The 123808-nt window shown below is 38.1% G+C and overlaps 2 protein-coding genes and 1 pseudogene across 5 annotated transcripts; 1 reads left to right on the top strand and 2 right to left on the bottom strand.

The window, feature by feature from the left end:
* The first annotated feature begins 8730 nt into the window (after positions 1-8730).
* KIF3A (kinesin family member 3A) lies at positions 8731-66615 on the top strand. Of its 4 annotated transcripts, none has more exons than XM_043982356.1 (19): positions 8731-9141; positions 13454-13727; positions 17033-17177; positions 22319-22403; positions 23529-23634; positions 25170-25309; positions 25488-25685; positions 32783-32957; positions 34852-34950; positions 36447-36518; positions 39284-39292; positions 43750-43906; positions 46472-46652; positions 47017-47127; positions 48344-48469; positions 58798-58851; positions 58952-59020; positions 60485-60609; positions 62374-66615. In XM_043982356.1, the coding sequence occupies exons 1-19, from the start codon at positions 9136-9138 to the stop codon at positions 62420-62422; spliced, it is 2181 nt and encodes a 726-aa protein (XP_043838291.1). In that variant the 5' UTR covers positions 8731-9135; the 3' UTR covers positions 62423-66615. The 4 variants fall into 4 exon arrangements, with proteins under 4 accessions (XP_043838291.1, XP_043838293.1, XP_043838292.1 ...); XM_043982354.1 differs by lacking the exon at positions 8731-9141 and adding an exon at positions 9193-9531; XM_043982357.1 differs by lacking the exon at positions 36447-36518 and having other exon boundaries at positions 8733-9141.
* Positions 66616-71865: 5250 nt separating this feature from the next.
* LOC122738738 (interleukin-4-like) lies at positions 71866-78511 on the bottom strand. The gene is made up of 5 exons (XM_043980672.1): positions 78371-78511; positions 78039-78086; positions 74717-74773; positions 72680-72799; positions 71866-71979 (listed from the first exon to the last, which is right to left on the bottom strand). The coding sequence occupies exons 1-5, from the start codon at positions 78509-78511 to the stop codon at positions 71866-71868; spliced, it is 480 nt and encodes a 159-aa protein (XP_043836607.1).
* Positions 78512-99990: 21479 nt separating this feature from the next.
* Positions 99991-100421, bottom strand: LOC122738736 (annotated as a pseudogene).
* Between the last annotated feature and the right edge of the window lie 23387 nt (positions 100422-123808).

Here is a 123808-nt window from a genome sequence, read left to right as displayed (position 1 = left end):
CCTACCCTCTGACCCAGTGATTCCTCTACTAGGTATCCCAAGGAAATCACTGATAAATAATAAATGTTACCTATATGCCAAGATATGTATAGCAGAACTATTTGTGGTAGCAAATAACTAGAAACAAAGTCAATTCCCCTTGATTAGAAAATGGCTAGACAAATTGTGGTACAGGAATGTAATGGAATACTAATGTACTATAAGAAATGATGACTATGATGAATACAGAGAAGCACAGAAAGACTGCAGGAACTAATGATTCTCAAATCTACACGTCATGCCCTAATCTTTCTGCTGACCTTGAGTCTCATGTCTGCAACTACTTTTTGGACATCTGGAACTGGATGTCCAGTAGATATCTTAAACTCAACATATCAAAAACTGAATTAATTATCTTTTCCCCTAAACTCTCTTTACTCCTAAATTCCTTATGATTGCCGAGGGCAACACTGTTCTCAGGTTTACAACCTAGATATTATCCTCAATTCCTATTTCTTATTCCTCAAATCCAATCTGTTGCAAAGGCCAGTCAATTTCACCTTTGCAACATCCCTCCAATATGGCTCTTCTCTCCTCTTGATACTGCTATCACCCTAGTGGAGCCCCTATCACTTTACACTTAGCCTATTGCAATTACCTGCTGGTGGGTCTGACTCAAGTCTCTCCCCCTCCAATTCACCTTCATTCAGCCACCAAAGTGATTTCCTAAAGTACAATTCCTACCATATTGTCCCCCTATTCAATAAACTCCAGTGGCTCCTTATCACCTCCAGTGAATCAAATACAAAATCTTCTGTTTGGCATTCAAAGCCCTTTATAACTTAGACCCTTCTACCTTTTCAGTCTTTATCCCTTATTTCTTTTCTTTTCTTTTTTTTTTTTTTTGGTGAGGCAATTGGGGTTAAGTGACTTGCCCAGGGTCACACAGCTAGTAAGTGTTAAGTGTCTGAGGCCGGATTTGAACTCAGGTCCTCCTGACTCCAGGGCCGGTGCTCTATCCACTGCGCCACCTAGCTGCCCCCCTTATTTCTTTAAACCTTATTGCTCTAGGGGCAGCTAGATGGCGAAGTGGATAGAGCACCGGCCCTGGAGTCAGGAGTACCTGAGTTCAAATCCGGCCTCAGACATTTAACACTTACTAGCTGTGTGACCCTGGGCATGTCACTTAACCCCAATTGCCTCACTAAAAAAAAAAAAAAAAAAACCTTATTGCTCTCCACATACACTTTGATACCGTGACACCAGTCTCCTTGCTATTCCACAAACAAGACACTCTATCTCTCAGCTTCAGGCATTTTTTTTGGCTGTTCCTCATGCCTGCAATGCTGTCCTCCCCATCTCTGCCTACTGGCTTCCCTATATTCCCCTAAGTCCTAACCAAAACCCAGGAAGAATTTCCTGATCCTTCTTAATTCTAGTGCCTTCCCTCTTGTATTTCCTAGTTTTCCTATATATAACTTATATGTACATATTTGTTTACTTGTCTCCCCTATTAGATTGTGAACTCCTTGAGGGCAGAGACTGTCTTTTGCCTCTCTTTGTTTCTTCAGGACTTAGCATAGTGCCTAACAGAGTAGGAATTTAATAAATGTTTACTAGCTAAGGAGTGTTGAACACACCAGAGATCTAGTGTAGAAAAACACTCAATTCAACAAGTAAATCAATGTGGACAAGGAAAAGGAAGAAGGGTGGTCTAAAAGAGAGAGTAAAGAATGGGAAGGGAGAGAATTTGGAACTCAGTTTTTAAAATGTTAAAATTGTTTTTACATGTAATTAGAGGAAAATAAGATACTGAATTTTAAAAAAGGATGGGAAGGAACATTCAAGTAAAACAAACTTCAACTTCAGAATCATAGAGGAGAGATTTAAAGTAGAAAAAGTAAGAGAATCATTGCTCTGACCAAAAGGAGGAAGGTCAGAGAAATATGATCAAGCTACTCCAGTTGTAGATCATCAGTACTGATTCCATTCCCTATCTTTCCTGAACTTTATCTTTATAAAGAGAGGAAAAAATATAATAGGATATAAGGGAAGGAAAAACACAAATAACAGTCATAACCACAAATGGGATGAACTCATTTATGTGTGATCAAACAGAGGAGGGCAGCAGAATGAATTACAAACAGAATCCAACAATATGTTGTTTACAATAAAAACACTTGAAACAAAGATTCACAAAGAATTCAAATGATAGGCCAAGGTAGAATTTATCATAGTTTAGGCGAATCCAAAAAAAAGCAGGTCTGGCAATAATAATATCAACCAAAGCAACAATAAAAAAAATAGTCATGGTTAAAAAGTTAAGCAGATAGGGATAAGAAAGCTGGGATTAAGATGGTGATGTGATAAGTCATAGAGGAGCCCATATTTCCCAAAGGAATCCCAACAAATATCTGAAAATGGTCCCAGAAAAACCAATTATAAAGAAATCTCAAATTTAGAAGTTCTTCCATCCAGTCCAAAACTGCACGAAAAAGATGGCTGGATGAGGGTAGAGGCTTATAACCAGGGAAGCTAGCATTAGTTCAAGTAAACTCAGAAGTAGATGAGGCAGAGATGGGGTTGAGCCAGAAAATCCTCTCCACTTCTAATAACATGCCAGGGATCTAGCAGAGGAAGGGTGGTCAGTGCTAATTCCCATGAATTTCCATAAACAGCCCTGAAATGTGCCCGTGCTCTGAATAAGAACAGTGCTAGCTCCAATAATGGAACCTGAAGCCATATCTTAGCTCTTGCCTCTCAGAACTGAAGTAATGATAGAGCACCTACTCACAGATAACTTGTTCATGGAAGCAGAGTTCAGCAGTGACACTGAAAGTCAAAGCAGGAGATGGGGTCAATTCAGTGCCATGGTCCTCTGGAACCAGAGGCTGTGCAAGAACCCCAAGACCTGCAACTTCTCTGGAAAGCATCTCAGTGGGACCTGTCATGGCAACAGAAGGGGGAAGTACTAGCTTCTTTCTTAAAGAACAGAATGGAATAAATATAAATTGATTATTCCATGACAGAAAGGAAAATTAGAAAAAAGTCAAAGTTATAAAAAAGATAGAAAATGTAACTTGTCTATTATCATAAATAACTGACTCACACAGTATCAACAACATAATGTGTTGATCAACTGTGATAGATTTGACTCTTGTCAGCAATAGATAGTTCCAAAGGACTCACGATGGAAAATGCTCTCTAAATCCAGAAAAAAAGAACTGTGGAATCTGGATGCAAATTGAACCATACTATTTCTACTTTTTTGTTTGTTTGTTTTTTGAGGTTTTTCCCTTTCGCTCTAATTCTTCATGACTAATGCAGAAATACGTTTAATGTGTTTGTACATATATAACCTATATCAGATTGTCTTGGGGAGGGAGGAGAAAGGGGAGAAAGAGAGAAAAATTTGAAGCTAGAAATCTTATAAAAACAAATGTTGAAAATTATCTCTACATGTAACTATAAAAAATTAAATACTTTTATGAGGGAAAAAATAAAATTACTTTTTGAAAAATAAATAAATAACTGACTCAGAAAACAGGTTGAGGAGAGATAACTTAAATATCCTAGGAATCCTTGAAAACCATGAACCTAAACCTGGAACCTATATTTCAAGAAATCATAAAAGAAAACCACCTAGGTCCATTAGAAATGGAGTGAAAAAATAAAGAATCCATAATCACTTCCTGAAACCTCAAACTGAAACCACTCAGGAATGTCATAGTCCAAATCAAGAGCTTTCCAGTCAAAGAAAAAATAATACAAACAAGGGCATAGTGGATAGAGCACTGACTCTGGATTCAGGAGGACCTGAGTTCAAATCCAGAACAAATCAGACACTTGACACTTATTAGCTATGAGACTCTCAGCAAGTCACTTAACCCTCATTGCTCTGCAAAAAAACAAACAACAACAACAACAAAAAAAAAACACCCAGCCAGAAGGAAAGAGTTCAAGTGTCAGTGAACCACAGTCAGAACTACCCAAGACTTGTTTAGTCATTTTTCAGTAGTGTCTGACTCTTTATGACCCCTTTCGGGGTTTTCTTGGTAAAGATACTGAAGTGTCTTACCATTTTCTTTTCCAGCTCATTTTACAGAGGAGGAAACTGAGGCAAATAGGGTTAAGTGACTTGCCCAGGGTCACACAGCTAGTTAAATGTCTGGTTTTGAATTCAGGTCTTCCTAACTCCAGGCCTGGCACTTTATTCACTGTGCCACCTAGCTGCCACATAAGACTTAGCAGTAACTAAAGTAAAGAGATTCTAAGAATACAACATTCCAAAAGGCAAAAGATAAAGGCTTACAACTCAGAGTAACAACACTACAAAACAGTATGATCCTATAGGGGAAAATATGGATTTTTAATAGAATAGAGCAGAAACTCAGAAATGCAAATACAAGAGTCAAGGGAAACCAGAAAAGTAAATACATTTAACAATTGGAAGGAGATAAATGATTAAATACTTGCACTATAATAGAATAATAATAAGAAGAAGCAATAAAGGTCCATTCAGAATTCTAAAGTCTTTAAAAGTCACAGAATGAGGTAAATAATACATACACAGGGCCTGGATCTGCGTTTGTTTGGTTTTGTTGGTTTTAAGAAAATAAATAGGGGGCAGCTAGGTGGCGCAGTGGGAATTATATTAAACTCAAAAGTAAAATAGGTGGGGATGGGGAAATGGGAGAGAGAAGTTTAAGAACAGAGTTGCAGAGGGAATCATCACCAGCAAACAAAACTTTAACTTCAGAGAGTTGATCATAAATGGTGATAAAAAAAGAAATGAGGAAAATATAAGAAATAGAGATTGGGGACCAGATTTCAAGGAGAGAGGAGGAACAGGAGGAATAGGAACAGACTACTTCACTTATAGATTGTGAGTGGTGAACAGATTTTTTTTCTCTATCCCTTCTTTGTATAAAAAAAAAATTGGCAAGGGCAGGAGGAAAAGAGGAAAAAGCAGAAGAGGATACGAGGTAAAACAGCCCTTATGTTCAAGTAAATCCTGAACAGTCAAAAATAAGAATTACCCTGAAAATCTTGTTATCTTCATGGAGACCAATAAGAATTTTAAATGTTTACAGTCAAGATGAGTTCAAACATGCCTGTGATACTTATTCCTCAGGTGACCTTGGGTAAATCATTTATTTTCTCTGGGTCTCTATTTCCTTATCTCTCAAATAATGGGACTGGAGTATCAGGACTTTGAGGTTCCCTCCAGTTCTAGATCTGTGATTGATCTAGACAAAATTTCTCAGAAGTAAAGGTCTGAGTAATGCCCTGTAATCCACAAGAGAAGTATTCTGGTAAGATGGAGAGATGGCTTTATTTTTAGGAAGAGAGCCATTGCATATTAGATAGATTGATGCTGTCATGTTGGTGACTTTGTGACCCCATCTGTGATTTTCATGGCAAAGATACTGGAGTGGTTTGACATTTCCTTCTCTAACTCATTTTACAGATGAGGAAACTGAGGCAAACAGGTTTAAGTGACTTGCCCAGGGCCACATAGCTAGTGTCTGAGGTTAGATTTTAACTCAGAGGAAGATGAGTCTTCCTAACTCCAGGACAGCCTCTCTATTTTAGCTGCACATGTTTATTAAGCACTTACTTGTTTGTCAAAGCACTGTGCTAAGTTTAGGGGATGAAAACACAAGCAAGCAAGACAGTCTCTGCCCTCAAAGAGTTTACATTCTTTTTCTTTTCTTTTCTTGCGGGGCAATGAGGGTTAAGTGACTTGCCCAGGGTCACACAGCTGGTAAGTGCCAAGTGTCTGAGGTCCTATTTGAACTCAGATTCTCCTGAATTCAGGGCTGGTGCTGTATTCACTGCGCCACCTAGCTGCCCCCGAAGAGTTTACATTCTAATGGGGGAAGACAACACATAAAAGGGAGCTAAATAGGGAGGAGGCTTAAGGAGGTATAGCTTGATGAGAAGATGGCTAAGGAAGTGTCAAAGACACCTTGGTTCTGGGCAAGATATGGCAAAAGTTCAAATATCAGAGCCTGCTGTCCCAGAGATAGAGTCCAAGGTTCCAGGAAGGGGATTTGAGCATGTCAATAGGAGTTCTGGCAGAATTGTGTGGGAATGACTGGGAAGTTGGTTAATTCACCTACCTTGTCACTGATCAGATTATAGTAGGAAGAACAAGTTGAATTGCAGGTCTTAGGCTTCTTGAGCAGCCTCTGGTTCCAGTGTTCTATGAAGCACACTGCAGAATTCTGCTTCCTTGTATAGAGGACCTGGGTTCAAATCCTGACTGGTACTATTTGTGTGTTCTTGGCAAAGTCATGTGTAAGGGTGAAACCAATCTATTTGGCTCTAGTACTTTGACTGGGTGAAAACACTTTTGCATTGAATTAATCAGAACTGGATGTGAATGGGGTCTGTACACCTCCTTAACACAAAGTCTTTGGGTTAGAGACTGGGTCAACCATTTGTATATAAGGGAAGAACTATCTCAGAATTGGAAAAGAAGAAATTCTGAGTGTCTGGATTCACAATGTTAGGGCAAACACAAAGCAAAAGGAAGACAATAGCAGAAAATGAAGATATCAGCTATATGGATATCTCTAGGAGAGAAGGATGGAGGCAGAGGAGTCCCCCCAAAAGAGGCTTACTCTTTCTTTAGCTTCCCCTCCCAAAGCCTATTTATCTATAGATATCATAATATAACCTGCAGTTTTGTTACCCAAATGTTTCCAGGAAATTGAGATTTACCTCCATTAGAGATTAACTAGAGATAGATGTGAATGAAAGGTAATGCAGAGAGGCCAGCCTCTCTGCCTATGTGTAAGGAATTTTTCCTAATTAGGGGCTCATTGCTATAACTGAACTTAAGATTTTTCATAAAAAATAAATCCCTAAAGCTGAAGAAAAGGTAACAAGGTGAACCTTAGGGACCATTATACTGCCCCCTAAGCTTAAAACAAGCTAATTGTTATAGTAAAATATAACCCACAGTAAAATACCTTTTCAGATCTCCAATTACTTGAAATAGGGCTGCCACCTAAGATGGCTGCCTTGAATGGGTAGCAGGCAGATCAGCTCCCCTATATCTACTCCTGTAAAATCTAAAAGGATGAATAATGATCACTTGATTCAATGAGGGACTACCTTAAACGACATGTTCTCCAGAATGGCACAAAAAGTCAACCTGAGACTCAAAGGGAAGAGGAAAGGAGGCTGCCAATAAAATCAATATCAGTGCAGGCTGACAGACCGGCAGCCACCTAGCACAACCAGACATGGGCCATACGTAGTCTGCAGCATTCTGTCTGGAGTCAGCAAGAGCAACTGGGATGCAAGCATTATGAGATGGAGCTGCATATTATTATTAATAAGAAGAAGAATTACAAGTTACTTAACAGTTATTTTTATTTTTTCCCAGTTTGTAACTTATTTCAAACAATATTGGATACAAACAAATCCTAGTCCAACCAAAAAATTCAAGTGTTATTCTTCATACAGAGATTTGACCTGTTAAGTAGGTCACAGCCTAGCTTGAGAAGACTTTATCACACAGAGATTTTGTTACATAGTCCAGGGTCACCTCTCCCGCAGCTTTAGGGGATGAAGTGTTCCAAGTTAGAGAGTTTTACAGATAATTGACACTCTTTACAAAAAACTGAAAGTATTGCTGATGGAAATGTCATATGTATTTCTTTTCCTTCACTGAGTAAAGATATGAAGAAACAATCCGAACTTAAAACTGCTGTTAGATTCAAAATATATTCCAAAGAGTCAGTTTGGGAAGCATTTATTGGCTACTATGTGCAAAACACTGGGCTAGGCCCTGGAAATAAAACGACAAAAATGTGATAGCCCCTGCTAGCATTTATATAACATTAGAGCTTTACAGATATTCTCGTTTTATCCTTATAACAACCCTAGGAGGTAGGTGCAATTCTCTTTCTGTGTTCTGATGTCTATATGTAAATGTTCTCTCTCTTTTTTTTTTTGGTGTTTAAATTCAGAATAAAAAAGCAATACAATAAAAATATCAGATGCCACTGTAGTGTGAACAGACTGACTTGAGGAAGCTCCATCAGGAGCCTCTAAGGTCGGGAGCCTTCCAACCTTGGCACAAGCCAGAAAACCAAGCACAAATCCTGAAATTCTGGGGGCTTCCTAGCGAAAAGCTCCATTTTGACACCCCCCCCAACACACCTACCCATCCACACACCCGATTTTCTCCTCCGATATGCAGATACTAGAAGAAAGCTGTGCCAAGGAAGATGGGGCTGCTGTGCTGGTGTGGCCTAAGCTCGAGAAGGGAAGGGGACTGATCAGGGTCCGGTTTGGGGGGGAAGGAGAAGAGGCGCCCCTTGGGGGCAGCCCCCAGAGCGCCCTCCCCGTGGGTCCGGGTGTGCTCTTCCCCTCGTTCTCGTCAGCTCCGTCCGGCCCTTGTCTCCTCTGGCCGCGCCCCCTGGAGCTGTCCCTCCCCTGGCGGTCCCATCCCTCCCCAGGCTCGTTGGGTTTCTTGGGACTAAAGGTCCCACCGGGCCTCAAGTCTCTGGGACCACACCCCCATCCCGCACCTCCCGTCGGCCAAGCGGGCCCCGTCCTCCCGGCCCGTTGCTAGGCACGGACTAGAAGGCTACCGACAGCCCCAAAGAGGGTGAGGGGGAGGCTGAGGCACCCACGCGCAGACTGACACGCGGGGGGGGGGGGCGGCTCTCGCGGTCCAGCTCCCCTTCGTGCACGGGGCCCCGCCCACTCCGGCCTTAGTCCAGCGCCCACCAGGTGGCGGCAAAGACGCACCGCGCTTTGGGTGCAGGACGACGCGGGGCGTCCTAGGAGACCAGCCTGGGAGGAAGAGTCTGGGGAGGAGGGCGCCTTCATTTTATATTTTGATTTTTAATAAGAGCGAAGGAAAGAGAGAGAAGGAAGGGAGAGAGGGGGAAGAGAGAGAGGCGGGTGCGCAGGTGCATCCCAAGGAACGTGGGAAGAAGGCGGTCTGGAGGGGAGGAGGAAGCCTAGAGTGCGCACGCGCGTCCTGGCCGCCGCCTCGCCTCGGGAGCCTCTGGCCTGCCAGCGGAGAGAGGAGCGCCTTGGACAGGACTCTGCCCGGGAGCTCGAGGTCTCGCTCAGCTGCGCGGAGGGGCTGGGGAACCGGCCACCCCGCGCGGGGCAGTCGGGGCCAACATGCCGGTAAGAAGCCGAATCCTCGCCCCGCCCCGTCCGGCGGCCGGGGCCGTTGCCATGGAGGCACCGAGCGGGGAGGGCCTCCCCCGGGAGGGGCGACCGAGGTCCGGGCCGAGCCCCTGCCTCGGGCCGGGCCCCAGCCTCGGCCCAGGCCCGGGCCTCGGCGGAGGCTTCCTCCGGGCTCCCTTCAGGGAGGGCCGAGACAGAACCGGCCCCAGCGGCAGCTTCCTCCGGAGCCTCCTCCGGGAAGGATGGGAGAGGCCGGGGCGGGGCGGCAGCGCCTGCTGCCGCAGCAGCCGCTTCCTCGCGGGGCTCCTCCGGGAAGGCCGAAAGAGCACCAGTCCCAGGCCAAGCTGCAGCTTCCTTCGTAGATGTGAGAGGCCCGGCCCAGCCCAGGTGCCTCCTCAGGGCAGGGCAAACCGAGGTTCGGTTGGGCTCAGAACCTGGGGCAGGGACAGTGCTGGCCTCGGCCTCTTTGTCATACGCCCCAAGGTTTGCCATCGAACCCTGGTTTCGGGCCTCCTCTCTTTAGGGATGCTGGAGATGACCCCGGCCGCCTCCCATGCGGGCGCTGGGCTGGGCTGGGCGGACGGGCGTGTGAGCTTTCCTGGGGGTGGGGGCGGGGAGGAGCCGGGTCCGGCCCTCCTTTAGGTCGAGGGAAGGGACTGCAGAATCTTGAGGTCAAAGCCACCTTGTGCTTCCATCTGACTTTCAGGACCAGCGTACCTCCTTGGAGGATTTCATTGTATTGTGTAGAGTTGTGTAGAGTAAGATGAGCCCTATGCTGCCAAGGCCCCAAATTACCGACAAGTCCCTGTTCCCTTTAGAGGATTGTTATTGCTCCTATATCTTTCTGAGGAGCCGTGGTTCCTGTTGTCCTTTAATTTCCAATCGGTTATTTGCTAAAAGAGGATGTCATCAAATGCTACTATTGAAATTTCCCTGTGATTTTCATCTTATAGATCAATAGATGGAAAGAGACATTATGGGTTGTTTAGGCCAGGGCTTCTTAAACTTTTTCCATTGCTACCCCTTTTCCCCCAAGAAGTTTTTATGTGACCCCAGGTATATAGGTATATAAAATAGTTATACGTAACCTTTTACCGTTTCCATATTTTTCGCAACCCCCACAATTCAGTTACGTGACCCCATTCCCGACCCACAGTTTAAGAAGCTAGTCTTCAGGCCAAACCTCTCGTTTTACTGATGAGAAAGCTAGAGGTGTAGCGATTTGTCTTAAGGTCACACAGCTAGTCAGTGGCATAGCTAAGGTTAAAACTCAGGTTCTATAGCTTGCAGTATTCTTTTCATTTGCATCTTGGTCTTTCACAAAAGTGTTAGATTTAGGGTAGATGCTAGATCGACTTTAATCATATACAGCTTGATTTAGCCAGAGGAATGGGATTATGCTCACTGCAGGTTCTTGATTCCTGAAAATTCAGTAACAGAATTTTTCTGTAGGCTTAAGTGAGAAACTGTATATCAAGCAGTTTGTAAACTTTTATGCTTTATTTAAACATGAACAATGATTGAGGCAAGTAATTTGATTTCTCTGGGCCTCGGTTTTCTCATAAAATGAGAGGATTGGACTAGATGACCTCTATATAGCTTAATAAAAGTAGAGCCTTCCACAGACCTCTCTCTCCTCCTGGAGACCCATGTAGCCCCTCTGTCTCTTCAGCCCCAACAGCCAGAGGGAATTCAGTGCCTGAGACCCTTCAACCCAGAGGCTGGATCAGGGACCTCTAGCATGGGGCTACAGGCCTGGTAATGGCTGCTGCAACAGCCTGCAGGAAACCTGGACCACTGTGGAGTCCCATCCTCCTTTGTGCTTGGGAGTGCAATTTTCTTAATGTGAAATTAAATGGAGAACTGTTTGTATATGATCCAGTAATCTTATGGAAGCATGGCTTAGTGAATGGAGAGCTGGCTTGAGAATCAGGAAGACATATTTTGTATTTACCTTTATATGTACACACATTGGCATAGTGGATGGGACAAGGTTGATAATCCAAAAAAGGAGACTGATGACAAGAAGAACTAATGTATCTTTTTTTGTTTGTTTTGTTTAGTTTTTGTTTTTTTTGGTGGGGCAATTGGGGTTAAGTGACTTGCCCAGGGTCACACATCTAGTAAGTGTCAAATGTCTGAGGCTGGATTTGAACTCAGGTCCTCCTGAATCCAGGGCCAGTGCTCTATCCACTGCGGCACCTAGCTGCCCCAGAACCAATGTATCTTTCTGAGACTGGAGCAAAAAAAGTAGAGAATAGGCAGTGATGTAGAGAGGTTTGGAAATGAGAAGGAGCTTAAGATATGTGATCTTCATCTTTTCAAGATAGTAGGAAGAGTTCTCATTTGGAGTGTTAGGTGTAGATTTGGGGACCTGTGGAAAGCGTAGAAGGTTTGAGATTTCTGCTGATAGGAATGTGAGGAATTTTATACAGAGATGAATAAAGACAATCTTGTAGTTGAACCCATGAAAGCGAGAGAGAGAGAGAGAGAGAGAGAGAGAGAGAGAGAGAGAGAGAGACAGACAGACAGAGACACATGGAGAGAGAGATTGAGAGAGATTAGGCTAGGCACAGAGAACTGGGATACTTATATATCCATGTATAGGGTGGAATAAGGGCTGAGTAAGGGAGACTTACCTTGTAAGAAGGGAAGTAGGAGAAAGTAGTGTCATGAAATTCCAGAGGAGAGAGTTTAAAAGAGGAGGAGGTTATCCAAAGTATCAAATGATGTAGGGTAGTCTAGAAAGATAAGGACTGAGACCGTGAGATTGGCATTTAATAAATCATTTGCAATTTTGAATCTAATTTCAGTTGGTAATGATGTAACAAGCCAGATTTTAAGAGATTTTGAAATGTCTGGTAAGGAAATAAACAGAAGTGCAGGTAGTTTTTTCGGTTACCTGAATTGTAAAATGAGAGAGGTTGGATTAGATCAGGCCTTCTTTAACTTGTTCCACTCACAACCCCTTTTCGCCTGAGAAATTTTTACACACCCCTGGATATATAGGTATATAAAATAGGTACACAAATCAAACATTTACTGCCAAGTTTTTTGTGAACCCCCCCCCATTTAATTACTCAGCCCCATATGGGGTTGCAACCCATAGTTTAAGAAGCTTTGGATTAGATGACCTCTAAAAGTCTCTTCCAGATCTCTTCATGAACCTATAAGGCTCTTCTTTGAAGCCAAGTGACTTTGTGACCCTGGGTAAGTCACTTCACCTCTCAGTGCCCCAAGGCAATATTCTGAGACTCTTAATTTGCCTTTCCTTATCTGCATTGTTAAACCTTTCCTCACCAAACTTCCCTATCCAATGAAATCCCAGTTCTTTAAAAAAAAAAAAAAAAGGAAGAAAAAAACACAACCAAAATGTAATTGTGTGACTTTTTTCAAGAAACTGACAGATGATTGCTCTGATGTCCGGATTCATTGAGTAGTTCTCAATCACCCTACTCAGTGTATTCTCACTGGCTTTCCCTCTTGCCTGAAGTTCTTTTCCTCCTCTTTGCTTCCTGGCTTCTTTCAAATCCCAGCCTTTCCTAATCTCACTTAATGCTAGTGCTTTCCTTCTGTTGATTATTTCCATTGTATCCTGTATCTGTATCTTGTTTGCACATAAATTAGTTTGTTGTCTTCCTCTTTTGACCACGTTCTTCTTGAGAGCATTTGTATCCTCAGCATTTAGCACAGTGCCTAGCACATAGCAGGTGCTTGAGAAATGCTTGTTGACTGACAGAGAAATCCTTGAGCTTGGGGCTAAGAAATAGATGTTTAAAAGGACATTATATTAGTGTATAAAAATTCAGGTTGTATATAATTTACTGGTCAAATGCCAAAGCAACAATTCATAAAATATTTGAACAAAAGTTTACTTTCTTTTGAATTAAGTAGTAGGAGGCACTTAATAAATGTTTGTTCTTGGCACTATGTATACAAAGAAAAAATTGAAACAGTCCCTGTCTTCAAAGAGCTTACCTTCTAAGGAGGGGGAGAGCAAAACAATAGGTACATAGAAATCATTTGAAGAAGGGAAGAATGCTAACAACTGGAGGAATTTGGTTTCCATTTGGAGGTGGCATCTGAACTGAACCTTGAAGGAAGCTAAGTGTTTTAAGAGACTGATAAGGAGAAAGTCTTTTTTTTTTCCATAGAGAATTTTTTAGCTCAAGTAACAAAATTTGGAAAATATGTGCATGATGATTGTGGGGAAACATTTATCTTAGTGATGAGAAAGTCTCACACTGAAAATCATTCTATGTGTCTAAAACTTAATGTTGATTTTTTTGGTTTTTTTTTCGGTTATTAGATCAATAAATCAGAGAAGCCTGAAAGCTGTGACAATGTCAAAGTTGTTGTTCGATGTCGACCCTTCAATGAAAGAGAAAAAGCAATGTGCTACAAATTGTCTGTTAACGTGGATGAGATGAGAGGAACTATTACAGTGCATAAAACAGATTCTTCAAATGAACCTCCAAAGACATTTACATTTGATACAGTTTTTGGACCAGATAGTAAACAACTTGATGTTTATAACTTAACAGCAAGACCCATTATCGATTCTGTTCTAGAAGGCTACAATGGTAAATAACCTTATTTCACTTTTTAATTTAGAGGATTATGAATTTTTAAAACATACACTTGTAATCCTATTTGAGCATTATAAAAGGATTTTTTTACCTATTGAGTTTAGTTGTTAAGCTATCATATTAGTATTCAACAAATATCAAGTTCTTGCTTATGTATATACTAGTCCTATAAATAAATGTAGAGTAATTTAATAAATAATGGGAAATCATCTTGATATGTAATATACATTTGTACCCCTCACAGTTTGTAATTTGTATTTATGATATTAGTCACATGTAGATTATCCATACTGTGAATCATGCATAGCCCCTATAGAATTCTCAGCTGGCTTTCCTCTGTTAGACAGTAAACTTCTTGGGTGACTCCATTTCTTTAGCTGGTATGTGTTCAAGAATGGTAACCTTGACATGTACTAATAATTGCCTTATCTGTAAAGAAAATGCTAAAATTCTGTGATTAGTCTGAGCAAAACAAATAGATACATCTCTTCTGAAAAAATTATGATGCATTATAGACCTAAATATTAGTGATTTTTGTATCACTGGCCATGCTGATCTGAAGGATTATAATAATTTTCTACCAAGATTCACTTATTGTCTTACTTTGCACATGTATTGCATAGTATTTGTTGGTGATGCTATAGCAAAACAAGTTGTATTTCTTTTTTCTTTTTTTTTTTTTTTTTTGCGGGGCAATGGGGGTTAAGTGACTTGCCCAGTGTCACACAGCTAATAAGTGCCAAGTGTCTGAGGCCGGATTTGAACTCAGGTACTCCTGAATCCAGGGCTGGTGCTCTATCCACTGTGCCACCTAGCCGCCCCCAAGTTGTATTTCTTATTTCATTTGAATCTACTTCTTTTAGAGACAGAAAGATGTCTCAGTAAAAATTATAAAAAAAAACCCATTGCTAAGATATGAACAACACTTGAAAAGCATTTTAGTTTTTTTTCCCCCCATAATGGGTTTGCCACCAGAACACAGGTGTCATGAAAATTTTAGATAAAGCTAAGGAAAATGGGCAAGGTAAAGACATTAACCTAATCATTATTGGGCAAATACACTTTGGCAAATCCATGACAACTCACCACCTTATCTATAAATGTGATGGGATTGGTAAGAGAGCTATTGGAAAAGAGGGTGCTGAAATGAGAAAGGACACCTTCAAAATATACCTGGTCTTGGATAAACTGAAGGCTGAAGATGAGAGTGGTATTGACATTTATATCTCCCTGTGGAAATTCGAGACCAGTAAGTTTTATATGATCATCATTGATGCTCCTGAACCCAAAGACTTTATCCAAAACAAAATAACAAGCACATCTCTATTTGATTATTGTTGCTGGCATGGGTAAATCTGAAGCTAGTATCTCAAAGAATGATAAGACCTTTGAGCATGTCCTGGTCTATACACTAGGTATGAAACATCTCATTTCTGATGTTAAAATGGATTCCACCAAGTCTCCCCATGGTCAGAAGAAAGATGAGGAAATTGTCAAACAATAAATATTTATGGTAAAAAAATCGGCTACAACCCAGACACTGGTTTTTGTGCTAGTTTCAGGTTAAAATGGTGGTGAAATGCTGAAATAAAATTCTAATATGCATTGGTTCAAGGAATCAAATGTCTCATGTAAGGATGGCAATGCTAAAGGAACTATTCTGCTTGAAGCTTTGGATTGATTGTGTCTTGCTATCAGTTTGTCCAACTGACAGGTCTCTGTTGTCTACTCTCTAAGATGTCTACAAGATTGGGGGATGTGGTACTGTACTTTGTTGGCCATGTGAAGATTGGTGTTATAAAACCAAGCATGGTGGTGACTTTTGCCTCAGTTGGTGTTGTAACTAAAGTAAAGCTTTTTGAAGTGTACCATGAAGCTTTGAATGAGGCCTTGCCTGGGAATGACATTGGTTTCATCATCAGGAATGTGTCTATCAGAGATGTCCTTGGTAATAATATGGCTAATGATAGCAAGAATGACCCACCAGTAGAAGTTGCTGGCTTCATTGCACTTTGAAGTTCACTTACCTAAACCATGCAGCCAGATTATTGCTGGTTATGCACCTGTTCTAGATGTTCACACTGCTCATGTTGTTTGCAAATTGAGCCAAAAGGAGAATATTGATTGTTCTTTTGGTAGGCCTTAAAGTCTTGATATCTGGTGATGCTGCATCATTGATGTGCTGGCAAGCCCATAGATGTCAAGAGCTGCTTTGATTATCCTTTTCACAGTTGTTTATGACATGATGTAGACTGTTGTAGGTGATTTCATCAAGACAGTTGACAAGAAGGCTACTGGATCTGGCAGGGTCACAAATTCTGCCTGAAGGTTCAGGAAGCTAAATATTTGTTCATTGTCTCCCCCATTAAACTCTGACCTTAAGGTCAGGAACTGTCTTTTGCCTCTTATTGTATTCCCAGTATTTAGCACAGTGCCGGGTACAAAGTAGGCACTTAATAATCGTTTATTGATTGATTGAACACCTGCCACCCTACTCTTCTTACTTAGTGATCAAAGAACTGAGAACTATTTTTGTATCAATTGACAACATTTCAGAACTGTTTGTCTCAGCTGGCCAAAAAAGACTGGTTAATTATTACAGTGCATTGTAAAAGTTTTGGGAGGAAAAGAATGTTTTTATGGACCTTTTCTTTCCTTGAAGTTTTAAGTTACTAGTTTTTAGAATAGTAATTTTTAAATAGAAACAACTTGACAAAAAATCTATCACAGAATTTTGCCATCTTTAAAGCAATGTTTAATGCAAAAAGGTATTTAACTTTGCTTTGTATTTTTAAAGGTATTCCCTATGTCTAAAATGCCTTCCATGCCTTCCATTCCCTTCTTCAACTGTTTAATTCCCACCCAACTGACGTGCTGCGAAGCTCCATGAAGCCTTCCTTGATTTCCCTGCCCTCTCAGACCTAACATTGCACTTGGTATTGTACCTTCTTAATGTGTAATGTTATGTCTTATCTTATAGTTATCTTTGTGCTTAATCCTTCGGTCAGTCAATAAGCCCCTCGAGTGTAGAGCTTGTTTCATTCTTTGTATTTGTATCCCCCACCTAGCACAGTGCTTGGAACATAATAGGGACTTAGTTTATAAATGCTTACTAATTATGTGAGGCATTGTATTAGATTCTAAGTTTCCTGACTGCAGGGAACTTATCATACTTAGCTAATGCTCGTATTTTTTTCTGTGTTTAATGCAATGTTCTATATACATTAGGTTCTTAATAAAATGTTAGTCGAATTTAAATTTTTAATATCTTCACAGTAAACATTTTCTTTCTATTTCAGGTACTATATTTGCATATGGACAGACTGGAACTGGAAAAACATTTACCATGGAAGGTGTACGAGCTGTACCTGAACTTAGAGGAATTATCCCAAATTCATTTGCTCATATATTTGGTCATATTGCAAAAGCAGAGGGGGATACAAGGTAAAAATAAAAAAGACCATTTTTTCCATTTCTCTACTTATTTTTAAGTAAAATAAATTATTTTAATTGATTTCAAGGTTGCCATTCATATATGTCATTGTACTTGGCAGTAACCTGAGTATTTTTTCAAGTATTTGGACTTCAATTCAGCCACCATATGTTAAGCCTGTACTAAAGTGCCAGGCATTTGGGCTGGGGTTATAAAGACAAAAAGAAATCTGCTTGTCTTCAAGGAGCTTATATTCTAACAACGTGTACAGAAAGATAAATACAACATACAGGATTTCATTGCAGTTAGTTTGAAAAGATAGGTTAGAGCTAGGAATAGGAATTAAACCTTCTGTTTTTTTGATACAGTGAATTCCTAATTGATGAGGAAACTCCTATCAATGCAGCTGACTTAAGTCTTACAGAGTTGCCTGTGAGACTTACTGTGAGGTGCATAGCCATGCTTTGAAACTCAGGCACCTGAAGAGGAAGGACTGCCTCAGTTTTCTCAATTATAAAATGTGAATAAAAATAGTACTTATCTTACCAGACTTGTTGTGAGGATTAAACAAGAAATTTGTAAAGTACTTAGCACATAGTAGGTCCTTAAAAATTCTTGTTTCCCTGGGACACTAATGTACTGGTTTTTTTTTTCCTTTTTTTTTTTAGTGAGGCAATTGGGGTTAAGTGACTTGCCCAGGGACACACAGCTAGTAAGTGTGTGTTAAGTGTCTGAGGCCGGATTTGAACTCAGGTACTCCTGACTCCAGGGCCGGTGCTCTATCCACTGCGCCACCTAGCTGCCCCTCTAATGTACTGTTGTTGGAGTTGTGAACCGATGCAACCATTCTGGTATTATTGATATTGCTTACTGATAGTTTTAGATACTACTTTTCATTTTAAGGAAAGTTCCATTTATTTCTAGGTTTTCTAGTGATTCATTAGGAATGAGTATGAAATTTGTCAAAAAATTTTTCTGCATCTATTGATAATCATATTATTTTTGTTGGTTTTGTCATTGATATCGTCAATTGCACAGTTTTCCTTATATTGAACCAGCCCTGCATTCCTAGAATAAATCCCACCTGGTCATTGTGTGTGATCTTTGTGATAGACTGCTGTAATCTCCTTGATAGAATTTTATTTAAAATTTAGTAGAGAAATTGGTCTGTAGTTTTCTTTCTCTGTTTTCTTCCTGGTTTAGGTATCAGAACAATATTTATGTTATAAAAGAAATTTGGTAGGATTCTTTTGTCTAATTTCCCAAATAGTTTATATAGCATTAAAATGAATTGTTCTTTAAATATTTTGTAGAATTCACTTGTGAAACAATCTGGTCTTGGGAATTTTTTTTTTTAGGAGCTCATTTATGGCTTATGAATTTCTTTTTCTAAGATAGAATTATCTAAGTATTCTGTTTACTCCGGGGCAGCCAGGTGGCACAGTGGATAAAACACCAGCCCTGAATTCAGGAAGACTTGAGTTCAAATTTGGCCTCAAACGCTTGACACTTACTAGCTGTGCGAACCTGGGCAAATCATTTAACTCTCATTGCCCTGTGCCAAAAAAAAAATTCTATTTACTCTTCTGTTAATCTTTGCAATTTATATTTTTGTAAACATTTATCCATTTCATCTAGATTGTCAGGTGTATTGGTGTACAATTGGGCAAAATAGCTCCTAAATATTGCTTTGTTGCTGAATTCACCTTTTTCACTATTGATAGTGGTAATTTGGTTCTCTTTTCGTTTTTAAAAAATCTAATTAGCAATGGTTATCTATTTTATTGGTTTTTCCATAAAACCAGCTGCTAGTTTTATTTATTAGTTCAATGGTTTTCTTAGTTTCAGTTTTATTCATCTTATTCATCTTTGATTTTCAGGATTTCCAATTTGATGTTTAATTGGGGATTTAAAATTTGTTCTTTTTTTAGTTGCATACCCAATTTATTGATCTACTCTTTCTCTATTTAATTTTATTTATTTTATTTTTAAATTTTTAAAATTTATTATTTTTTTGTGAGGCATTTGGGGTTAAGTGACTTGCCCAGGGTCACACAGCCAGTAAGTGTCAAGTGTCTGAGGCCGGATTTGAACTCAGGTCCTTCTGAATCCAAGGCCAGTGCTTTATCCACTGCGTCACTTACCTGTCCCTCTCTATTTTATTGATATGAGTTTAGAGACATGTTTCCCCCTAGGTACTCCTTTGGCTGCATCCCATAAATTTTGGATATGTTTTCACATTATTGTCATTCTCTTTAATGAAATTTATTGCTTCTGTACTTTGGTCTTTGACTCCACTCATTCTTTAGGATTAAATTATTTTGTTTCGGGGCAGCTAGGTGGCACAGTGGATAGAGCACCGGCCCTGGATTCAGGAGGACCTGAGTTCAAATCTGGCCTCAGACACTTGACACTTACTGGCTGTGTGACCCTGGGCAAGTCACTTAACCCCAACTGCCTCACCAAAAAGAAATATTTAGTTTTATTATTTTAATTTTCATTAATTATTAATTTTAAAATATTAATTTTTATCCATATTTCCATAATTCTTTATTGAATATAATTTTTATTCTATTATATTCTGAAAAGGGTGCATTTAATTTTTCTGCATTTAGTTGTGAGGTTTTTATGTTCTGATACATTGTCAGTTTTTGTGAAGATGACATGTACAGCTGAGAAAAAGCTATATTGTTTTCTTTTCTCATTCAGTTGGCTTCAGAGGTCTATATTTAACTTTTCTAAAATTCCATTTCTTTCCTTAATTTCTTATTTATTTTATGGTTGATTTCTGAGATGAGAAATGTTAAGTCCACTAGTATAGTTTTAATATTTCCTCCTGTAACTCGTTTAACTTTTCCTTTAAGAATTTAGATGCTGTACCATTTGGTATATGTTTAGTGTCGATATTACTTCATCATGTATGGCAGAGTTTCTTAAACTTTTTCCACTTGCAATGCCTTTTCGCATGAGAAATTTTTATGTGACCCTGGGTATATAGGTATATAAAACAAGTATGCATAAAACTTTTACTGTTGCCAAATTTTTCTTGACCCCCCACATTTAGTTATACAACCCCATATGGGGTCACAACTTATAGTTTAAGAAGCTTTATTTTCTATGGTACCTTTTAGCAAAATGTTGTTTCCCTGCTTATCTCTTTTATTTGGATCTATTTTTACTTTTGCTTTGCCTGAGATTATGGTTGCTACCCCTGCTTTTTTAAAACTTTAGTTGAAGCATAATAGACTTTGCTCCAGCCCCTAATTTTTTTTTCTCTGTGTGTCTCTTAATCCCACATCATAAATTGTCAGTTTCAAATGTTTCTTGTAAACAACATATTGTTGGATTCTGGTTTTTAATCTATTCTGCTGTTTCCATTTTGTGGGTGAGTTTTTCACATTCACAGTTATGATTATTAAATGTGTTTTTCCCTCCATCCTATTTTTTCTTGTGTTTCTCTTCCCTTCCTGCCCCCCGCCCCCACTCCCGGCCTTCCTTAACAATCTGTTTTACTTTTGACCACTACCTCTCCCAATTTGCCCTCCCTTCTATCAGCCCCACTCCTCTTCTTTTATCCCCTTCCCCTCTTACTTCCCTGTAGGGTAAGATAGGTTTCTATAACCAATTGAGTGTGTATGTTATTGCCTCTTTCAGCCAGTTCCCATGAGAGTAAGGTTCAACTATTGCCTGCTACCCCATCTTCCCCTCACACTTATGTGAGATAATTTTCCCCATTCATCTTCTCACTTCCCCCTTATCCCAGGGGATCCCTCTTTCTCATCCCTTAATTTAATTTTTTAAAAATATCATCTTAACACTCATGCCTTCTGTCTATTTATACTTTTTCTAATTCCCTTAATGATAAAGATCTTAGAAGTTACAATTATCTTCTTCCTTTTTAGGAATGTAAGCAGTTTAACCTTATTGAATCCCGTATTATTTCTCTGTTCTGCTTACCTTTTTTATGCTTCTCTTGAGTCTTATATTTGAAAGTCAGATTTTCTATTTAGCTCTGGTCTTTTCATCAGGAATTCTTGAAAGTGCCGTATTTCATTGAATATTATACTCAGTTTTACTGGATAGGTGATTCTTGATTATAATCCTGGCTCTTTTGCCCTCTGGAATATCATATTACAAATCCTCTGAACCTTTAATGTAGAAACTGCTAAATCTCGTGTAATCCTGACTGACTCTGCAATATTTGAATTGCTTCTTTCTGGATGCTTGCAATATCGTCCCCTTGATCTAGGAGCTCTGGAATCTGGGAATTTGGGTATAATGTTCCAGGGAGGTGATCAGTTCCCCTCCCCCCAAAAAAGAATATCAGGGCAGTTATCCTTGATAATTTCATGAAAGATGGTGTCATGGCTTTTAGGTGGTCCAACAAGTCTTAAATTAAACAGGAACTGTTTCAGTTTTGTCTTTTTATCTCAAAGGTTTAGTTTAGTACCTGGCACAATTAGGCATTTAATAATGTTTATTCATTAATTAGTTGGTTTTAGGTACTAGGGAAGAAGGGAGATTGGGCTTCCTGTCATTGGCCCCTCTATAGGTGATGTCCTGACAGCAAGACATTGTGCATCTGAATCTTTGGTCTTGCCTGCATCAGGAACCCTGATGGCTGAGGAGATCATTGAGAGGAAAAAGAGAGGTCCTAGAACAGAGAGCGTTTGGGTACAATCACAGAGATAGATCTTCACAAATAACTTGGAGGAAAAGATCGGATAGGTAGATAGGAGAAGCAGAGTCAGGAAAATTTAGGAGAGTGAATATCCAGGAGAAGGGGGTATATAACAGTGTCATAAGTTGCAGAAAGGGTGAAAGAATAGGGACTGAGATTTAGCAATTAAGAGATCACAGTTGGGGCATCTGGGTGGCACAGTGGATAGAGCACTGGCCCTGGATTCAGGAGGACCTGAGTTCAAATCCAGCCTCAGACACTTGACACTTACCAACTGTGTGACCCTGGGCAAGTCACTTAACCCCAATTGCCTCACCAAAAAAAAAAAAAAAAAGATCAGTTAAGCTTTTTGTTAGGTATTGATGTTGGACGTTGCAGTGACCTGACAAGTAAGTATTTGTAATATTCATAGGAAATAGAGGCAACAAAAGGCAGTCAACTTTTTTACATGTTAAAAAATTTCATTTTTAGGTTTTTGGTTCGAGTATCTTATTTGGAAATTTATAATGAAGAGGTACGGGACCTTCTAGGAAAGGATCAAACACAGAGATTAGAGGTGAGGATACTTTGACAATTTGAATACTCTCAGTTAAGAATTACCTTTCCACAGAATCATACAGAATCATGATGTTAGAGCTAAAGTGAACCATCAAAAATCCCTTTATGTGGTAAAGGAGATAAAGAAAGTTAGATACAAAAAAGTCAAGTAACTTGCTCAAGGTCATATATTTAATATGAGAGAGTTGGGACTCCAACTCAGGTTTCCTTAGTCTATGTCTCATGGTCTTTCTATGATGCCAAGCATCTTCCTCTGGTTAAGTTTTAAGAGGACAATTAAATAAATTGAAGTTTTAGCTACTTTAGTATAAAGAGTTTTAGTGTTTTAGCTTAAAGTTGAGCTCATGACACTGTACTGGACTAATCTAGCCTAATTCCCTTTATACACAATATTAGAAATCAATTAGAACTTTATCTGTTAAAATTGAAAAATATTGCAATAATGTATTTTTATTTGTAATACCTCTTCTGCCATTTTACTTCATCCTGCAAACAATTTAAAATTCCTTTTAAAAAAGTTTCATTTTGAAAGAACATTTCTCATTTGGCCCAATAGTCACAGATCAGATTTGTTCCCATTAAAATAATGTCTCATGACATATGTCTTGCGAATGCTGTACTTTTCATAGCTAATAATTGTTGTTCTGTAATGGATGTATTGCCCAATTTGTTTTAAGTAATAACATAAAGTTTTGTAAAATCAATAACTTTCCCAGTTGCCTGTGTTCTACAGGGCCAAAATGTGAATGTTGACTGGATGAAGAGTCACTTTTACATAGTTTGAGGAAATGTTTTTCTCCCATGTCGTGACTGTGATGGTGATAACAAAAAAAAATCCTCTCCCAAGTGAGTCAGAGTAATAGTAACCTGTGTAATATTTAAGTCTTTCCAAGCAGGCCAGCATAGCTCTTGTTTTGCTTTGATTCAGCTCATCATTTCTTTTAGAATAGAGAACAGGCTAATAAAGGCATGGATAGATAGGTGAATAAAATGTTTTCCTCCTATTTTAAGGATTGTTATAAATTACTTAAACTGACATGCCATTGCTGTAGTAATCTGTAAACAAATATAAGGAATATTGATTTAGAAAGTATTATTAACAGAGTGTAATCTTATTTTTTAGGTTAAGGAAAGACCTGATGTGGGAGTTTACATCAAAGATCTGTCAGCTTATGTGGTAAATAATGCAGATGATATGGATAGAATTATGACTTTAGGCCACAAAAATCGTAAGTACAGTCATTATCAATAAATCCTTAATGTTGGGTAGGTTAGTTTAGTGTGAAGTTGTTAATAAAAGTTATATTACAGCTTGATGCCATGTGAAAGAGATATGATTTTGAAATATCCAAACAGTTCTTTCTGTAGTTGTTTAGGTGTGTGTAACAGTGAACAAAATACTTGAGTAAAAGATGTGACAGATTTCTTTTCAGCCCTAGTGTATTTTCTGCCATACAAATAGTGATATCCCTTAGAAACTTCCACATAACTTAATCTCAAAAAAGAAAGTGATTGTTAATAGAAGATAATTTACAAACTTTGTACATGAAATTAATATAGTGCTTTTAAAATTTTCCATTTCCTAGTTAGTTTCAGTTTAAAATTAAAGCCATTTTATAAATAAAGTATGGGCATTTATTTAAAAAAAAATCTAAAGTAAAAATGCCACCATTTACAGTGCTTTGCTTTAAAGAAAATCAAAAAAGAAAATCCATTACTACAAAGACTGTATGTTTACATTTTGCTCCTGTATATTAGTCTATGAAATGACTGTGGACCAAGAAAGAGCACTTGATTAAATCCTCATTTTATGGCATAAATCAAATAATTGCCTTTCTCAATACTTCAGACATCTTTGACTTCATCTATTTGAGTACTGTCTTTACCAGAGCCCTATTCCTTTGTGCCTTAGTAGATGGCTTAATGAGTTTCTGTGACTGAGCTTGACTTAAGTTGTTTCTTAGAGAGACGGTTGGTTGCTGGGTCTATATATGTAATCTTCTCTAATTTGGTAGAAGAACTGCGAAAAATGTGTGTTCCGCTTGTGCTAGGTGTTTGGGATGCCAAATGTCACTTCTGTTTCATAATAAGGCATCGCAGTCGGCCTTTGGTGAAAGCTTACCTTTTGTTGTTCTTAAGTTTTATTATAACTTCTTATAGGTTATTCTGCATGAATTTATGAAATAAGATCTTAGAATGAAATTGTTACTTTGGGATAAAATGAACATGATATTAGTGCTTTTTTTTTTTTTTTGGTGAGGCATTTGGGGTTAAGTGACTTGCCCAGGGTCACACAGCTAGTAAGTGTCAATGTTCTGAGGCTGGATTTGAACTCAGGTATTCCTGACTCCAGGGCCAGTGCTCTATCCACTGCGCCACCTAGCTGCCCCTAGTGCTTTTTAAAAACACAGCTAAATTAGTTGGGTTGTTGACCTTTATGTATAACATGCCTTCTTTTTTAACTTTGGCACTTTGCTGAACAATGACATCTGTGATTAAAATTAAGTATTTTATTTTAAAATTCTAGTTTAAACATGAGTGATAAAACAGATTTCTTTGTAATCAACATCAAAACCCTTGACAGAAAGATTTCTAATAATGGTTAAATAAATACATTGTTATATATGTAATTTAGGAGTGGATGTGTCTTTTTTGCCTTATGTCTAATAAAATTATATATTTTATATTTATAATATTTATAATTTGTGCTTTAAGACATTCTTGAACATACCTTTTTGTGTGTGGTTTTCTTCTTATATTAAAGGTTCTGTTGGTGCAACTAATATGAATGAACACAGTTCCCGTTCCCACGCTATATTTACAATTACCATTGAATGTAGCGAAAAAGGTATTGATGGAAATATGCATGTTCGGATGGGCAAACTACATCTTGTAGATCTTGCTGTAAGTATTAAGATTTTGATTGAGAAAGAGATTTTTCTCTAGCAATTTAAATGGAAATGAAAAGGATTCTTATTTTCAGTTTTTGTTAACTTAATTTTCCAATGGACACTTAAAAAATTTCTTGTTTTCTTCTGAATCTATTGTCTTTGCATCTTAACTCCTCTCTATTCATTATTAGGGTTCAGAAAGACAGGCAAAAACTGGAGCTACTGGACAGCGACTGAAAGAAGCAACAAAAATTAACCTGTCACTCTCCACTCTGGGTAATGTCATTTCTGCCTTGGTTGATGGAAAAAGCACTCATGTACCCTATCGAAATTCAAAATTGACTCGTCTTCTTCAGGATTCCTTAGGAGGAAACTCAAAAACCATGATGGTAAGAACTGGATGGTTGATCTGTTTGACTCAGTCCTAATTTATACATGACTTTTTGATTCCATGGTGAATTTCATCTCACAACAGGCAAGTAAATATGTCCTCTTTTTTTTTTAACCGTGTGTTCATTCTTTGTGAAATTTCCTACTACTACTGATAATAGCAACAGAATCTAATCTCATTCCCTCCTTATGACATGGAGACGGAAGTTCTTCATGCAGCATACTTTTTTGATTTTATTTTTTTGGTTTTTGTTTTGTTTTTGCGGGGCAATGCAGGTTAAGTGACTTGCCCAGGGTCACACAGCTAGTAAGTGTCAAGTATCTGAGACTGGATTTGAACTCAGGTCCTCCTGAATCCAGGGCCAGTGCTTTACCCACTGCACCACCTAGCTGCCCCTTGTTTTGTTTTTTAAATTAAATTTTCAGTTCCAAATTCTCTTCCTCTCCTTTCTCTCTCCCCCACCATTAAGAAGACAAGGAATAGAATTCATTACACATGATATGTATAGTCATACAAAATAAATTTTCACATTAGCTATGTTTCAAAGGAAAAAAGTAAGAAAAAAAATGGAATGCTTCTTGAATTTTCACATCATCCTTGTGCATGGTCATGTTAATCTTTTAGTGTATGTATGGTGAACTGAGTTTAGGGTAAGTTCTTAAAGTTTATGCCAGTGAAGCATAAGTTCTAGCATGCTCTATCCTATTTGACTTATATATGGTCTTAGTGATAGAATCTATTGGAGGAACAGTTTAGTAAGTACATAGTGATTCATCACAAATAGATTTTTCATTAGGTAATATTCAATTCACAGCTACTCATAAAGCAGAAAAAAATTAAATGTAGCCCTCAGTTCTGCATATTCCCCTTCCACAGTGATGGTAGAAGGGTTTAAAAAGGTTTTTAGAACATCTGTAAACATAGAGAAGGGCGGGCAGTGTAGTACAGTGGACAGAAAGCCAACCTTGAAGCCCGTAAAGCCTGGTTTTGAGTCTGGCTTCTGACACATGCTTTGTAACCTTGTACAAATCACTTAACCTCTCCCTCCTTTAGACAACTCTCCAAGACCTAATTTTCAGTGAAGCTGCTGACAGGAATTGATAGGTTTAATTTGCTCACCTTGGAAATTCAGAAGGGGACACAGACAGGGCATTTCCCTTCAGTAGAGGGAATTTCCTCACCCTGTTCCAGTGAAATCACAGGTCCATTCTCTATTCTATAAACCTCAGTTAATTGGTACTACTCTAAATATGAGATCTTTTTCCTGTGACCAATAAAATCAACATGCTTTTTAGAATAAGAATTTCTAGTCTTTTTTGTGTCATGGATTTCTCTGACAGTCTGGTGAAGACTGAATTCCTTTGGAAGAATAATGTTTTTGAATTCATACAATAAAAGACAAAGGAGAAGCCAATTATTTATTGAAATAAATATGTTTTTTTCCATAAAATTTCACAAACTCCTCTGTAATTCATCAATAGGTGGTCTGTGGACCCCAGGTTTAGGGATCCTTAGACCCCTCAGGAATTATCTTTAGAAGAAAACCTCTTTAAGTCCTTTAGAAGAACTATGTTAATATTGACATTTAAAAAATTTTAAACTCAATCCATGTCAGTATTGATATTCTTTTATTTTAAAATTGATCAACAAAAACCAAGCATTTCACTATGCTAAAAAAACAAAACAGAAGATTGTACGTGAAAGTGAACTTTTTGTTATGCATATTTTTTAAGTATTTGCTAAATTTAAGAAAGTAATAATAAAATTGCCTTATTTGTGTTTCATTCTGAATTTTTCTTCTGTTTTTTTAATTCCACATTTATGTTCCTTTTTTAAAAAATTTTTTGTATATCTATCACTAGTAACTAGTTGTGTTCACCCCTCTCCTGAGAGAACTCGTCCTTTCTAACACAACATAGCACAATAAAAACAAATTGGCACATTGGTCATATCTGAAGATATCTTTTCTTTTGCACTTGTAGTCTCTCACCCATCATCTCTATGCCAAGAGCTGGGAAATATATTAAAGTCATGATTTGTGACTGCTTTGAAGAGAATTCTGAAGTGTTTCAAAGCTATTATCCTTTACATTATTGTGGTCATTGTGTAAATTGTTCTCCTGGTTCTGCTTATTTCATTCAGTATCAGTTGATGCAAAGCTTTCCCAGGTTTTTCTGAATCCATCATATTTCTAATTTTTTATGGTGCAGTGATACCCCATTATATTTATATATCACAGTTGTTCAGCCAGCATTACTGGCATCCTTTCACTAAGCATAATAACCAGAAAACATAAAGATTTGCAGCTAAAGTGAAAGGATGTACCAGTTTCTTCTTGAAGAGACAAAAGAATTGTGGGGTTAAATTGATCATGTATCCAAAGACAGGAACAGTGTTTAATGGTTTATCTCATTTTGCAGTATTCATGATGTACATGAACAAAAAGAAAATGAATAGGAACATAATTGCAGTTTATGCACCAATATTTGCCATGTAGGATGCAAAGGCAGAGAAATTCCTTAAAGAACTTAACAAGATCTTGCAAATCAAGCCAACAAATTCTTCGATACTTGGTAGACTTCACAAAGGTGTGTCCAGGAGAGGATCTTGAGAAGTATTTTGGCAAATACATTGTGATTTACATAATGAAAGAAGGTTCAGGGTCATAGAAAACCTCATACTTATATATTATCAATATTTTTTTGAAGAAGAAAGCTGAAAAGTACTGATTGTCACAATATTTTAAAATTAAATGTTAATTTTTTTCAGTTGGCAAAAATCTGCCTTTTCTTCCTTCTGTCTTTAACTCTTTTACCCCACCCCCCAATTTGGAAAAAGAAAAAACCCCAAAACTTTACAAACATGTATAGTAGAGCAAAACAAATTTCCACATTGGCCATATCTAAAAGAAAGAGGGATGGGAAAGCTGAGAGAGAGAGAGAGAGAGAGAGAGAGAGAGAGAGAGAGAGAGAGAGAGAACGAGAACGAGAACATGAACCAGAGGAGCAGTGTGTGTGTGTGTGTGTGTGTGTGTGTGTGAATTCTGCACTCTTAGTCTTTTACCTCTTTATCTGAATCATGATTGTTCATTACACTGATCAGAGTTCCTAAATCTTTCAAAATTATTTTTCTTTACAATAGTTTTAATTGTATAAATTATTCTCCTGGTTTTGCTTACTTCCCTTAGCATCAGTTCATACAAGTCTTCAGTTTTCTCTGAAACCATTCCCTTTATCATTTCTTACAACACAATAGTATCCTATTCACATTCAAATATGATAATTTGTTCAGTCGTTCCCAGATGAGAGTTCCAATTCCTTGATACTATAAAAATAGCTATCATGTTTTTGTGCATTCTTTGAGTTTGTTTTGCTTAGGGCTAATCCCTCCATTAATCTACCAGCCCTCTAATTGTCCCTTCTTCCTTCTTTCTTTTCCTTCCTGTTTCCCTGTTGAGTGAAATGTATACCTGTATCTATGTATGTGTTTATCTTCAATGTTTCAGTCCACTGGCTGCTTCCCCACTATCTTCAACCATGCCCATGTCTCCTCCATCCTCAAAAAATCCTGACTTAATCCTTCCATCACCTCAATCATTTTAGGTTTTCTTGGCAAAAATATTGGAGTGGTTTGCCATTTCCTTCTCCACCTCATTTTACAGATGAGGAACTAAGGCCAACAGGGTTAAGTGACTTATTCCCATGGTCACGCAGGTAGTGTCTAAGGCCAGATTTGAACTGAGGAAGATGAGCCTTCCTGACTCCAGGCCTGGTTTTCTGTCCACTTTACCACCTAGCTGCCTTAGCACATTATAGGTGCTTATTAATATTTATTGACCTTTAACAGATTAAGTTGATAGTTGATGTTTACATGTCATTTGTTCCTGTTGTTTTTGCTATGCTACACCTTACATTTTCTCCTGTTTTTATAGTCTTTTGACTTTATTTTAAATATTTTTTATCCCATGGAGTAATTAGCTTCTCTTTGGTCCAGAGAGTTTGTTGCTTGGGTCAGTGTTTATACTTCTTGTGCTAAACTGTTAATTCCCTTTTTCACTCAATCTTTGATAGCTCTCATTTCTTTTCCAATTTTTTCCTCTAGTCTTCTTATTTCTTTTTAAAAAATTAGTCTTTTTTTCCCCCAGGAATTATATTTGAATTTGTGCCCCAGCTGTATTTTCCTTTGAGCTTCAGCTTTTAGATGTTTTGGAATAATTTTCTTCTTCTAGATTTCCCTCTTAAGCATTGCTGTCACCATAATAGCTTTTTATAGTGGAGCTCTTTTGTTTTATTTTCTCATCCTTTCAGCCTACTGACTTTAGATTTTGTTAGGGCCAGGCTCTTCACATTTCTGGAGGGAAGATCTGGGCTGGTCTTCCTGTTGCTGCTTTTTTGGGGGGCATATTGAGTATTGTGCTATTCCAGGCTCTCAGTGACGGCTCAAGCTGAGGACCTAGAAGGTTTCAGTGGTCCCAAATTGTTTGATCTAGGGCAAATTCTGATCATTGTTCCTGTGGTCTAAGCTCCTCAAGTTCCTGATCTGTATTTGTGTCTGAGCAACAGGACAATGGGCCTGCCTTTTTGGAGGTTCCATAGACTGCCACTCATAGCATACTGGAAAGCTGTGCTGGTTATTTCTAACTGAGACTTGCTTCTCTTCTGGGGTCCAAATCATACTGCTGCTAGTAGCTTCTGGACTTGTTTCTTTCTTGGTACACAGCCTAGGTTACATGATCACACTCAGCCTGGAATGCCCACCTCAGGACTCAAGTCCTTTCCTCTAGCTGTCCTAGATCTGTGACCTAGAACTGAGTAAGTGACAGAGCTAACAGTTATCAACTCCTCCTGCACCCAGATAATTTAGACCCCTTTATAATACATCTGGGACCTTTTCCTGCCTTGGTACACAGCCCTCCCTGTGCCAAACCCTGTCCCTATCGTCTGTAGATCTCTCTCTCCTTCTGCCATCCTGGGCTGGAAAAATGACTCACTGTGATTTTCTTCTTTGATATCTCAATCAGAATTTGGTCTGATATATTTTCTAGGTCTGTTTATAGGAGTTTTAGAACAAGGGGAACCTCACTATACTTCTTGTTATTCTGCCATCTTGGCTCCCTGTCACAATGGCTTTTTAAAAATGTAGTTGATGAAATGCTTACAGTCAGCAAAATACTAGTTATTGCTATAGGAGTCATGTGATCAGCTGTCTGGATGCATTCAGACTATTGAACAAAAATAAAAATAAAAATTAGATCAGGGGAAAGGATAACTGTTAACCATCTCCTACAAAAGATATGAATTAGTCTCTTTATTGTGGAGGCCAAAAGGGCCCAGAAATTGCCTCAGCCAGGCAATACTTGCTCTCATTGCCAAGTATGAAGAGAGAGTATATTAGGAGCTTGGTTATAGAATGTAAAATCACTAATACAACACTATAGAGATTGTGGAAAATTACGAGGAGCTTTCACCTCATAAAATAGCAAAGATGAAAACACATCTAAAATCATTCAACAAGCTTCATGTGTTCCAGGCACTGTGCTAAGCACCAGGGATACAGAGACAAAAAATGAAATAGCCCCTGCCCTCCAGGATCTTAGGGGAGACACTGTGTACATAAATTAGCCTATACCAGAAAAAAACTGCAAAGGTAAAATAAATACAGAAAGCTTGATTAGAGACCCAATGGAACTACTTTACCCAAGAACATTCATAAATACAGCTAGTAGAAAGACAATAAATAGGAAATTGAACATATTTGTCAATATTTCTCAACAGTCTCTGTTGTTAATGATAATAGAACCACTCCTTTTGGACCTCTAACGCCTCAGTCCCTGAGGAGGTTATTTAAGACAAAGTTGGAAAGAATGGCAGGCTGGTCTAGAGAGAGTGTCTAGGAGATTAGGGCAATAAGTGATACAATCTGGAGAGCATCAAGGGACCATTTCACAAGTCCTTTAAGGGAAGAGACATATGCTAAGAGAAAGGAAAACAGAATCATAGATTACATAACAAAAAGCTGATTGAAAAGAAGTCTGCTACTTCCTGCTTTTTCATGTTTATGCTTCTTTATGCAAATGATCTATGCTTGTATCAGGGGTGTCCTTAATGAAAATATGAGCTAGGAACAGACAAGGTTTCTCAAATGATAACAGGACAACTTATTGTTGGCCAAAAGGTACAGAGAAAATTACATACCTTTGTGTTTATTCTTTGATTATTAAAAACAAAACAAGCCTCTTTCAACAAGGACCCTCTAATGAACATGTAAATATAAAATCATCCATGATTGTATGTTAAATGCAACCACAGAGAAGAGTCAGTCCAGCAAAGCTTCTCATTATTAACATTAAGCAAGGCATGAAAAGGAAAGATAAACACTTCAATACTTCACAGAGGTATTGCTTCTGTCATGGTGGATGTTTTACAAGTTGTATATAAATACAGTTTTGGAAATTGTGCCATGCCTTTAACAATCACAAGATGCTTCCTGGTACAAAACTTTACACCAATATTTTCCCATATAGTTGTGAATCTTTAAAACTCCACAAAGAATTACTGTTTTTGGTAAAACAGCTTTAAATGGAAAGGTGTACAGTGGGTGCAAGGAGGCTAGAACATATGATCAAGAATGACTCTATAAAATATGTAGTGATGGATATAATTTAGGAAAGGTTTTATTTGACAAGGAAATGGACCAGTTTGTATAGGCAGAATGAATGATAACAGATGCTTGGCCCAAGTACTACTCTAAATAGAAAGAGACCTAAAGGAAGATTTTTGATGCCTCCTCCTCTTGATCTCTGGGAGGACATGAGAAAGAATCTAATAGGATGGTAAATGTGGATGGGCTATGATGTGACATAGTGGAGGGTTATTATTCATCTTGTGAGGTTACAGATGTGTTGATGCTTTAAAGTACTGATAAGTGTAACTTTTAACAAGTTGGAAACAAATTTGTAGCATTTTTCTTAGGTAAGTTACTTCTAATATGTAACTTAATTTATTGCTTTCCCCAAGTCTGGTATTAGTAACAGTGGTATTTTTGTTAAATGTGCCAAATGTCAAATAACTGGTTTTTGTCTTCCTATCATAACAGTGTGCAAATATTGGGCCTGCAGACTACAATTATGATGAGACTATCAGTACATTGCGATATGCTAACCGTGCTAAAAACATTAAGAATAAAGCTAGAATTAATGAAGATCCAAAAGATGCTCTACTTCGCCAATTTCAGAAAGAAATAGAAGAACTCAAAAAAAAACTTGAAGAAGGTAATTATAGTTTCCCATATAGAGCTGGGCATATTAGCATACCTGTTGAGAACTCAAATACAGATAACTTGTTAAATGTTCTTTGAGATGTTGAACTAAATTATATTCAGGTTGACCTTTTAGAAAACATTTCTAGAAAGTAGTGACAGTTTGGTACACTTATATTGTTTCAGCAACCATTTGTGCTTTTTAAATATTTCTATAACACACACACACACAATTTAATCTTTGTTTTTCAAATTGATTTGTATATTAGTAGAAATTAATATTTAACAGTAACAAATAACCCTGTGATGATTGTGAGCTTTTTGGTTTGCCTGTATTTACCATAAAGATCTTTAGAATTTTAAACCTCTATAGTATATACATAGTAGAAAGTACAGTTGTGGCTTTGAGTAAAGTGAAAATAAATTCTTAGTGATTCTTGATAATGAGAACAAAAACATGACTTTCAGTCTATATAGTATATGTTCCAGAAATTGTTTTCATTTGGCTTTGAAAAGTATTTTTGTACTTAGATTTGAATATAGGTATAACCCATCAGGTATGTTGGATCGTGTTGAGGATTCTCTTTCCAAAAAAATAGCCAAACTATTTTCTGAAAACCTGACTGGGATGCTCATTAGTTTCTTAGTCTTCTTTCACCTACTTTTCTCTTCTCTGCAGTTTTATGTTGAGAATAAATGTGTTTCTGTAGCTGATACCAAGTTTTGATCTTTTCAGATCTTCCAGGGAAGAGACCAGAGAGAGGTTGAGCATTCAGGTTTCACATAAGGCTTTTTTTTTTTAATCAAGTAAATAAGAAAGAAATTGAGCCATTTATCATTGTTCATAGTTAAGTTGATATATTTATATCAACTAATAAGAATCAAAGGCATCGACAAGGCAAATATCCTGTAGAAAATGTGCTATATGTAAATTTGGAAGCAGGACTTGTGGGATTAAGGCAACTATTTAGCTAGTCTACCTTCAGATAATGCATATGGAAATTCAAGGTTTTTAATTTGGCCACTAGGTGGTATTTATAGCAAATCTTTAAGTCTATAAAATTCTAGAGTTCTAATTATAAATTTTTGTGTTTATATTTATATGGAGCATGCCTAGCTGCCCTAGTTATGGATTAGCAAGTATTTTCATTTATTAAGCAACTACTTACTATGTGCCAGGCATTGTACTGGGCACTGGGGATACAAAGACAGAAACGAAATGGTCCTTCAGGCCTGGCATGTGTGAGGAAGAGCAATAAGTTCAGTTTGATTTGACTGTAGAGTATAGGAAGAGGAGTTACAGAATAAAGCAAGAAAGAGGTAGGTTGGGGCCAAGTCGTCAAGGGCTTTAAATGCCCAATAGGAGTTTATATTTGAGGTGAGACCTAATAGGGGGTCAGTGGAGTTTACTTAGTGACATGGTCAGGCCTGTATTTTTGGAAAATCACTTTGACAGATGTATGGGGATTGGATTAAAGTGGGGAGAGACCTGAGGCAGGAGACTAGTTTGGAGGCTATCCAGGCAGATGATGAGGAGGGCCTGAACTAGGGAGGTGAATGTATGAGCAGTGAGGAGGGGGTTGCATGGTTGTGGAGGTAGAAATGGCGAAGTTTGGCCATTAAATATGTGGGGTGAGAAAGGGTCAGGGGCTAAGGATAATTCCAGGGTTTTGAATTTAAGAGACTGGAAGGGTTATGACCCTTGACGGAACTAGAGAAGTTCAATAGAATTTTTATTTTACTGCTTGGAAGATGGTTTCAAAATATTATTTGACTTCCTATTAAATGCAGCAAAAATAAATGCATGTTGTTGGTATAGACAATCCCCAATAGCCTGTGAATTAGAATAAAATTAGTGTGAATTAGAATGAATTAGCATGAAAGACATGTTAAATATTTCTATCCAGGGGAAGAGATTTCAGGCTCTGATATCAGTGGGTCAGAAGATGATGAAGATGAAGAGGCTGAGGCTGGAGAACATGGAGAAAAAAGGAAAAAGAGAAGGGGTAAGATGTTTTAATAATAAAATTTATAGAAATGAAGTTGGTTGCTTCCTTATGCTGGTTTTTATAAGTATGTTATAAATGCATGTAACTTTTGCAGTCATTTCCTGTGTAACACTTCTTTTTAGAAATAAAAATAGGTAGAGTTAGGAAAATATGCTATATTGGAGCAGCTTTGCATGTTTTTCTACAATGATTTCATGATTATGGCAATTTGATCTACATATTATAATACTTAAACATATTGACCAGCTTCAATCAAAACCCCATATATAACTTTCTTGTACAGGTTTGTTGTTAATGATATGCCAGGAGACTTGCCAGTTTTAAATGTTACATGATTTTAGCTGAAACCAATTTTGATTGCACTTTCTAACTGTTCTGTAGAACCCAAGGATTTTATAAAAATTGGCTAGGATTTGTGGGATATTTCATAAACAGTCTTTTAGATAGATATGTTTGTGAAAGCCCTACATTTTAAATATGTACATATTTTATTTATGAATCTGATTCCTTTGTCTCTTATAACTCTATACCCTCATACTCACTCTGAACCTGGCATTTGTCCCCGATGGCCTATGATAGAGAAAGTGAAAGGTACTGGTTCTGTACATAGAAAAAGTATTATTTTTGCCCCCAGAATATGAAATACAACAAAAAGAGTGATTTTACTACTTCCCCTCTCCAAAAACTTCCCCAAAATTTATTTTGATCATTATTTTTTCAGGCCTTCCTTTTCCTTTAATCATGCTGGCAAATAAATATAAATTTGACCTTATTATAGTTTTCTCTTATCATTAACAGAATTTGTATTCTTTCAAATTTTTATGAGTTTTTAAAATATAAGGGTTGAAAATCCTAATTTATTTTTTATTTTTGCTTTTTAAAAAATATAAAATAGCCCAATTGATTCCAATACAGGTAATGTGTGAAAATGAATTTCATAAATAGTCATTTATTTTTTTTAAATGGGAGAAGTTTCCTCCTAGAGATGCAAATTGAAAAATTTTCAGCAATAGAATATGAAAATGAAAATCTGTAAAAGCTCTAGATTTCACAAGCATTGTTTCTGAGGTGAGAAAGAAGACAGAAACATTGTTTGACTAAATGAAGGTTAATAAGTTAAAGTCTTTTTGATTTTGTATTTACTAAAACTTGGTTCCTTTAAGTAATCTAGAGATATTTAACAGACTCAAATGTCAGAGGTGGCTAATCTCCATCCCAGCTTACTGAATTAATATGTTTTGGGTGAGTAATGAGTATTAGTAGATTGCTAAATGGGTTATTTTTCTAAGTTGGTATTATGATATTTTGGTATTATGAAAGTATAATGAATGATAGTTCTCTCAGACTGTTTTTAAAGAAAAATATATAGTAGAGTCTTTTAAAAAACCTTTATAGGTCTTTCACATTCTGTGTTCTGGAACTGAACTATATTTTCATTTTCTTGTTTTTTACTGTCTTTGGTTTTCCCTTGGGCTCATTTCTTTGTTTTCCAGGCAGTAGCAGCAACAGTAGTTCAGATTCTACATGCTCTGTCATAGAGAAACCCCTGGATAAATCCTTGACTAGTGAGTGGGAGCTCTTAAAATCCTCTAACAAAGCTTTGGCTTTACCATAACTTTTGTGCTTCATGTTACAAATGCTGCACTGCTCCCTGTCATTTAAACAAAGAAAAACAAAAAATCCTGAGGATTTTTCAGTAGGCCAAACATGTGGGTTTTTTAAAGTAAACTTCGAATTAAATAATATTATTAACTGTATGATAAGCTTAAGTTTGAAAGTGATCCATAAATTCATGCTTTGCAAATGAGGTAATGTAAAGAGAACTAGTACACTGTATATGAAGGTTAATTTTGTTAGTTACCATCTGTATTAGTAGGTTGTTTTATTTAGATAGTTTCTCAAAGTATAATCTGAAACTGAAAATATATTAGAACTCCCATTATGACTTGATTTATTAATATCTTGTTATACTAGTGAGCCAAATCATGTCCCTAAAACATAATTAAATTTAATGAGAGCTTGATTAACAGCCCGTTAGTATTTTAATCCTCTGAGGAATTCTGCCAAACTTAGCTTTACCTCTAGATTAAAAATGAGAATAAATGTCTATGAGTTCTGAAGTTTTTTAGAAATGTAAACAAGATGATTCTGCTTCCTCTGATATGTATTCCATTGTTTAAAAAAGCTTCTAGTTAAAATGAATTTAGTAGCAATTTAAGTGGATAGGGATCCCTAGTTGATAATACTTTGACAGTTTGATCTATGGGAAAAATGCTGAAAACAGGCTTAAAAAAAGTCACAGAGCTCTAGAAAAATTTGTGCAAAACCTATTTACACTATACTTTTAAAAGGCTGTTTCCTCAAACAAAAACACATTTTAATTTGATTTATTTATTTTAAAAGAAATTCATAGAAAAGAGGGAGGGAGCAGTGCTTTCTCAGAGTTGCTTGCAGCTTACTTTCTTTTAAAACATTATCTGTGTACTTAACCTTTCCTAAACGAATTAAAAGGCTGGATAAATGTTCTCATGGTTGTAGGTCTCTGCTAAAGGAAGAATTGCAAGAATATTAAGATGATCATTCTCTGCTGACAATTATTAAGCATTTTAACAGACCAAAAATATCAGCACCTATTTTTTTTGCACTAGTATGTGTGAGAGTGATTCCAAATGTACTATACAATGATATTTTGCATTTTATCATAAAATAAATAAGACATCATCTGAATGGGAGATGACAACCTATGATCAGTTTCATTTGTGGATTGAAAAGTTTCTCTTAGCTGGATTTTAAAATATTTTTAGTGAAAGACACTTTGGAATGGATTTTAATTCAGCAACTTGATTATAACTTATGTGCCTAGCCTCCATTAAATTACTTTTTCAAGGAGTTATAGTGGTATGGAGGTAACTTGGGGTTCTCAAGGTACATGCCTATTGAGTATGAGTTCTGGCAGGTTCTACAAAGATGGAAAAGCTTGGAGAGGCTTATCAGATGATTCACATGGTTCATTTTTTTAGCTACAGCAACTCAGTGAAGATCATCTCCTAAGGCAAAGGAGGGTTGTGAACAGCGTTGGTGTTACACCAACAAAATCACAGATCCTTGAAATATTCAAGTATGTGCCTAGCACTTCAGATTAATTTTTTTCTCACAGATGTGTTTGTTCATTAGGAATGAGAGGGGTAGTTTTCCCCAGCTTGCATTTGTTGTACGTTCTCTTGTTTAAAGTATTAGATTTGTCTTTTCTTTTAGGTTTAAGTGCTTGGTTAACTGGTTAGGATTTACTTCTGTGGTTGCATCATAGCAATTACAATTAACCACCTACTAATATGCTGAATGTAAATTTGATGACTTGTGACATAGGTGTGTACCTTTCTGTAATATTCTTCGGAAATTTAATTTGACAAAATTGCATAGAAATTAATTGTATCATTTTTTAATGTGCATCAAGAATTTACTTTAAACTTTAAAAAAAGTAATATTTAAAGAAAACCAGAAGTAATAAGTTTGGTGAGGCAAAGAATCCTTTCTTAATGCAGATGACTCATAAGCTAATATTTCTGTTTGGAAGTTTGAAATATCTGGTTTTCTTCCAAGTGGAACACACATTTGGTCCTTATCTTGTCAAGGAACATTAAAATTGGGAATTTATAGAAACAAAGTGTAAGTAAAATGGGCAATTTTGAATAAATGTGTAATTTTGGACTTCTTTCTGGACATTTATATTAACATTAAGTTTTCTGGCTTTATGTGTAATATAGGTACAATCACATATTACTAAAGTTGATATGTGACCACTTTTGATGGAGTGAGCTGCTGAAGTTAGATTTAAAAAAAAAATATATATATATATATATAAGCTTAAAGTAAATGAATATTCTCTCTACCCCTAATTAAAACATCACTGTTAACTGTATGTACAGGCATATCCTGCATAAAATTGTTCCCAATTCAATACTGCTTTATAATAATGATAATATATTATAATCAAATCCAACTGCCAATTCTCCATGCATAACGAATACATCTATAGCATTGTTCCTTTGGATTTCACAGTCTCCTATAAAATTGTTTCACTTGGTCACATTTTTGGGGAACCATGAAAAGATGTTAATTGGGGAGGTATGCCTGGAATCTGTTGCCTTAGTTTTATATGGGAATCTCTTTTTGCTTTGGTAATTATTTTATTTTTTGCTATAGCTACAATATAGATTAATGCCTTTACATATTTTGTTGTTTTATAAGAGAAATAATGTTTCTTTTTTTCCTCCTCATCTCTATGCATATGCTTCCTGTCTACGATTTACTTACTTCTGCTTATTGCAAGATCAAGCAGGTTGGTGTGATTGATTTGCACTCCACATGGTACAATTATTGATCTTGTAAAGGACTTGTTCAAGTTTTTTTTTTTTAATTGAGAAGAAATTACTGAGAATAATTAATTTTGACAAGGTAAGTATTTGATATTTTAGCTTTTTCAGGGAGAACTTAAAATCTTTTTTAAGCTTTTGATTTTTAAATTCTTAACTTAGTAAACCAAATTTTTACACTCTAAATGCAAATGTTAAAACCCCCAACCATCCTTCCATTTTTCCTAGGTAAGGAGGGAGTAAAACACTCAGTTGATATTTATTTTTTAATTTCCATTTTCAGTTCAGTTGAATAAACATTTAGGTAAGTGCCTACCATATTCAAGGCACCACTCCAAGTACTGAAGATATAAAGACAAAATGAAATAGTCCCTGCATTCAGGTATTTTAAATTTTTGTTATAATGAAATTCTTGTCCTTTACTTATTCACCTGAATAGACGATAGGAACTATACATGTGATTTGATTGATAGAGGGAATCCTACATAAGAAAACTCTTCAGCTAATATAAGTTGGCACCTTCTCTACAACTTACTGCCTTAGACAGTGCCCACATACCTACCCCCACCCTTGGCAAAAAAACAACAGCACAACCTCCTTATTCTAATGATGCACAATATAGATTAACACAAGACTTTAGATAAGCAAATCTAAAATTTTTTAAATGTATCCTGATATAAAACAATATGATGCTTATAAAAATTCATGCAGAAAGGTGATAAAAACTCTTCCTTCTCTGCTTGAGGATTAATGATTTAAATTTTGACACTTAAATTAATTTTGGCTGCAGTGACCCATTATTGAAAAGGAGTTTAAAAAAACAAAAGGTGAATACATAAAATTCCCTGAGACAAATATTACACAGAGCACAGTGTAATTCAAGTTTGTACAACCTGAATATGTAGTTGATTGAGCACATTACCTGGATGATTCAAATTTACTCCTGAAATTCATGTAATAATGATAATTAATTTGAATTGCCAAGATATTTTTTCTCTCTGATGACAGTTACTTGTTGAAATATAAAGAAGATATTAGTCTTTTCCCCCCTAGTTTTCTTCTCTTGGAGTACATTTTACTTTCCTTAGTTACAAATTTAAATATTTTTGGTATGTTTTGAACTACATTTGATCAATCTTGGAATGTATTTCTCCTCTCTGTTTTCTGGGAATGCACTGAATTTTTCTTTAAAGGTTGCCTTGGGAAACAATCACAAAATTGAATTTTGGAAGTAAAATCAGGTATACAAACATACTTTTCAAACAAATATTTTTGTTTTTGTGCTCAACCTATATTTATGACTTAAACATATTTATATCGCTTTTATTTACTTGATTTTATATTTACATAAATTATATGATTTATAATTTAATTTTTATTATAGGAAAACCAACACCCTACAAACTTAATAAAGTTAATACATTCCCAAACATTGGTCATATTACTCCCTTTTTACCATTAATATCTGCCATATCAGAATCTTTATATCAATTAATACAAATTTCATCTAATTCAAATTTTAGTCTTCCTTTATATGTTAATACTCTGCTTTGAAACTCTTTCCCAATCTTCATTCCTAATAAAAAGGTGAGGGGCAGCTAGGTGGCACAGTGGATAAAGCACCAGCCCTGGATTCAGGAGGACCTGAGTTCAAATTTGGCCTCAGACACTTGACACTTACTGGCTGTGTGACCCTGGGCAAGTCACTTAACCCTCATTGCCCCGCCCCCCCCCAATAAATAAATAAGAAAAGGCTGATATAAGTGTTGAAGTCCTTGAAAAAAATCCTATTAGAATTAGGAATTACTTTGTAAAAAGAAAATGAGGTTTTAGCCATTTGGAATTCATAAAGTAAAGTTAAGATGACTGGGCCAAAGAGGTCAACAAAGGTCACTTCTTAATTTTAACTTCTGGACTGCAATTAATCACACCACACCAGAGCATAAATGATTGGATCAACCACTATTATTTAATCTCTTATTCATCCTGTTTGTGCTGTTGCTCAGTAGAATTTCTTTTTGAGCTGTATGAAATGTAGAAATAGAATGTCATCTTTGTTTTAAAATTTTAAATTGAATGCTAAGCTCCTTCTCCCCCCTGTAGACTAAAGATCTTCTTTAAACTTCCTTGAAGAAACCAGAGAAAACATGTGTTTAGAGACATGTAGTCCCCTGTATTTCACCTGTCTTCTTGATAGTCTTTTTTTCCTTTTTACAGCAGAAGTGATTGACTCCAGGTAGAGAGGTCAACTGTTGAATGTCTGTAAATTCTACTTGCTTACCCCATTCTTTCTGTGGAACTTTGGGGTGGAAATCAATAATAGTAAGCACTTAGGAGTGCCCCAAATCAATTCTATGAAAAATGTTGCTTACTCAAATGGAAAGGTTATTTCAAAGTTGTGTTACTAGAATTGGATTTTTTTTGTATCCATTTTCTTTATTACATTTTTCTTTTGTTAAACATTTCCCAATAACATTTTAATCTGCTTTTGGCTCACTTTGGAGTTTTGCTTGCCACAGAGAGGTCTTCCTGCCATGAGTTTGACATATCTATGTATTCATTTTCACAAGTAACTTTGTAAAGTCAACTTTAGTTTGAATCCTTTCTCTTTAGTTGTTTTTTTTTTAAACTAAAAGGTGTATTTTCATTCCAATTCTTTCATGTAGAACACTGCATTTGGATTCAGAGTACACCTGGATTTGATTTCAGGTTTTGTTCTTTATTGTCATTGTTACCTCAGGCAAGTCATTTATGTTTCTTGGGTCTCAGTTTCCTCATGTAAGTGAAGAGATTGAAGTCTAAGGCTCTTTAAGAGCCTTTGGAACTTTAAATCATATGATCCTTTATTTTTTATGCTCATGCTTTATATTAGTCATTTAAGAAGGCCTAATAAATAATATTAGCTTATGTTTATATAGAACTTTTGGCTTAAAGCACTTTAATGATAATTCTCATTTGTTTCTCATAACAACCCTAAGAGCTACATAGTTCAGTTATTATCTTTCCTATTTTAATAATGGGGAAACTGTAGGTCAAGTGGTTAAAAAGTGACTTAACCAAAAAAAAAAATGACTTATGTAGCTAGACCAAGATTAGAACCAAAATCTTGTGATTCTAAGTCTAATGTTCTTTCCATTACACCATTCTGTTTGTCTGGTAAGTTTATCTATGTTTCTGAATTTGTTGTGTTAATAAGTCACAGTAACTGTGCATGTATGCACATGCAGGCCACATGAACAGTGGAAACACCTAATAGAATCCTATAGTTGGAAGGGGACATTAGAAGCCATCTAGTCCACGTCATTAACAGGAATCCCCTTTGTATCATCTGACAAGTGTCATCTGACTTTTGCTTGAAGACATCCAGTGAGAAGGGAACCTGTATATATTATATTTTGCTATATCCTAGGAGGAGGGACAAAGTTTAGATAAAACATAGTCCCTACCCTTAAAAAGTTATATTCTCTAAATTCCAAATCCAGTATTCTTTTAATTTCATTTTATTTCCTCTGTTTCCTCATTTTCTTCTTTCTTTTCTCTCATTAGGGCCTATCTCACCATAATCATCTATAATACTATTTCCATGGAAAACTTATTCCATATTTCAAATAACCAACTTAACATAAAAATATATGTAACAGCAAATTAGTAAGTTGGAGATTATCATCAATATAAAATTTATTCACTATAAGCCATCTTAAAATATATGTTGTACATATAAATACAACTTTATGTTTTTATTAAAAATGTTTGACAATAAAAAAAAGTTTCAAAAGAATTAGTTATAAAAATTAAGTCATGGGGGCAGCTAGGTGGCACAGTGGATAAAGCATGGGCCCTGGATTCAGGAGGACCTGAATTCAAGTCTGGCCTCAGACACTTGATGCTTACTAGCTGTGTCACCCTGGGCAAGTCACTTAACCCTCATTGCCCCGCAAAATAAACAAATAAATAAATGAAACTAAGTCATTTTTATATTGGTTTACATTGAAAACTTTAACAAGAACAAGTTATTTAGATTGGATATTCAAGTTATGTGTTCTGGCTAAATTAAGAAATTGATTGGATTTATAAGAAAAGGAATTAAAGGGCACATAATTTACGTGTTTGGCCAGGTACTTATTGGATCTCTGTAATTGTATAAATTATTTTTTATTTGCTTTTTATCTGGTTTTTACCCCATTTCTCGATGGGTCTATCTTGCTTCTCTTTTTCCTTGAATCGTTATTTCCTTATTGCCTCCTTGAATTTAGTGACTGCTTCAAAAAGGCTATTCTGGGGCACTTGTGATATAGAAAATAAAGTATAATTATCCAGTTGGTAAATATTTTTTAAACTGAGGAACATTTCACCATATATTATTTTACAGCCCTCTCCTCCTACTTACTTTAGTGATAATCATATTTAAATAAAACTCACATAGGTAAAAAGAAGGTTTCCCCAGATAAGATGGTTGAAATGCAAGCAAAGATTGATGAGGAGAGGAAAGCACTTGAAACCAAACTTGATATGGAAGAAGAAGAAAGAAATAAAGCCAGAGCTGAACTAGAAAAAAGGGAGAAAGATCTTCTTAAAGCCCAGTGAGTAATATGATATGTTGTAATTATAGCCTCAAATGAAATAATGTGTGTTTTGTTTCTATACAATTTGAAAACCTTAAAATTCTATCTATCTATCTGTCTGTCTATCTATTATATATATAGATATATGTGTGTGTGTGTGTGAGATTAGTAGTTTGTAATACGGTTTAAACAAGAAAATTTGATTCCAGTTAAAATTTTTATTTATCCAACTTTAGTTTCTGGTTCTTTGGAATGGAATAGATTTATAAAGATACTTAAGAATACTGTTATGTGATAAATTCAAAAGTAATTTGTTTTTTCATTTTGTCTATGGGGGAAACATTGGTGTTCAGTACTAAATCAATTTCATAATGGCTTTGTTAGCCACTATTAGTGAGACGCAGATATATAAATTTTAAAAAATTATATATGTTTTTTCAGTCAGCAGAAATCTACCCTCTTACACTTCCCACCCCCCAGAAGCCCCATTATAAACATATATAGTCAATCAAAACAAATTTCCATGTTGACCATGTCCAAAAAAAATGTCTCATTTTTCACTCTGAGCTTTTCACCTCTCTATCAGGAGATGAGTAGCATGTTCAGTATCAGTCCTCTTGGAATTGTGGTTGATCATCATAAGTTGCTATAAATAATTTTGTACATATGGGTCCTTTTTCTCTTTCTTTGCTCTCTTTGGAATGTAGACCTGGTAGTAGTATTGCTAGGTCAAGGGACATAGTTTCAAATTACTTCCCAGAATGGCTGAACCAATTCACTGTTCTCCCAACAGTGCACTGATATACCTTTTTCCTCCTAGCCCCTCTAGCATTTGTCATTTTCTGCATTTGTCAACTATACCAATCTGATGGGTGTGAAGTGGAGCTAACCTTACCTTTTAATTTGCATTTCTCCATTATTCGTGATTTAAAGCATTTTTTCATGTGGATATTGATTGCTTTGATTTCTTCCTCTAAAAACTTCCTGTTCAGATCCTTTGACCATTTATCAGTTGAGGCTTGTTTCTTATACATTTCAGGCCATTTCCTATTTTTCTTGGAAATGAGACCTTTATCAGAGAAACCTGTAGCAAAGATTTTCCCCCATTTACCTGTTTCTCTTCTGATTGGTTTTGTTTCTATACAATCTCTTTAATTTTATGTAATCCTAATCATGCATTTTACCTCCTTTGATCCTTTGTTAAAAAGTCTTTCCTTATACTTAGATCTAACAGTTGCTTTCTTGCTTGCTTCTCCCATTTATTTATGATACTATCATTTATGTCTTAAGTTATATATCCATTTGTAGTTTTTCTTGATAGAGTGCTAGGTGTTGGTCTATATCTGGTTTCTAGTCCAGTTGGTTTTGATGAATGCTGCTTTATAATATAGTTTGAAATTGGGAAGTGCTATTAGCAATAGCTTTCTAACTGGTTTTCTCAAATACTTTCCCCACTGTAGTCCATTGTCCATTCATCTACCAAAGTGATTTTCCTAAAGATTGGGTCAGATCATGTCACTCCTCTCTTTCACTCACTCAGTAAACTCCAGTGGCTCCTTACTGCCTCTGGGTTTAACATAAAACACTATTTGAAATTTGAAGCTTTTTACAACTTGGTCCCTTCTTACTCTTCTAGTCTTGTTACACATTACTTTCCTCCACATACTCCACAATCCAGCTCTCTTGGCCTATTTGCTCTTCCTAGCCTAATACTCTGTCTCCATAGCAATGGCTGTGTCCTGTGCCTACAGTTCTGTTCTTCCTCACCTCAGCCTCTTGGTTTGACTTATCTCAAATCCCATTTTGTGCAGAAGTATTTCCCAGCTCCCTCAACCACTAAGGCCTTCCCCTCTGAGATTACTTCACATATACTTTGAGTATATCTTGCATGTACCTAGTTATTTACATGTTGCCTCCCCCATTGGAATTCGAGCTCCTTGGGGCTGTGTTTGCCCCTTTTTTTTTAGTATCTCCAAGGCTTAACACAGTGCTTGGCATATAAGGAGCACTTAAATGACTCTTTATTGATTGATGTAGATGTCCTTGTCAGCATTTGGATATGTGGGTCTGGAGCCCAGAAGAGAGGTCAAAGTTGGAGATAATAAATTTGGAAGCTGGACATAGCTGAAGACATGGCACTGAATGAGATTCCCAAGAAAGAGACAGTATAATAAGGGAGAGAAGAGAAGAGGGCCAAGGCAGATGGGAAGGATCCAGTGAAGAAGAAATTAAAGTTGCATGTGAGGGAAAGGTTGCTTTGCTGGGTCAAGGTCTTTGAGGAGGTAGAAGGAAATCAAAGGCATATCTAAAGGGCATAAAGAAATTGTTTGTATTGAGTAGGGTTATCTATTCTATGACTACAGGGAAGAAGATGAAAATGGGTGGTGATTCACTGAAGTTTGATGGAATGGAAAAGGGCAAGGGAGATGAAAGAGCTCAATAATTAACATTTCAATTTTGAGACCCTCTTTTAGTTTTTAAATTTAGTAAATCTTTCTGAGTTTAAATTTTTTTAAAAATTTAGACAAATGTCAGAATAGCAGGTATTTCTCTATAGTATTGTATTCTTATCTTAACAAACAGACAAGAGCATCAGTCACTTTTGGAAAAATTATCTGCACTAGAGAAGAAAGTGATTGTTGGAGGTGTTGACTTGTTGGCTAAAGCTGAGGAGCAAGAGAAACTTCTGGAGGAATCTAATATGGAACTAGAAGAAAGAAGGAAAAGAGCAGAACAACTTAGAAAAGAACTTGAGGAAAAAGAGGTAATGATGACTGTTTATTCATGTCTGGAGAGTTTACTTAGCATAGAGCTTTTTCAATGAAGAGCTAAGAGTATGTTAAATTTTAAAGCATATATATATAGGGGCAGCTAGGGGACTCTGTGGATAAAGCAATGGCCCTGGATTCAGGAAAGCCTGAGTTCAAATCTGGCCTCAGACACTTGACACTTACTAGCTGTGTGACCCTGGGCAAGTCACTTAACCCTCATTGCCCTGCCAAAAATAAAGCATAGATAGATAGATAGATAGATCTCATTCAAAAATGATATTTGATAGTTAGCTTTATAATTTTTGGCATTCCTTATTGATAGAGAATATATTTGAACTTGAACAATTTTTGCTTTAGCAAGAACGCCTGGATATTGAAGAGAAATATACTAGTTTACAGGAAGAAGCTCAGGGAAAGACCAAGAAGTTGAAGAAAGTTTGGACGATGCTAATGGCTGCAAAGTCAGAGGTTGGTATCTGAAAATAACATTTAAAAATTGTTATTGTTTTGTTTTGTTTTGATATTGTTTAAATTTCCTCTTTTGACAAAAGTTGTTTTGGAGTCCATTGACTTCATACTGCTATTAACCAATCAGGGACAGAAAAAGAAGTTAGCTGCAGTTAATTCACTCAGGGTGAGACTCTTTCCATCAGAAGTCTACAAGCATGGGGCAGCTAGGAGGCACAGTGGATAGAGCACTGGCCCTGGATTCAGGAGGACCTGAGTTCAAATCCAGCCTCAGATACTTAACACTTACTAGCTGTGTAACCCATGGCAAGTCACTTAACCCCAATTGCCTCACCCAAAATGAATGAATGAATGAATAAATAACTAAATAAATAATTGATTTATAAGAAGTCTACAAGCATATGTGTCTGTAAGTGACATAACATTCTACTGTTCAAGGGTACTTGAGTTAAAGAGGGTTAGGAAAGAGGAGACTCCTTGCTGGTCATGTAGAGGATGCTTATTACTAGTTACAAAGAAAAGAATGTGTCTTTATTAACATAGTCATTCCCACTAGATCCAAGGGAACCATACATCCCCTGGCAAGATAAGATAAAGAGAAGGTAAAGAGAAGTAGACTTCTTCCAATTCTTCTTTTTCAATCATAAAGCAGTTAGAAGCAGATACTGGAAGAAACCATGCTAATGCAAACTGATCCTGTAGTACCTGCTGAGGCAACAAATAGCAGTGGTCAGTTTTAATAGATCACTCTTAACTCTTAAAAATCTTTTAACACTCTTGTATCATTACTCCTTTCACCTCTCAGCCATTTCTTTTTATTATAAGGAATTTTTTTAAATTGGCAAAACCAATCAGTGCATCAAATATAAATAGTATCAGTAAAATGTAACTTTTTCTTTTTTATAGCCCCTTTATTTACATGGCTCTAATTTATATAAGGGAATCAAAAAGTGTTCCTTTAGTTTTAAAGGAACAAAATGATTTTCTCTGCTCTTTTTATTGTTGAAGTTAACTTATTTTTTAAAATTACTCATTAAAGTATAATTGTTATCTGTTGGCTTAAAAATATTTTATTCTCATTTCCTTGATTCGCTTTTATGAAAAAAAAAAAAGCTTTTGTAGAAGTGGTAAGACCACAAAAGAATAGTTACAATTGTCCTTTGCTATGAAATAAGACTGGTTTTACAATTTGTTTACAATATTTTCATTACTGTAGATGGCAGATCTTCAACAGGAACATCAGAGAGAAATTGAAGGTCTTCTGGAAAACATTAGACAGCTTAGCAGGGAACTTAGACTTCAGATGCTTATTATTGACAACTTTATTCCTCAAGATTATCAGGTAAGTAGTGAGTGTGTCTAATTTTTTTTGTTGCTCCTTTAAAACATTTATTAAAGGGCAGCTAGGTGGCGCAGTGGATAGAGCACTGGCCCTAGAGTCAGGAGGACCCAAGTTCAAATCCTGCCTCAGACACTTAACACTTACTAGCTGTGTGACCCTGGGCAAGTCACTTAACCCCAATTGCCTCATCAAAAAAACCCAAAACACCATTTATTAAGTACCTCTTTTGTGAAGACCATTGTGTTAGGCACTGGGGAAAGATAAAAAAATTTAAGACAGACATTATTCAGCTCTCTTGAACCTCATAGCCTTTTAGGTGTACAAATAGTTTTTATATAAAATACAGTAATATTATAGTTGGTAACCTCCGTAGAAGACTTCTTTGTTACAAATCATCTTTTTCTTTTTTTTTAAACAGCTGTCATTCCCACCATCCTTTATCAAATAATTAGCACCACCATCAGCTTCCTCAATGAGGCAGCCCTTTAATGACTCCCTTAGCAGGCATTTCAGTTGTTTTTAAGTAGTCTTTTTGAGCACTATTTGACTCTTGTACCCACGGGTAATAGCTGCTTCATTGAGATAATACTTTGAAGTATAGAAATCCTTGAATGTTATGGATTCGATTTAGATTTGCTGAATGCCAGTATGACTAAATCCAATGATTATAAAGTACCCCTGACTTTATTACTTTGTATTCCTATTCCCTATGTCTACATGCCCAGGGACATAGGCAGCTGATAACTGATTTTAATTGTAGCACTAGCAGAAAAAGCCACTAGAAATCCCTATTTGTGATTTCTCAGTGACAAAAGATTTTGAACTAAGATTCACTAAAACACTTCTCTGAACTACATTCCACATTGATTAAGTATCTGATATATCCTCAAGCATTAATTAGTTTTTCCCACATAGGAAAAGCTTCACATAGTGTGGCTAGATTTACTTAAGTGTTTTCCCAAATGGCAAAATATGGGGCAGCTAGGTGGCGCAGGGGATAGAGCACCAGCCCTGGAATCAGGAGTACCTGAGTTCAAATCTGGTCTCAGACACTTTACAGGTACTAGCTGTGTGACCCTGGGCAAGTCACTTAACCCTAATTGCCTCACTAAAAAAAACAAACAAACACCAAATGGCAAAATATGAGACCAAAAAGAATAAAAATAAAAGTTTAACATTTTAATTGATTTTAATTATAAAAATGAAAAAGGATGAAGCTTAGAACTTCTAAATGAAGATCGAAAAGGATACTGGACATTAAAAGATACAAACATTTTGAATTGGGAGGAGACAAGAAGAGAAAACACCAGGTATCCTTTTAGATCTTCATTTGGGCTCAAACTTCAGCACAGTTTTTGTGATATTGACTTTTGAGATAAAATTCGCTTTGTTTGACCACCATAGCCATTCCTCTTCAGCTCATAGCACCTTTTCTCCTGAGCGCATAGGGAGTGCTTGCCCTTCTGCTTTGTCAGTTTGTGAGCCTGGTACTTCATATTATTACAATAAGTTCTCCATGTTTGGGGAACATATATTCTGTTAATGGCAGAGTTGTCAGAATGGAGGGTGTCCAATCTTGATAGAAGTGGTATATAAAACATTACTCCTTGGTTTGGGGACTAAAAAGAGTATAGAAGGAAGAACTATTGGAAAATTCATGAAGTGTAGAAATCAATCATCATTTATTAAAGACAGACATTCTCCTAGGCCCCGAGTATACAAAGACAAAAGTGAAACAGTCTCTGCCCTCAAGGATCTTGCAGTCTTTCAGGAGAGATGTATACTTCGATATTTACAAAATAGATTCAAAATAAACAAGGTAATTTTCTGGGAGAGGCACTATCAGTTATAGCAATAAGAAAAGACCACATGCAACAGGTGGTACTTGAGATGAGCTTTGACAGAAGTGAGGGTACTCTATAAGGGAGCAGAGATGAGTAGGGAGTACATTCTGAGCATGGGGGACAGCTATGTAAAGAGGTTATTTGTGAGAAATAGCAAGAATGCCAACTGACTAGAACATAGGATGTAGGAATAATAAAGTTAGGTTAAAACCAGGCTTTGAAGGGCTTTGGCTGTGAAACAAAGAAGGTTTTTTTGATCCTAGATGAAATAGGGAGCCATCTATGTTTATTGAGTAGAAGAATGACATGGTCAGACCTTTGCTTTAGGAATATTTGGCAGTGATACGGATAATGGAATAGACAAAGAGGGAGAAACTTGGGGGCAAAGAGATCAATTAGGAGACTTCTGTAATAGTCTAGGCAGGAGATGATGAAATCCTAAACCACACTGGTGGCCTTGTAAGTAGAAAAAAGGGAATATAGGTAAGAGATGTTGTGAAGGTAGAAATGACATGGCATCTATTTAACTGTTGGGTCGAGGAGACAAGGATGACTCCAAGGTTGTTGTATTAACATAGGCTCAAAGTTCAGGAGACATCAAAGCCCAATACAAGAAAACATGGAGCCTGCAACAAGACAGTAAAGCAAGACAGATTTATTGAGGATAGATACTCTCAAAACAAAAGGCTGTCAGGAAGAATAATGGAAAAAGATCTACTGGGCCCACAGGTAGAATTGGGTTTCCTGCTGGGGCCACAGAAGGAATGGGGTACCTATTCCCTCACCAGTAAAGTCTAGTGGGTTTTCATTGGGTTTTTATCTCGAGTCTAGCAGGACCAGGCATTAGGAGAAAGGAGTAAGGAGCTTGGACTTGGGAACTGGTACTGATTCATGTTAGTTGGGGGAGGAACCATTCCTGGGGAGTTGGAGGCTAGTTGATATTCAAACTTGTGGGAAAAGGAGCTGGTCTTACACTCCAGTGGGGGTGATCCATCTTCCCTATTGGGATTTTGAGCTTTCCAAGGGACTTTTTCAGTTAACAGGTCTGGGAGGCTACTGTATTCCTTAAGAGGTGTGAATCTAGATGACTGGAAAGATGATGGTACACTAGGTAGATAAAGGGAAGTTAGGAAGTGGCATGGCTTTTGGGGAAAGATAATCTGTTCTCTTTTGGACATGTTGAGTTTTATTTGCTTACAAGATATCCAGTGGGAAATGCAGCGTGATATGGACTGGACATATATATATATATCCAGAGATAGATCATCTGCATAGAAGTGATAATTAATCCCATGGTCACTGATGAGGACAGTGGGAGAGAGAGTGGGGAAGAGGGATAGGTAGCAGGGAATGGAGAGAAGGAGTGGAGAGAAGCGGGCCCAGGACAGAACTTTGGAGTATACCCGCAGTGAGGGAACAGGATATGGATAGTGATCCAATAACATTTATGAATGTCGATTATAAGGATTTTTTTGTTGTTTTTTTAAACTGACAGTCATAGTTCATTCAGCAAAGATTTAATAAATCCCTCTGTATACAAAATGCTGTGTTAAGACAGAAAAAAATTAAACAACATATCATCCGCAGGGAGATGATACAAAAACACATGGTATCTATGGTATACTTTATTAAGAATATTAGAGTTATACAACAATACAATGATCCAAAACAATCCCAGAGGACATTGATGAAATATACTCTCCACCTCCAAAGAAAGAACTGAGGTTGATGGAACAGACTGAAGCATGCTATTTTTCACTTTCTTTCATTTTTTTCTTTTAATCAAGTTTTCTTGTACAAAATGACAGGGTAAAATTTTACATAATCATACATATATAACCCATATCTGATTGCTTGCTGTCTCTGGGAGAGAGAGGGAAGGAAGGATAAAAATTGGAACCTCAAATGAGAAATAAAAATGTTTATTACATTTAAAAAAGAAATAAATTTTTTGTTTGTTATTTTTAATTTTTTTTGCAGGGCAATGAGGGTTAAGTGACTTGCCCGGGGTCACACAGCTAGTGAGTGTCAAGTGTCTGAGGCCGGATTTGAACTCAGGTCCTCCTGAATCAAGGGCCGGTGCTTTATCCACTGAGCCACCTAGCTGCCCCCAAAAAGAAATTAATTTAAAAAAAATTTTTAAAAAGAATATTAGAGGGGCAGCTAGGTGGCTCAGTGGATAAAGCACCGGCCCTTGATTCAGGAGGACCTGAGTTCAAATCCGGCCTCAGACACTTGACACTCACTAGCTGTGTGACCCCGGGCAAGTCACTTAACCCTCATTGCCCTGCAAAAAAAAAAAAAAATTAGAGTTACAAAACAAATTGCTACATGAAATCCAAGGAAGGTCTTTGGAGACTTGGTAGATCAGGGAATGTTTCATGGAAAAGGTAATATTTGAGTTAGATTTTAAGTAATAAGTAAGAATTCAGCCAGAGACAATGTGAAAGGAGGGTATTCTCTGCCATAGAGGACTGCATAAGCAAATGGAGAGAGGTTGGGAATGTTTGTGTTAGGGAGACGGAGAAGAATCTGACTAGAGCATCAATTGTGTTGAAGAGCAATATCAGATAGAAAGGTGAAGCACCAGATGGTGCAGGGCCTGAAATTTCAGGCAGAGGAATTTGAATTTTACTCATAGAAGATTTTTAAGCAGAGGGGTGATACATAAGAACAGTTAGTTATCCTGTGACACAATGTACTTTGATGAAAATGACATCACATATTTCTTGGAGAAGTGGGATTTTAGCTGTGCTGTGCGCTAAGACCTTATTTCCAATTCCAGCTAGCTAGAACTATTATGGATAAATAAAGTATCTCAACCTTTTTTTTTTTTTTAACAAGAGATTATTCTGTTCATTTGTATGAAAGTCAGATTAAAGTGAGGTTGGGTATACTTGTTAGAGTATTATAGTCCCAGCAGATGGCAATGAGGGTCAGTATTAGAATGGTTGCAGTGAGATTAGAAAGGGGGAAGAATGAGAGATTGCTAAGGCAGAATCTTTAAGACTTGGTAACTTATGGGAAGTAAGGGAAGGAGGAATCAGATATGGTCCCTGGTTTTCAAAGAAGAAAGAATGGTGGTGTCTTATGCAGAAATAGGGTCAAAAGTAGAAGCAGGCTTAGGGACAAAGATAATAAACTCAGTTTTAGTCTCTGAGTTTGAGGTGCCTGTAGTAAATCTGGGTAAAGATATATTGTAAGCGGGCAGCTAGGTGGCGCAGTGGATAAAGCATGGGCCCTGTATTCAGGAGGACCTGAGTTCAAAGCCAGCCTCAGACACTTGACACTTACTAGTTGTGTGACCCTGGGCAAGTCACTTAACCCTCATTGCCCTGCAAAAAAAAAAGAAAGAAAGAAAAATATATATTGTAAGCATTTGGACATGTGTGTCTAAATCCTAAATGGAGAGACTAGGTTGGAAGGTGAATCTTTTACATTATAATAGTAATTAATTTGCATTTGGTGAATCTTCTGCATTATAGTAGTAATTAATTGAAGCTGTGGGAATGAAGGAGGTTGCCAAGAGAGAATGACAAGCACACGCTTGGGGGTATTTAACCTGAGATCCATAGACTCCCCCTGTGACATTTCAGAGGGTCCAGGAATTTAAATGGGAAAACATATCTTTATTTCAATGTAGTTTGTTTCCTTTGTAATTCTATAAATTTTATATGATGCATTTATGTGTTTAAAAACATTATGAGAAGGGGGCCACAGGCTTCACTGCCACCAGACTATCAAAGGGGTCTATGAAACAAAAAAGGTTGGGAACACCCACGTTAAAGAGTTACGAAAAACTAGAAAAAGAGAATTAGTGAAGGAAGAAAGGAAAGAAGGAAGGAAAGAAGCATTTCTGTGTCTACTAGGCAGCAGGTACTGTGCTAAATGCTTTAACAAATATCTCATTTTTATCTCATTTAATCTTTACAGCTGGGGGACATAGGTGCTATTATAGCTGAGGAAACTGAAGGAGTCGGCAGTTACAGTTGAATAATTTGCCCAGAGTCACACAGCTAGTAAATGTCTGAGGTCTTCCTGGCTCCAGGTCCAGCTCTCTATCTGCTTTGCCACTTAGCTACCTCTAAGAGGAAAACCAAGGGAGTGTCCAATAGGGAGGGGTTGTTTAACAGTGATGTGACAAATGCTGCAGAATAATCAAAAAAGGAATGAGAACTGAAAACAGGCCATTAAATTTAGCGGTTAGGATGAGAGTTCTTTTTTTTCTTCTTACTGTTATTTTCTTCTTTTTTTCCTCCAATTTTAAAATATTTTTATTTAAAGTTTTGAGTTCCAAATTGTATCCCTTCCTTCCTGAGCAATCAGACATGGGTTATACATACACAGTTATATAAAACATTACCATATTAGAAATTTTGTATAGGAAGACTTGAATAAAAGGAAAAAAAAGAAAGAAGGTGAAAAATAGCATGATTCATTCTGTATTCAAACAATATCAGTTCTTTCTCTGCAGGTGGATAGCATGCTTCATCACTAGGCCTTTAGGATTGTCTTGAATCATTGTATTGCTGAGAATAGCTAAGTCATTCACAGTTCTTCATCATACAATATTGTTGCTACTGTGCACAGCCTTCTCCTGGTTCTGTTCACTTCATTATACATCAGTTCATTTAAGTCTTTCCAGGTTTTTCCAAAATCATCCTGCTTGTCAGTTCTCTCTCTCTCTCTCTCTCTTTTTTTTTTTTTAGTGAGGCAATTGGAGTTAAGTGACTTACCCAGGGTCACACAGCTAGTAAGTGTCAAGTGTCTGAGGCCGGATTTGAACTCAGGTCCTCCTGACTCCAGGGCTGGTGCTCTATCCACTGCACCATGTAGCTGCCCCTGTCATTTCTTATAGCACAATAATATTCCATTAGAATCATATACCACAGCTTGTTTAGCCATTCCTGAGTTGATGGGCATCCCTTTGATGTCCAATTCTTAGCTACAACAAAAAGAGCTACTATAAATATTTTTGTCCAAATAGGTCATTTTCCCTTTTTTGGATGTCTTTGGGATACAGCCCTAGTAGTGCTATTGCTGGATCAAAGCGTATGCACAAATTGGTTGCCCTTTGGGAATAGTTCCAAATTGTTTTCCAGAATGGCTAGATTAGTTCACAACTCCACCAACAGAGCATTAGTAGGACAGGAGTTCTTAACCTGGATTTCAATATAATTCATGTCCTTTATAATCTTATGTATTTTAAGCATTTAAAAACATTATTCCAAGAAAGGATTCATAGGTTTCAATACACTGTCAAAGGAATCCATGACATAAAAAAGTTAAGAATTTCTGGCTTAGAATGTCATGAGTGAACTTTGAGAGGACAGTTTTAGTAGAGTAGTAATGGGAACAAAAGCTAGATAACAAGAGGGTCCATTTAGGGAAGAGGAATGGGGGAGTTGAAATGATTGTGATGTAAAGACTATCATCAATAAGATGTATTTTAAACATTAAAACAATTAGAATCCTAGCTAATGTTAACTACTTTTCCTGACCTATAAAAACCCATTGCAGGGGCAGCTAGGTGGCGCAGTGGATAGAGCACCGGCCCTGGAGTCAGGAGGACCTGAGTTCAAATGTGGCCTAAGACACTTAACCCTTACTAGCTGTGTGACCCTGGGCAAGTCACTTAATCCCAATTGCCTCACTAAAAAAAAAAAAAAGAAAAAAAAACTCATTGCAGAGGGGCAGCTAGGTGGCGCAGTGGATAGAGCACTGGCCCTAGATTCAGTAGGACTTGGGTTCAAATCTGGCCTCAGACCCTTGATACTTACTAGCTGTGTGACCCTGGACAAGTCACTTAACCCCAATTGCCTCACCAAAAAAAAAAAAAATAAGTGAAAAAACCCATTACAGAAATGAAAGAACTTCTATAGTATTAACTTGAAATCAGGAGCCAGTATTACATGTAATATTGATAAATTAAAGCCTTTCCAATAAGATCAAAGGTAGAGCAAGAATGTCCATTATCACCACTACTTTTTCATAAAGTACTAGAAATGCTTGCTATAGCAGTAAGGCAAAAAAAAATTGAGGGAATAAGCATAGGCAAAGAGAAAATAAAATTATTGCTTTTGTATGATAGTTTATGTAGAAAACCTTAAAGAATCAACTAAAGATCAATTGAAACAATTAAAGTTGCTGAATATAAAGTAAATCCATGTAAATCATTAGCATTTCTCTATAATACCAACAAAAAAACCAGCAGGAAGAAAGAGAAATTCCATTTAAAATAACTAAATATGTATTAAATATTTGTAACTATATGGGTACGACCACAAAAGGATCTTTAAGGAAATACAGATTCTAAATAATTGGAGAAATATTCAATGTAGGCTAAGCCAATGTATTAAATATGACAATACTATTCGACTTATTCATTCAGTGCCATTGCAATCAAACTACCATAAGGATTACTTTTTAGAGCTAAAAAAAAAAATTAACTTCATCTGATGGAGCAAAAGCATCTCAGTGGAAATAAGGGAGAAAAAAGTGGACAGGAACGAGACCTGGCAGTACCAGTTCTCAAATTACTACAAAGCAATAATTATCAAATGATTTGCTACTGGAACAGATTAGATACACAACAAAGGATCCTAGTTTTTAATAAAGCCAAGACCTGATCTCTTGGGGCAAGGACTCAACTCGCTATCATTGACAATACTGACATTGACAAACACTCTTCCCTTGTTTTCAAATCTCACATTCTGGATGTCTTATTTCTAAACTGTTCTTCTCTTGCCTTTTCACAAGTTTATCCTGACCTCTGAGGTGGATGTTGATTCAGAACATTCTGTCTTTGCCAGCCCTATATGCAGGCTCTCTTAATAATCTGATTCCTACCTCTCCAGGGATCAACTTTATGTAAATAGCTCCCAAATCCATTTCTTCATTTCTGCCTTTCAGCATTCCATTCCCATACCCTGCACTAACCATGGATTGTCCCACCAGTACCTGACACCCAACATATCTTTTACAAAAATTTGCCTTGCTTTGCTTCTCTTGACTTGGTTGTATGTATCAGTGGCATCGCCATTCTCAGTGTCATGTGTTCAAGATAACTTGGTGTAATGTTAGCAAGTCCTTTCCATTCTGCCTTTGCAGTATATCTGATCTATTCCCTCCTTTCTCTTCCTGCTGCTTCCATGCCACATAACCCCTCATTACCATTCACCTGTGCAATTGCTTTACTTCCAGTGACCTCCTGCCTCCAAATTATTGTTGGTGCCACTGCTCAGACATATCTTCTACATATAGACATCAGAGATATGGTCTTGTCACTACACTGCTCAAACCCTTCAGTGATTCCTTATTGCCTAAAAATGCCTTTTCGTGCTATTCAAGGCCCTTTGTAATCAGATGCCTCTCTACTTTGGAGCTTTATTTCACACTATTCTACCTGTTCTCTATCCCAACCAAGCTGAAATATATAGTCCCCCACCTGACCTGCATTTACTCTCTCCTCCTCTTTGCTTACACTTTGTTTTATACCTGGAATCCCCATGAGTCTCTCATTTGTAACTAATCCTTGCTTAGTTTCTGAATTCTAAGTTATCCTTTAAAGCCTAGCGTAAATGCTGCCTTTCCAGAAACTTTTCATAAAATCCCCTTGTCTTTAATCACCTTTATTCCCTGTCACATAGCTCTTGGATACACTCACCATTTCTTTTGTTGTGTAATTATTTGGATAGGTGTCTCTACTAGACTCTTAGGTCTAAAAGAGCAGGGACCCTGGTTTAGCTAAACTTTGTATCTTCTCTGCTTCCTCACAAAGGGTACTTAATGTTTGTTGAAGTGTTGATCCCTTGTCATATTTATAATCTTTCATCTTTTTTTAAAAGTTCAATTTTTAAGGAAAACATTGAAAATAAAGTATTTTGAGGGCTGTTTCTTGAACATATTCATTAAAGGTATAGATGAAATTAAATGTAAAAACAAATTTTGACATCAGTTTTTTAAAACTTTGTATTCCAACTTCTCTTCCTCCCTCCCTCCCCAACCCCCACAAGAACTCAAGCAATTCAATATAAGTTATATATGAGTAGTCATGCAAAACATCTCCACATTAGCCAGGTTGTGAAAGAAAACAGACAAAAACAAAACTATCAAAAAATTATGCTTCAATCTGTTTTCAGATACCATCAGTTCTTTCTCTATAGATTGCAATTTTCATAAGTCCTTCAGAGTTATCTTAGATCATTGCATTGCTGAAAATAACCAAGTTATTCACAGCAGATCATCTTATATTATTGCTGTTATTTTGTATACAGTACATTTCACTTTGCATCAGCTCATGTAGGACTTTCCAGGTTTTTCTTATAGCACCCTGCTCATCATTTTTTTTCTTGATAAAGTAACTAAAAAAAGAAATTATGTTTCAATCTGTATTCAAATACCATCAGATCTCTCCTTCATAAACTTTAAAAAAACTTATGTTGTTTAACATTACAAGTAGAATATTTTTACATCTTTTCAAAGGAAATGATTGAAAATTATGTTCACTGGAATGAAGACATTGGAGAATGGCAGTTAGTAAGTATACCTTTATAAGCATTAACATTAGCCTTAGAATAATGTGTTATTTTTGTTTTAGTCCCATGTTTGCTAATTAATACTTTTCTTTTTATTCAAGAAATGTGTTGCTTACACAGGAAATAATATGAGGAAGCAGACTCCAGTACCTGATAAAAAGGAGAAAGATGTAAGTTTGGTTATTTTTGCTGCTACTGCTGTTTCTTTAAGAATGTGATTTATTACATTGTTCAGATAGCCATTTGGCCATACTGCCTTTCATATAGGGATGGAGGTGCCATGGGAGCTGGTTCGGGGGGCTGGCTCATCCAAAGAATTGGCAGGCTCACAGCAAATCTTGTAAAATAGATTTATTAGGAGAGAGTCATGATCGAGACTGTTTCTCTGAATGGAAGGAGAGTTGATCTTTTATACAGTTTCAGACAAAGAAGGCTACATGCCAAGAGTAATGAGATTGCAAAAACTACCAAGGGAGGGGGAGTTCAGGAGTCAAGTGATATATATACCTTGATGACATGCAAGTATGGAACTCACATATCATCTATGTTCCTTGCAGACCTCGATATGCTTATTGGTGTTTATATGATAGAAATGTCTCTTAATATTCTGGGGTTTACATGACCCCCTGGTCTTGGCAACATCACACTCCTGAAGTGGGAAACAGAGATTGTTTTTCATTTCTGAAATCTTTGGTTTCATTATCTAAAGTTTAAGGATTGTTTTTTCACTTCTGCTAAAGTTTAAGGTCTCTAAGTTTCTTGGGGTCTCATGTTCCACCACAGAGCCCTTGTAATAAGAGTATTGTTCTGGGGGGCAGCTAGGTGGCGCAGTGGATAGAGCACTGGCCCTGGATTCAGGAGTACCTGAGTTCAAATCCGGCCTCAGACACTTAATACTTACTAGCTGTGTGACCCTGGGCAAGTCACTTAACCCCAATTGCCTTACTAAAAAAAAAACAAAAAAAAACAAACAAAAAAATAAGAGTATTGTTCGGAGGGATATTCTAATAGTTGTGGTAGGGGGAATACTCAGGGCGTGATATTTTTCATAGTCAGGGGCACAGGGACACTCAATGTGACTTAGTGACAGCTTTATTCTTCTTATCTCTTCCTGTAGATAGAGGATCATGGGACTGTTTTGGAATCTGAAATATGTCTATAATGATTTTTTTTTCATTGCTGCTTTGGTCTTAGGCCAACAGGAAAATGTTGCAGTGATACAGGGAAGGATTTGTTATATCTCTTTATTTCTAAAAAAAAAGTGTAGCACAACAGGGCTTTTTTATTTTTTACTCTCCCAGTACTTGGTGATCACTTTTTATTTACTAGGCTTTGGATAAGAATGTCAGATTGCTTGTGTAGCAGACATCTATTTGAATCGCAATTTTAGTGACTTTTATAGAGTTTGATATTTTATTCAAAAGAGTACATTTATTGAAATGTCACTGGGGCAGCTAGGTGGCGCAATGGATGGAGCACTGGCCCTGGATTCAGGAGGACCTGAGTTCAGATCCGACCTCAGACATTTGACACATTCTAGCTGTGTGACCCTGGGCAAGTCACTTAACCCTCATTGCCCCACCCCCCAAAAATGGCATTAAAATGTTCCGGTTTTTTTTGTTTTGTTTACTTAGCCCTTTGAAGTGGACCTTTCCCATGTTTATTTAGCTTATACTGAAGAAAGCCTGAGACAATCTTTGATGAAATTGGAGAGGCCACGCACTTCAAAGGGAAAATCAAGGCCCAAAACTGGAAGAAGGTAAGGATATTATTAAATCTTATAAATCTTGGGCTTGAGCTATTCTAGCTATTAAGACACACAATTTATTTTTGTTTCTGTTAATTACAATCAAGATCTTGGCTGAGACTTTAAGAATTTCATTTCAGAATTAGTTTCTAGGGCAGCTAGGTGGCGCAGTGGATAGAGCACCGGCCCTGGAGTCAGTAGGACCTGAGTTCAAATCCGGCCTCAGACACTTAACACTTACTAGCTGTGTGACCCTAGGCAAGTCACTTAACCCCAATTGCCTCACCAAAAAAAAAAAAAAAAAGAAAAGAAACATTGCCTTGGGGCAGCTAGGTGGTACAGTGGATAGAGCACTGGCCCTGAATTCAGGAGGACCTGAGTTCAAATCCGACCTCAGACACTTAACTTACTGGCTGTGTGACCCTGGGCAAGTCACTTAACCCCAATTGCCTCACCAAAAAAAAAAAAAGAAAGAAAGAAACATTGCCTTGATTTTTCTAGCCATAGCTACACTTTCAAAAGTGTATCTGATTAAAGGTCAAAGGGCAGAATTTAAAGGGAGACTCTTTGAATTTTTCTAGCCCATTTGGGTTATCCAAGACTGTTGATTGCTGAGTCACACTTTGGGTTTTTTGCAAATACCACAAAAACCTGCTCTGTCTTAGTCTCAAAATCTTTTCAGTCATGAGAACTACCTAGTCACTAATCTCTTCTGGTGAGTTGCCTCTTTTTCTAGATAAGTTGTTCAGGAGAGGTATTTTCTTTTTAAATTTTTATTTATAGCTTTTTTAAATTATGAAACATTTAATTATTTTCCAGTTACATGTACATATAGTTTTCAACATTAGTTTTTATAAGATTTCTAGTTTCAAATTTTTTTTCCTCCCTCCCCCACTCCCCAAGATAGCAAGTAATCTGATATAGGTTATATATGTGCAATAACATTAAACATATTTCTGCATTAGTCATGTTATAAGAAAAGAATCAGAGCAAAAAAAGGAAAAACCTCAAAAAAGAAAAACAACAGCACCAAAAACAAAAGAAATAGTATGGTTCAATCTGCATCCATATTCCTCAGTTCTTTTTTTTTTTTTTTTCTGGATTTGGAGAGCCTTTTCCACTATCTTGTACCATTGTATTGCTGAGAAGAATCAAGTCTATCACAGTTGATCAACACATAATGTTGATGATAATGTGTACAATGTAGGAGAGGTATTTTCTAAGAGACCACCATGAAAGCCTTCATCTCATAGACCTTTTCTCCATTTTCTCTCCTTTGATTTTTCATCTGTTTCATATTTGTGTCTCGTTGAGGTTGTATTAGCACCCACATCACCCATCAGCCAACCGGCATATAGGGAGAGCTTATTAAGAAAAGGTTGGGGCCCCATGAGTTAAGTTTTCTTTCCATTTTCTCCCCCTCCAACCCCATGTCCAAAGTGATCCTAGATTTTGTTTTGTATTTTAACATCCTGTAATGACACTATCAAGACAGGAAGTATAACCTTAATCATATTCATTCTTCAAAATATTGAAAAATTATGTTGTATCTTCATAACACTTTTCTTAAGAATTAAACTTAATATAAAACTAGTTATGTGTACATGTTGAAGAAATACTAATTTTTGCATATCTTAGTTAACTTTACTGGATGCCTCTAAGGAATAGACAAGTAGTCAACTTTATATATATATCACACACTGTGGAAATGCTTGCATTTTTTGGCGTCTTGAGAAAACATTCATTTTCTTTTTCTTGTTTTTCCCTCCAAAACAGAAAGCGTTCTGCGAAGCCTGAGACTGTCATTGATTCTTTGCTTCAGTAAACATTTACAGATCTGAAACCACAATAAAATGAGCATATGTTCTAATGGTTGGCCTAGCTATTTAGTTTACTTGAGAACATTGAGGATTTTCCTGTAATTTGATACAGCCAGAGCTATAAATAAATGCCTTACTCTGGAGTAAGAATTAGAAATGATCTTTTGTCTTCAAGTACTGTTATGCTGTATATGTTATATTAACATAACATGTTCAGACAGCATATCTAGTAGTTGTTAAGTTGTCATAATGTGCACTACTACTATTTGTTTTGTGCAGGAAAATTTGAAAGACCATATTGTACAGAATGACAGTGTTAGATGTGTATGTAAAGTCATGAGCTATTTACCCAATACCTTCATAGAGAGAGCCTGAATTTTAAGACATGAAAAAGCTAAATGTCATGTCATGCCTTGCACATAGAAACTGGCAGCTTCAAGTATCCTGTGTTGTATTGTGTTTGAATGTGGTAGCTTTCATCTATGATATGGCTTTTTCTGAACACTAAGTCTTCTTTCACTATTTAAATACTTGCTCATTACATTGGTTGTATTTGCTGTAGTTAATGTATAAAATGAAGCAGCTCATCTAAAGAAAACAGAACACACATCTTTATCATGCCCACAAATGATGTACACTGACAATGTACTCCTTCCTCCTTTCCAACCTTTCTGTACCTCCATTGTTTTACTGCTAATTTAAATTCAAATGAAACATACGTTTTTGTTTGGGCTAATAAAGGTAGCAAAGCCTGTGGATTTATATTTTTAGTGAATTGTTGCTAATTTAAGGGTGCCACATTTTTCACAACAAGTAACTAGAGTTAGAGAAATTATAGGAGATCAAATAAGTTACTAATTTAAATGGACATTTTATTGCCTACCGCTGAGATCCTATTTGAACTACGGGTAGGTGAATTGATGTTTTGACTGCATCTGAGTCTTAATTTCATTTTTTTTTTTTTGGCGGGGCAATGAGGGTTAAGTGACTTTCCCAGGGTCACACAGCTAATAAGTGTCAAGTGTCTGAGGCTGGATTTGAACTCAGGTCCTCCTGAATCCAGGGCCGGTGTTCTATCCACTGTGCCACTTAGCTGCCCCTTAATTTCATTTTAATTACTCTTTACATTTTGCCTGAAAGAATTCTCATTCTTCAGAAAACCTCACACACTTAATGAATAAACAAACTTAACAGAAATTAACTATTGACAAAAGAAGTCTATTGAGAGCTTTGCAGATTCAGTTGGTGTTGCCTTTGAGTAAAAAAACCAAACAAAAACACTCATCCTGAAGATGTTTAGAGGAGAATGACTTCTTCTCAAGCCCATTCTTCAAGCTGGAGACTTTAATTTCCCTTCTTCAAATTTCCTGTGCTTTGGAAGTATGGAGCGTACACATTTACCTCTTCTGACATAGTCATTTGAGTGATGCCATCTCCCTATTTAAAACTGGTCAGTTTTTAGTTAGGATTAAAAAAATGTACAAAGTACTTTATTAGAAACTCATTGTTCCTCTAATGGTTGGTCACCTACTTACAGAACTGATAGTTGTTTGTTTTTTGGAACATTGCACTTCTACTAACCACTAGCATTTTAATTTTTTGTGTGAATTTTTAGACTTAAAAAAAGTATTGTTAACTAAGGCTAAACCACCTTGGTTTCAAATGTCTTAAATCTTCAAAAAACGGTATTTATTAACAAGATTTCAATAAGCATTTTAGATGTTCATTTATGATTTTTTTTCTTTTTTGAAAGTAACTAAAGGTGTGAAAAATTGATGAGTTACCTCCAAGAAGGACGAGCACTGAGGTCCCTGAGTGTGATGAGTATAATGTGTGTTCTCTTTGTAGTATGTGAGATATTTTAAAATCTGTAGTACTTCCTCTTGTAGGAAATATGGCTAAAATACTGTGAAGACTTTCCTGAAAAACAGTGTCAGTAAGATTCCTTCACAGTTGACATGTTTGTCAGAGACCTTTCAGGCACTGGAGACCAAGTGGCACTGAGGAGAGAGAAGTAAATCTGGGGTCAGAGGGTGTGGGTTTAAAGCTAGGCCTGGGACTAATCACCTTTGTGATCTTGAGAAAGTTGTTGAACCTCTCTGAGCCTCAGTTTTCTCATTCCTAAATTGAAAGTTCTGGTCCCTTCCAGCACTAAATCTAAGCTCCTATGTACTCTGGGAGAAATTTCTGTGGAGAAATCTTTCTTGTCCAGTAGAAGCATAGTTAATATTTTTCTTTTCCTTTTAAGAATATATTCTTTTTGGGGCAGCTAGATGGCACAGTGGATAGAGCACCAGCCCTGGAGTCAGGAGGACCTGAGTTCAAATCCAGCCCCAGACACTTAACACTTACTAGCTGTGTGACCCTGGGCAAGTCACTTAACCCCAATTGCCTCACTAAAACAAAAAAACAAGAATATATTCTTTTTCAGCCTTTAACTCAGTGAAAAAAGTTTGCTATAATAAGGGAAGTATTTTTTATTATAATAGTATAACATATAATAGCTTACTTTATAAGGTCCTTTAAAGTTCCCAAAACCCTTCATGTACATTTTCATTTGGTCTTCAACAATCTTTTGAAGTAGGGAGTATTTGTATTATTATCCCCGTTTTACTAATTAGAAATTTAAGGCTCAGGGAAGCAGGTAGTATTTTGCCTAATGTCATCCAGAGCCAGGATTTGAATCCTAGCCTTCCTTACTGACAATACAGCATTCTTTTCATTGCACTAGAACATAGGATTACTTCCTGTGTCTTTTTCCCTTCAAAGTACAACTCAAATAAAAGAAAAACTGATATATTTTCAGTGATTAAGAAAAATTTAGGTGTATATGCTCACACTGTTTGCTGTAGATGACCATTATATTTTTGGCTTCATAAGACATCGATGTTAGATTTATTGAACTGTCAGATTTGAAGCAAGGGAGGGACTGAATTTTGGGTCATTCAATAGTTATGATAAAATTTACAAAACTATTATGCTAAAGTGAAATAAACTTATAAGGCTCACTACATTTAAAAATCCACAGGCTGAGTTTGTAGTGACTTCAGTGATAATTCCATGAAAGTGCACAACACATAGACACTCTTATTGGGGGGGGGGGCAGGGCAGTAGGGGTTAAGTGACTTGTCCAGGGTCACACGGCTAGTCAGTGTCAAGTGTCTAAGGCTAGATTTGAACTCAGGTACGCCTGAATCCAGGGCCGGTGCTTTATCCACTGTGCCACCTAGCTGCCCCTAGACACTTAAAATGAGTGGACTTATCCAATACCCAGATAAACTTGGTCCAAAATATAAATATTTAGGTTCTCAAATAAGTATTTCTTCTGTTCTCCCTTTGATTTAAAAAGTAATAAGAATTATTTATTAAAAGTAATCTTGACAACATTGATAGGGTGGAAGTTATTATAATTTGTGATTGCATAACCTTTATTATGGTATTAAAATATAGTGGCGGTCTCCATATCATACATAATTCTCCACTCAATTTAATACTAGTTAACTAAAACTCTTCAGAATATGCACACAGGATGTTGTATATTTTTCTCATAATCACAGTTGTTAGTTGGCATGTCTGTCAAAACCTGGGTGGGTGAGGGGACGGATAGTTTTTTTATTTTTTATTTCTCCAATAAAAGCATTTTGATACTTTAAAAATTAGGTGCAATTAAAGTCCTTTTAAGCCTTGAATACTTTGCTTTTATATGATTCATTTTACCTACAACACATTTTGGTTTTACTATTTCTTATGCCTTATTGTTTTCTTTTGCTTTATAATTTGTTTTTAATAATTTCTCTTTCCCCTGAAATTGTATTTTAAAGAATCTCCCTTATTTCCCTACAAGGATAGCTTAAAGAAAGATCTGGTTTCCCATTAGAACTTACTGGTGTTTGGTCAAGTTTTAATGTATGTTTATACTTTAATGTTATTTAATTATTCCTGGTTCTAAAATGCTAGAAAAGACATATCCCTTAGTGCCTTTGATGAATTTACACTGTAGTCTAAACATATTGGCAACAATGCTGTGTATGAGCCCTAAATAAACGTTGTACAGTTAGGTTCAGTTTTATTATTTCATTAATTTTGAAAGTCATATTTGTTTAATTTTTATGTAAAAATTTTATTTATGTTGTAAATACCAGTACTGTATGTATACATGCAGCATGTTCATCCTGATGAATAAAAATCTTAAGGTTAACTGATCCTTCTCAATTTTTTATGCATATTTTTCCCAAGCTTGGATATTTATAGGTATCAGATATTCTTTATGCTTAGCATATCATTTTTGGGGGGAAGGGAATAAGCATTTATCTAGTACCCATTCTGTGCCAGGCAATATGCTAAGTACTTTACAGATATCTCATTTGAACCTCTCAACAACCCTCCAAGGTAGGTGCTATTATTATCCTGATTTTACGGTTGAGGAAACTGAGGCAAACAGAGGTTAAATATTTTGCTCAGGTCACAGAGCTAGTAAGTTTCTCCGGTTGGATTTGAACTCAATATTTCCTGACTCCTCACCCAGTGTTATGCCACCTAGGTACTCCTAGACCAGTAGTAGTCTAGGAAAAGAGGCCTGGATCATTTTAAATCCAGAAGTTCTTACTGGTTGTGGAACTTCAAAAAAAAATATTGTTTAGAAAATTATATTTTAAATACCCATTATATTCACTGTTCTGTTATACAACAGTAATTTGAGAGGATTTTTTTTCAAGATTGCTACCTTTTCATTCACAGATTCTGATATCCCATAATGTATTTTCTACCCAGGCTTTTTTCATCTTTAAATAAATCAGTGTGCTCTCAAGTGATTAATAGAGTAATTTTAGGGCCCAGATTAGCTTGAACATCTAATGGACATGGTGTCTTTCTATATAGGTAAAACTTTTGAAATGGGCCTGCTTAAAACATTTGTCAGTTTCACCAACATTCCCCTAATCTTTTATGTTCAAAACCTTGTTTTTGATTCCTCACTCCTGACATTTTTCACATCTAACTAGCTATTAAGCCTGATTGATCCACATTTCCCATCCGTTTTCTTCCCACTCTAACCTCCTGAGTACAATAGCCTTCTAAGAGATTTTTCCATCTCTTCTTATTTCCCCTTCCCCCTCCCCATCCATTCTAGAGTAGCTTCCTAATGCATAGATGTGGTCATCTCACACTGAACAAAATCCTTGGATGGTTCTCTATTCACTAAATAAACTCCAAAACTCCTTTCCTTGCCTTATGCTGTACTCACACTACTCTTTTCCAAACATGCCCTGCCTTGTTGCTTCTGGTTATGCTGTTCCTTATGCTTGGAACACCCTCCCTCCTTTTCAGTTGAATTGCTCAATAGATAACCTCATCCATAAAGGATTCCCCTGATCTTTCATTGATCTTTTTTCTGGGTTACCTCATATAATACTTAATACCAGTCACGTATTATTTTGTATTAGAGTTATTTGCATATTTGCCACTTCCCCACCAAACTACAAGTTCATGAAAATATATGTATACTTTGTGTCTTCCCAGGGACTTAGCATGGTGCTATAACTTTAGCAAATGTTTCTTTAATATGACAAGTTAAAAGAGTAACAAAATAAGTTAGATTATTACTCTTACCAAATTCACTGAAATTAGTGAGTTCTTATGTTTGAAGGACCTCATTTTTTTTTAAAGCCTTTAGACTATTAAAACTTCTAGGATTGGTGTATAGGCAAAGGGCTACACTAAGAACTACTTACTTACATGGGCCTTCATCCGACTTTTTCATAGTTACTACCATAAGTGAAATTTCAGGTAGACTTAGAACCTGGAAACCCAAAGAACTGTCATGATTCATGCAAAGAGAATAAGTGAGCTGTGATTTATAGTTATAAAAATAAATAGTACATTGAGTTTAGAGTCTAAATCTAAAGATTTTTTTGAGAGTTTTTTATGCTTAACACATTTGCTAACATTATTTGACTTATGACTGTTAAGTTGTTCCATTCTCAGTCCTGCTTTGGAAGCTAAATAAATGAATGTGTGGGAAAATGAATCTGAAAAGGGCTACTTCAAAAAAAGCTAGTTTCCTCTTAGCATCTGCTGGGCTTCCTGTGACCCAATCTTCATTTCTTTTATCAATGTTATCTGAACATCATATTGTCATATTCAAAACATGTATAACTTTGAATTTCTTTAATAAAGATCAGTTACTCCCACTTTTGGAGGTTGGGAAAATTTTAGTCTTTAATCAGAGGCAACTTGCATTTATGTAAAAATGCGCTTAGCTGGGACTTTACAACTAATTAAATGTTTATCAGAGTTGATAAAAATCTTAGCAAGAGGATATTGCCTAACCGAAAAATACAAGCTGTATTACAGAGTAGTCATGGGGACCTTGCTTTCTATTCCATTGTAGGTAAGGGAGAGTTGAGCCTGTAATGATTAGCCCAATACCCAGTTGTATGTATTGTAATTGCAACCTTTTTACCATCAGGAAAAAAGTTCATTTGTGGTAGTTAGTAAAACTGTAGGTTGTGAAGTTGAAAATATTATAATGTACCAAAAGTTGATTACTTTCCTCTAAACGTTTACAGTACTTAAAATTGATACCATAGCAATCTAGTACCTCATTACATTTCCATCTTGTACTGTTCTGCAGTCAGCTGGTCTCCCCAACAAAACCATAAACTTCCTGAAGTCAAATAACCATGTCTTAATGTATTTCTGTAATTCTACCTTGTTGAACACATGGTAGGTGTTCAGTATATTTTTATTTATCAAAATGCTGGGACAATAGTTTGACTCATCCAAAAAAATGGAGACAAAGACATGTTTATAAGAACAAAGGAGGTGAGCTAAATTCTCCATTTGAGTGGGATAATCCTGCTTGCTTGCTTGCTTAAATTTAAGCCCACGGGCTCCATGATGTTCCTTTGGTGACACCTTCCCCTCTTTAAACTTTGCATTTCAGTCAATTTGCCTTATCGCTCCTTATGTATACAAAGTACTTTGTGAACTTTAAAGGACTAGGCAAACTTCAGGTGTTATTATCATGTTATTCAGTTGTCCTTCCTCTCCCACACCCCAACCCCTTTCCTACTAATATAATCTCCCGTATTTTATTTTATGCATTTAAAAACAATGTACTGAACATTGCCCCCTGATAAATATGAACTCCTAATGGAGGTAGTAACCCAGGGCCCTGCTCCAATCCTTGGGTTCAGTATCCCTTTCCTAGCAGTCGTTCGTTGGGGACATTTACATGTTATTATTCATAGGTTGTCTTACCCAAATAGACTGTATGCTTGGTGAGGGCAGGGACTGTTTTTTGCCTTTTTTTAAAAAAAATCTCCATCATTTAGCACAATGCCTGGCACATAGTAAGTGCTTAACAAATGCTTGTTGACTGACATGGCCATCCACACTGCTTAGATGAACAGGGAGTCACTAACCACAATCCTGGTTAAGATGTTGAACCTTGCCATTGCTCCCTAAGGTCCACCATGCCTTAACATATGCTCTGATGCTATGCATTCTAGACCTGACTGCAGGCCAGATGGTCTATCCACCATGCCACCTGGCTGCCCCTAGAATATTGGTTTTAAATGCAGAAAATAAAATACAGGAGATTACATTGAAAGACAGTTCTATTGAAATTGTTATAAAATATTTTTTTAAAAACAAGTTTATAGACCCCAGTTAAAGAACGCCCTGATGTAATAGCAGTCTAAAAGTCCCTTCCTTCCTGAAGTTTTCTCTGGTTCCCCTCTCTACCCTTCTTCCTTTGAACTGCCAGAATAATTTTCAATTTATGGTATTACATTCTGCCTTTTTACTGTGGTTACTCATTGTAAACTCCTGGAGGTTAGGGACTTATTTCTTTTTATTTCATTTAGTACCTTATACATAGCCTGTCAATTAAATTTGCTTAAAGAACTTATTTATTGGTGTGGATATTCCCTCCACTAGTTTAGATTGCAGCCCTCCCACACCTCACCCTGTAAAATTTTTGTTTGTGTTTTCTCCTAAATCTAACAAGTCTAAGCCTTACTTCTGATAGGGTTAAGTGACCACAGAGATAGTGACCCGAAGTAATGAACAATGGAGGGAGACCCAGGGCTGCTGTAGTCCCTGAATGAACTACTACTTTGTTCCTAGCTAGCTCTGTTTTGTCATCTATTATGTTTATTTGTGATACAAGTCTTATCATTCTCCACTAATCTATGAGGTTCACTCAGTACATAAACTTTGTATCTTCCTCAGTGCCCTGGTGTTCTGTAGCACTTAGAGGTGGCTAGGTGACACTGTGGTTAGAGTGGGCCCTGAAGTCAAGAAGATCTGAGGTAAAATCTGGCCTCAGACCCTGGCTGTGTGACCTTGGACAAGTCACTTCACCTCTGCCAACTCCTAGAATTGTTGTAAGGATCGAGTTAATATTTGTAAAGCACAGTGCTTGGCACATAGCAGGTACTTAATACCTGTTTGTTTCTACCTTGCCTTCCCATATGATTCTTAAATGGTTGACAGATGAATTGAAGAATTTGAAGAAAAACACAACACTTTCATGTGAACTTTCTCATTTTGGCCCTAAAAGGATGACTCTCAATTCCTGGTTGCATAGTCACTTGCCAGACTGATCTTTTGTGGTTAAAGGGTTAGGTTTCAGTTTGTTTGGTTTTTTTTCTCTTCCCCTAATTTTTAGAGGGCTAATGGTTCCCCATTTATTTATTTGTTTGTTTATTTTTGCGGGGCAGTGAAGGTTAAGTGACTTTCCCAGGGTCACACAGCCAGTAAGTGTCAAGTGTCTGAGTTCAAACCCAGCCTCAGACACTTGACACTTACTAATTGTGTGACCTTGGGCAAGTCACTTAACCCTCATTGCCCAGCCATAAATAAATAAGTAAATTAATTAATTAATTAATTAATTAAGTTACACCTAGGTGTGTTGCAGGTGTTAAAAATTAGTTTTAAATTGGGCCTTGTGGCTATATAAATATGTGAAACAGGAGATCATTTGCCTTGTAAAGGTAAAAAGAGAGCCCTGATGATAAACTTTTTTTTCTTATGAAAATGCGTTTAAACAAACAAGTTTCTAATGACTTGGCATCCTTGAATTCATTGATGTCAGGCCTCTCTCAGAGATTTATTCCTATGACAAATACTGTCTTGTAAACACAATTTCCCAATTTCATCTGTTTTGTTTCCTCAACTAGATTTTAACCTCCTTATAGGCAGGGGCTGTCATGTACATTTCTTCCCCGACTCTTTCATAACACCTAACCCAAGGCATAATAGACATTTCAGTAGTTACTTGTATTATTTCTCATAGAAATGGAAACCCTTAACTCTATTTGTCAAGTAAAAATAGCTAATAGCAATTAAAATGAAATATTAATCAATATATACTTTATTTAATTATACATTATAAATATATAAATATATTGTTTAAAATATATAACTATTAAAAGCTTATAAATTAAGATTTATCTTCTAAAACTGCTTTCTGAAATATCTTCTGATTGATGGTTTCTAGTTTGCTCAGGAAATCTTGCAATTTAGTAATCTTGGTGTCAGTCACAGGACATTTGGTCTGTAAAGGGAAACATTATACATCAGTTTATATCATTACTCTGCTCTTTCCAGCATCTCTGTTCACTTGGGGACAAGCCTATTTTCAGCCCCTGTCTCTTTGACCCCCGTGGCATGTCATTTAAAACTACAAGTAGATGTGTTTCCGGTTATTATAAATTTGTTTTAATTGGGCCTCGTGTCTTTACCAGTGGAATAGCAGGAGACCATTGGCTTGTGTTTTGTACCAACAATTTTGTCTGCTGAAAATTATTCTCATATTTTCATCAAAAATATAAAACAGCTGATTGGCTATAATTTAACAATATACTGTATCTAACAACGACAGATGAAAATCCCATATACAGGACATTTTGAAGGTCAACTTTAAGTCCCCCTGTCATATTCGTATATATACTTCACAGCCATGTCCATTTATATTCCAAGAAATATGCTGTTGACAATGTGGAGAACTTATCCTATAAAAACTTGAGGAAAATGGTGCATTAATGTTAGGCAGAACTGATGGAATAGCAGAAGCAGAAGGAACGTTAGAGGTCTATTACACATGAGGAAATAACTTGCCTATAATAAGGAAATGACTTGCCTAAGGTCACGGTAATGTGTGAAAAATACTTAGATGGCTTTTCTGAAAGTAGTGACTGAGTTCTCAGACTGAATGATGAAGGTGGGCAGCAGAAGTGCATGTAACCATCACTGACCTTATTCACTAATAGCATTAGGTTCCTACGAATGATGTTTAGCTGAGAAAGTGGGCAGTTGCTGGAGACCTGTTGGAGCACAGCCACAGCTCTGCATAATGTTTCAAAGTCATTCATTGTCTAGAAAGAGAAATAGTTGTCACAGAAGCCCATGCATTCCACTCATTCATTCTCTGTCTGTCTCTGTCTGTCTGTCTGTCTCTCTCTTTCCTCCACCCCCTTCCTCCTTCCCCCTTTCTCTAGGAGGGATTTGTATTCAGACACGTTTCATATTTCTCTATGGAGGGCAAGTGGAGAATAAAAATTTGCTTATCTAAACATCAAGTATGTTTTGACCGCCTAAAGTCTACATCTCTTACACATACATAGAGGAATGTCCATAGTTTTTAGGATAAAAATAGATCTAAAGGATTGTATATGTCATATAAAAATGCTTTAAGAGGGAATTTTTAAAGATAATTTCTTTTAAATATTGTTAAATTTATGTTACCTTCTACCCCCTTGGTAGAAGGAAGTGAAGAGCTATTAGTCAAAGATCACTTTGATCTTTAGCTTTGCTTGTTCAAATCTGGAGCCTTCTATTTCTGTAATTAGCAGGCAGAAGTAGACATTAAAGTTTCAGAATTTCACTATCACCGTGTTATGGAGAAATTGGCATTAAAGAACACTATTTCAGATGCTGTTAAAACAGCTTTAAGTATAGGCCAGACAACATGTAATATAACCACCCAGGGGGTCCAATATTAGTCATCTATCCTTATATTTTGTTAAACCTGGGTGCCTGCAATCTCATTTTGGAGCCCAATCATTTAAATCTGTGTTTGGTGATTTTGTTTTTAAGCCTCTCTTGACACCGAAGTTCTGTCAGTGCAATCAGTGCTAGCACAACAAATGAATATCCTCTGAGTTTTAAAAAGCAGTTGTTGGGGTTTCTCCACTGTGAATCCCCTTAAAAGGATATATGTATTAGCTATATTTGGTGACAAATCCCACTGTCTATTGAATGAAAATCTCTGGGTCAGAAGTGACCTCAGAAATCATCTAGTCCAACCTTGCATTTGAACAAGCATTCCTTCTATAACACCCCCAATGAGTGGTCTTCCAGCCTTTGCTAAAGACCTTCAATGAGGGGGAACCCCCAAAGCAAAACATTCCTCTCTTGAATAGCTCTGATTGTTAAGCAGTTTTTCCTTATCTCAAACCTAAATTCACCTTTTCACAAATTTAGTCATGACTTACTTTCTAATTTGCTTATTTCACTTCTTTTGAATTCCAGGGAAGGCTATGACTTCTTAGCTGTCAAGTCAAGTCAGTAAGCAGTCATTAAGTTATGAAAGAGAAATCGGTAGTGAGATGGGTAGATAGACTGAGGATTTAATAAATGGGTACGATGTGCCAGGCATTGTGTTAAATGCTGGAGATACAAAAAGACAAAATATAGACAGTGCCTGCCCTCGAGCAGCTCATAATCTGATGCGGGACTCAGCAAACAAATATGTACAGAGAAGCTACATACAGGATAAGTAGGAAATAACAGAGAGAAGACAACAATGAAGAGGGATTGGGAAAGACTTCCAGTGAAGGGGTGGGTTTTATGTGGGGCTTTCCACCTCTACTCAGACTTATACTTCTTCCCGGTAACCTAAACTCCTCACCAGGGTTCCTAGGCTCTGATAAATTAGCTATTGCCTTATTTTACCAGGATGCAGGCCTTCATGTCACTTCTTGGCCCTCTCCAGGTCATGCCCCAGTAATATGTTGTCTTCCCTCAGAATGTAAGCTCCTCGAGAGGACTGTCTGGTATGTTTCTATATCCCTTGCACTTAGCACAGTGCCTGGCATATAGTAAACGTTTACTAACTGCTCGATCTACCCATTTCTCTACCTATTTCTCTATCATAACTTTATGCAATGGACCAACCCCAGAAGGCCCTACTGGATGAGTTACAATGCTCTATAAGTCACTACCTTCCATAGAAATCAGATACCTGTAGTTCTATACCTAAGATTATATCCACATGAGCCGTTTGTACTCACCTTGACCAGCTGAGAGCATGATGACTCCTTAGGTAACAACTTTGGAATACTGGAATTCTTGAAACACACAAACACACACACAAATCCGATATATTGGGTTATTTAAAGACATTCCTTAGGAATATTTAAAAAACAACAACACTTTGTCCTACAAGTACTGCCTTTCTTGGATGCAACTGGAGGTATTTTGCTTTCTTTGAAATAAACTTTTTGTTCCAGAAATTGATTCAATTTAAAAGAAGAAAAATAAGACAGGAATGAAGGAAAGAATACACTGGAATTCTTTTAGAAGACGTCCAACAAGTTAGGGGCTATTGAAGAGAGAAAGATCTCCAAACTGGATATTCCAAGCAATGGGGACAGTGTATTGAGGTTTGAGAGTGGGAACTTCTTGAGTAGGGTTATGACTCACAGCCACAGTGTCTGGACCCACCAAAGTCAGTAAATTCTTATCTCATGAATTGTTGGAAGAGAATCTGTAGAGCAGGGGTGTCAAACTCAAATAGAAACGGGGGCCACTAAGCCATACATAGGGCTCCCGGTGAGCCACATATTGACTTAGAAAACCACATATTAACAATTCTATTTGATTGCATTTTTATTTTGTCAAATGTTTCCCAATGGCATTTTAATCTGGTTTAGGCAACATGCGGGACTTTAGTGGACTGCGTGTGAACCACAAGGTTGCATGTCTGACACCTCTGCCCTAGAAGCTTATATGAAACCACTCTAAGATCTGACACCATCCATGAGACTTAAAATCACAAATAACTTACAGTTGCTTCACTGACACTTTTTAGGGGGGAATATTTACTGTGTGCCAGGCCCTATTTCTAGGAAAGAGAGGAAGGAAGAATTAAATTGGAGACATAGTTCTTATTCTCAAAGAGCTTGTATTCTAGTGGGAGAAATGATAGGCACAATTTATCACCATGCTGGAATGTATCAGTTTTATAATTTAAGTATAGACCTAAAATATACAGGGAGTTCTCCAATGGATTGGAATGAAAGCATGCTGAGCACTTAAAAGGGGTTGTAAGCAAAGTGAGCTCAAGCACAATAGTCAATTAGTATTGTGCTACTTTTAACCTCTGACTTCAAAAAGATGCTAATTTGAGCTCACTGTTTACAGTGGGGTGGTGTGGTAAGAAGGCTGGCTGGGGTCGGGAAGAACCGTGTTCGGGAAGAACCGTGTTCGCATCCTTCCTTATTAAGTTATAGGCTTAATGGTCTCTTAAACTATTCAATTATAAAAAATTTGCTGATCCATATCAGTAAGGAGAGTTTCCACGCCTGAGTTTTTACTGAGTTTTTTAACTCTTTACAGTGGTTCGAATATATGCATATACAAATATATTTTCCCTACTTCTGGGTAATGCCTTAAATTTGCAGTATGGTATTTATTTTTAGTCCTTAGAATATAGCAATTTATTTGTATAAGTCTAACAATCCATCAGGGACAGATTATAACTTCTTTTCTCCAGTGGATAGTCTGTCCACTGCCTGCCACATAGTTGTGTGGTACCATCCTAAACATTCTTTTGCCCTCAAGTGATGGTACCTCGTCCCTCAAATTTGCCTCTCTATTTTTTCCTGATTTTTACCTCTTCAGAGAATTGTTTTCTGAGTATCCAAGATAAAGTCTTAATTGGTCTTATTGTTAAACCCCTTAGACCTATGAGAGTCATCCACAGTTTGTGTCTACTGAGAACGATAGGGAAAAGGATTTCCACCTATGAGATGCTATTCATTTATCAAAGCATCATATATGTTGTTATGCTGTAGCCAGGCTGGTTTCATTCCCGTTTTAGAAATGAATAAACAAAAAGGTGAGGTGATCACTAAAGGCAGGACTTAGATTAAAACAAAGTAGTTCTATTCCTAGCCCAGGTCATTTCCTATCATAATCGTTTTTAACCTTGTCATGTAAAAGGAGGAGGAACTGGATAAGCTGTCATACAGTTTACATAAGTCTACTTCAGTGCCTAATATCCCCATTTGGAGACCACAGAGTCTACTTGGCTTCAGTTAGGCAAGTTCTAGAATTTTGTTCCTAATCTCTTTTTTTGGTGTTGTTGAGGAAGAACTTATAAAGAAACTTTCACTGCCAAAATTGGATAGAGGGACCTGGTCTTAGCAATTAGGTCTCCCCCCGCCCCACTCACCGGTTGGTCCAATCACAGTTGAGATCTGATCAAGAGAAGCCCAATGGAAACAAGACTATTCAGTCACTAGATATTAATTCCATAAAACAAAACATTTTTCTTACAACAACCTTGTGAGGTAGGCAAGGCAACCATTATCTTCATTTTAAAGATGAGGAAAGTGGGTCTTAAGAAGTTGTGACTTGCCCCAAGGTCACATAGCTAGCAAATGTCAGAACCAAAAGCTACTCGACTCCAAATCCAATGTTCTTCTAATGCCCCAACCCAAATTATGGGCCATCTGTGGATATGGGATTGTTGTGTAATGCTTTCAAATTAAAATTGAGAAGAAAGTGTCAGCGCTGGTGCTGTCTAAACATAGGTAATCCTCCCTCAGGGCTCGAAAGGGTCTGGCTATCATTCAGGAACACATAAAAAACAAGCAGTTAAATAAGAAACAATGGTAAATTGAGACTTTTGGGCTTTCGGTCTTGGTCATGTTTCCATGAAAACAGGAACTGAAGAGCACAAAACTATTGATACAGCTGTCATCATGTTTGTCAGAGAAAATTCACTATCAGCTGTTAAATCTGCGTCCTCCCACTACAGATCAAGGGGGCTCAAGGAGACCACTTTGCACTGTTAGAACAATGACTTTTTAAGATTCCCACTTTTCTGTAAAGCTTTCAGAATGTTTTATCAAAACAGTTAAAGCCCTAATCCTTCTTCTCAGGCCAGCCCTGATGCAATTGGATTATTCATTGACCAGAGAGGAAAGAGGAAAAGTGAGAATCTGTCAGCAGCATTTCTATTATGATAGACCACTACTTAGCTAAAGGAAAATTTCCCTTAACCCTTACATAATTATCTGTCTCTATTGAGAGAATTTTGTCTTTGAGAAATGGAGCAAATTGGCAGAAACATCCCAAGTACGTTCTACTTATACTTTCCTTGAGCAGGATCTGAATTATGATGGATTTCCTTGATCATTCTCTAAAATATTCAAGGCAAGAAATGACAAAACCTGCTTGTTGATAAAGACAAATGTCAATATTCCCCTTTACTAGGTCAGAATATCCCCTTTTTCCCAAAGGCAGACTCTTCACAGTTCATTAGCTGTATCCGTTTACAAGGAATTCTTAGTGGAATAATCTAATTCCAGTATACAGTAGTCTTACCTTTGTATCCTCAAAGATGTCTGGCACTTCCATGTCAAGGCAGGGAAACTAGCAGGGCAGAAAGAAGGAAAGAAAAGCATTGAATTACAGAGAGAAAGAAAATCATTGAATTACAGGAATACCCACTTATTCCTTTAAGAAACATTAAAAAAAAAAAAAGACTGGCTAGACGAAGGAAACAACGTTTAGCTTTTTAGTTTTACTGTTTCTATTGCCAGAAGTCTCCACTGTCTTTTCTAGAAGCTGTTGGATTTTTCTAAGTAATACCAGAATCACCAGTCTTCACTCAGACACCAATAAGAGATGATGCCCAATAGCCATAGCCTAGGTACCTTTTTCTCAGTGAGAGAGTGTGCAGTGTAGATGATCTCTCTAACAGAGCTTTGGCAGATCCTTTTCTCTCCTTGGACAACATCACTGGTACATGCTAACAGGCAGAACAAAGTCGATATCAGTTGGAATGTGAGACCCATGCTCAGATCTCTATCAACAAAGTGGCAACGGTTGATCATTAATTTACCAAGAGAAGCAAACAGTGTGACTCTGCCCCAAGGTGTCTGTATTTATAGATTCAAAATTGCTGAAAGGAAAGGAAAGAGAGTTATTTTCTAATGTAAAAATCATCGGCATCCATCACTTCCAGGAGAGACGGTGCCTCATAGAAAAAGGTAAAATTTTCCTGTGAAATCAGACCAATAGGAAAATGAAACCTTTTAAAAATCAACTACAAAGTTCCAGTATAGGAAATTGCACCATATTCTGCTCTATAGATTAATCTTTCTTCTCAGCTCGGGGCTGCTACCAACTTTTCACTTTGCATAGGAGGAGGAGGCCACAGGTGTCCAAAAATTTGTTTCAATGCAACTATGTAACCTCCTGAGAAAAGCTACACAGTAATAGCAGGAAAGTTTGACTGATATAACCTTCAGCCATGTTTCTTACTGATGGAGGGAGCACCCCCGTAAGCCTGCTGCTGCCAATGAAAATTTGATCTCATACTTCAGACTGATAAGAATCCATGGACTCCAGCACCCACTTTGGCCCAGTTTTCTGGGGATTTCTTCCCTGGCACTGAATGGATCCTTCCTGGGCTCTAGCCTTAGAACTGCCACTGATTTTATGCACCAGCAATGCCAGGAATGAGCCCCTTTTCAATGGACACAGAGATGAAAGTTCTCTTCTGGAAAGAGAAACCTCAAAAAAAGATCAATCATTCATTCTTCATTCATTCAAGCATTATCCGGGTGACATCCAGGCCAGACACTGGTCTCCTGGCTGTTCCAGGAACAAGACACTCCATCTCTTGGTTCCGGGCTGGTACTGGGAGGTCTAGAGAGGTGGAAGGATCTGCCTAAGGTCCACGTACCAATGTCCACATACCAACCACGTCCCCCGTACCTGGAATGCTCTCCCTTCTCTGCTCCAACTATTGACCTCCCTGGCTTCCTTTAGGTACCAACTAAAATCCCGTGTTCTACAGGAAGCCTTCCCTGACCCTCCTTTCTAATATTATTTGGGGGGGGCAGGGCAATGAGGGTTAAGTGACTTGCCCAAGGTCACACAGCTAGTAAGTGTCAAGTGTCTGAGACTGGATTTGAACTCAGGTCCTCCTGGATCCAGGGCCGATGCTTTATCCACTGTGCCACCTAGCTGCCCTCCCTGACCCTTCTTGATGACTGTTTTGATTATTTCCTATACCTACATATTTCTTGCTTTGTGCATATTTGTTTGCATGCAATTTCTTCCATTAAATTGTAAGCTCCTTGGGGCAGTTAGGTGGCGCAGTGGATAGAGCACCGGCCCTGGAGTCAGGAGTACCTGAGTTTGAATCCTGCCTCAGACACAACACTTACTAGCTGTGTGACCCTGGGCAAGTCACTTAACCCCAATTGCCTCACTAAAAAAAAAAAAATTGTAAGCTCCTTGAGGGCAGGGACTGTCTTTCGCTTCTTTTGGTATCCCCAACACTTAACACCACAGTGCCTGGCACATAGTAGATGCTTAATAAATGTTTATTCAGTGGGGTGGCTAGGTGGCACAGTGGATAAAGCACCAGCCCTGGATTCAGGAGTACCTGAGTTCAAATCTGGCCTCAGACACATGACACTTACTAGCTGTGTGACCCTGAGCAAGTCACTTAACCCCCATTGCCCCGCAAAAAAATAAAAATAAAAATAAATGTTTATTCAATGAATGAATTATGGAATACCAACTGCATGCAGAACACCATTGTTCAGTTGTTCATTAGTGTCTGACTCTTTGTGATCCCATGAACCATAGCATGCCAATGCTATTCATAGGATTTTCTTGACAGAGACATGGAAGTGATTTTCCATTTCCTTCTCCAGTGGATTAAGGCAAACAGATGTTAAGTGACTACCCCAGGGTCACACAGGTAGTAAGTGTCTGAGGCTGGATTTGATTTCAGGTCTTCCTGACTCCCAGGCCCAGAGCTCTATCCACTGAGCCATCTTGCTGCCTCTTGAACCATGACAGGACCCGACATATTTCTTAGCAGTCTTGTATTTACCTAACACCTTTGTTATGAAATATTCCTAGTACTTGATGTACAGAGTACTTTTTCAGGTATTTGGGAAATTTTCTAGTCATGTACTGGGTGTTTCACATCAAAGCATCTGAAACTCAGAGACATTTCTAGTGTCACATAAATTTTCATCCCCCATCAGCTGAGCTGAGCTCATTTTTTTTTTTCATAGCAAAATTTCGGAGCTAGATTTCCCAGTCTTCAGAACAAGTCACTTTCCACCACATCACACCTGAGGAAGTACAGACATTGATTTAAAACTTCTGTTTTGTGTAGTTTCTTTCCAAGATATTTTTATAGAGACAAAAAAGGTTTCTAGCATAATAACAATCTCTTAACATTTATGTAATTTTCTCAATTTTCCAAAGCACTTTACATACATTTTATCTCTTAATTTTCACAACATTCCTGAGAGGTAGGACTGCTTAGGTTCCTCTAGATGGAGAAACTGCTGCACAGGGAGGTTTAAGGTCTTATTTGTGGTCCCACAGTGAGTGTCAGAAACAGGATTCATGCCTGGGTCTTGTCAGGTTCCTAGGCCCATGTTTTTTTAAATATAACATTCTGACTCTCATGAATCCAAGTCCCTTTTTTTCAATTAATGTAATTCAGGCTGCTGCTGCTGATTGTCTCCACCAAAAACAGGACAGCAAGGAATGAAGTTCAATTATAGAACAAGGACTTTGGGTTAGATGTTGGAAAGAAGACAATCATTACCAAGGCTGATGGAAAAGGTAACACCGTCCTTTTTGGAATGATCTGAATTCAATTCTGACTACAGATATCAATAGATTAGAGATTTCTTGACACTCTTCCAGGATCTGGCCTTGCACATAATTTGCTTAGCTTTACAGAAAGTTTAAGATACTCCCTCCCTAAATACAATCTCCTCCTTCTCCCTTTTCCTGTCTCTGTCTCTACCTCTGCCTTTTTTATCTTTTTGTCTCTCTCTCTCTCTCTCTCTCTCTCTCTCTCTCTCTCTCTCTCTCTCTCTCTCTCTCTCTCTCTCTCTCTCTCACACACACACACACACACACACACACACACAAGGGGTATGTGTGTATATTTGTGTGTGTATGTGTGTCTATGCATTCACATGCACACCTTCATGAACACATACAAAAAATGTTTACTTAGTCTAGTAAATTGTATCCGTGAAGTTTTTTGTGGGATTTTTTTTGGCAAGGCAATTGGGGTTAAGTGACTTGTCCAGGGTCACAAAGCTAGTGAGTGTCAAGTGTCTGAGGCTGGATTTGAACTCAGGTCCTCCTGAATCCAGGTCTGGTGCTTTATCCACTGCACCGCCTAGCTGCCCCCCTCTTAAAAAGTGACTCTTAAAAGTGGTATCTGAAGGCAGCTAGTTCAAATCTGGCCTCAGACACTTGACACTTGACACTCACTAGCTGTGTGACCCTAGGCAAGTCACTTAACCCTCATTGTCCTGCCCCGCCCCCCAAAAAAGTGGTATCTGCCCGGGCAGCTAGGTGACTCAGTGAATAAAGCACCAGACCTGGATTCAGGAAGACCTGAGTTCAAATCCGACCTCAGACACTTGACACTTATTAGTTGTGTGACCCTGGGCAAGTTACTTAACCCTCATTGCCCCAGAAAAACAAACAACTAAATAAATAAAGAAACAAATAAAAGTCGTATCTGCTCTCTATTAGGGACTGAGTAAGGGGAGTTCTGACACCTTTTTTTTTTTTTTTAGTGAGGCAATTGGGGTTAAGTGACTTGCCCAGGGTCACACAGCTAGTAAGTGTTAAGTGTCTGAGGCCGGATCTGAACTCAGGTCCTCCTGAATCCAGGGCCGGTGCTCTATCCACTGCGCCATCTAGCTGCCCTGACACCATTTTTTTTAAAGTGAGGAGCCTGAGAAGAGTGTAGTAGTAGGGAACAGTAGAGCCTAGGGATCAGTGTAACTAACAGTAGGCCAACTCAGTAGTTTTGATAATGGGGAAACTAAGGCTAAAAGGAAGGAATTTTTTTTCTTTACTTAAGGCAATTCCTTCTACCTCTCTAGACTTCAGTTTCTTCTAGGTGACTAGAAAGCAAATGAAATAGGGAATAGAGTGCTGGGCTTGGAGTAGGGAGGACCAGGGTTCAAAATTCATCTTTGACACTGTATGACTGAGCAATACATATGACCTCTCTGGGACTCAGTTTCCTTATCTGCAAAATAAGGGGGTTGAACTAGATTGTCTCTAGATCTATGACCCTCTGATTGTAAGAACTGAGATAGTCTGGCAGGCAAAGGTTGGCTTACCGCCGACCCCCCATCCCAATAATTCCAAGCCAGAGCTATCTAAAAAAGAATGATTTCCGTGATCTTCTCTTTCTTGGTCCAAGATGAGCTGTCATAGCATCTAAAGGCTAAAGCAGATTACCCCAATTTTCTCAACATGAAAAAGTAGTGTTCTTATGTTCACAGAAAGCTGGCTGCCGAATTTTCACTGCAGGTCCTATAGAGTGCATTTCAGAAATATCAGATCAGTAATTTCCCTGCTTTGTTTTGATTTATTTTTTCTCAGTTCTTTTTTGCTAAAAGGAAAGGGGCCTATTCTTGGGCCCTTTCTTAATTGATGAGAGCAGCAGGAATTTTTAAGTAGGGATTTTAATATAGTCTTTCCTTCTAGTGAGTAATACCACCAGGTCCTATTTGGTTTTTGTTTTGTTTTGTTTTGTTTTTGCAGGGCAGTGAGGGTTAAGTGACTTGCCCAGGGTCACACAGTTAGTAAGTGTCGTGTCTGAGACCGGATTTGAACTCAGGTCCTCCTGAATCCAAGGCTGGTGCTCTATCCACTGTGCCCCACCAGTTCCTATTTGAATAGCACTTCTTTGCAAAATAATTAGACACATTCTCTCATTTGGTCTTCATAACATCCCTGAGAGGCAAAGCAAAGATCTGGAACTCTATTTTACAGATGAGGAGAAGAGAAGGAAAAAATGGTTTGGCCAAGGTCACTTAGCCAATTTAGCGGTGGTAGAGTTTGAACCCAGGTCCCCTGACTCCCAATTCAGGACATTTTCCACAGTGCCAGGTTGCCTCCCAGAAATAGAAAAAGACCATTTTCTCTGAGTCTAGAAAGGAGGGAAAAGTTTAGATAGGGAGAAAGAAACAGGGAGAAGAGTTAAACTGAAGAAATAAGCTCAATAGAAGAGAGAGAACAGGGGCAGCTAGGTGGTGCAGTGGATAGAGCACCGGCCCTGGAGTCAGGAGTACCTGAGTTCAAATCCAACCTCAGACACTTAACACCTACTAGCTGTGTGACCCTGGGCAAGTCACTTAACCCCAATTGCCTCACTAGGAAAAAAAAAAAAAGAAGAGAGAGAACAGAGGAAGAAGCCCAAAGATCAAGTTGATTAGGGAGAGGACCTAATGTCTTCTTCCAATGAGTGCCCAATGGAAGGACCTTTTCGCAGTCCTCGTCTTCTGATTTCTCTGCAGCCTTTACTCACTCCTCCTTGATACTCTCTTCTCTCTAGGGTTTCAGAACACCACTCTCTCCTGGTTCTTCTCCTACCTATCTGACCACTCCTTCTCATTTCCTTTGCTAGATCTTCATCTACATCATGCCTGCTAACAGTGGGGATTTCCCCAAGGCTTTATACTGGGCCCTCTTCTCTCTATATACTATTTCTCTTGGTGATCTCATCAGCTCCCATGGTTTTTATGATCATCTCTATGCAGATGACTCTCAAACCTACTTGGCCAACCCTAACCACTTTCCCAAAATCAGTTTCACATCTCTAACTGACTATTAGATTGTTGTTGTTGTTTGTCCTTCATTCTTTTTAGTTTTAGTTTTAGTTTTTGCAGAGTAGTGAGGGTTAAGTGACTTGCCCAGGGTCACACAGTTAGGAAGTGTCAAGTATCCGAGGTCAGATTTGAACTCAGGTCCTCCTGAATCCATGGCTAGTGCTTTATCCACTGTGCCACCTAGCTGCCCCCGCCCTTCATTCTTTGTTTTTTGTTGTTGTTGTTTTTGGTGAGGCAATTGGGGTTAAGTGACTTGCCCAGGGTCACACAGTTAATAAGTGTCAAATGCCTGAGGTCAGCTTTGAACTCACATCCTCCTGACTCTAAGGCCAGTGCTCTATCCTGCCTATTAGATATCTCCAATTGGATGACCCATAAACATCTTAAAATCAATCTGTCCAAAATGGAATTCATTATTTTTCTCCCCAAACCCTCCCTTCTTTCTAACTTTCCTGTTACTGTTGAGAGTACCACCATCTTCCCAGTCTTCCAATCTTGCAATCTAAAAGTCATCCTCAACTCCTCAATTTCCCAGTCCAGTTATTTCTACTTTTTTTGTGGAACAATGGGGGTTAAGTGATTTGCCCAGGGTCACACAGCTAGTAAGTGTCAAGTGTCTGAGGCTGGATTTGAATTTGGGTCCTCCGGAATCCAGCGCCGGTGCTTTATCCACTGTGGCACCCATCTGCCCCCTATTTCTACTTTTGTACCATCTCTCATATATGCCCCCATCTGTCCTCTGACACTGCTACACCTTGGTTCAGTCCCTTATTGTCTCATGCCTGCACTATTGTGATATCCTGCTGGTTGATCTCACTACCTCAAGTCTGCTCTCACTTCAGGCCGTCTCAGTGGGCAGATTGATCTTGAAGTCTGACCATAGCCCCTCCCCACCATCCTCCTATTCAGTAAACTTCAGTGGCTCCCTATTACCACCAAGATCAAATAGAAAATCCCTGTTTAGAGTGCAAAGCCCTTCATAACCTGACCCTTCCTACCTTGACAGTTTTCTTCTATCACTCCCCTCCTCAACATGTCAATCCAGTACCACTGGTCTCCTTATTGCTCCTTGGACATGACACTCCATCTCCTAAATCTGGGCATATTCTCTGGCTGTCCCTCATGCCTGGAATGCTCTCTCTTCTCATCTCTGCCTTCAGCTTCCCTCATTCCCTTCGAATCCCAGTTTAAGCCTCATTTCTCCAAGAAGCCTTTCCCAGTCTTCCTCCATCTTTGTGCCTTCTATCTGAGATTATCCTTGATTTATCCTGTCTATATCTTGTTTGTACATAGTTGTTTGCATGTTGTCTATTAGACTGTCAGCTCTTTGAGGGCAGAGACTGTTTTGTGCCTTCCTTTATATTCCTAGCACAGTGCTTGTAACAGGCAATGAATAAATCCTAGCTGAGGGATTGCCTTTCTTTTGGAGAGATATTGAATGTTTTTATTTTTAGATTAGATGATTTCCAAGTCCCCTCCAGCTCCACGATCCTATAATTCTATACCTATTGCATAAAGGACCCAGATGACTTTGCAGGACATCACACTTATCTTGACTGCACTACACAGAAATCTATAAAAACCCTTCTATCAAACAACAAAAAAACTGTCATGAGCTCTCTACTCATAAGCACGTTGACTCCAATGAACACATCAGAAGAAAATTTTATTAAAAGAATGTAAAAATAACAGCTATCTCTTATGCAAGCAGACAAATCACAGCCATTCAAATTTCCATTGTGTCCCATAGTCAATCTTTAATGAAATTAATTCAGGCTTATTTACTGTTAGGTCAAATACTGAAGCTGAAGCTTAAATATTTTGGCCACATAATGAGAAGAGGAGACTCAATGGAAAACACCCTGATGTTGGGAAAGGTTGAAGGCAAAAGGCGAAGGTATTGGCAGAGGATGAGATGGAAAAATAGTGTCATGGAAGCAATGAACATGAACGTGGACAGACTTTGGGAGGTAGTGGAAGATAGAAGGGCTTGGCATCCATGGGGTCACAAAGAGTTGGACACAACCGAACTAATAACTGAACGACAACAATCCATAATCTCCTCATGTCCCATCCACCATGAGTATTTCCTTTGAGTCTCTGGATAAAGAATCTTTCCGATACAAGGGTCTATTCCCACTAAGTCCACTGCACTGCCTTCAATAAGTTAGTGTAATCATTCTATTGGCATAGATCGCCAACTGTCCAATCAGCACTGACCTAACTGATGCTCCCCTTTTCAGGATGCCCAATGCTTTTCTTGGGTATCCTTATGTTGGCAGAGGAAGTTTGACTGCCTCTGCTGATCCAAGGATGATTATATTCTTTTAGCAGGACATACCCTAAATCTACCAAGAGTTCATGTAATTCGAACAAGGTGGGACCCTAACCAGTAAGGACTTATTCTATAAACATCTATGTAGTTGTTTATGAAAAGAGAGATTTCCTGCCTTGTCTCATGTTCTTCCCTAACATAAAATGGTAACAGCCTTCAATATGTGATGAGAGAACACTGATCTGAATTTTGAAATACTACATGCCAAAAGACGGTATGGACCTAAGATTTGTTGAGATTTGTTGTTTCCCTCCTGGCCTAGAGCCCAAGCTATTTAGAAGGCACAATGGTATAGGGAAATGTGTACAGTGATGTGAGAGGTCTTGGATTCAAATCCAACATCGGATGCTTACTATTTGCATGACTTTAACATCCCTGGACCTCAGTTTCCTCATTATAAGTGAGGGGATTGTACTAGAAGGTACACTCTAGCTCCGGATCTATAATCAAATATTTGGGTTTTAGTTCTAGATCCTGTATGACCAATGGTTTGCCAGGAGGGTATCTGAAGGTCCCTCCCAAGAATAAGTCATTCATTTATGAGGGAAGCTGTTTTGCATAGTAGAGAGTCAGACCTGGAGCCAGGAGAGCCAATGTCAAGCCCCACCTCTGATAAACACAGGCTGTGTGTCCCTGGGTAAATCACTTAACCTCTCGGTGCTCTAGATAGCTTTCTTGGGATTTAAGTTGTAGACTAAACTCCTTCCCTGAAGTCCTCGAACACTAAATGAAATCTCAGGTGCAGTTCCTAGCTTTGTCTCTATCATTTTCACATAGTATGACTACAGCTCTTTGCATTCAAGTCCAGGAGTGTGAGTAAAGAAATCCAGAAGGGTGGGGCAGCTAGGTGGCTCAGTAGATAGCACTGGCCCTGGAGTCAGGAGGACCTGAGTTCAAATCCGACCTCAAACACTTGACGCTAGCTGTGTGACCCTGGGCAAGTCACTTAACCCCAATTGCCTCACCACGGAAAGGAAAGGAAAGGAAAGGAAAGGAAAGGAAAGGAAAGGAAAGGAAAGGAAAGGAAAGGAAAGGAAAGGAAAGGAAAGGAAAGGAAAGGAAAGGAAAGGAAAGGAAAGGAAAGGAAAGGAAAGGAAAGGAAAGGAAAGGAAAGGAAAGGAAAGGAAAGGAAAGGAAAGGAAAGGAAAGGAAAGGAAAGGAAAGGAAAGGAAAGGAAAGGAAAGGAAAGGAAAGGAAAGGAAAGGAAAGGAAAGGAAAGGAATCCAGAAGGGGAAAAAAGCAATAGATAATGAGATCAGGGGGTGACAAAAATTTGCTTGTTCCTCTCCCTTCCCAGAATCTCCTCCCCTGCCACCTGCACAGGCAGGGCTCCATGGTTTGCTTCTTCATCGGAGTATCTTAGTTCCACGGGTGACAGTGAGACCCTGAGTCATAGTCCACCACCCAATACATTTAGTTCCAGATGATTTCGATGTCATTGATGCCGGCTCTTGGTTTTGTTCCATAGACGTGGACAAGGCCAGAGTGGTCGGGTGGGGGGGCGGGGGGAAGATGTAATACGCAGGTTGAGGGGGATGGAGTTGACAGGGGTTTTGAGAGAATTACTTTCCACAACAGGCAGCAGTGGAAGGAAACAAAGAGAGCTCTCAGAAAATGAAGTCGTAAGTAGAAAAAATTACTTCTGGGATTTCAAGCAGCTTCATCATGGGTCCTGCCTGACTGCTGAGAAATCAGTCGATCTGGGAAAGTTTGTGGAAAACCAACAGCAAGTGATTGGGTCATTTGCCCCATGGTTCTGGGTGGAGAAAAGAGATAAAGATAACGGCCTTAGCTACTTTGTTTTTTTTCTTCATATCAGAAGCAGAGAACAGGTAGAGTCACAACACACTTGGCCACAGCTCCTTCCTGACTCAGAAGGGAGTCCTCAGAGGGTTGGGAAACAGATAAGAAGCTAGTGATTTGTTCGCTAGTCAGGGAACCATAACTCCTCTGTATCTTGTCTGGCAGATGCAAGAACCTTTTTTTTTTTTTTTTTTGGCCAGGGAATCAGTTGAAGATAGGAGGAAATCTCTATTTTTTGCCATGTGTATTTTGCCCAAAATTGACAAAATATATTTGACACAACAAATGGGTGACAAAATTTCCCCAGTGATCAGAACGATGATAAGCTGATAGAATTGATAAGTATTTTAAGCTCCATTTTCAGAAAACTAACCGTTACTTGTGCTACTCAGTCAGATGGAAACAAGAACTTCAGGGTGTGAGATCTCCTCTGAAGGGTTCTTTTTTTTTTTTTTAAACTACTCAATGTGACTGGCCCATAGAATCAGAGGCAAAAGTTGTTTAGAGCTTTTTTTCTGAAACTGCTAGTGCCTGAGCCAGCAAACAGAGGTGTTTGGTGAAGAGTTCACCGGAAATTCACTCATATTCTCGCTTCTCACCCAAGACCTTTTTCTGGCTTCAAGTGTAGGCTGCCCAGGGAAGAGGAAGCCCTCTTAGATGCCCTCTCCTGGCTTTCCCACTGCCATCTCCCTCCCTCCCCCTCATCCTGGCCTCTCCTCTTGCCTTCTGTCTATGCTACGCTCAGGGTTTGTCTTGAGCAGGAGATGGGAATTTAGTTAAGTGGACTGGAAGAAAACGCCCAAGTGATGTAGGCTGGTTAGAATGGGCCCCCTTGGCCTAGAGATGGGAGATATGTAGGTAGAGGGTAACTCATTAAAATCCATGAATCTAGGGGCAGCTAGGTGGTGCAGTGGATAAAGCACTGGCCCTGGATTCAGGAGAACCTGAGTTCAAATTCAGCTTCAGACACTTGACACTTACTAGCTGTGTGACCCTGGGCAAGTCACTTAACCGCCCCCACCCAAATCCATGAATCCATCATCTGGCTCCAAAGGGATTCTGTCAATGCCCATGTTTAGTTTTATCTGATCTGCTCAAGTTTGGTGTATTGCTAGGAGGCTCCTGCATGTGGCTGACATAGCCCCCAGCAAATGTAAACCCTCTGTGGTGGGACCATTGGTCTGGATAGAACTGGCCTTGCAGTCCTTCATCTCTCTCTGCCAGGGGAGAGACACATCTGGGCTACTCTATCCCAAGATCTACAGAAATCTTTCCAAAGCCCCCAAAGACTGACATGAACTTTCTACTTGAAAGCATTTCATATGTTTCACTTCATTCCCTATGCTGAGCTGTTTTCTTGATTCCAGAAATCATAACCTCAAGGTTTGTTTTTTTAGGTTAAATATTTTTATTTATATTTTCTGTTCCAATCTCTATCCCTTCTTCCCTCCCTCCCCTCCCCCCTTCCCGAGGCAGCAAACAATCTGATATGGGTTATACATGTATGATCACGCAAAACATCATTATCATATTTGTCACTTAATGAAAGAAAGTGAAAGATAACATGCTTCAGTCCGTTCCATCAATAGCAGTTCTTTTTTTTTTTTTGAGGTGGATAGTATGTTTCATCAATATTCTTTTGGGGTTGTCTTGGATTATTTTATTGTTGAGAATAGTCAAGTCATTCACAGTTCTTCATCGAACAATATGGCTATCTCTGTGCACAAATTCTCTTGGTTCTGCTCACTTCACTATACATCAGTTCATAGACATCTTTCCAAGTTTTTTTGAAGTCATCCTGTTTGTCATTTCTTACTGCATAGTAATATTCCATTTCCCATCATCTCCTTGTGTTCCCAGTTGAGTATAAGTATTCACCAATGAGTATTCCTCTATAAGTATTCCATTCCAGGGTCTTCTGTGATCCACAGACTACTCCCACAAAATCCACCAAGTGCATGGGTGGTACCATCAACTAGCATAGGCATTCTATTGCCTTAGTTACTCTTTTCTGACTGTATCCTTAGGTGCCCTGGCCTACGGGCTAGCCACCTTTGGGCTCCATAGCTCAGAATACTCCCCTGGTCTCAGTCCAGTGCTCTGAGTGACTATTCCATTTCAGCCAAGAGCTGGTTGTATGCCCTTTCCCCTACTTAAGGATCCCCTGCCTCCTTTCCATTTTTTAGTTGTTTCTTGCTAAATGTGGTACCAGCTAGTGGCTGAGGAACCAGGGACATCTAGTGGAAAAATGAGGAAGGGCTGTTGCTGAGGCTGTGGGTTAGGTTTAATGTGTACCTTGTTCTAGTCTTCCTTGATAGAATCATAGCATTGAGGGCTTGAAGATGATCTTAGAGATGATCAAGACCAACCCTGACATTTAACAGGTAAAGAAACTGAGGCTCAGAGAGAAGTGACTCACCTGAGATTGTGCTAATAGTGACAGAACCAGGATTTGGACCCAGGTTCTCTAATTCCAAAGTCAGTGTTCTTTCCCTGTCCCTCAGCATTCTCCCATCAGAGCTCCTACTCTGAAAGAAGGTGAAGTCCAGCAGCAAGAGGTGGAAAGAGAAATTCCATTTAAAATAACTGTAGACAATATAAAATATTTGGGAGTCTACCTGCCAAGACAAATCCAGGAACTATATGAACACAACTTAAAACACTTTTCACACAAACAAAGTCAGATCTAAACAACTGGAAAAACATTAATTGCTCATGGATAGGCCAAGCCTACATAAGAAAAATGACAACCCTACCTAACTTAATCTACTTATTTAGTGCCATACCAATCAAACTAGCAAAAAACCATTTTATTGAACTAGAAAAAATCATATCAAAATTCATCTGGAAGTACAAAGGCTCAAGGATATCAAGGGAATCAATGAAAAAAAATTAGAAAGAAGGTAGTCTAGCAGTACCAGATCTCAAACTGTATAATAAAGCAGTAATTGTCAAAACAATTTGGTACTGGCTAAGAAATAGAGAGATAGATCAGTAGAATAGAATAGGTATGAATTATACTATAGTAAATGACCATAGCAATCTAGTATATGATAAACCCAAAGATCCAAGCTTTTGGAACAAAAACTTATTCTTTGACAAAAATTTCTGGGAAAAATGGAAAACAGTATGGCAGAAACTAGGTATTAACCAACATTTACACTGTGTACTAAAATAAGGTCAAAATGGGTATATATTTTATACATAAAAGATGATACCATGAACAAATTAAGAGATCATGGAATAGTTTATCTGTCAGATTTATGGACAGGGGAAGAATTTAGGACCAAAGAAGATATAGAGAGCATTACAAAATGTAAAATAGATAATTTTGATTACAGAAATTTTAAAAGGTTTTGCATAAACAAAATCAATGTAACCAAAATTATAAGGAAAGCAGAAAAGTGGGAAAGAATTTTTGCAACAAGCATCACTGATAAAGGCCTTATTTCTCAAATATATAGAAACTGAATCAAATTTATAAAAATACAAGTCATTCCCCAATTAATAAATGGTCAAAGGATATGAACAGGCAGTTTTCAGACAAAGAAAGAAAAATGATATGAATCAATCATATGAAAAGATGCTCTAAACCTCTATTGATCAGAGAAATACAAATTAACTCAACTCTAAGGTACCACCTTATACCTATCAGAATGGCAAATATAACAAAAAAGGAAAATGTTGGATGTTGGAGAGGATGTAGAGAAACTGGTATGCTAATCCACTGTTGGTGGAGTTGTGAAAAGATTCAACCAGTCTGGAGAGCAATTTGGAACTATACCAAAAGGATTATGAAATAGTGCATAACCTTTGATCCAGCAATAGCACTGTTAGGTTTATATCCCAAAGACATCCCCCCAAAGAGAAAAAGACCTTTTTGAACAAAAATATTTATAGCTGCTCTTTTTGTGGTTGCTAAGAATTGGAAATCAAAGGAATGCCCATCAATTGGGAAATAGCTAAACAAGCTATGGTATATGATTGTAATGGAATATCTTGTGCTATAAGAAATGACAAGCAAAGTGATTTCAGAAAGGCCTCGAAAGACTTGTATGAACTGATGGATAGTGAAGTGATTAGAACCAAGAGAACATTGTGCACAGTGACAGCAATATTGTTTGATGGAGAACTGTGAATGACAACTATTCTCAACAATAAAAGGATCCAAGACAGTCCCAAAGGACTAATGATGGATGTCATTCACCTCCAAAGAAAGAACTGATATTGATTGAACATAGACAGAAGCATGCTATTTTTCACTTTATTTCTTCCATTTTTTTTCTTTTACAAAATGACTAATATGGGAGTTTTACATAATTGCACATGGATTATCTATATCTGATTGTTTACCCCCTTAGAGAAGGGGAAGGGGAGGAAGGAAAGGAGAGATAGAATTTGGAACTCAAAACTTTAAATAAAAATATTTATTAATTTTTTTAAAAAGTGGTAGTTGGATGAGTAGAAAAAATGATCACCATTTGCCTTCTCAGCCTTTTTTCCTGAAGAATCCACATGAAACTAGGTTGCCAGAGTTTCTTATCAATTTTTTATCTATCATCACAGATCTACATTTCTTATAGAAATGGTAGAAAGGAAAAGTAAAAACGTTACTGTGCAAAGGATCCTCCAAAGGGGAAGTGTGTACATTACTTCATTAATTTGGCTCATTAAATACTTATTAAATACCTACTATGTTCAAGGCATTGTGCAGCATCAGAATATACCCACTGACTTTTTATAGGATCAATGGTCCTAAAATTTTGCTTCCATTATATTATGCTCTTGCTTAAAAATCTTCAGGATCTCTCTATTAATCCATCCAGAATAAAATTAAAATTCCAGTGTTTGGCATTTAGGGTCTCACCTTACCAGTACAACTCAATAGCCCACATTCTTCAACAGGGACCCGCTGTTTTAGCCAGAGTAGTTTCCACACTGCCCCCCAAAAGGCATATTTATCTTATAACTTTGTTCTTGGTGGAGCTTTGCTCATGGTGGGGCTCCCTGGGGAGGGAAAGTCTATTCATGGGTTTGCTTCCAAGTTTTCCCCAGTTGTAATACTTTGTTCTTTATCCTTCCATTTACATGTCCTGCCTGTTGTTTGGATTCAAACTAATCGACAAGAATTTGTTCAGTGCCCACTGTGTGTCAGTCAGGGTGCTGTGCTATGTGCTTGTGAATATATAGATAAAAGTGAAATTCTTCTTGCACTATAGGCACTTACAAGGGTGTGTGTGTGTGTTACAGAATATGCCCATATATGGGTATATGCAAAATATACATTGAATAGATTGAAGATAATTTGGGGGGATGGAGCACTAGCAGATGGGGGACATCATGAAATGCTTTATGTAGAAGGTGATACTTGACTTAAGCCTTGTAGAAAATAAGAAATTCTAAGAGGAGGAGGTGAGGAAAGAATGTATTCCAGACATGGGACCCAGCTGGTTCAAAGAAAGGGAGGTGGAGTGTCCTATGTGAGGTAAAAGTCTAATTTGTGTGAAGAGGAGTGAGGTGTAATAGTGGATCATTACTGGTTAGGATTTTACATGACAGAGGATCAATTAATCAATCAACATTCATTAAGCACCTACCATGTGCCAGGCACTGTGCTAAGTACAGGGGATACCAAAAGAAAGAGGCAAAAACCCCCACTTCAGTCCTTGCCCTCAAGGACCTTACAGTCTAATGGGGGCAACAACATGTAAACAAATACATAAAAAACTCTGTTTCTGTCTGTCTCTCTTCCCATACATAGATGATTAATAAGAGAGAATTAACAGAGGGAAGGCACTGGAATTAAACATTGGGGAAGGCTTCCTGTAGAAGGTGGGATTTTAGTTGGGATTTAAAAGAAGCCAGGGAGGGGCAACTAGGTGGCGCAGTGGATAGAGCACCAGCCCTGGATTCAGGAGGACATGAGTTCAAATATGACCTCAGACACTTGACACTTACTAGCTGTGTGACCCTGGGCAAGTCACTTAACCCCAATTGCCTCACCAATAAATAAATAAATAAACAAACAAAGGAATGAATGAATAAATAGATGAATTAATGAATAAATAAACTAATTAATTAATTAAATTTAAAAAAAGAAGCCAGGGAGGTCAATATGGAGGAGGGGGAGCATTCTAGGCATGGGGACAGCCAGATAAAATCCCTGAACCCAGGAGATGCAATGTCTTTTTTTTTACATCTTCTTTATGGAACAGTCAGGAAGCCATGTCACTGCATCAAAGAGTATGTGTTGGCAAATAACATGTGAGAAGACTGGAAAGGTAGGAGGGTACTTGGCTATGAAAGATTTTGTTAAACAGAACATTTTGTATTTGATCCTGGAGACAATAGAAAGCCACTGGAGTTTATTGAGTTAGGGTGGGAGTGATGTGATCGGTCCCGTGTTTTAGGAAAATCACTTTACTAGTTAAATGGAGATGGATTGGAGTGGGGAGACAGGCAGAAAAATAAGACAGGCATGAGATCATGAAGGCCAGTACCAGAGTGGTGACAGCATCAGAGGAAAGAAGAGACTCTGTGTGTGTATGTGTGTGTGTGTGTGTGTGTGTGTGTGTGTGTATTTTGGTGAGGCAATTGGGGTTAAGTGACTTGCCCAGGGTCACACAGCTAGTAAGTGTCAAGTGTCTGAGGCTGGATTTGAATTCAGGTCTTCCTGACTCCAGGGCTGGTGCTTTATCCACTCACTGCTCCACCTAGCTGCCCAGAAGGGACTATATTTGAGAGATACTGCAAAGGTAAAAATCAACAGGCCTTGACAGCAAATTGGATATAGGGAAGGTGAGAGATAGAGAAAAATCCAGGCTGACTCCTAGGTTGTGAACCTGAGGGACTGGGAAGATGGTGTTGCCCTCTCTAGTAATGGAGAAGGTAGGAGGCAGGGAAAGTTTAGGAAGAAAGATAATGAGTTCTGTTTTGGACATATTCAGTTTAAGATGTCAACTGGACATCGAGCTCCAGATGGCAGTTGGAGATGAGGGATTGGAGGTCAGCAGAGAGACTGGGTTTGGATGGGTAGATTTGAGAATCATCAGAATGGAGATGATAATTAAATATATGGGAAGTGAAAAGTTTACCAATTGAAGTAATATTGAGGAAGAAGAGAACAGAGCCCTGGACAGAACCTGGAGGGACACCTACAGTTCAAAGGTGTGATCTTGAGGAAGATCTAGCATAGGAGGCATAGAAGGAAAACCAGTTTTTATTTGAGTCTAGAGAAGGGATATGAAATCACTAGAGTTTACTGAGTTAAAGGAATGATGTGGTGAGACCTGCACTTAAGGAAAATCATTTTAGCAGGTGGATTGGAGCCTGGAGAGACCTGAGACAAGGAGAACAATTAGGAAGCTCTTGTAATTGTCTCGGGGAGAGCTGATCAGGACCTGGACTAAAGGTGTTGTTTTATTAGTGGAGAGGTTACAAACCTGGGAAGCTGGAAGGATGGTGGTACCCTTCATAGGAAGTGGGAAATTTGGAAGATTGGGGGTGTGTGTGAAGAACTCAAGTCCAACCTTCTCTGTGAAGCCTCTACTGCTGACTGATTTCTCCCTGTCTCTGACCTCCTGTAGCACTTATACTTTACTTGGTGAGGTAATTATTTTACATATAAATATATATTTATAAATGTAAAACACAATATATTTATGAATACAAATATATAAAATATATAATCAAAATATTAAAATAAATTTATAAATATAAAATCTTTAAATAAATGTGTGTATATCTATAGATAGACAGATATAGATCTATAGATATATACTTATTTTTCACTGGTACATGATAATCTTCTGAGTATATGTGTTGTTTTCCTAACAAGATTATAACAAGAACAGGGACTCTGCCTTTTCTGACATTGTCCACAATGACCAAAAAAGATCTGGGTATACCTTTTTGTTTCAGTTCAATTAAACATTTATTAAATACCTGCTATGTGTAAGTAATTTTGCTACTAATTCTTGTAGAGGCAACATGGTTCATCAGAAAGACTTGTATGTAGTCAAGATCTAACTCTCAATAAATTTTCTGCATGACCTTGGGCTAGTCACTTAACTTTCTGGGTGAAGTGGTTAAAGTTCCTCATCTGTAAAATAAGAGGGTTGGATGGTTTCCAGGTACCTTCCACATCTAGATCTATGGGCCTATGACATGGTTATCCTAAAATCCCCTTCTGTGCGAGATGCTATAATTCCTTGTGTTATCAAGGACCGAATGGCTGAATAACAACACCCTTTACTTACTAATGCTGGCTGTCTGTAATATGGATTAGAGTGTGATGTGCAAACTAGACCCATTAAAGAGAACCCACAAAAAGAACAGTAGGGTACTTTTATCTCCTTAATGAGGGTGGCTCCAGACTATTGATGCTCTGCCCTAGATATAACCATTATTCATTCCCTGATTGAGGTGACACCAGTCCTCCTATAGCTGAGCCAGGACAGGGGATGATAGTATAACTGAGGCTTTAGAGGAGGGGTGGGGTGGAGTGGGGTGGGCAGAATAGCTTCAGGCTATTTATTCTTTCTATTCTTTAACATTACAAGCCAGAGGGGGCAGCTAGGCAGTGCAGTGGATAAAGCACCAGCCCTGGATTCAGGAGGCCCTGAGTTCAAATCTGGCCTCAGACACTTGATACTTACTAGCTGTGTGACCCTGGGCAAGTCACTTAACCCTCATTGCCCCACCACAAACAAACCAAACAAACAAACAAACAAAAAACATTACAAGCCAAACTGTCTTCTACTTTTGCTACTCAAATGAGTGTCTTGCAGGAGTTAAGGTGGATTTGCTTCTGTGTTCCCTTTTCTCCCACCTCATCTATGGGATGCTTCCTTTGTTGTTTAGTTGTTTCAGTCATGTCTGATCCCATTTGGGGTTTTCATGGCAAAGATACTGGGGTGGTTTGCCATTTATTTCTCCAGCTCCTTTTTCAGATGGGGAAACTGAGGCAAACAGGGTTAAAGTGACTTGCTCAGGGTTGCCCAGCTGTCTGAGGCTAGATTTGAACTCAGGAAGATGAGTCTTCCTGACTCTATGTCTGACACTCTATCCGCTGTGCCACCTAGCTGCCCAGGATGTTTCCTACTTGCATTTTCCACAGAATAATGAGTTTCCAAGCTCCTTCTGTGCCACCTATTCCCTATCTTCCTCTACAGCCACTGGGCCAGGCCATACAAATGACCTGTGTCAAGAAAGCAAAATGAGGTAAGGGACAGTCATCAATTCCTGGACAGCTGCTTGTGACAAACGTTTGTGTGTGTGTGTGAACAAGGTTGATGATTTAAAATATATGACACAACCCTTAAGCACTGCTCTTATCAGTGGACAGAGGCCAAGGAGGTGGTTTAGAAGTGAAGGCAGTAAGGAAAACCCATAGTTTTTACTCTTGTCGTCTTTGACAGATAGACATGGTCTGGATGGAGAGAACACTAGTCAGTGTAGGAAGCACCAGATTTATACTGCAGAGCCCACGTACCCCTTGTGTGAGCAGCTCCCTTCTGATGAAGTGAAGACCTGGAACTCTTGGGAGGCACCATCCGCTCTTGTCTGATTCATTTTCCCAAATTAAATCATCAGAAAACTTTAGGATGTGATCCACAGGATCAAGCTCACTTGATCCATCCCTGCTCGCTAACCACTAGAATCTCTTTGCCCTTTTGTGGTTAAACTCCGTAAGAAAGTCATCTATAATAGATGCCTCCATTTCCTTTCCTCTCACGCTCTTCTCTCTACAATCTGACCTCTAATCTTATCATTTTTAATTAAAATTTTTTTAATCTCATCATTAAAAAAAACACCACACCACATTGTTATTTAAAGTTTTGAGTTCCAAATTCTCCCTGCCTTCCCCTTTCCCTAAGGTGGTAAGCAATCAGATATAGGTTATACCTATGCAATTATGTAAAAACATTTCCATATTGGTCATCTTATATAAGAAGACTTGAATAACAACAACAAAAAAATAAAAGAAATAAAGTGAAAAATAGCCTGCTTCAGTCTGTGTTCCATCAATATCAGTTATTTCTTTGGAGGTGGATAGTATGCTTCATCATTAATCCTTTAGGACTGTCTTAGATCACTGTATTGCTGAGAATAGTTAAGTCATTCACAGTTCTTTATCAAACAATATTGCTGTCTCTGTGCACAATGTTCTCCTGGATCTGCTCACTTCACTATACATCATTTCATACAAGTCTTTCCAGGCCTTTCTGAAATCATCCTGCTTGTCATTTCTTCTAGCACAATAATATTCCATCACTATCATATACCACAGCTTGTTCAGCCATTCCCCAGTTGATGAGCATTCCTTTGATTTTCAATTCTTGGCCACCACAAAAAGAGCTGCTATAAATATTTTTGTACAGATACATTATTTAAGTAAAAGTGTTCTCTCCCTCATTCCCAATGATCTCTCTTTTTTTTTTTTTTTTTTTAGTGAGGCAATTGGGGCTAAGTGACTTGCCCAGGGTCACACAGCTAGTAAGTGTTTAAGTGTCTGAGGCCGGATCTGAACTCAGGTACTCCTGAATCCAGGGCTGGTGCTCCATCCACTGCGCCACCTAGCTGCCCCCCAATGATCTCTTAATTGTCAGATCTGATGGCTTTCTCAGTCTTCATCCTTCTTGATTTCTCTGCAGCCTTTAACACTGTGATCACTTTCTTCATCTCAATGTTCTATTTTCTTTTTAAAAATTTATTTATTTGTTTATTTATTTTTATTTTTTTTATTTTTCTCAATTACATGTAAAGATATTTTTTGAGTTCCAAATTTTTCTGCCACCCTCCCTTCCCTCCCCGCTCCTGAGGCCAGCAAGCAATTTGATATATTATCATTATTATTGTGTTAAACATATTTCCACGTTAATCAGCACAAAAGGAAAAAAAAAACACAAGAAAGAATAAACAAGAACAATAACAAAAAAGCAACAACAAAAGTGAAAATAGTGTGCTTCAGTCTGCATTCAGACTCCATAGTTCTTTTTTCTGAATGTAGAGAGCATTTTCCACCATAAGTCTTTTGGCATAGTCTTGGATCATTGTATTGCTGAGAAGAGTTAAGTCTATCACAGTTGATCATCACAAAATGTTGTTGATACTGTGTACAATGTTCTCTTGGTTCTACTCATTTCACTCAACATCAATTCAAGTAAGTCTTTCCAGGTTTTTCTGAAATCCACCTGCTTACAGCACAATAGTATTCCATCACATTAATTTACCACAACTAGCTTAGCCATTTTGCAATTGATGGGCCTCCCCTCAATTTTTTTTTTTTTGGCAGGGCAATGAGGGTTAAGTGACTTGCCCAGGTCACACTTGCTACACATTTTGAAATGAATGTGTCAGACATTTTAAACCTGATGTGTCTAAAATTGAACTCATCTTATTTCCTCTCAACCCGCCCCTCTCTCAAACTTCCCTATGACTGTCGAGGGTACTGTCGTCCTTTTTTTCCCCACTAAGAACCTTCTTGTTTTTATCGTTAGGATCTGGGTTAATTGAGAGGGATGAAATGAGAGGAGTGGGTGGCTCCAATACCTGGCCGGCTGTGTTTCACAGGCTTGTTGGTGATAGAGAATTTGCCCAGGTAGTGTCCAAGCATCTTGGCCTTAATTTCAACCTGATTGAAGGTCTCACCATTATAGACGTCCACCATACTGCCCACTATCTCTGGGAGGATGATCATGTCTCGAAGGTGTGTCTTCACAACCTCGGGCTTTTCCATGGGGGGTGCCTCCTTCTTGGCCTTCCTCAGGGGCTTCAGGGGGGAATGCTGCTTGCACTGCAGACCCCGGTTGAGTCTCTGTTGCTGCCAAGTGATGTACAACTGCATAAGCTGTTCATAAAACGTGTCTAGGAGCTGATCCAGGCCCACGCTGTGAACTTCCAGAAGGTTCGCTTCTTCTTTTGCTCCACTTCCGCCATCTTGTCTGCTGTCAGGAAAAGCCATCCTTCTTTTCACTCCAGCTCACAACCTATCATTCTCAACTCCTCACTCTCTTTCCCATATCCAACCAAAGGGGTCAAGTTCAGTTATTTCCACCTTTCTCACATGTACCCCCTTCTTTCCTCTGACAGCGCCATTCCTTTGGCACAGACCCTTATCCTCTAACACCTGAACAATTGCAATAGTTTGCTGGTTGGTGTCCCTGCCTAATTTTCTCCTCATTTCAGTTCTTCTTCTGCTCAGTTGTCAGAGTGATCATCCTAAAGCACAGGTCTGACTGAGTCATTGCCCTAGTCAATAAACTCAAGTGCCTCCCAATCATCCCCGAAATCAAATACAAAAGCCTCTGTTTGGCTTTCAAAGCCCTCCATAACTTGACCCCCTCCTACTTTTCCAATCTTCTTGTACTTTATCCCCATATACTCTACAATCCAGTGTCACTGGCTTCCTTGCTTTTTTGGGGGGGTGGGAAGGGGCATGGAGAGGCAATCAGGATTAAGTGACTTATCCAGACACAGCTAGCAAGTGTCTGAGGCCAGATCTGAACACAGGTCCTCCTGAATCCAGTGCTAGTGCTCTATCACCTAACTTCTTAAACTGTGGGTCATGACCCCATATGGGGTCACATAATTGAATGTGGCGATTGCAAAAAAATTTTGGGAACAGTAAAAGGTAATGTAGGGGGAGCAGCTAGGTGGCGCAGTGGATAAAACACCAGCCCTGGATTCAGGAGTACCTGGGTTCAAATCCAACTTCAGACACTTGACACTTACTAGCTGTATGACCCTGGGCAAGTCACTTAACCCCAATTGCCTCGCAAAAATACCAAAACAAAACACAACATAAGGTTATGTAGGGGGCAACTAGGTGGCGCAGTGGATAATGCACCAGCCTTGGATTCAGGGAGACCTGAGTTCGAACCTGAACTGAGACACTTTATACTTACTAGCTGTGTGACCCTGGGCAAGTCACTTAACCCTCACTGCCCTGCCAAAAAAAAAAAAGGTTATGTATGCCTATTTTATATACCTATAAACTGGGAGTTGTGTAAAAAATTTCTCAGTGAAAAGGGGTTGCAAGTGGAAAAAGTTTAAAAAGCCCTTCTCTATCCACTGCCCCACCTAGCCATCCCCACTTCCTTCCTATTCCTTGCATAAGGCACTCTATCTCCTGACTCTGGACATTTTTATTGACCCCCAAGCCTGGAAGACTCTCCCTCCTCATCTCTGTCTCTGACTTCCCTGGTTTCCTTCAATCTCAACTAAAATTCTGCCTTTTACAAGAAGCCCTTTCTGAACCTCCTTAGGGCTAGTGCCTTCTGTCTGAGATTTTCCTCAATTTATCACACACACATACACACATGTATGTATATTTACTTATGTGTGTATTTCTCTCTATATATTATATGTATGTATGTATGTATACATACTTATGTGTATGTGAACTCCATAAGAGCAGAAGACAGTCTTTTGCCTTTCTCTGTAGCACAGTGCCCAGCACAGAGGGGGCTCTGTGATGAGTAAAATCTAATGTGTGAGGGGGCAGCTAGGTGGTGCAGTGGATAGAGCACTGGACCTAGATTCAGGAGGAACTGAGTTCAAATCTAATCTCAGACACTTGGCACTAGCTATGTGACCCTGGGCAAGTCACTTAACCCCCACTGCCCTGTCAAAAAAAAAAAAACTCTAATGTGTATGTTCTTACCTGCCCCCCTAGCTAAGATTTACTGATAAATTCAGGAACAGTTTAGGCTTTTAAGCATTTATTAAAGTATATTAGGGGTTAGCAAAGAGAGAGAGGGAAAGCCACCTTCACCTAGCTATCCAAGAGAGAACATGTGAAGTTCAGAAAGATAAGAAACCTGTCTACCCTGGCCTGCTTCTTCTGCCACCATGAGTTTGTTCCAGCCACCAAAGAGCCCGATCCTGGGTCTCCTCCTCGAGCAGAAGCTCTCTGCCGGACAGGAAGAGGGGCAGTCCCCACACACAGCTCCCAGCTGGTTGCATTCAAGTCCATTGATTGACATGACCTAAAGGCAATCTATGAATACAGGTAACTTCGGGAAGCCAATCTGACCTTCGAAATCTCAGAAAGGTCACCTCATGTTTTTTCGGTTCTCATAGCTCTTAATAAATACTTGTTGACTGACTGATCAACAAGTTCCTTTTACACATACCTTTTCAAAATATGTACAATGGTATTTACAAATTAGGGCAGCTAGGTGGCACAGTGGTTGGAGCCCTGGACTGATCTGCCTCAGACACTTACCAGCTGTGTGACTCTGGCCAAGTCACTTAACTCTGTCTCAGTTTCTTCATCTGTAAAATGAGTTGGAGATGGAAATGGCAAACCATTCCAGTATATTTGCCAAGAAAACCCCAAATAGGGACACAAAGATGCAACTGAAAATCACTGAACAACAAAAACAATTCACAAATTAATGGAAACAAATAGGTCTTATCTGAGCTCAAAGAAAGTAACAGCAATATCCAGCAAGTAACTCTCTCCTCAGGGACCTGTATTATCTCTCTCTCTCTCTCTCTCTCTCTGTTTTTTGTTTTTTTTTTTTTAGTGAGGCAATTGGGGTTAAGTGACTTGCCCAGGGTCACACAGCTAGTAAGTGTTAAGTGTCTGAGGCCGGATTTGAACTCAGGTACTCCTGACTCCAGGGCCAGTGCTCTATCCACTGCGCCATCTAGCTGCCCCTGACCTGTATTATCTCAGTGACTTACTGTCCTGGGTCACATTCCAGCAGAGAGTGGTTGGGATTCTCCCCTGCATGTTGGTACTCCCTTCTACAGCTTTTCTGTGGACCTGTATTGAATTACTTGTTTTTAGCAGTTCTTTTCAAACAATCATATTTATTGATACCTTTTGTTTTTCTATTGTTTAAGTTTTAATTATTTTCATATTTTATCATTTAAAACAGGAAAAAATCCCAGCCTGTTCAGCAAAACTAACCAACACATCAAAAAAGGTAACATCAATAGTGTCCCATAGCCACAGTCTTTTACTTCTACAAAGAAGGGAGGGAGTTGTTTTCTCATTTCTTTTCTTTGTGGTTAAACTTGGTCAACATCATTTCAAAGCATCTTTCCATTTACATTGTCAAAGTCATTACACGTATTGTTTTCTTGGTTCTGCTTACTTTGCTTTGCAACAGTCCATATGTGTCTTCCTGTGCTTCTAAGTATTCCTCACGTCTTCTAGCACAAAAGACTTAGACAGCCTCCAGACAGTGGGCATTGATTTTGTTTCCAATTCTTTGCTGCTACAAAAAGTGCTGTTAAGATATCTTGGTATGGGGGCAGCTAGGTGGCACAGTGGATAGAGCACTGGCCCTGGAGTCAGGAGTACCTGAGTTCAAATCTGGTCTCAGACACTTAACACTTACTAGCTGTGTGACCCTGGGCAAGTCACTTAACCCCAATTGCCTCACTTAAAAAAAAACAAAAAAGATATCTTGATATGTTTTTCAAGGCCTTCTTTTTAGTCCTTGACCTCTTTTCTGGCATTTCTTCACTTTAGATGCTCTCAACAGGTGTCACCAGTCACAGTTCTCCATCACTATTTCATGTCTTATCCTCTGCTGCTAGCTTACTGCAGCCCTCCCCAGTGCTCACCAGGCAGTAGTCATTTTTATTTTATGCCCTTTTCACTCTTTATAGAAGCTCCACTTCCTGAAGTTCACCTCAGTTCCTAGCAGATGTATTTCTTGTAGGCCTGTTCATTATTTTCTGCTATTTTCGTCACCTGTGTCCTGAAAATTCTCTCTTCTGCCAAAGTTTTGCTCTTCTGCATAGCTCCCAGCAGATGGCGCTAGTTCCCTTTGCCAGGTAACCAGCCAATATTTTTGACTCTAGACCCTGTGGGAAAATAACCTTGTTGTGGAATAAACAAACAAAAGAAAACACCAAATCTCTGATTTAATTGTGGAGTGACTCCTTCAGATACCCCACCTTCTTGGGGAAAGTTCAGCTGGCATTGCAGGCAAGCATCTATTAGAGGCAGGTTTTGACCTCGTTCTTCCCAACCTGAAATTGATACTCTCCATTATGCATTATCAGTGTTCTACTATGTCATGGTGCCTCTTGTGTTTATGGCTCCAAAATATACCTCTAGACCCAAAGGCCTCTATTGCTCTGAAACCTTCACTGGCTACCATAACCCCAGGCTTCACACAGAAGATATGTGGGATTCTACTATAGCTTTTTGTTACGGGGAAATAGAATTGAGGTTTGGGAAAGGAGTTTGGGATAGGGATTTGGGATAGGAGATCTTAGGAGTTCCTCTTTAAAGAATTACACCCTCTTGCACACAAACCTGGTGTGTCTGTCCTTTGGTTTAGTTTCTCAAGGAAAAGGTTCTTTGATTTACCCCCAGAGAACTTCTGGGGTATGCTAGGCCTATAACATTTTTATTCATTCTTCTTCTACCCTGGAATTTTGAACTATCCTGGGAATCATCTTGGGCTGTGACAGATGAACTTTCACCTTAATTTGCCCAGAGCCAACCCTCCACCTCACCATCCAGCCACCATCTCCAATCCATACCATTATCCCCATAGACTGCCATCCCCTCTTCTCACTTCCCCTCTATTTATTCCCCCACTGGACCCAAGCTGATAACCCATGAATTGTTCAGTGTGGGAAGAGGGTGAGATGCTTTGAGATCCAGCCTCCAAGAAAACCACTTCAGAGGGGAGAGAGTCAGAAAGTGATTATTAAGGGAGAAAAGACAAATTACCAGGGAGGAGATTTTGAGGCAAATGGAAGGGAGAAAATGTAACCAGGGGAGAGTATAGATCAATGGTAAGCTGTATAATTAAAGATGTGATTGGGGGGCGGGGGCTACCATGGGGTAGTGTCCTCTTTGATACCTGCAATAATTGACATTGTTCTGGGGGTGAGGGACAATGGGAAAGGGAGATCATCAGAATACAAGGTAGTGGGAGAAACTCCCTAGAGGGGAGAGCCCAGGATAGATACCTTAGAAGTTCTGATTGCATGAGAAAGACAGAAAATAGAGAGAAAGTAGATAAATATAGTCATGAACCAGAGAATGGGGATCTAGAGGAGGCAGAAAGAAAGGATAGATAATGAAGATAGTTGAGAGAAATCCTTTTGGGAAAGGGGCACACACACACACACACACACACACACAGAAATTTTTAAAAACTGATGGAGGGGGCAGCTAGCTGGCACAGTGGATATGGCGGTGGCCCAGGAGTCAGGAAGACCTGAGTTCAAATTTGGACTCAGACCCTTGACACTTACTAGCTGCATGGTGCTGGGCAAGTCACTTAACCCTGGTTGCCTCACAAAAACCAAAAACCAAAAACCAATGGAGGACTAATCAAAAGGAAGGAGAGGAAGGGGAAATCTATCTGACTGAGGAGAAAAAAAGAGGAGAAGAATTATATAACCAGATAAAAGCAGGAAAGAAAAAGGAACTAATAAGCAAAACTTTGAAAGAGAAAGAGGTAAAAAATGAGAGGACAGGATCAGGGTGAGAGGAAGAAAGCCAGTGACAATGGAACTATTTTTAAAAAGATAAAGCTAAAATAATAGAAGGAATGTAATACTGTGTTTACAGTAGAAGAGGAAAAGAAGTTTCTCTGAGACTTGGGAGAGCCTCTATTTCAAGGACACATTCAGATAGCTATGATCTGGGATTATGGTCCTGATTTTGGAGAGACTGTGATTTCTCTATTGGTGGAGAGCAGGGGGAGGGCAACAGCTGGGTACTTGCTCCTTTACTATTCTATCACCAAGAATGATATTAAACTAGAATTATTTCTATCTACTACAATAAGATATTTGCAGTCTAGGGATATGATGTTTTGGGGAGGTTCAGGATAAAAGCCACTTTCCCTGATTGCTCCAGGTGGCTCCCCAGACTGGGAGGGTGATGGTTAGCTTACTTTTGCCTACCTTAGCTCCCTCTATTCAAAAATTCAATACTTAAAAGACAATCAAGTCTAGTGAGCAAGTGTATTTATCAAATCACATGGTATTTGGAAAAGTTATACATCAACTCAGGAATAAAATGAAATCACAACTCAACTGAATAGTGAATGATCTCAGCCAACAAGTCTGTTCTTAGCAGTGTCTGGGTCCAAGGTGCTGGGAATCAAAGTGCCCATTGAGGTGCTAGCTTTCCCAACTGGTCAGCAGCTCTGTTGGGTCCTGTCCACTATTCAAAAGCCACACATTCTCCGCTGCCCATTCTTTCTCCTTAACAGTCTCTCTGAAATACCACAAGAAAGTCGCATCTCCCTCCATGTATGCTCTATGCATTGTCACAGGGCTGCCCTTTAGAGAACCACAACCAGCCTACTTTAATAGGCTATATCTGGAAAAGAGAGAGCAGGAAAAACAAACTTCTCTCAATGCCATCCTTGTATCAGGAAGAGAAGTATCTGCACTTCTTGCTTCACGTATCCAAAAATAAACTTATCTAAGTTTCTTTAAGTATATTCTCTTATTTCTAAGAGAAACTTAGCTAAGCTTCTCTCCAACCTGGCACCCTTTTGAGACAAACCTCTTACTTTCACTGAAATCCTCTTTCTCCCTGTCACTCAAACTTAAAAATGCTTATCCTAGGGACAGGTGGATAAAGCACCAGCCTTGGAGTCAGGAGGATCTGAGTTCAAATTTGACCTCAGACACTTGACACTTACTAGCTGTGTGACCCTGGGCAAGTCACTTAACCCCCATTGTCCCACAAAAAAAAACCCAAAACAAACAAAACAAAAATGCTTATCCTATATATCTCCTCCATTTCTTGGTTAAACACTTCAAGAAAGTTGTCTACACTCAATTCCTCCTCTTCTCTCGCTGTCTTCCAAACCCTTTGCAATCTGGCCTCCAGCCTATTTATTCAAAAGAACCTGTTCTGTCCAGATTTACCAAGGATATCGGAATTGCTTAAACTAATGGCCTTTTTGCATTCCTCAATCTTTTGCTGGCTGCATTTGAGGAGAACCCCCAGGAACTTTTCGGAGCACTTCTTGGAGATTACTACTAGCATGAGGATGAGCACAACCCTGGCCTGACTTACCAAAAAGACAAGGACTTGCTTGTTGACTAACTGGAAGGAATTGTGTGAAATGCTGATTCAGCAGTCCTGCAAAATGCTTCATGTTTTAATTCTATGTTTTAATCACTTAGAGTATAATAGTTACTATAAGTTATTTATTACTTAAGTCTTATCAATGGATACTTGTGAGTCTTTTCTGTTTAGTATTTCTTTTTTATAGAGGAAACAAATAGTTGTCCTATACCTAAGTGATATTGTATATGGAATAGCTTTCTACTCCCACATTTGAGACCCTGGACATGAACACAACCTAAACATTAAGAGATTGTCCCCTGGGGCTTCTGAGACAGGGGACTAAGGAGCTAAAGTGTGAAAGAAAGAACCCGAGGCAGCTAGGTGGCACAGTGGATAGAGCACTAGCCCTGGATTCAGAAGGACCTGAGTTCAAATCTGACCTCAGACACTTGACACTTACTAGCTGTGTGACCTTGGACAAGTCACTTAACTCCAATTGCCTCACCAAAAAAAAAAAAAAAGAACCCGACCTTCAAGAACTGAACCCAATATATGTATACAGTTCCAGAACTAAGAAAGGTCCCTAAGTGGAGACAAGAGTGAGTGCTCCAGCTTCAGTTGTACATGTGATATTACTGAAGGAATCTGGAATGATTTTGAGGTATGAACGGGAAATACTTTCACCTGTAAGACAGTGCTTTGTTCTACTGAAGGCTTCTTCATAATCTATAAACAATGATCACAATGAGATCTTATATTCTCTGCTTTCCATCTTTCAGCCAATTGTGAAATGGTAAATGTAAGAAACAGGTAACCTGAGACAGGACTCACGGTCTGGTGCAAAGCTGGAAGGCCATTTTATTACGATCTTGCAAAAAAGGGCACACATTTCCAGAGAAGTTGTATGCTGTGGGCTCATCACAGGGGCCCTTTTTTGTGTCTCCGTTTTGCCGTGACTGGCCATTGGCTGGCCACTTGGGATACAAACTCTTTGTGACTCTCCTAAACATATCCCCCCAAACTGTGAGACAACTTCTGGACCAGGATTTCATGGTTCTCCTGTTTTTTAACTTTAGATGACTAACTGCTAGCTCAGAAGGAAAAGGAAGAGAATTTGGGGGAGGGGGAGAAGCCCCTGGGGCTTGAACAATGTATCCTGCCCTATCTGAGGAGACCACATTTCATTCTCTCCATAAAGATGTGGTTCATTATTAAATGTCTCTTGTGAAAGCTTGCTAGTTCCCTACAAATACTCTCATTGAGGATGCCTTTGATTCATGTATAAATGACATACATAAATACATAAAACCACAACAAATAATAATACAACAGAAAATATCTAATATATGCACTATATATAGTATATGTAATATAATGCATATGTAATATAATATAGTATATACAATACATATCTATGAGATAATATATAGATATGTATAATACATAAATATATCTATAATATAAAAATATTATATGGTATAAAAAAGGCCCCCAATTTTTTTTCTATACTTTTGGCATCTTTCCCTCCTTTGGATACCTCATATCCAGCTCCCCAGCATTCTTCTAGCTATATCTTCTCCAGTAAGAAAACACTTCTATGTACACTTGGTCTAATCCAGTTATTTTTCTCTTTAGTGCCATATCTAACTCTCTTATAAGCACATCCATGACTAAAAGTTAGGGTTCAAGTATCATGGTTCTATAGTCTTTGGTGGCAAAAGCAGTTATAATAACCTTTATACATCATGTCAATTTTCTTTTATTTGTCGTTCTTCCATCCTCATCCTTAAATGACCTTTGTATGACTTACTTAGTTGGATCTCTTGACAAAATTTCTTCAAACTGTATTTATCCTTCACTGCTTCTCTCTACTTTATGAGACAATTATTGCTCATGTTGTTCCATCCTCCCCATTTATAAAATTTTACTGAGTTTATATCTAGTGTTGCCTTTGGTTGCCATATCTCTTCACTTGGCAAGCAAATCAAATGTTTTTCAGACTAAGTTGTTTTCTGGGTTCTTTGGATTTTATTGCTATGGCAACAGCAATGAAATTATTGTAGAGGTGATTTAGCATAGTGGATAGAGAACTGACCTCAGAGCCAAAAAGATCTGCATTCAAGTGCTATATTTGATTTATGACTGGCTATGTGATCCTGAGAAGGTTACTTAACAACTCAGTACTCTAAACAACTTTCTAAGTCTATAAATTGGACAGAAAGGACCAACCTGCACTGGTAGAAGTTTTTTCACAGTAGAGTTCCCTATACCACTGAAATGATGAAATCAGTTTCTACTTTTGTTAAGTCATGATAATTGGTGCTAATGTCATTTTTGGTGTCCATATCCCATTTCTCATTGCTTATTATTTCTTTAAGTAGCTTCGGATTAAGTTGTTTTAATTGCACAACATATCTTTTTCTTAATTTGTTTTCTTCTTGCTTTTTTTTCTTTAGCTAATTCTGATCTTTTGCCTCTTTTTGCATCCCTAGCACTTAGCACAATGCTTGGCACATAGCAGATGCTTAATAAATGTTTACATTTGATTGTTTATTGATTTGTCCTGACAAGTTGGTACTCTGAATATATAGACAATTGATTGAGGGACAACTCTCTTCTCACTAAAGAATCTTTTCCTACTTGTTAAAATACGATTCATTTAATTCCTACAGTGATATTTGATTCTTGTTATGTCCAGGGCTTCTTTTCTCAAAGAAAGTGTTTTAGATATAAAAGTGTGATGCTTCTGTGTAGTCCACAAGTCTTTGGCCATTGAAGTTCCTTTTTAATGAAACCTGCTTTCCCATAGATTTCTCATTATTTTCATTTTTCCCACTTTTACAGTGAAATCACAAAATATGAGTGTTCATATAATTTAGTGGATATTATAAAAGTCTTTGTAGAATTTCTCCACTTCTTTATCCATAGCAACCAGTACTGGTGCAGTATAAGCTGCCAATATTTTCTTCCACTTCACCACCTAGCTGCCCCTGTCATTTTCTTTTTTATTTTATTTTATTTTAATTTTTTGGTGGGGCAATGAGGGTTAAGTGACTTGCCTGGGGTCACACAGCTAGTAAGTGTCAAGTATCTGAGGCCAGATTTGAACTCAGGTCCTCCTGAATCCAGGGCCAGTGCTCTATCCACTGAGCCACCTAGCTGACCCCTAGGGTATTTTTAAAAAACATAAATGAATGCCATATTTCCACCCACCCCCTAGGTTTCTTTTGCATTTTCAAATAGACTCGAATTGTACCATTCTCCACCAATTCTAAGCAGTAGCTGTTTTCTTGGTACAGAGAGTTAATCTTTTATTTAAAAAAAATTAATTTAGAATTTTATTTTCCCAAATTATATGTAAATACCAATTTTGACATCAATTTTTTAAAAGACTTTGTGCTCCAAATTCTCTTCCTCCCTCCCTCTTCCCACCTGCCCCAAGAACTGAAGCAATTCAGTATAAGTTATACATGAGCAGTCATGCAAAACATTTCTACATTAGCAAGATTGTGAAAGAAAACAGACAAAAACAAAACTTCAGATAAAGGAACTAACAAAAAAATTATGCATCAATCTGTATTCAGACACCATCAGTTCTTTCTCTGTAGATTGACTGCATGTTTCATAAGACCTTCAGAGTTGTCTTGGATCATTGCATTGCTGAAAATAACCAAGTCATTCACAGCAGATCATCTTACAGTATTGCTGTTATTTTGTATACAGTACATTTCATGTTGCATCAGCTCATACAGATCTTTTCTGGTTTTTCTGATAGCATCCTGCTTATCATTCTTTTCATAGTAAACTACATTTATATAATACCTTAAATAGAGATTTCCTTACAATAAACCCATGAGGTTGATTCTTGCAACAACAGTAATAGATAACATTTATATAGTACCTTATACCCGACAAAGAATTTCCTTCACAATATCCCAGCAAAGTAAGTACCATACATTTTATCATCATCATCATCAATGATCTTCAAACAATTCTCATCATCAATCAATCCCCATCTTCATCAATTAATCCTCATCATCATCAACCAGTCCTCCTCATCAATCAATTCTCGTCTTCATCCAATAATCATCTAACATTCAATCATCATCATTATCTTTCATTACTCTTGCCTCTCCTTCAAAATTTTTTTCAGTTACTATTTTTAACTGTTTCCCTCCATGCTTTTCCCTCCCCCATGATATTTACACTATTTTCTATCTTCTTTCACCCTATCCCTCCTCAAAAGTATTTTGCTTCTGACTGCCCCCTCCCCCAATATGCCCTCACTTCTTTCACCCCTCCCTCTTTATCCCCTTCCCCTCCTACTTTCCTGCAGGGTTAGATAGATTACTCCACCCAATTGAGTGTGTATGTTATTCTTTCCTTGGGCCAACTCTGATGAAATTAAGGTCTTTGAGCCAATTCTGATGAGTGTAAGACTCATTCACTGCCCCATCCTCTCCCATTTCTCCCCCCACTCCACAAGCCCTTTCCTGCCTCCTTCATGTGGGACTTTACCCCATTCTACCTCTCCCCTTCCCCCTTTCCCAGTGCAATCCTCTCATCCCTCAAATTTTCCCTAAAAATGGGGTAAAATGGGGCAGCTAGGTGATACAGTGGACAAAGCACCCACCCTGGACTCAGGAGATACAAGTCCAAATCCAGCCTCAGACACAAGACACTCACCCACTGTGCAACACTAGGCATGCCACCCAACCCTGACCACCCCACAACCCCCCCCAAAAAAAAACAATAAACAAAAAATAAATGCTTTACAGATAACATCCCTTCATAATCAATCCCCCCCCCTCTGTCTAAATTTATTCCTATTATCTGCCCTAATACTGAGAAAGTTCTAATGAGTTAAACATATTATCTTCCCATGTAGGAATGTGAACAGTTTTACTTTTAATATCCTTCTTGATTTCTCTTTCCTGTTTACCTTTTTATGCTTCTCTAGGATCTTGTATGTGAAAGTCAAATTTTCTATTCAGTTCAGGTTTTATCATCACAAATACCTGAAAGTCCTCTTTTTCATTGAAGTCCCATTTTTCCCCCTGAAAGATTATAATCAATTTTTCTGGGTAGGTGATTCTTTATTGTAATCTCAGTTCTTTTGCCCTCTGGAATATCATATTTCATGCCCTCTGATCCTTTAATGTAGAAGCTGATAGATCTTGTGCTATACTGACTGTGGCTCTCCAGTACTTGAATTGTTTCTTTCTGGCTGCTTGCAATATTTTCTCTTTGACCTGAGAGCTCTGGAATTTGGCTATAGTATTCCTGGAAGTTTTCCTTTTGGGATCTCTTTCAGGAGTTTTCAGTGGATTCTTTCAATTTCTATCTTACCTTCTGTTTCTAGAATATCAGGGCAATTTTCCCAGACAATCTCTTGGAAGACAATGTCTAAGTTCTTATTTTGATCATGGTTTTCAGGTAGTTCAATAATTTTCAAATTATCTCTCCTTGATCTATTTTTCAGATCAGCTGTTTTTCCAAGAAGATATTTCATATTTCACATTGCCCTCTATTTTTTCTTCATTTGGGTTTGCTTTGTTGTGTCTTGGTTTCTCATAAAGTCACTAGCTTCCATTTGTTCAATCCTAATTCTTAGGAAATGATTTTCTTCAGAGAGCTTTTCCATTTGGTTTTTCAAGCTGTTGACTTTTTTCTCATGACTTTCCTGCATTGCTTTCATTTCTCTTTCCATTTTTTCCTCTACCTCTCTTACTTTATCTTCAAAGTCCTTTTTGAGCACCTCTATAGCCTGAGACCAATTCATATTTTTCTTGGAAGCTTTTGATATAGGAGCTCTGATGTTGCTATCCTCTTCTGAGGGTGCTCCTCAATCTTCCTTGTCACTAAAGAAACTTTCTATGGTCTGCATCTTTCTCTGTCTTCTCATTTTGCCTGCCTATTTCTTGACTTTTAACTCTTTCTTAAAGTGTTAAAGTGAGGAACTGCTTCTAGGCTGCACTTTTCCAAGCTCCAGGGGGTCCAAGGTGGTACAATTTAAGGAGTGGTAGGTTATTCACTTATATTGTCTCGAGATGTAAAAAGTACCTCAGAAGTGTGCAATACCGCATAAAATAGTTATTTTTGCTGGGTGGGTAAGGGAACAGAGTTGAGCAGGATGGAATAGTACTTATCACCATAATAGAGAGGTAAGATTCTTAGCTGATCTATTATCATTTTTATATATTTTATTTTCCTAATTACATATAAAAACAATTTTTAAAAAGTAATAAACATTTTTATTTGTAGTTTTGAATTTCAATTTTTATACCTCTTTCCCTCCTTTCCTCTCCCTGAGGTGGTAAGCAATCAGATATGGATTATACATGTACAATTAGTCAATATAAGTAATTTTGTACAAGAAAATTTGAATAAAAGTGTTATGGGACTATTATGGGCTCTGGTTACCCCAGAAGTTATCTAGGGAGGTCAAGGAACTTTTTCCTTGAAACACCAGGAGTTTTCCCCTGAGATCAACGTCTCCTGGAGCTCAACCAAAGGACAGACACACCCAAAAGAGATAAGCAGCGGAACTGAGCAAGTTAGAAGACCACCACCCTACATTCCAGTCCTCCTCACCACCTTGATGAGGTAATCCTGTTAGATGGTGGCTGCACCAGGAGAGGACAAAGAAACCACCCACCAGCAGACTTCGAGGACCCACTGGGATGGACTTAATGCCCATCACCAGATTGCCTATGACCCATCGTCAAACTACCCCAACCCACCACCAGACTACTTCCAACCCAATATGGAGCATTTTACCCACGCCATCTTAGCCCTATAAAAGAGCGCTCCCCAAGCTAGTTGGGGAGGACAGTATTTTTTTGTTTTGTTTTGTTTTGTTTTTGTTTTTGTTTTTTGCAGGGCAATGGGGGTTAAGTGACTTGCCCGGGGTCACACAACTAATAAGTGTCAAGTATCCGAGGTGGGATTTGAATTCAGGTACTCCTGAATCCAGAGCCGGTGCTTTATCCACTACGCCACAGAGCTGCCCCGGAAAGTGTTTTTTTAAACCTTCCTCCTGGCCAGTTTCTCTTGTACCCCAATAAACCTGTTCTTTTATTCCTAAACAGGACTTGCATGAGTGTGTAATTCTTTACAGAGGAATCCTAAGGACCCCACGAGCTCTCACCCCATATCAAAAGAAAAAAAAAGTGAAAAATAGCATGCCTCAGTCTGTGTTCCATCAACATCAGTTCTTTCTTTGGAGGTGGATAGTGTGTTTGATCAATAGTCCTTTGGGATTGTCTTTGATCATTGTATTGTTGAGAATAGTTGAGTCATTCACAGTTATTCATCAAACAAAATTGTTGTCTGTGCAAAATGTTCTCTTGGTTCTGCTCACTTCACTATTCATGATTAAAAACAATTTTCAACATTCACTTTTAAAACTGTATTCCAAATTCTCTCCCTCCCTCCCCACACCTCTCACTGAGAAGGCAAACATTTTGATATAGGTTATACATGTTGTAAACTGAGGCAAACCTCTCTTAAATGGAATTTAAATCTGTCATTCCCCAAAGGGGAAGACCCAAGAATGCAAAGGCCAGTTCTTGAGATTTAAATCCCCTCCTTCCTAACAGGGAAGGAAAACCAGAGAAAGACAATTCCTATAAAAATTAAAAGAGAGGTTTTATTAAGCAGGGAAGAAAATCTAGCATGATTATGGGTGCTATTCAGCCTACTATTAAATAGAACACCATGCAATAGATTGCAAGGATTTTTATACAGTTTAAATAAAGGCAGGCAAGAAATCTGTAGGAAAGGTGGGCTTAGAAAGACATACTCCCAAAGGGAGGGGAAGTGTATGAGAAATCCAGGGGTGCAGGATGTGGCCTTTGATACACAATCAGAGGTGTGGTAAGATAATGGAATTTGGCAGACTGATTGGGATGGGCCACACCTGTCCTGTCCTGCTGATGTCAGCAGGAGAAACCACTCTCCATAGGCAGTTTGAAGGACCTTCCCTTTTCGGGGAGGGAGAGTAAATGCTCGCTGAGGGGAGCTCAGTCTCTTTCTGGAGTCACTTTCTTTCCGGTGATGTGAGCTGCAGGAGCAGATGAGAAAGAGTTTCTTTCTTAGCAGTTTTGTCCTGCGGGCCTTGGCTGAAAAGCTGTTTTCCATTGAAGCTACGGACCCCAGGTCATGAGTTAACATATGAGCCCTGGTCTTTTGAATTAGCTGAACGGGAAGTGAGTTTGAGGATTGTATAGATTTTGGGGGATTATCTGTATTTCTTTTTCCCTATTCCCTTGTCTTTGATTTTATTAATTTCACCTTTGCTGTTTATTTTATTCCCATTAATAAAACCTTATTCGTTTATGGAAAAGAGACTGTTAGGCTCCTTTCCTATTGGGCTGGGAGAAATATCTAAAAAGGCAGTTCAGAAGGGAGGGAGCTTTGGACCTAGAGTTCCCTCATTATTTCTGGGCCCCCAGTATTACAGTGAGCCACTCAATTAACTCTCCCTATATTAAATTTGGCCCCCACAAGATAGGCAGTTCAATACAAGGCTTGATTATGCAGATTTTTTTTTGAAAAGAAAAGGATTGCTCCAAAGTTTGAAAATAGCTGAAGATAAGGTCCATATTCATATTTGAATATCCTGCAGTTAGATAAGTCTTTGATTGGTTTCAGGCTTACTGATTCCCTGCATTTCCATCTAGGTTTACTCTCAGTTGTGCAAAAGATTGTTAGTGAAGACAGTTCTGGTCATCTAGATAATTGGAGGGCTCAAGCAAATCAAGTGTAACGATTGGAATAACGCCACCTGCTGGATACTAACTGTAGAAGAGTTCTGCCCATGAAGCGAAGGTCTTTGAGGGCAAGACCAGGAGTCTTGTCTTTGGTATCAGGAAGTGACGCGGACTAGTGGGAGGAGGAAGGAAGAGACTGGCGCGGAGTCTCGGGGCTCTTTCCTGAGGACGCTGGTGGAGAAGGGAGCTAGAAATGTGCTCTCCCTTTAATAGATAGGAATCTAGGCCTTTCTCTCTCTTTACCAAATTCTTATTCTCCTTAATAAATGCTTAAAAGTCTAACTCTTGCTAAAGCTTATAATTTATTGGCGACCACTCATTAAATATTTTAGACAGACTAGCTAGAATTTTAGCCTTAACAGATGGCTGACCACGAAGAGGAAAGCTGAACCTCACTTCTGATCTTCCGGTTGGGTAAGAAATTTCCCCTACCCTTTAAACTGCTAAGTACTGGCGCACTGGCTGTGTTTTCCCTTTAAATTTTTTCGAATGGACCTTTTAAACTCCCTAATTACCCTATTTTTGATTTTAGTCTGTTTAACCAGACAAATGGGAGATAAGATCATGTTAATGCTTTGTTTTTGTGGATTTTCTATTTTTCTTTTTATTTTTGTTAAAAGAGCCAGCAACTTACTCACACAAGGAAATATCTCTCCCTCTCCCAACCATGCTTTTTCAGAGAAACCTGAAGAGATTCCTGCAGCTTTTCCCAGTTCTAACACTAATTGTTGCTCTAATTTTGCATGCCTGGAGGCAATGACCCACCCTCTAGAAGCTTTTAATCCCCTAGCACCTGGAGGCAAAGTGGGGGAAGAGGAATCCAGGCCTGAGTTCAAAATCAAGTCTGATTCAAATTGCTCTGGTCCCTCCCCTCCTCTCCAGACCCCACCCTCTACTCCTCCTATGGCCAAGCCCATTGCTTCCCCTGCCTGGGAAGTCCAGAGATCTGATGCGCATGCTCAACTTTTTCTACCTGCATTTGCAGCTTCAGGCTCAGCCCTTCCCCGGCCTGGCTGTGCTTTTGAGACAATCTTAGAAAACTCTTTAAATTCCAGATATGCTCGTTTTGTTCATAATTTTGCTAACCTGCTTTTGTCTTTAATTAGTAATCTTATAAAGCATTTGTATGGTGAAAAGACTGACAGACAATATAGAGGGGTTAAAGAAGAAAAACTTAAGCTGAATAAGAATGACAATCAACATAGTTCAAGACTCTGCCTCTTTTGCCATGGAAGGGTATATATTTTACAGAAATGTAGAAGTAAGCAGCAAGGTATTGATATGAGTATTGGGGATTTTAGATATCGGAATCAAAGGTGTTCTGAATTCACTCAGAGTATTAATATCAGTTCAGAGGTTACATAGGATTTCTATGCTATTACATATACATTTTGAAATTAATGGTATGGGTTTATTTTCATAGAGATTTTCATGCTTTTGAGATTGTGTTTTATATTTAGTTTTTAAAACAAGGAGAATATTTGTAAAAGCTTTTTATAGTCATGTGATCAAGTTTATATTTTATAATACTCTTATTAATATTAAGTTCACATTCATTTAGACTTCCTTAGTTTGAATTTCATTGTCTTTTATTGTTCCATGTGTATTTTCTTCTATTCATTTGTCTATCTAATTTTGAAACATTGCAAGATGGTTTTGATTTTATTATACAATGTTAATTCTAGGAGTATTGTGCTCCCATATTCTGAGTTGTTTGTTTTTGTTATTTTTTCTCAACTGATTATTTGATCAAACTCTTTAAAGCATTTCCCTGGCAAATTGGTTGCCATGGCAAGTGTAAATTGATTCTAGAAGTATTATTTTTGATAAGCATATTCCCAAAAAAAAAAAAAGAGGGGAACATTTGTAAAAGTTTTCTATTTTCAAAAAAAAAAAAGTTCTTTGAGATTCTGTTGTGCTTTAACTTGTATTTAAGTATGTTCTGATTTTTCACAAAAGTAATTGTATACTAAGTAAAAAAAAGGGTATTATTTGAAGTTGTTGCATAATTATATATTATATTTTGAGTCAAGATGTATTCACATTTTTTGCAATCATTTATTATCCTCAATTTTAAATCCATATGAGACTTGGATTATGGGAACTTATCATTTAAGACATTAATTGCCTTTATTCTGAGTTATCAGATGCCAGTTGGCCAAGATGCCATCCAATCACAAGAGGAATACATGCAAGAGCAGACACTGAACTGTCACATGAGGGGAGACATGCATGAAGTCAAGGTATGGCCGAGGGAACGGCTTTTGACAAATGTTGAGGTTGGATTCTCTTGGTTTAATATTTTATTCTCTTTTTCCCCACAATATTGTACAGATGGCTGGAAGTATTCATCCCACCCATCTCACTTCTACACCTGGCTTCTATGCTCCCTCCTATATGCCTGATGCCATGGACATCTCAATCCCATGCATCTGATTAAGTCTGACTCAGTTTCTTCCAATATGTTCGGTGGCATGGACATATATTCCATCCACCTATTTTAAGCCTGGCATACTGTATGGACAGTACATATTGCTCAAGTGTGGGAATGCTCATATCCCATCATTTCTCTGTTCTTTTATGGTAACCCCCATAATTATCTCAGGTGTCATGATAAATACAGTGTTGAATTTGGCCTTGACACCTGTTACCAATTATATTAGATTTTTTAATTTCTCATAATGGCATGAGGATAATTAGGCAGATGATGCAAAAAGTGATGAAACAAAGATAAAAATTATTTTTATTAATTAATATTGCAGCAATTGTCTTCTCAATTACCCTCCATAAGGGGGGACTATAGTAATATTATGATTTTAAAGAATGGTTCAATTTTTGTTTTATTATATGTTTCATGTGTAACAACTAAGATTATGAATTCCCTTAGACATGTTTTTGAGAACTTTCATTGTTTGATTTGATTATTGACAAAGCTATTTTAAAGTTGTGTTAAGCTCAATTTTGTAGGAAATTTTCCTAGCTGATTACCATCATCCACACATCAACCCCTGAAAAGATTTCCATTCCACGACTACACCTAGAGGACATCTAAGAAAAGACTTTCAGAGACTTTAAATGAACAGTTTTGATTTGTTGTTTTCGTTTTTTTTTTCTCTTTCTGTTATAATATACACCATCTGTAATATGTATTCTCTGCAGAGGCCCTCCCTTTGCAAGACTAATGTCAAAGCGTCAGTTCATGAGGACAAAAAAAAAATCGCCCCTCTGGACAAAACTTTCCTCTCTTCCTTTTCTATATTGTTGTTCACATATTATTAGTTATCAATAGTTATTATATTCTTTTTACTGTTCCGTCAAGGAAACATTTTGTTTCTTGAGGAACAACAGGGGGGACTGTAACGATTGGAATAACGCCATCTGCTGGATACTAACTGTAGAAGAGTTCTGCCCATGAAGCGAAGGTCTTTGAGGGCAAGACCAGGAGTCTTGTCTTTGGTATCAGGAAGTGACGCGGACTAGTGGGAGGAGGAAGGAAGAGACTGGCGCGGAGTCTCGGGGCTCTTTCCTGAGGACGCTGGTGGAGAAGGGAGCTAGAAATGTGCTCTCCCTTTAATAGATAGGAATCTAGGCCTTTCTCTCTCTTTACCAAATTCTTATTCTCCTTAATAAATGCTTAAAAGTCTAACTCTTGCTAAAGCTTATAATTTATTGGCGACCACTCATTAAATATTTTAGACAGACTAGCTAGAATTTTAGCCCTTAACACAAGGTACCCATTTTCACAATGTGTAGTCATGTAAAACACATTTCCATATTAGTCATGTTATAAAAAAAAAAGAATGTTTTGAGCTATATTCACATTTATATACATTTTGATGATTTAGAAAAAGAAAATTATCACTTAGGCAAGCTTGATAGTATAAAAAAAAGTTTTAATACCTCTCTTTTTTTTTTTTGGTGAGACAATTGCGGTTAAGTGACTTGCCCAGGGTCACACAGCTAGTAAGTGTTAAGTGTCTGAGGCCAGATTTGAATTCAGGTCCTCCTGACTCCAGGGCCGGTGCTCTATCCACTGCACCACCTAGCTGCCCCAATACCTGTCTTCTTTAAAAAAAAATGAAGTAAGGAAATTCACATAGACAGATCAGAGGTCATCCTTATGTCATGGGGCGCAGAGCACCCCAGAATTTCTCTGGGGCACACCGAGGAATCTTCTCCTTGAGAAACTAAACCAGAGGACAGATAACGCCTAGAGGAACCAAATCGGACTGAGCTAGCTTGGGATTCCGACCCTTCATTCTGGTCTCCCTTACCCTGGGGAGATAAATTTGGGTGTGGCTGCGGCCTTTGTGTCCTGAAGAGGGATCTGTAGCCACCCCTCACCCAATTCCTTTAGTCACTACCAGTGGGGGATGGTCCTCCACTGCTCACCCAATTCCCCCAGCTACCACCAGTGGGGGATGGTCCTCTCTCACTAAAGGAACTTTTCACGGGCAGATGGTCCACCCCCATCAGTCCTCTATAAAAGTACCTTCCAGTCTCCTGTTCGAGGAGATTTGGTACCTCTGAGCCATGTGCTTTATGCCAAATCTCCCCATGAAAAGTCCAAGGATTTCTTTAACGGTTTCCCTCCCCCCACCCTTCCCTTCCCTTGCTCCTAAATAAACTATCACCTTGTTCTAACTAAGTTTTGTGTGCAAGAGGGTGTAATTCTTTAAAGAGGAATTCCTAAGAACCCCAACCCCAACCCGTACCCCATTTTCCCACCATATCACTTACTTCTCCTACACCAAAAACAGATCAGAGAATTGGTAGAAAAACTAAGCACCAATTTATTTATTCCCAAAACAAGCAAGCATGCCATGCGAAGACTTTTTCCAAAGAAAGAGTTCAAGGATTCCTTATTTTTGGTGAAGGTATATAAACTTTCTTTGCTCATTGGCTACATTGGTTGTTATCTGTTTTATTAGCATGATACAAATCAACCTAAAAGCAAATACTATAACAAGAATATACCTAATGCTTACCTCCCATTGTGTTAACCAGTCAGAAGTAGTTGCCATTCCTCTTCTGAAAGAACACACTGCTTAATAAAGCCTTTCTTTTAATTTTTATAGGCATTGTCTTTCTCTGGTTTTCCTTCCCTTTTAGGAAGAAGAGGATTTAAATCTCAAAAACTGGCCTTTGTTCTCTGAAGAACTGGCCTTTGCATTCTTGGGTCTTCCCCTTTGGGGAATGAGAGATCTGAATTCCATTTAAGAGTGGTTTGCCCCCAGGAACTCTATGAACACAACTACCAAACACTCTTCACACAAATCAAATCAGATCTAAATAATTGGAAAGATATCAATTGCTCATGGATAGGCAGAGCTTATATAGTAAAAATGACAATACTGCCTAAATTAATTTACTTATTCAGTGCCATACCAATCAGACTACCTAAAAATTATTTTATACAGCTAGAAAAAATAATAACAAAATTCATCTGGAAAAACAAAAAATCAAGAATATCCAGGGAAATAATGAAAAAAAATTCACAGGAAGGTGGGTTAGTGGTACCAAACCTGGAGCTTTACTATAAAGCGGCAGTCATCAAAACTATCTGGTACTAGCTAAAAAATAGAGTGGTAGATCAATGGAATAGGCTAGGCTCAGGAAATGCAGTAGTAAATGACACTAGTAATGTAGTGTTTGATAAACCCAAAGACTCCAGCTTCTGGGATAGGAACTCAGTATTTGACAAAAACTGCTGGGAAAACTGGAAGATAGTATGGCAGAAATTAGGCATAGACCAACATCTTACACCTTATACTAAAATAAGGTCAAAATGGATACATGATTTAGACATAAGAGGTGATACTATAGGTAAATTAGGAGAGAAAGGAATAGTGTACCTATCAGATCTTTGGAAAGGAAAACAGTTTATGACCAAACAAGAGATAGAGAATATTATAAAATGCAAAATGGATGATTTTGATTACATTAAATTAAAATTTTTTTGTACAAACAGAAGCAATGCATCCAAAATTGGAAGGGAGGCAGAAAGCTGGGAAACAATTTTTGAGGCCAGTGCTTCTGATAAAGGCCTCATCTCTAAAATATATAGGGAATTAAATCAAATTTATAAGAATCCAAGTCATTCCCCAATTGAGAAATGGTCAAAGGATATGAACAGACAGTTTTCTGATGAAGAAACCAAAGCTATCTATTCCCATATGAAAAAATGCTCTAAATCTCTAATGATTAGAGAGATGCAAATTAAAACAACTCTGAGGTACCACCTGACACCTATCAGATTGGCTAAAATGACAATAAAGGAAGATAATAAATGTTGGAGAGGCTGTGGGAAAATTGGAACACTAATGCATTGTTGGTGGAGCTGTGAGCTGATCCAACCATTCTGGAGAGCAATTTGGAATTATGCCCAAAGGGCGATAAAGCTGTGCATACCCTTTGACCCAGCAATCCCACTTTTAGGTCTTTTGCCCAAAGAAATCATGGAAGGGGGAAAGGGACCCACATGTACAAAAATATTTATAGCTGCTCTTTATGTGGTAGCAAGGAATTGGAAGTTGAGGGGGTGCCCATCAATTGGGGAATGGCTGGACAAGTTGTGGTATATGAATACAATGGAATACTATTGTGCTGTAAGAAATGATGAGCAGGAAGAGTTCAGAGAAACCTGGAGGGTCTTACGTGAGCTGATGATGAGTGAGATGAGCAGAACCAGAAGAACATTGTACACAGTATCATCAACATTGAGTGTTGACCTACTGTGATGGACTATATTCTTCTCACCAATGCAATGGTACAGAAGAGTTCCAGGGAACTCATGATAGAAGAGGATCTCCAAATCCAAGAAAAAAAAAGAAAGAAAGAACTGTGGAGTATAGATGCTGATTGAACCATATTATTTCTTTTGTTTTGGGTGCTGTTGTTTTTTTTTTCTATTTTGAGGTTTTGCATCACTGCTCTGATTCTTTCTCTTGTAACAGGATTAATGCAGAAATATGATTAATGTTATTATGTGTATATATATGTGTGTGTATATATATATCTATATGTATATGTATAGAGATATATAGATATAACCTATATCAGATTACCTGCTGTCTAGGGGAGGGGGAGGGAGGAGAGGGAGGGAGAAAAATCTGAAATTGTAAAGCATGTATAAACAAAAGTTGAGAACTATCTTTACATGTAACAGAAAAAATAAAATACCTCATACATTAAAAAAAAAGAGTGGTTTGCCTCAGTTTACAACATGTATAACCTATCTCGATGTTCATGATTGTCTTTGGTTTAAAAGAGATGACCAAGTGGCCAACCTTTTATTAACAATGTGCTGGCCTTATTGACAAAATGATTAAATCACCTTGAAACAATGTCTCTCAGAATTAATTGCCACAGTCCCATGTTCTGTACTGTTAGCTTAGCCTGGGAAGCAAAGTGTGGTGTAAGATCTGGATGTTCCAGGATCTCTTCACATTCTTGATACTCCTCCTCAGGGATATAGGGGGTGTTCAGGGAGGACTAGCAGCTCTGAGGTGAGGGCTTGCTAAGCCCTTTTCAGG

The sequence above is a fragment of the Dromiciops gliroides genome, chromosome 2 (assembly GCF_019393635.1).
Source record: "Dromiciops gliroides isolate mDroGli1 chromosome 2, mDroGli1.pri, whole genome shotgun sequence".
Lineage (NCBI taxonomy): Eukaryota > Metazoa > Chordata > Mammalia > Microbiotheria > Microbiotheriidae > Dromiciops > Dromiciops gliroides.
Note: the sequence above shows the minus strand (reverse complement) of the source record. Positions and strands in the feature narration are given on the sequence as shown.

Coding starts and splice junctions, on each gene's coding strand:
- LOC122738738 (XM_043980672.1), bottom strand. CDS start 78,511: ATGGGTCTCACATTCCAACTGATATCGACTTTGTTCTGCCTGTTAGCA. Junction 78,087..78,370: donor ACTCTCTCACTGAGAAAAAG/GTACCTAGGCTA, acceptor CTGCCCTGCTAG/TTTCCCTGCCTTGACATGGA. Junction 71,980..72,679: donor TAATGCTATTAGTGAATAAG/GTCAGTGATGGT, acceptor TTCCCTTTACAG/ACCAAATGTCCTGTGACTGA.
- KIF3A (XM_043982354.1), top strand. CDS start 9,193: ATGGAGGCACCGAGCGGGGAGGGCCTCCCCCGGGAGGGGCGACCGAGG. Junction 17,178..22,318: donor AAAGCAGAGGGGGATACAAG/GTAAAAATAAAA, acceptor TTTCATTTTTAG/GTTTTTGGTTCGAGTATCTT. Junction 60,610..62,373: donor AGGCCCAAAACTGGAAGAAG/GTAAGGATATTA, acceptor CCTCCAAAACAG/AAAGCGTTCTGCGAAGCCTG.